The following is a 139,565-nucleotide window of genomic DNA, read 5'->3' as shown; positions in this document are numbered from 1 at the left end:
TTCTTATTACAGGCTCTCTAAAAGTGTTGATCCATGGGTTTATCCTTCAGATACTTTCATTAATCTCATAAACGTTTTGCTGGTTATCTCTTTAAAAGCAAAATTAAATATTTTCTGGCTTGTTGGAATCCCAGCGGGCTTTTGCAGATGACACACAAAGCATTCCTTCTTTCATAGAGAGGGCATGTTTTATTGTACCCTGGAGGAATGTTGTCAGGGATTTGATGGATTTGTCCAGAAATGTGGGACGATAAATCAGAATCAAGTGTAAAATAGACGAGTACACTTAAGACTTGTGCTTCTGCTGTCTTACCTCTCTGTTATTCTCTCTGCGTGTCCTATTTTTCTTCATTTCAGGGTGAAGCAAAGGTGTTTGCACTGCTGGAGGGCTTGGACTCGGTGCCAGAGGATGTTGAGGTGTATATCGTTTTGGATGGGTCCACGCTGGTCCATGTAACCAGGGCTGAGAATGATGTCATGCTCTGCTTCATTGTGCCTGGTATACTCATGTTCATCTGTGATATTTTACTGATGTTCCTTTTCAGGAGTTATGTTGTGGCAATCCCAGATTTCACTCGTGTCTGGCGTCCTCTTATTGAAAATATGAACGCCAGACTTTTTTTTTAAGGTGGCTCTGAATCTTATCAGCTTCCCTTCAGAAAGGAAACAGCTTCCATGACAAATGTTTGAACATTACTGAATCTCTGAGATACAAGCTGATAAGATGCTGTTCTGCAGACTCTAAGCTCTATGGCAGATCCAGACTGAAAGGATAATGTCTCAGCTTAAATACAAAAAGGAGAGAAAGTCCAATCTGACAACAGAATTCTAGTATTTCTAAATTAAAGTCTTTGGGAAGGTTATTAAAATTATTTTTCATAGTACTTAAAATATGTCTTTGTTTTTATGTGACAATAATCTTCGTGAAAGGCTGCAAAGTGCTCCCAAAACAAGATCACATGACTTAAATATGTTATGATCCTGTTTGTTAAAGGACAAAGAAATAAAACCTGACCTTTGTCTAAAAAAAAAATCACATTTTAAAGATGAGTCAGAAACACGTCAAATAAGAAAATTCAGATCAGATGTGCTTCAGTAAATTCATTCACACTAAAAGTACATTTTCATAGCTTAAATAAAATTGCATCGATGATTAAAAAACTGTACTTTTTGTCTGGGCTATGATAGAGGGTGAGTTCATTAGGACGTTTGGTGTTGGATTTACCTTAACATGGCAAAACATGTCAATAAAAACGTGAAAAACTTTTAGAATCAAATATATTGATGCGTATATTAAAAAACAAACATTTAAACCCAGTAAAAACATTCCTTTATTTTGTAGTTTTACATAATCTTTACAACACACTGCAAGGAAAACAAAAAGTCTTAAAAACATAATATCGCTTTATTTTATTTTTATTATCATCATGTTTTCCATAGATCGTCTTATACTTCTTTAATCTTAAATTAAACATTTTCTTCTGTTTCCTGTCTTGGAAAGAAAGATAATATAATCCTGAATCCATCTTACTGTATTTCTATAAAAATCCAGCTTTTGTTGCATCTCTGTAGGACATAACCTGCCTGAGATGGTCTCTGTCCAGGCCTACCTGTGCTCTGATAACATGCCTCTCACCTGGGCTGGTGAGTCTTCATTAGAGTATGTGTCCGACGACGCTCAGGTAAGAGTCAGTTCCCTGGATCCCTGCAATGAAAGTGGTCCCCAACCTTTTTTAGGCCATGGAGCGGTTTAATGTCAAACAAGGTTTTCCCAGACCCGTCTGTACGAGGACGGAGTTGGCGTTTGATTTTTTTGTAAGATTCCTGGAAAATCTATTTTTCAAATTAAAATGCTCATATGTAAAATGAAGTACAAATGGACATTCTTAAAATGTCTGTAGATATTTTACAAAGGATAAAGATTCAATGAAACAAAGTTTGTAGAAGTTGTTTCTGATGTCTTTTAAATTCTATAAAAGTAACACTATAAGGTCTTTTTCATGGAATGCAATTTTAACAAGTGATAACTTAATCTGATCATACAAGGCAAAACAATGAATCCTTTTTAGTTTTTTTATTCGGTCATGATTCATTGTGTATTTCTCTATAAGACAGAGGAGTATTTTCTGTTGGAAAGTTTCTTATTGTTTTGCTGTAAAAAGTTGCAAATCAGCAACTTTATGTCATTGAATTTTCCTTTTCTGTAAAATATCTGCAGCTGGTTGAAAGTGTAGGTTTTGTGTACCACCCATTAAAATGTCAAATAGATGGAAGCTGCAAACCTTTAGCTTCGTCCATCTTTAAGGCGTGAAGGCTCTATACTACAAAATAAACTGCTATCGTCACAAAAAGTGGGATTTTCCAGGAAAATCCTTGAAGAATATAATATTTAGGTAAAAAATGTGACTTGTGAAATGATAAACATAATTAACAGATTCATAATAAATGATAAAAAAAAAGCTTTTGTGGCACATATTTTAAAAGTAGTGGTTCAAATTTCCAACAGTTTTTGATTTGTTACTTTGATTACTTTTTGATTTTTTCGTTTTCTTAGGAGATGGCCGAACACCTTGTTGTTCATGGACATTGCTTGAGCTCCACAGACCATAAGGAGCTGAGCAGCCTCTTTGGCCTGAGTCAGGAGAGCTCTCGCTGGGCGGTGGATCGTAGAGTCGCTCTGGCAATGGCCAACCTGGACTTCCCCTCACAGTGGAATGTACTGGGGACCCACAGTGGAAATGGTGAGAGCAGAGCGTTAAAATGTTCACAGTATTCGCCAGAACCCACATATTAAAAAATCTGGAATTTTTATTAAGGAAATATCAGAAGAAAACTACTAATTTAGATTTATGAGTAAACGTTTGCTGATTTTTCTTGATTAAATCACAAATTTTAATGACCAGATTAATAAAAATGTTGCATTTAGTTAGTCATATATTATTGTTGGAAACAGTACTTTCCTAATGTTCTAGACATCAGGATTTTACCAAAGGAAAATTCTTTTATCCAGACCTAACTGAAGGTCACATTTTTATTTGCGAATTAGGTGTCTTCGCCAACAGAAGCAGGATTTTTTTTTTCTCCAGACGAATTTTCCAAACTTGGAAAAAATCTTACGTCACACGTGGAAGAGGCCTGAACTTCTCTAACCCCCCCACCACCACCATCACCATCATTCTAATTTCTACGCTCAATGGATTCCATTCGGAAGTGAACATGGTCGCATGTGTTCTGTCAGTTTGATCAAAGCCAATTAGGCAGCGTGTAATGTGGTTATTAAAGCCTTTCCATTGAGAAGCGCCCCCATCTATAGGTGAGCGTGCGTGTTTTTAATGCTCGGACCACGAGATGCCGTCGTCTGTCTGTTTGCGTGACCCCCCTCCCGCCCACCTACACTAATAAACTGGATTTAGAGCTAATTTTGTTATGGAAGTCTGTTTCATTGCAGCGTTTCCTTCTTAATGCCTGCAGTTAATTGGATGAAATAATACCATCGCTCCCCTGATGATGCGTCATGCGTCTCAGTTATACAACCCAAGAGATGAAGACGCTGGGAAAAACTGCAAATCCCAGCAAAGTTAGATTCCTATTTTTCCACAGTCAATCGTGGATAACATTAAATATTAAAAGTGAGACGTTTTCCTTTCATCTAATTCTTAGCTTATTTTGAATTTGGAACAAGACCTTTGTGAGCCCTCCTTTATTATTTTAGCAACAATTTGCATTTTGGGAACTGAGGATTTGAGGTTTGAGGTTCTGAAGAAGAAAAACTTACATCTCATAAACATTTCTGTTTCATCAAGAGGACATTGTGACTGTTATTTTAAAGGTAATTGCTCATTTCAGTTCATTTCACCACAAGACAGTTTTTTCTTTTGATTCTTCTAATTTAAAGTTGATGTTTAATCATCATGTAGTGTAAAAAATGTCAGTCAGCATTCCTTTAATTGAGCGGCCCAGCCTTCACACACATGTACGTGTCGCCCTCTTCCACATCCTCCTCAAGGATGAAATCTCAGTGTTTTACTGTTATGTTTTAAGTCAGCGGTCTGCATCCTGAGGCTCCGGAGCCACATGCGACTCTTTTACCCCTTCACTGTCTGGTTAGAGGAAAATAAAAAGGTTTTAATTTTAAAAAGTCATTGTAAAGTTAAAAGTAAGTAGTAAAGTAAATAAAAGTACACATACTCAGACTTCTTTCACAGTCTGCAAGGTTCCTGACTATGATAGCTGTACTCCAACAATCCATCAACCGGAATTCATACTTAAGGCGCACCAGATTTCTATTTTTAAAACATACAGGAAAGGTCACTTGCGTAATAGAAACAGTCATTTAGGTTTATTAGCTTTACATGTTTCTGGCTTAGATGCACTACAGACAGTAAAATAAATATATATTTTTTGAATCACTGCTGTCTTACACCACCTACATTTGCTGCATTGAGACGAACCTATGTGAAACAGGGTGTATTTTATTTTGAAAGGAAGTTGTGTGAACCTCTGTCTAAAGTTATAAACTATTTCAAAGTGTAGTTTCTGTTGATGTTTTATTTATTTGCGAAGTATTCAACCATTCAGTATGCATGTACCTTTTTTGAAGCTTCTTACCAAGTTAACACGTTCACTGTTAACTTTGTGATCCACCTTTGACGAATCGCACAGAGAATAGATGACGATGATGTTTCTTGAACTCAATATAAAGCTATAAAATAGCGAAACCCATGTCAATTTCTCTACTTCAGTCTCTCAATGGCCAGTCATTCCAGGGCTTTAACCTGGTTCCCTGTTGGGAAATCTCGCTGACTTTGTTGAGTGCATAACGGTGTTTATGTAGAAAACAGGAGACGGGATGCCATCCAAAAATCTCCTCTTAATCTTGATGATGATAATATTTTATTTTGGACATATACTTTGAAAGGAAAAATAGGACAAGATTAAATTAAAAAAAAGATAAATCCGAAAAGGAGTGAGAAGAAGTAAAAGCCTTATGAATTGTTAATCTTGCAGCTGCTCAGTCCTCAGTGACTCTCTTTAAACTTTATGCAAACGCAGAAATAAAAGCTTTTTAAAGAACTTTGAAGGCTGGTCAGATGGTTACAAATGTTCAGATGAAACTAAAATAGGAAGCTTTTTAAAGATTTGTTATTTAGCACAATATTTTAACCTTGCTTCATGATTTTTGTTGTACATTGATAAAAACGATGTTTTTCCTAGCCATTTCTTTAATCACCAGATTGCAGTCCCAGAGAATCCCCCCTCCACCTGGCTGTGCGATGGGGTCTCTATCGGCTTGCAGAGCTGCTGCTTTGCCAACCTGGGGGGTTGATGGCTGTCAATCTCCCAAATGAAGAAGGCGTCACCCCCCTGCAGCTGGCCCAGAAAGCAGGCAGCACTCAGCTCCTAAAGCTGCTTTTGGAGTAAGTTTTCAAGCCTTTTGAAGGAGTGACGTGTGTGTGGATCACAGATTTCCTCAAATATTTTACTTTGAGTTTGTAGATTATATACAATATTGATAGAAAAACGTATTGGAATGCCTGAACAGCAATATATTTTCTTTTATAAAAAAAAGTCTTGTGTTGATTTATAAAACCATTTTTTCGAAAAAAAATATATTTTTTCTTTGGTAAATAGTTTTTCGGTTAGATTTTGAGGTGATGTAGGTGAGAATAGTTTTATCTTTAAGCAAAACTTTGTTGGGAAGGTTTTTTCTCTTCCAGTAAAAAGGTTTTCTTGTGAACAAACCTACTTTTATTTTGACTGATAAAGAGAGAAATGTTAGAAATGTTACTAAGACTTAGAAAAATTCAATTTTCCCTTGTTATCCCCTGAGATGAAGCCACATGTCCAACAATGATTGGAACTTTTTTTTACACTCTTGCACAAGTTAATATACAAGAATAAAACAAAGCTTTTTACTTAACACCTTGATCTAAAATGATTTTTATATTATATTATCAAATCCCTTTGGAAAATTTGATTAGCCCGCTTCTTGAGCATCATATTTCCACTGTTTCATGTGTTAAAGTTGAATTTATTGTTGTGTAACCTCTTTTTTTTTTGCCAGATTCAATACATTTTTAACCCAAACAAAGGCAATTTCCTAAATGATCTTAACTTTTTCAAATGGTCCCATTCTATTTTCATCAGATTCAGCTTTTAATTGGTTTGTTCTGACATTTTGACCTCTACTATCAATTAATTGTATTCACTTCCCTTTCAGTTTTTCAGAATTCTTTGTGCTTTCTCCAGAATTTGCACACAGGAAACAAATGGTGATTTTGAATGTTGTTCAGATGTAATTTGGGACATTCAGATTATTACGTCACTGCATTAACCAGGTTCAACAGTTCTTCTATCTTCTACTGGTAAATTAGTTCACTCGTTATAGACTAGCAAATGCAAACAATTTTTTACAAATTTCTTATAAATACTAATAAAACATTTTAATTTTCATCACATCATTTTGTGACAAAGTAGGAGTGTCCTTAGTCTCTTCCCTTCTCTAATATTTTGGGATTTTGTGTTTTGCTGAAGGGATAAAACCAAATTTCACCCCAAATGTTATATTTATTTTTGTTTAGGTGAGTTAACTATGTTTTTTTTTTTTTTTTTTCATAATGCAGGCCACCCAACCCTTTAGCCACACCCCCAGCTGGTCTGTCTCAGGTGTGGGTAGACCAGTCTCGCTTGCTAAGGTTTTGTCATGACACGGGAAACCTGACGCTGACTGCCCGACAAAACCCGAGGTGGAGCGCACCGCAGAGCCGGCGCGCTCACATCCTAATTCTGAGACACAGACTCAGAGACATGGACTTCCTCAAAGAGGTAATGAAAAAGGGATTTTATAGATGAGCTTAAATGGCTTTTATCTGATTAAACAGATCAAGTTAAGAACAAAGTGGGCCTGAAAAAAACAGAAAAATTACGATTTTATTTTCTTGTAGCAAGTAGCTGATGACTAGTAAATACAATGTATTGCATTAGTATTATCCCGAAGACATCACCTGCCACATTTAAAGAGTTTTTATATCTGTTTTTCAAAAATAAAATGTAAAAAATGTGTTGTTTGCAGATCAAAGCACTTAGACGGGAAAGTCCAAAGACCATCTATGGGAAGGAAGAACTGGTGGATGATCCTGAAGACAGTGGTAACACATTTTAAAGTAATACAAGAAGTCTAAGTAACCTATTTTCAAAGATGGACCACAAAACCTGAGCAGATAGTTTTGGTAATATACTTCCATCTAGTGGCCTTGTTGGGTACTGCAGGTATTTTACAAACTCATGAGGAAACAGCTTTCCGCTTGTTGGGCATTAAATCTGTCTTCAAATTTACTATTTAACCCTCCAACCCCCCAAAAAAGACAAAGAAAAACATGCTATCCAGGACTACTGAATTTTGAACATGTTTAGTTTAAACAGTAAATTTGTTTTCTATTGCCTCGTACCAAGAAACTTCCCAGATTTGATCCAGTCCTGTGACCTTGTCATTGCAGAGTCTGCATGTTTTGCTCATGCCTGCACGGGTTTCCTCAAATTACACCTGCTTTCTCCCGAAGTCTAAAACCTTTCCTTTCACGTTGTTGGGGGTTTGGATTTGCTGTTGGAATTTCTTTCACTCTCTTTGTAATGTACTGTAGGTCAAAGAAATGCAAACAAAGAGTCCTTCCAGACCAAACGTGTACTTGATATACATTAATTTACATCCATCTAGGATTGTATTTTTTTGATGTTGTGGTCGACTTTCAGGTTTTTCCTTTTTTTTTTCCTTCTCGAGTTCAGGTTTCTTTTGTTTTAATGCTTTGTTTCTTTTTGTGTGTGTGTGTTTCTGCTGCCCCTTCCATCTTTTTTCTTCTCCCACATTTACAGCAGTAGGTCACAGATCAAACCAACCGCTGCGTGTTTGTCACTGCTTTGTTTCTGGAGAGCGGTCATGTGCTTGGGCTCTTTGATCTGCCCCAAATGTATAAGTTGCCTAAAAAGAAGGAAGATTAAGGCCAAACAGTAAAAAGCCCCCAGAGAAAAATAATGTTAGGACTTTAATGTGCTGTCATTTCCACACTGGACCCTTTTGTGAAGTCTGCCTTCTCCTCTTTCAGAGCTGTTCTCTGGCATTAATGGGGAAAAAGCTGCTGAGGACAATGTGAGTAAACAACACAGGAAAAGCTCTTAAATGTGACCAGAACAGGTCCTGACAAAGTTTAGCAGAACATCTGCAGCCTGGGTCAGACTGTGGTGAGGGTGCTTCACATTTGTTTCGCCAGTATTCTGAAGGTGTTGGAGTTGGCACCTTGCTTGCAGCAGTGAATAGCTAACGTTGTACGCAGTCAGATCTGTGTTTAATGTTTTGACAGGTGTGGCACATGACTCTGGTCATCCAATAGGACCTGTTTGCTCCACTACACATGCTTAACTCATTCATCTGTCACTCACACACGCTGCTACAGATCTCTTGTGCTCTTTGTCTTTTTGGCTCTCTTGAAGCAAAAAGTCTAACTTTTTTTTTTTATGTCTGCTGTTACACAAAAGCTTCCTAGTTTCTATTCTGAGGACATCGATGAGCCGCTGATGTTTTGCCTGAATGAGGAGGATGAAGAAGACGACCCGTCACAGTCTGACTCAGGTAAAAAAGTTAAGATCTTCCGCCTTTTTTTGAGGTCACTTTCACTTTAGTACATGTGGATCGTGCAGTTTAGTAAGGTAAGTAGGGTTACGTTTGTTTAGGCCAGGAGCCTGAGGTTCCAGAGCCACATGCAGCTCCTTCACCACCCCCCCCCCCCCATTGTGGCTTTTTGGCTTTAAAGACAAATTCAAACAATTACAACCAACAGGGTTTGTCGTTTTGGCTAATTTGTTGTAGTCATTTCAGTTTTGTGTTTGTCAGATAACTGATCACAATGATGGTAAAACGTTTAAGAGGTTTTCTTAGAATACATAAAAGGATACATATTCTTTTATTCTGCTCCATAATGCATTCTAGCTGCGGTTCAGAGGCAAAGTTCTTAAAGTTTTTAATCACATTAAGTTGTAAAAAGTAACTGGATTTCTACAACAATTTTGTCATGTTTACATTTGATGGTAATAGGAGAAAAGGCACCAAAATCAAACAATAGAAAATTCATGCTTTGCATTTTTAATTCAACCAAATCTGCTGCAGCTGGAGGATTTGGTGTATTTTATTTGGAAAAGGAACTTGTGTGTGCTGCAGTTTAAAATATTCTCAAAACTTTTTTTTTTTAATTAATTTTTTTATTGCCAGGCCTTTGACACAACAGAAAGACTCTGCTCTGCTGCTGGGTTTGACTGTTTTTATTGGTTTTCTTTTGCTTTTATCTTGTATTTTTATGTTTTATGACGCTTAATTATGCTTTTTAGCTGTAATTGTTTTAAACCCTTTTTTATTTTGGATGTTTCCGCGTTATTTATGTACAGCGACTGCGGTCAATTTAAGGTGCCATAAAAATAAATAAAAGAATGAAAAATAAATAACAGTAACGCAAGTTAAAATGTTATATATAGAAAAATGTAGCACTGTTATAATTAAAAGATTTTATGAATAAATGGCTTAATGGCCAGATAGACATAAAAAAAGTGTATTTTTCTAAATGGTAAGGTGGGACTTTGTGGCACTCACCGGGTTTCATTCCATAACAAACTTTTGCCGGTAAAGGGGGAGGAACTCTGGTATAAGCTGTTTTTTTAGTCGTCTGAGGTTATCCAGTAGCTTCTCATATAGAAGCATGGAAATGCTTTGTTTCCTGTGGAGAACTTGAAGCTCGGCGTTAAGCCGAACACATCTCCCCGCTGACTTTAGGATCACATTTCAGGCTGCTGACTTGTCTGGCCTTCTGGTTTGGAGCAGTTGCAGTCTCATCACTCTGATTGCAGTGGATGTGCCACCATTTGAAAAAGTAAAGTAACATTCAGAGAGCGTTCTGGCGTTTCTGACAGCAGAGCAGGAAAGCGCTAATGATCTACAGCAACTTTGATCCAGTTGGCTGAAGCGCTTCACTCTGATCATTCTCTGGACAGTAAAGTAAAGTACCGGAGAGCAGGAACATCCTGTGGGTTAATAATTGGCATGTGCTGCTACACTGAGACTGATGCCTCCGTGTAAGAATGTTGTGGTTATAAGTTGAGGCTTAAAGCTCCATAATACTTGGCCCCGGACATCTTTATTCTTAACATCTTGTGGCTGGTGTCGTTTTCTGTGCTAACCGGCACTGACGTTTACATCCTCTGTGTTTGCGTGCTTGTTGACTACATTTGCATATTTTCGCTGTAATCCTCGACAAATGCCTTCCCGTGACCTCATTTGACCCCTTCAGACATCTTTAGTGGCTCTGAGAAAATATTAACGGTCCTTTGAATTCATCTCACTGAAAGGACGGGATGAGGGTATTGACTTGAACTTTTGGAGACTTTAAAGTTTTCATTAAAGACCCAAGCAGATAAAAATCCGGTTTTAGGTGTTTTTAATATGTTCGTTGTAGCATTTTTCTCATGATGGAGGACATATATAAAGAAAAAAAAGTAAGCGTAAAAGTTCATTTCTGAGTATTTCTTTATTAAAAATTGTGATAAATCAGGTGAAAAAATGCAATTGGAAAAGTCTTGTAGCAGTGACGTCGCTGCTACAATCGGTGGGCTACCAGCTCGCCACTTCACCATTCTGATGCATCTGCTTGCAGACCAACAGATCCATTAATGTCTTTGTTGCACCGCTGATGTTATGTTGGGGTTGTAAAGGGCTGTCAGCTAGTGAGAGATCACGTAAAAACAATAAATGATGGGAAACAGCACCCCCATTGGCTGGTGGCTTCCTCTGCGCCAAGTCTCGCCCATAAGGTGAATTTCTAATGAACTACTGGCGCTCTGCAGAAACTACGTCATGTTTTTTGGTTTTGGCTAAAAATGGCATAATCATAATTAGAAGACTACTGGGAACGCGTTACAATAGATCATAAGATGATCGGAGAGGGTCTTTAAACGGCAGCAATGAGCCTTTGCATTTTTTTTACGAGTCCGTTGCTTTTTTTACACTCAGTATTTAAGTATAAAGCTCAATTCCAGCTTGTGCGTCATGAAATAGACAGATAGAACTTGTGTAGCTGGGACTCAGACAGAGATGTGGAATTTAGAGCATAAGTGCCATGCTCCTCCTGTCTGCTTGTCATCCTTCATTTCTTCAGCTTAAATCGCTTTATTTTACTTGCATTTCATTTTTTTTAGTTTGTGTGTGTGTATGTGTTTATTCCTCTTTAAGAGTTTTAAAGATAAATATTTGGAAGACAAAACACGGAATAATCCTAATTTATTTGAACTTTCTCTCCTAAAAGGCCTGCCACTTCATACCTCAGATATTTAATGACCCCGCCCTAACCAAACCCCATAAACGCACAGTCTTGCACACCTTTGTCCCTCCCTCCATGCCATCTTCCCAGGTCAGCTATTAGTGAGTAAACAGCAACAGCGTCTTCATCCTGAAGATCTTTGCTTTCAAAGCTAAAGAATGGACGGGACTTTGTCAGTGTGTGTGTCTTCAAGAGGAAGAATGCAGCGGGAAAGAGTGCTCCAAAGGGGGCGACCAGTATAAGGAAGTGAAAAAAAATAGGGGGGGGTTGTGGCTGAATGGGGGGTTGCCAAGGCTTTGCTGAATGCAGTTTTCCAGCAGCTTGTTTAGATCCCCAGGGAGAGAAGGGAAGAGTGTAAAAGTGGGAGGTGTGTGTAGTGTGTGTGTGTGTGGAGCAGGGAAAAGGGATTTATGATATGGATAGTTTGGCAAGGTGACAAGAGACGATAAGTGCAACGCCAGGAGCGTCAACAAGAGCCCCCCACCTCGACTGGGGGATCTAATTGGGGAACGGAAAAAGGGATTAAAGCTCGCACAGACCCCACAAAGGCAGCATTAATGTTCACCAGCACAGTGCCAACACACTCCACCACTCATCTCCATGTACACACTGAAACTTTTCTCTGCAGTCTTCTCCCACTAAATCCCTCTTTTTTTCGTTATCCTTTTTTTTTTTTTTTTAATCGCATTCCTGAATTTCATGTGTGTTCATAACCCCTCATTTGGCCTCTCTCCGCATTGTTCGATTTGTCTCTTAAAGTTTCTTTACTGCCCCGTTTGCCCCATTTCACTGGCAACCTTGCTGCTACAAACGGAGCCCTGTGCTCCTTGGGGCTGGCGGGAGGCGGAAAAAGACGAGGAGAATCAACACGGGGAGAGGAAAGCAGCGGCAGCTCCTGCTGCTGTCTCCATGGTGAGGCTGCTGACCTGGCAGCCGGCCCCACCTCTCCACTCGATTAGCTAAATTATAATGATTTACGTGATTGCGACAAACATTCATCAGATTTAGCCAATTTGACTTCTAGGGTTGCAGCTCCGCAGCCCGGCGGGTCTCAGAGACAATCATGACCTCACCGGGTTAATGATTCGCCGCCGTCTGAAACTCACCTCCCCTGCGCTGTCTGCTTTTTTTTTTGTTTGTCTTCACTGCAGGTTCTGAAGTCAGACCTATCTTTGACTTTGCTTCCCTCGCTCCTTCAGTCCCTCTTTCCGGCCGTCAATACCCTCCTCCCCCTGCTGCTGTCAGCATGTGTTGATGTCTCTCCCACTCACTCAGCTCTGAGTAGTGCAGATGAGTGACCGAGGGAGCCGGAGAAAGACTCAAACACCCAGAAGTTGACACAGATTTGAAAACAGAGCTGTCAGGGAAAAAAAGCGTTACAGAGGGGAGCTGCGGAGGTAGAAGTGCGGTTCCAGATCTGTCGGACAGTCTGGGAGGGGGAAAGGCGAGGGTTTAAGGGGGAGGGGAACATGCTGGCTCACTCCTGAAGTGTCAGGGTCTACAGAGGGGGCTTTGGAAAATGCAGAGTGAGTGCTGCAGCTAATCTGGAATCTGCTCGGCCATGTGGGAAAGGATGTAATCCTGTGTTTGTCACACATTTTAAAACTGGATGAAGATTTTTTTTTTTTTAACTTGAAACCAAAAGTCATGGATTCTGACTCAGACTCTCCCTTCAACTATTCCTGGCCTTCGTTTCCTAAGATGAGGATGCGGAGAAAAACAGATAAGAAAGGTAAAAGATGGATGGAATCTACTCCTTCAAGTAGTGTGAGTTTCATTAACTTTCAGGAACTAATACAACTCTCAGATGGCAGCAGATGAAGTATGTTTAAGTCTGCTGCAGAATGACAGACGTCCTATGATCCAGATGGGAAATGGAAGGGTGCGCTGCCAACAGCTCAGTCGGTTTGCATTTGACCAATCGTTGTGGAACAATTAAGTTAAAATTAGACTGTTTCCATTATGCAGTCTTACTCACGGGCCTCTGCTCCAGCACCAGGCTCGGCACAGTGAGGTCGCTGAATCTTTGCCAGTCATGTAACCTGATAGCTGACAGTGTGTTGGGGAATGTCAAATGTCCGCTCAAGGTTGATTGAGTAGTTTGGGGCTTTCAGAGTGTTTGGGCCACATTGTTGTCGGCATATATGGGCCGTCAATGCCCTCTCAGGTGTGTGCCTTTGTGTATTCAAAAGCTCTGAGTTTTATTTTTGTGTCATTGAGAGTTAAAGTGTCTGAATTCTTGGATTGCTTATAAGGAGCTGAACTAAATGCCAGTAGATTACTGTGCATATTTAAAAGTTAATGGAGTTTCTCAAAGTAATTCAACATCAAGCTGTCCATCTTATTGATTATGCCTCTATCGCAACTGCCCTTATGACTGGAGATGGGCGAAAAATGGGACCACCTGTGCTGGTCATGCAGGGGGTCTGCACGAAATATCAAGGTTGTAGATGCAGACCAGTTAGTGGGCTTGTAGAACAAAAATGCACATTCTTTCTAAAGGCATGTTGTGGGCGACAGGTCATAGCAAACATTTAAAGACCCACTCCAATGAAAATGGTGTTTTTGGTGTTTTTAACATTGCTTTGTAGCATTTTTCTCATGATGGAGAATTTAAGATTAAAGCTGCATTTCTGGGTATTTCTTTATTCAAATTGTGACAGATCAGGATCAGAAAAAACCCCCCCAACAACCTCCATTTGAAGAAGCTCCCCGTTTTGTGATGCATCAACTACAATGGGCGGGGCCAAAGTCTCACTGCTCTGATCGATTCCTATGCATCCACTTGCAGACAAATAGATGTATTAACATCTTTGTTTTCCTCGTCTGAGCTGTTGTCTGGCTCAAAACTGTACGGCTGGATAGCTCCGATATTAGTCACCCTTTTTGTTGAACCGCTGATGTTAGCTTGGGTTTGTGAAGCTAGCGGGAGAGAGTGTAAACAAAGTGATGATGGGATATTAGTGGAGGGTTACTTCTGTGCCAACAGTCCCGCCCACAAATCTGAGGCGAATTTCAGATGAACTGCTGCCGCTCCACAGAAAAGATGTCTTAAAAAAAACTACACAGGCTTTTTGATTTTAAAAACAGCATGATCACAACTGAAATACCACTGGGAACAATTTTAAAATTGATACAAATATAGTTGGAGTGGGACTTTAAACAACATGCAAGGGTGAAGTAGTTAAGTAGGCATCCTACAAGCACTGTCGTACCTCCTGCACGCCTTGAGTATCCAGCAGTCAGTAATGAGCCGGTGCACGCACCTTACTGACGACTAGTGTGGCTTCAGGGCACCATACGACAGGATCATCTGTACGTCATACGTGCGTGCAACTTATGTTATCGTTTCAAATACCTCACAATACACTTACCATGCGCACAACAATGGGACGTTCCATTTTCATGACGTCCCTTGAGGTGGCCATACAAGTCTTAAGGGAACTGCAAGACACACCAGCTGCTCCTCTCTACGACCCTCCACGGCTTCTGACGACCCAAAAACCTGCAGCACCCATGTGGGACAACCCCCGTAAGGGTCCGTCTTACTTAGGTTTTATAGACCCGTTTCCTCCTGTCCAGGATTGTGGGTTTGCTGTTCCAGCTGTCATTGAGCAAAAGGCGGTATAAACACAAACAGGTGAAATTGAGTCATGGTCCATAAAAAGCACACTGATTACAACTGTGTTTATTTGAACGGGAAACAGGCACAGAAGACTGTCTTACACGGGCATGGCTGAACTCCAGGGATCTTTTCTTCATCCGTTACCAGAAACGGCTGCAAGGTTATCAGTGTAATTGCTTCCCAACTGTGACTGACATTAGTAAATATGATGTGTTCTATCTGTCCACTCTTCCCCACCAAAGAGAAGACGCGCTGGCCTTCTACATGAGACATTAAAACCATCCAAATAGTCTTCAGTATGTGCAGCAATGTGCATGAGAAGTGAATGTGATTTCAGGTGTTCACAGCTGCAAGTTTATGTCTTCACTCTGACCATTGCTCTTTCGGTCTCTTCTTTTTTCCCCCCTTGGACCTCTTAGGCTTTTTGATGCATTTAAATGTAAATATAACTGATATGCGATGCTTGGAAAGCGAGGTTTGGCTGCAAGTGTCATAACTTTGTGGATCTCAATGGCTTTAAAGACTTAAACAGCCTGAAAATAGAATATTTTTGTCTCTTTTTAGAAGGTAAAAGCACCTCCTGTTACGATTTTATTCAACTTGGCTTGTTGATTTTAATTCTGATCCTCATTTATTCTGCTTTATTCAAAGTGGTAGATGTTTAGTTTGATGTTTAAAGAGCAGCTTACATCATAAGAGAAGATCGAGCATGAACAAATAATTATTTTATACTCATAATAAACCACCTCTGGAGTTTATACAGTTACTAATTGTGTTTATCTTTCATTTCTGGCCTTTACTATATAGGTCCTGATGGGGGTTAGCCTTGAGTAAAAGCCCTTGTTGTAGCTCTGCTTACCTTCTCCCCATCTCGCCTTCCTTGATCTGTTTCTCCTGGGGGTGGGTGCACAGGTTGCAGGGTCACTCTGTGTGTTTTTAACTACCGTGTTCTGGAAACCTGGCCCTGACTGGTGTCTTTGTCTGAGCCTCTGCAGACTCCCGGTTTCTCTTTTTCCCCTCTGCTGCTGCTCCAGCTACTGTGTGAGGACACATTTTTCTTTTATTCTGATTTACAGATTGATGTTAAAAGAAACAGCATCCTTCATAAATGCAATTGTAACAAAAATAGATCTTCAATCATTCTTTTAAATATTTTATTGGAAACCCATAACTAGCTCAGTTTCAGTGGTGACAGCCTGCTACGTATTTTCAGAACTCTATTCTTCTGAATAGGAGCTTTCTACTTGTTGAACTCTCCTAGTTAACTAATGTTAACACCTTGTTGGTAATGCTCACTGAGGCAGTGTTTATGGTCAGAAGTGTGTGAATATTTTAGCCCATGGCAGCCAGCTGCGGCTTTGGAATTGCACCAGAATCTGAACTATTAGGTCTGTCTGTCAAGTCCATGGCCCCGGTTTATGTGCAATGGTGTCTACTTTCAAACAGCACACTGACCTACATCGGACGCCCCATAAAAAGAAAAAAAGAGGGTTTAGCTTTATGTATTAGTGCAAGTCTCATCAATGTATTTTTAAGATCACTAATATATGACATTTTGAGAGATAACTGGTGATTTCAAGAAAGAAAGAGGATGTGGACTGATTGTTATATTTATAGCGCTTCTAAAACTGGACTTAATTTGGTTCAATTCCGTGCGGTTTTGATGCAGAAGTCATCTGGCGTCCTCATCAGTGCCTGCTTGACTCCCTGTTGGCTCTCAGATTTATGGGACTTGCTGCACACAGGAAGCACAGTCAATTGTTGCTCTGATTTATTTTCTGTTTCTCTCGTGCCACAACTCCTCTATTCTTTTGCGCTGGCAGTCACAAAATGACGCACAAACGGCTGATTTGCTTTTGAAGAAGAGCAAGAAGAGTTGTTTTTTTTTCCAGTCACAGGTTTGAGGGATGCAGTGGAAACATCAGCACGGAAATGTTTGTAGTCATTTTGCTCAGCTTGCATTGTTCAAGGTGTGGCCCGGTCATCATAATATGGGATCATCATTCAGAGAATTATACTTCACCTGGATGCTACTTTGAATATGAAAAAACATGGAGACCAGAGAAGAAACTCAATCAAAAAGACAACATTCAGAAATTGACAAAGTTTTGTTGTTAATTAATGTTATGTCAAACTGAAAGATACAATGATTCTCTTTAGTAGTGCACATCAATACAAAATGATTCAGATTTGGAAAAATACTCAATATTTAGTGCTACCTTTGCACTTTTTTCTCCTCAAACCTGGTTTGGTTTAGATGTTTAATAACACTTATTAGAGGATGGGAAGGGAGACAGGCTTACTCTGCGCCACCAGTCCCACCCACAGCTCAGAGGTGAATTTTTTAATGAACTACTGCCGCTCTGCAGAAACTATGTCCTAGAAAACGACACAGATTTTAAAATGTTGGTTAAAAATGCTATAATTATGATTAAAAGACCACTTTGAAAACAATTTTTTCAATGATTATTTTTCAAGGAACAATGCTGAGGTGTTGAGATGTTGCATGAAAGGGCCTTCAGGCTTAAAAAAACTATAAGAATGCAAAATAGAAGCGGCAACGTCTTTATGGTCTAAAGCTACATTCACAGAGGGCATGTGTCGCGTGTTTATTAGCACACGCTGCTCACACTGGACAAGCAGGGAGGGGCTTCTTTTTTTGATTTTCTACTGCTTACTGTCCACCACCTACAGCTGGTAGAGGCTTGGTGCAAAATGTCAAAGCGGTGCAAATCTTGCAAATCTTTCTGCAGGCTTTTTCTTTCACAGCTCAATTCCGTCATATGAAAGACTTGTTGTGTCCTGTAATTCCTGCTGGGCACAAATCACAGTTATTAATTTCTCCTCCATGATTAATATACAAATTGTTGGCACTTCCATGAATTAAAGAGGACGTCATCCACACGTTATTACCAAATCTGAGTCCTTGATTGTTGAAAGTTCGACCTGGTTTAACTTTTAATAGATGCATGTTTTTGTATGTAGAAAAAAACAAAACAGTCTTAAAAATGTGCGTATCTATGCGTGAAGGCACATTAATGTGACATAGACTATTCAGTGACGTATGTTGCAGGCCCTTGTAAATTTGATTCGATTTCATTTGATTTAAAATTGTTTATTTCAAGCAATCACATAAGAATAATACACAAAAAAACATTACAACCATCAGTTCTACATACAATGACGTATCAAACTTAAGATTATTAAACATAAAAATAAATATTGCTTGAAAGGGAGTGGAAGGAAGCAAACTTATAAAAACCCACCCTGTTCTACCATAACCATTTTATTACATGATTTTTCATTATCCGGTTCCTAACTTTTATCAGATAGAATTAAGAATCCATAGGTATCAAGAAAGCACATGACAAAGATGAATTACTTAATTATTATGTAAAAAATAACTATTTTAGAAATCAACATGGCAAATGCAGGTCAGTTATCTAAAATATATGCAGATTATGTTGCTTATAAAAATCATGTATATGATTGAAAAATAATACAATATCAGTAAAATAGACAGAACACTGTTTCAAAAACCTTCATAGCAAAAATGTATCAAGTACCAAAAGTTAAAGGAAAAATAATGAATCAATTTTTCAATTTTTGGAGCAAGTGAAGTAATATCATTAGAAATCAATCAATTCAACCATCTTCATTAGTTGATTGAGCATTTTTTATTTTTATAATAAGGTAATGCTGTGAAATAAAATAAAAAAGTTAATAAATGTAAATTCAGAATCAAAGCACAGCACTACAAACTTAGATGAAGGATAACTTTCAAAGGCAATTTACTCTCAGCAAGCACACATTTCTAAAGTCAATGGTGTGCCTTTATGAAAAAAGAGCCAGCTGTAAGGTAAGCAAACCACATAAGAAGGAGTATCTGTCTTTAGAACTACACAACCTGAAGATGTTAGTTAACTGTGAGTGCTGGGATGGATAAAAGTATGATTACAACTTGAGCTCTATAAAACAAGATAAAACGTTGTCACTTACTGTGTGTTGTTTTTGCCTTTTTTCTCCTCATCTGAAGCTGAAGTACTTTCAGTACTATTTAAAACGGAAATGTTCACATTTGTTTTTGTTCTGGCATTTAAAGAACGTTATCTTCTTTGTGCAGACAGGCTTCAACAATTCTTAACTGTAAACGTCTCCTCAAAGGCTTTTTGTGGCTCGTGCTGTGACTGGCCGCATATAGAAAGTCTTTGTTTGTGTACATATGTTAGGTTCTAGTCTTAAATCTGAAAGTAAGTGTGTTGTGGAGAAGGTGTACTTTGTGCAGAGCAGCTTCCCCTGGGGGATTTGTGTGTGTATATTTTGAGAACAGAAGTGTTTTCTCATGTTTTCCAGCAGAGCCAGGCTGCTCCTCACAGTGGCTCCACTGTGTTGAAAGGGTTCCCCTCAATGCAGCGGACTTGGATAGAAACATGCTCACTGGATGGCAGACATGTATAAAGTACCATTCAGGCAGAGACACATTCACACAGAAAGTCTTGGTACTGAACAATGACATGCAACTGGCCAGGATGTCGATGTCACTTCCCGTGTTTGTGAGAAATCGTTTGCTGTTGCTGTGGAAACTAGATGTAAAACTGAAAAACTCCCTGTCTGTGTGGCTCATTGTAGAGAAAAGTCCGTCCATAAGGGAGAGCCAAGCCTCATCCCCAACGCTGGCTGCAGTGGCCAGACTGTCAGCAATGATGCACGGCCAAGACCGAGTTTACGCCAACGCCATGCTGGTGGACCAGGTATGTCTGTTTGACCTTTGGTTTTCTTCTATTTGTGATGCGTCAAAAAAGTAGACACACTTTGTAATGATCATAACTATTTTTACTCTCTTTGAGAGTTCTTCATAATCGGTCATTAAAAGTCAGATTTTAATGAGATTTTTCATTAGAATTATTATTTTAAACCTTCTATTATTTTTTCTCTGCAGGTAGATGACGCTGACATAAGATATCGCCCCCCAGGGAAGGAAAAAGTTTCTCTTCCATCCCACGCTGGCATCTCCTGTTGGAATTCCTTCTCTACAAGCGCTTTTGATACAGGGAATTGCTCTCAGAACCCTTACCCCCCATCACCCGACGATCAAGAGCCAAGGGACAGCCAAGCTCCTGGCCTGGACAATCACAGGGAGCAGTCCCCTCGCATGTCTTCCCCCTCTCCCTTTGCTTCCTCCCCGTCTTTTCCTTCCTCCCCCCTGACTTCCCTTTGTTTGTCTGAGGAAGCGCAGAGACGTCAGCTGCAGACCTACACCTCCCTCTCTCCTGGTTTGAACTGCACAGATTGCAGTCTGTCAGATGCAAACGTGGGCCTGAGGTAAGGCCATGCTGCTTCAGTGATAACCACACATGGCTTTTAATATTATTTTCATCTCCGAAAAGTTATGTGCATTTGTTGGTTTTACATTCTAAAAGGTTTTTGGGTGGAGTGTTCAACATTATGTTTGACACAGTGTTTAACGGCATCTCTTCAAAGACCAGTCTGAGAAGCTCCAAGCTAAATATTTTCCTCTTCTTGCTTATTGCAAGATTTTGGCTGCTTTGTGGTTTATAACCTGGGCTCTAATGTAAAACACACACCTTTTTGTTGAAGCTGTTGTTGCTTTTACGCAAAAGCATACTTTCCCCCTCAAGTCATTCCAGTTCAAACCTAACTTCCAGATTTATTGTTGGCATTTCATTATGTAAATACACAGTTCAATTAATTGCGTAATTCCTGTAACTTAAAGGTAAAAATGTATCATTAATTGGTGTCAGATTTTTAATATTTTGAGTCAAATGCTGCAAATTATCTCAAACTTACAGACTAAGTTGAGAAACAGTTTGAAATTCATTTTCAAACTCTCACTACAATTCTGTGAAGACTGTCAGGGAATTGAGAAACACATTTACAAGACAGTTTATGATGTCTCACAATAATTCAAATAAAAAAAAGTGAGACATTCAAAATGTATCATAGCAAGCATTTAAATTTTGGTATTTGTTAGACTCCCAATTAATCCCTAATAAATTGCATAATTTTAGCAGTTTATTAATAAATTTGAAAAAGTTGATCTCTCTTGGATTTGAACTTGCATTCTAATGTAAAGGTAGAAAGCACAATGAATTATACAAGACGTAATTGTTTTGTAACATAATAAAATAAGAAATCAGGATAAGAACATGTCAAACTCTGGCTGTAATGAATTAGATGCAGTGTTATATTATAAATCACCGCTTTGCAGAGTGAAACTACCAACCTGAAAAACAAACTACCTCAACACGACAGACCCCTCCCTAACCAGTCCTCTGATGCTGAAAGCAGAATAATACTACAGACACGCATGTCTCAATCAAACACTTGATGCCCGTGATCATTCAGAAGTATTTCAAGAAGACGATCAGAGATGCATGTGAACACATGAACTTGTTTTACAAAAAAGAAACAAACAAACACCAGACTGACTTCATGTCTTTTTGCTGCACCGTAAGAAGAAAACATCTTAGGTTTGTTTTTCTGGTTTGCTGTTTTCAATGTGTCCGATCTTGCAATCTTTCTAAGATGGTGATTGGGAGCTTTGTTAACTTAAAAAAGCAATCTAAATAAAGTAAAGTTGGTCTGGAAGTATGTTTTTCTTTTATTAAAAAGCTTTTTCTTTCTTTTTGCACAATAAACTTGCAATAAAAAGTTGCCGGCACCATCAACTATTTATGTTAAAAACGCCATAAAGTTTACAGTTCAGACAAAAGTGTATTTCTTAAACACTAATACTATATAAACAGCCCCAGCCTTTGTAGTTTGAAAGTAGTTTCACGCCCGATTTAGTTCACATTAGACAGAAAATGTGAGCAAAATAAGACAACCGGATATAAGACTGATTTTTGGGTGTCTGAAAGTTTGCTTGATTGTTGCCTGTGGGGCAGATATTTCCCGCAAGAAGGATCAGTAAATGGCAAATACCAAGATTTGCCGACCGCAGAAAATGGTGACTGTCACTTACACAACACCGTCAGTTTCAGTGTGTTGACAACGTTTTTCTAGCACCTGTAGTGAGGGTTATTGACCCTCTTGGCTTGCTATAGAGTAGTGTTAATGTAAATCTCAGTTGTAATTTAGGCCAAACTTTGACAGGAATCTTTGCCACATTAGTGTTGTGGAAGATCTGTGTATTTTTAAGGAAAAATGACATATTTCTACCTGTGTTCTCTTCAGTCAAAACCTGCTGATAAGATTAGTTTTTCCACTGAGATTTTAAGCATCTGTTTAATTGTCCTTTCATTTTTTTAATATATAGAGTAACTGCTATGCATTTTAACACATCATAACCTTTGCACATGTGTGTTTTTGTGTGTAACTAGCCCCAGTTTAGAGTGTGACAGTGGGGATGAAGACATACTGGGACACTCCTACCCCTGCTCATCCATAAAGCACAGGTCCATCCTGCACTCCATCTCAGGAGAGGAGAGAGGCTCCTTTGACGCCTCACCTGACTTTAACCGCTCACACTCTGACATCACGCCCAAAACTATCAAGGTACATCTCCACACGAGCTCCATCTCCTCTGATGTACAGTATGATCAAGCTTGTCCATCAGGCATTTTAATGAATAGTTACCAAAATAAAAACTAGAAAGCCTTCAGTGGAGTCAAAATAAGACATTTAAAGTTTTACAACAGACAACCCCCACTTTGCAGGCAGTCATTAAGAGATAAGCTCATTCTGTCAACAGCTCAATAGTGTGGACAAAAGGTCAGTTGGAATTGTTTGTGCTGGAGGCTTTTGCTGTTTTTTTTTCCATTTGACTTTTTTGTGAACTGAACTTGTTACCCTCTTTGCGTCTTTGTACTCAGAATTCTGAGGACCCTGAAGTTCGCCTGCGCTCGTACTCCTACTCCTCCCCGAAGGCGAAGCCCTCACGACCCCTGCTCAACCGAGACATGGCCATCACCGACCTAGAAGAAGGTGAGCAGCCTTCAAGCCTGTTTCCTCTTTGACCCCCTCTTATTTTGACCTCTCACAAGCCACTTGAACAGGCAAACAGGCCACATTCTTTTCAACAAGTCAACCAAAGCTCTATAAAATGTGTCTTCTATGAGCCCCTCTCTGGTACAGCAGCGCTCATCACGGCTGACTGCAGGAAACTGAAAGTTAAAGTCGTGCTTTATTCTGTGTAGGTGGCACGATCAGCAGCAGCGGCCGTTCTCTGCTTCAGGCTTTATCACTTTCTAAATCGCTTTCTCGTCTCAACCAAGTTAGTAAGTACAAAGTCAGTGTCAAGTGACAGCTTGGACGCTGCTGGCTGGTTGGTAGCTGTGAGGGCTTGTCTTTTCTCTTTCTGGAGCACCATGGGACAGGCTGGTGAGCATCAAGAGCTGCACAGTTAAAGGGTATTGAGTTGTTTTAAAACTCAAAATAAAGAACTCACACAATAATTCTAATCTTGCAGTGTAATAAAAATATTTACTTGAAAAAATATCAATTTTTTGGCTGAAATTGTGCAGCTCTGTGATTTAATTCTTGGTGGTGAGTTGGAGACCAGTGTCTTTCCTAAAGACATTTTTTTTCTTTCTTCCAGTGATCAAAAGCAGACCTTTTTTCACTCTTTGATTGTATTTTCCCCTAATAATAAATTGGATTTCCAAAAACTATTTATATTTTTTGGTTAAAGGCTTGGCAAGTACAAACTGAGGCTTAGGAAAAGTCCCAACTTTTGTGGATCATTTGAGGGAGGAGGTTTTTTTGGTTTTGTTTTGTCATGCTTCCATTTGGCGTCGTGTCATTTCTGCTCTTAGCTTTTGTTTTTCCAAATCTGCTGTCATCTCCTTTTCCGAGGCAGAGGTTTCTGGCCTTTGTTCTTTTTCTGTTGGGATGTACTGGATCCCAATGTTTTCTCTGATCCCTGTATTTGTCTCCAGCTTGGTTGTAATGAACGGTGATGGTTTCTAATCACTTCCGTCCATCTTCTCTGAAATACCTTTAATCGTACTGACGTGAACCTCTTGGCCTAATCTTTTGTTTGTGACTGTTATTGTTCGTTGCAGAGCAGAGAGCGTTCAGCCTGACTGAGACGCCCAGGGAAAAGAGGTACAGCCTGAGTGTCATCACATGAGCTCACCGCAGATCCTCTCAACTGTGTAGACTCTTGCTTAGACATACCTCCATTTTTAGCCATCGCCTGTGACCGGCGTGCCTTAGACAACAGACTCTACATGTGTATACATTTGTCCGTCTTCAGTTTCAACTATGGTGGTGGTGGTGGTGGTGGTGGTGGGGGGGTTATGACATATTTTCTGTCGTGAGTTTGAGGCCAGCGTATTCTGTAATTGTAACCCTAAAAACCCCTGAGTAAACAACAACATTTTAAGCTTTCTAGGATGTCAAAACATCGGAAGATGGTTCCTAAATGCTGAACCACATCAGTGACACTGAGTTTGTTTCACCCACATATTGCAACATTTATGTTGCATATACATTTTTAACTGTTTTCCTGCTTTCTCATCCACCCATGTAACACATGCGGGCCCCTCACATACATTTTACAGGCTGCTTCATCTCATTGATACATACATTTCATGCGCTCATTTTATTTCTAACCATGCATTGCTACTTGAGGAAATGTCATAGAATAACAGCATAATAAAAGACTATGAATTCATGATGGTTATATTCAACCCCTTCATGCCCGAGTTCGTTTCCAAATATATATAAAAAATATATTTGTCAATGTTTATTCCTTTGAAGGTGATGCTAAATTAAGTTGAATCAAGACCCATTCTGAAGAAAATTGATTTTTCTGGTGTTTTTACAACATTCCTGTGGTATTTTTCTGATGATGAAGGATATATATGAAGACAATTAAGATCAAAATTGCATTTCTAAGGTAGTTATTCAAGTTGGTGTAGAATCAGGAAAAAATGCCATCGGAAAAAGAGCTTATTTGTGATGTCGAAAATGCACTGGGCGAAGGAAAAGAATGGGCTCCACCCCAATGGTCCCACTCACAACTCAAAGGTGAATTTCTAAGAAACTCCTGCTGCTCTGCAGGAATTATGTCCCTGAAAACGACACTTTAAAAAAAACTGTCTAAAAGCTACATATTCGTAACTAAAAGACCACTGGGAACATTTTTAAAATAGATCAAAAGATGATCGGAGTGGGCCTCTAAAGGTACGTTGCAAATGAGTGACATACGGTGTGAAGGGGTTAAATACCTGCTTGTATAGACTTAATTTTCGCTTTATGTTTCCTTGAAGTAAGCTACTAAAATGCTGTGGACTGATAGAGACATTTTTTGGATCTGTCCTTTTACTCGAACTTTAACAGATGAGAAGATGTGAAAGTTGTCAGGCCTGAGCTGTTTGTATCCATGCAGGATTTTGGGTTTCCGTAAGCGGGCCCAGTCAGCAGAAGAGGAGAGCAGCGCGTCGCTCCAACATCTCACGCTCACAGAGTTCCTCAAAGAGTATGTCTCCATCATAAGGGCCTCGCAGACATGCATGTGTAGCTTGACTCATTCTAGTCTCGTCCATCTACTACCCCGCCAGTTCGTCTTTTAACCGTTCAGCGTCTTTGTATAAATAGATTCTCTCCTAACAATTTGTGTCCAGACTGTTGATGCATGTTTCTTTTCTTTGCTCTTAAGTCATTTTTCCCCTTCACCTACAGAGTAAGCTCCAAACATAGTTTTAAATAGTTGCCACATCATTAATTGCATTTTGTCAGGGGTGGGCTATAAATAGAAACTTTTAGAGACCATAGTGATGTCCAAGCATGCCAAGCATGTTATAAAGAGTAATAATCTGTGGAGCAGGGGTCCTGGAAGACTGAACATTCTCTCATTCCAGCATGACACCACTGTTCCTGATTAGTCATCTCTTTCCAGTCGAGTAGAACCACTAAAATAATGATCTGTTTGGTTTTTAAAGACAGCACAAGTGGGATTTGAATGCAGTAATCACATACAGGGGGTCATTGTTATAGCTGTGGTGACTTTTTATTGATTTTCTGTTTAAATGAAACGTGGTGTAGGATCGAGGACGAGGAGTGGGACAAATACATAATTCCTTCAAAAGTTGAGACGGAGAAGTATAAAGTGAGCCGGACGTTCAGCTTTCTGAAGAATAGGATGTCCAGCACGCGGAACAAGACCAAGGTGAGGCGGCGCTGTAGAAAATTCACTTCTAAATGACGCATGTTTCTCCAACATGTGGTGAAACATGAGTAAAATCCCTGAAATTCATCTTTAAAAAAATTTGAGGTGGGGGGCATTGAGTGTATATGAGAACTGGACTGAGTGACTCCTCCCCCACGCGTTTCAAACAGGAAGTACTCACTGGCTCCTTTGAAGCCAAAATCCCATATGCTACTATTGAAAAATAAAACAACTCAGTCGTTCTATTTGTCAGAATAACCATTCTTTCTCTACTACTGTTTTTTAATATGTTCTTGCTAATTTTTATTTTTAATTCTATGTTTTTTTCTGTAGTGCAAGTATTCAAGTTATAAACTTAAAACCAGGTGCCTCAATAAAAGTATGCAGTCTCAAGTTGACCATTCTAAACATTTGATTGACGACAGATGTTGTGTTGCCTGTGGCAGGGGTGTGACCTTCCAACAAGCTCACTCCTGTCTGGTGAGAGTGGTTGCCATAGAAACCATGACCCAAACTGACTCGGACCAATTACTGCCTACTGACGTAGTCTGGCTCCAACATGATGGTGTCCGCATCATGAAAAAAAATGACCATTTTATTTTGTTGGAGCTGGACGGAAGGCATTTTCTATGAGGGACATCACACTCACTCAGTCCAGTTTTTATACAGTCAATGGGTGGCTTGTTGCTAGTAAAAGGTTTAACAGCTCTTTGAAAGATCAGGTCAGAATTCCTCTCCTGGGGGGCCATTTGTCTGTGCTTGGTGTCTTTGGCAATGTAGTAAACTCCCTCCCCTGCCTTAGCAACAGGATACAGTGAAGATGTTCTCTTACACAACGCCGAGCCCCTTCCCCACGCAATTATGGAGCCAAAACACTTTCTGCGGGATCCTCTTAGGGCTACAAATTCTGTTTGTATGTGGGGATGGGGATCCTGCGTTTACAAGAACGCAATGTACCTGAAAAGCAACAACCCCCCCACCCCTAGACGTTCTCACAAAGTCTGATAAGAAAACAAACACACACTTACAGAGAGGAATCCTCCTGAAGCCCCCCCCTAAGGACAAAGCGCTACGACCACAGCTGTCCTCATGGACTTCCTCAACGTAAACAGAAAAGCTCACACAGAGGCCCCTTCATATCAACTAACGTCATTTTAGCAGGTGTTTTGTTGCAAACAGAGGAACTGTTGGTGGTTTAGATAATATTAATTTAATTTAATTTAATACCAGAGCAGCGGTAAGACTTTTAAAATGAGTGTGACTTGAATTCCAGGTGAAGGGAAAAGACATGAAGGAAGGGAAGGACAGGACGGGAGCCATGAATGGACACCAGTTTGTCCCTGTGTCCCAGTCGACTCCGGCGCTCTGTGCGGCCTGTGACAAGCCTGTTTCTGGGAAGGAGCTGCTTCAGTGCTCCAGTGAGTGTTTTACTGCTGCATGTCCTGCCGTGGTTGAACGGTTCAGGGTTTGATTGACTGTTTTTTCTTGTGCTGCAGTGTTTTTGCTTATCAGAAATCATGAAGTCATAATATTTCTTTTTTTTATGAGCCCAACTCATGAAGAACAGATGAAATGACTGTTGTGACTCTCGTCTGCAGGCTGCTTCGTGAACGTCCATAAAAACTGCAGGGAGTCTGTTGCGGCTTGTGGAAAGGTAGCCCCTCAACTTCAAAATCAAATAATGAAATGTGCATCAACGTAAAATGATAATAGTCAAGTTTAATAAGCCGATGATGGCTTTTAGGCATTAAATGTATAATAACCCTATAAAAGACTGTTTGTTGAGTTATTTTATGACATTTATGAAACTTAAAACAATTTTAAAGGAATTCAAGAACACCTTTCTGCAGAAATGTAACCTAATTCAAAGACATTTGCCCAAAAGTATGTCAATCAATGAATGTTAGAACATTTTTGTATTACTCCATATTGATTACTAAAATGATGATTTATTGTAGCTACAGATATTTAGAATCAAACCAAAAAAATTGAGTTGAATGTTTTCTTTTTTATTCTTGTCAATGTAATGTGTTGACAATTTCACACAGGTTATTGTGCCGGCTGTTTTTTATGATTTCCATACCCATATAAAATATAGAAAAGTTTTTTGTTTCTTTTTAAAAATACGCTATTTTTATTGCATTTACAAAAAGAATCATTTCATGATCTAAAATGTAGACGCTTAAGTCCGACTTTTATTCGTTTGATCCATGTGTGATGCATCTGAATCTCTAGAATAAAAATGCAAACTCCCACCACTTCAGAGGAAATATTTCGTGTCAAGAAAAGACTAAGCATATATCGTTAAAATGTTGTTCAATTCCTGTTTAATTCTACAGAAGAAACATAACAATGGTGATATATTTCATTAGACAGGCATAAAAGTTCATTTTGTGATCAAACTGCACATGTCCTTTTTTATTGTCTTATCTTAGCAACCTTATGTTTTTGACCAAATCAAGTATTTTTTGCTGTACTCTAAAAATTCTCCAAATTTTCTATTATGCTTAATGGTAAAAAAATATAAAAAGTTTCGTGCAGACAGACTGGCGATGTGTAACCACATGACTTCACACCGTCTCCGTCTGTTGACTCCAAACACAGTTCCTTACAGCTGTTTATGTTAACATGTCTGCGTGCGTGTCCCCCTAGAAGCTGCAGCAGGAGAGGAATGCAGCTTTGGTGAAGAGCAAGACTACGTCTCTCCCACACAGTGAGTACAGTAAACTCCTCACCCCCTTTTCCCTGTCCCCAAGTGTCGGTTTTTGATTCATTTGGTTCTTACCTTGGCCTCCCTTGTTCCGGAGTGGATCAAAAAAAGGCACCACCTCCCTCCCTGCATGCTTTCCAGTTAAATTTCAATCCGTCTCTGTGGGGGATCTGGCCTGGATTGTGTTTTTGTGCATGTCTGGCTTTTTCTTTTTTTCAGTATGGCATACTTTACTATTTGACAGAAGTCACCTCATTGTTGTGGTTTGGTTACAGAAGCCATCCCAAAAAAAAAAGTTAAATATATGTATCTAAAGGAACCCTAAAAGAACACTTATTTGTCTTCCTTCTGAACTTCCAGACTCAGTCAAGGAGAACTGTCAAGCATCCGTTTTCTCCTCGTCTTCCTCTTCCCCTTCTTCAACGTCATCCAGAGAAAAAAGAGAAACAATCACCCATTTTTCCAAAAGCCTGTCCATGTCTTTAGATAGCAGGTAAGGTGTATTTTTAGTCAACAGCCATTAGATATGAAAATCACCACATTTGTGGTGATTTTTGGTCAGGAGCAGATGAAAAAATGAAGTTGGAAAAAAAAAATTTCTGTGATGTAGAAAATACACTGCGCAGGCCTCAATGCATTGTGATGCATCCACTTGTAGACAACGAGATACATCTAAGTCTTAGTCTGAGCTGCCATCTGGCTCAAAATTGTACAGATGGATAGCTCCAATATTCCTCGCCATTTTTGTTGTGTCAGCATTGTTAAGTTGGGCTTGTAAGGGGCTGTAAGCTAGCAGGAGAGTGTGCAAACAGAGAGCTTTTATTTATAGGTGATGGGAAGAGGGGACAGGATCGCTCTGCACTTACAACTCAGAGGTGAATTTCTGATTAACTACTGCCGCCCTGCAGAAGCTATGTCCTAGAAAACGACAAAAGTTTGTGTTTTGGCTAAAAACGCCATAATTCTGATTAAAAGAACACTGGGAACGCTTTAAAAATAAATCAAAATATTATCAGAGTGGGACTTTAACTATTTTGTTTAATTATTTTTTGTTTTAGACATTTATATATCCTCTTTTATTAAAATTACATGCAATGACCTAGTCTACGTTGGAGGAAAAAAAAAGATTCAAATTCACTGGATTTGAGGACATTTCTCTTTGACACGTGGATCATCAGAGAAGAGAAGGTCCTCAGGGTAAAGTGATCAAGGATTCAAAATGTTTGGGTAAAACAGGTAAACAAAAAAACAGGTAAAAAAAATACACAGGAAGCATCTGAAACTAAAGCATTGTCCTTAAATTTCCCTTAAATTATTATTTTCTTCTACAAGAATTGAGGGTTTTTGTTCCAATTTTAAAAATATGAGTAACTGAACCACATAAAGTTGTTGAATCGAAACAGATCTGGAGTTAAAGCTTCACTAAGTCTGTTTGCACTAAATAATATAGATCATGTATGTTGGATTTTGAAGTAAAAGCTGTTATTGTTGCATATTTTGGGGTATTTTAAAGTTTCCCCACTGGGGTCAGATTCCAGTCATTTCACTGAGAGCAGTGTTCACTGATTTGGGTGCAGCAGTGATGTGGGTTTATTGCCTTTATGCTGACATAAAAAACATCCATGTATGTCTTAATCTCAAAATGTTCAGAGTTTTTACAATTAACCCATAAAAACCCACGGTGACATGAGTGTAACCGAAAAATAGGATTCTGTGATCCACATGGTTTATGGTAAAATACACCTACTTTTATTTTTTTAAGAAAAAAGGGGTCTGAGTTCTTATGGGTTAAAATTCAAGTAACATAGTTATACCCTCCCATGTTTCCAGAGAGGGCCATGTTTAGGTCGGGATGTTTTGTTTGTTAGCAGAGGACTGAGTGACGTAGCAGAGGCGGACAGTGAGTGCAGCATGGCAGCCTTCCTGAGCAGCTCGCTGTCGGAAGAGGGGACACCCGTCACAACAACCTCCCCCTCCACTGACCTGCCAATCAGCACCCAGGGTGAGGCACATATCACATTGTCAGTACATGAAAACTGGACTTAACAACCCCCCCCCCCCCCCCCCCCCCCCTTGCGTTCCAAATAGCAAGTACCTGCCGGTCGAAACCCTGTAGACTTCTATTGAGAAACAAACAGCTATTGCTCTGTTATTATGTTTGTAAGAATAATTATTCTTGCTCTGCTGCCTTTTATTAGCATGTTCCTGCTGATCTAATTTTTTTTCATGATATTTATGCTGTAGCGCAGGGTATAAACTGACCAATCAGATCCCTCAACAAAAGTATGTGGCCTTGCGTGGAACGTTTGATTGACAGATTCTCCCGAGCCCGCTTTCAGTGGTAGGGGGTGCGGCCTTCTAACGCGCTCACTCCTGATTGTAGAGTGGTTGCCATAGAAATGTAGGTGGGCCAATCACGGCTTACTTAGGACGTCTGGTTCCAACATGGCGACAGACATAAAGTCGAAAAATGGCGACTGAATTGACTTCATTTGGTTGGAACCGGAAGAGAGGCACTTTCTTTGGGTGACGTCACGCGCGATTCGTCCATTATATCTTATACAGTCAATAGCTTATCCTAAAGGATTTATGAAGCATCAGGGATGAAAATGAGATTTATTGCTCTTTATTTCTGTAGATACAGTTGACGCTTCTGTACTGACTGAGCTGTCAGCTGATCAGCTGGGACTTGATGCAGAGTCGTGGAGTCTTGCTGTCAGTCCAGACTTTTGCAGGAAACTTGACAGATTCACCATCAAGAGACAGGATGTTATTTATGGTAGGACCTCTCTATTTTCCTTCTTTTACTTTTTTCATTTTATATCTTTTTGTAAATATTGATTTAACTTCTTTTTTATTTTTTATTTATATGGATAAACCTTGTTAGCTGTGGTATGTCATTGAGATGAAGATGAATTATCGAATAATTTCAGTTATCATATCAGTAGGGGGAGGGCAATCTGCTCTGCAGTAATTGCTTGTTTGACTATAATGGTGCTGTGGGTAGTGGGTTTTGTGTTTATTTTCAACTCAATCAGTCACATTACTACACATGACAGAGTTTCATATCACAAAGAAGTCAACTTTCCATTAAATACCATACCAAAAAAAAATACTTCTTGATACTAATACCTCCTGCAGGTATTTGTGGACAAATGCATGGTGACAGTTTTTTTTTTTTTTAAATGAGACTTTTTGTTACCCACTGTCCCAGCCAGTCACCTCATCTATGCCACTTTGGCTGCCCTTCCTTTAGAGCTCATGCAGACAGAGCTTCACCATATCCAGACTCTGACGGTCATGTCGGAGGTCTTCAGGAGGGGCATGCTGGAGGAGCTGCAGCTGGACTTGGACTGCGTGGCGCGGATCTTCCCGTGCTTGGACCCCCTGCTGCTGTTCCACAGAAACCTCTTTAGAACCCTGCAGGAACGTCGTCAGGTGTCATCCCATCAGGAGAACTCGCAGAATTACCTCATCCATCAGATTGGAGATATACTTCTTCAGCAGGTTGGCGGAACTAACGCGAGTACACTGATGCATGATGCACGTTTTTACACTGAAATCTGACGGTGTGCCTCAGTTTTCGGATGAGAACGCGGAGAGGATGAAGCAGCTGTATGGAGAGTTCTGCAGTCACCACATGGAGGCTGTACATGTTTTCAAAGAGCTCCAGCAGCAAAACAAAAAACTTCAAAACTTTGTCCGAGTAAGTTCCAAGAACTCTTATTTTAGAAGGCATCACCTGTGAAATACTTTCTTCTTTAAGCAGCCAGTCTTGTGTTTTTTGTCTTCTCTGCGCAGCAACAAAGCAATAACTCTCTTGTCAGACGAAGAGAAGTGCCAGAATTCATCCTACTGGTCACACAGCGCATCACCAAGTATCCTGTGCTGCTGGAGAGGATTTTACAGCACACCCAGGGTAACTCAGCTCTTCTGCACGTCATGCTAATCAAAAACCTGTTTTTTATTATTATTTTTTTTTTAAGCAGGTATTACAAAAGAAATAGGATTGTACACTGGTTACAGTCTTCATAATGAGGTTTATAAGAAGGGGAAAAAGCAAGCAAACACATACATTATAACTGTTATGCATAAAAATACCAGGGCTCTGCAACCTTCAACACTCAAGAGCAATTGAGGTTTGTTTCTCAACGAACAAAAACTATTAGGAGCCACAAAATCTTATTTCACCCTTGAAAAAAAGTAATTAATGGGCTATTTGGTTTGTTTTTGGGATGAATAAAAACATAAGTATGAAGAAAAAAAATCCTATTCTGTGGATTTTTTCCACCAGTAGGGGCGCTCTAACTGGAATTAGAATCAAAAATAAGATAGACGAAAAATCAATGCAAAGAAGAATAGACTTTTTCTTTAGCAGATAGAATACGCTCGACAAATTACTTACTGATAATTATTTTCAAATCATTGTCCCTTCATCATGGAAACTACACAAAGAAGTTCATGTGGTGCAAGTTTTAAGTTAAAGGCCATTGAGCTTGCTATCCAGGAAGGATAGCACATATATGTACATTTGCAGTACAAAATCGGTTTGCACATGCAGTAAATATCTAATTTTTCAACATTGATATCTGCGGCTTATAGCCTAGTGTGGCTTGTATGCCTTTTTTTTTTTTAAATACAGCAGATGCCGCTCATATACAGGTGCGCTCTGCAGTCCAGAAAGTAGGGGTTCATTAAATCAATGCTAAGTAGCCCTTACGTTTTACAATTTCTGTTATTTAATTTTTTCAGCTGCAGAGCTGCATGTGGCTCCGGGGCCTCAGGTTGCAGACCCCTGGAATAAACACATATGGACAGTATACATTGAAACTATTTACAGACAAACATACACATTTATGGTGATACATATTTCTTGGACACTCACTTAAAAAAATACATACATATATCTTTGTATTATAGCTATATATAACAACAAACCATATTTTATTTTTTGTTTGAAAGTGAGTGGGAAAAGGGAAAAAAAATATTTCACTCCTTTCGGATTCATTTATATCAAAGTTGTGGTTTATTGATCTTATAAATGCAAAAACTAAATTTCAAAGCTTTTTGTCAAGCTATGAGGAAAACACATCAGTAAAATCCTGGTCATGCCTCTTGATGATGTTTCTTGTGCTCTCAGAGGGAAGTCAAGAACACTTGGACTTATCAAATGCTTTGGCCCAGATCCGAGACATCATAGCTGCAGTGGACCTGACTGTCAATAATTATGAGAAATGTCAGGAACTGCAAGAAGTTCTTGCCAGGCTTGACATCAAGAGTTTTGCCAAGCTCAAAAACGGCAAAGTTTTTCGCAAACAGGATCTGCACAGTAAACACAGGAACCTTCAGCACAAAGGGCTGGTCTTCTGGAAAACTGCCACAGGGCGTCTAAAAGGTGTGAATCTATCATCTGTCTGTCTTTTCTCTGTAGATCTGGCTCCAGTTTACATATAAATCTTCTTTTTTTAGACACTTTGGCTCTCTTACTCACGGATGTTCTGGTTTTCCTACAAGAGAAAGACCAGCGCTTTATATTTGCTTCTGTGGTAAGCATCAACCCAACAGATACTTTAAAACCAGAACCACATATTAAAAAGACCTAAATCATGCTTTTCTTAAGCCTTTCAGAGTAAGCTGTATCCCTATATTTGATAATATATTACCTTTAGCTTACTAAAGAATAATTTTTAAGATAAAATATGAGTTATTTTCGCAAGATCATTTTCCTACCAGGAAGTAGGATGACTTGATCTCTGAGGCACCGGCTTTCGCTCCTTGTCGGTGCGAATTTCATGAAGTCAATCTAGAAATGACCTCTGCAGCGTGTCTGCGTCTCGCCCACTGAAACAAACGACATCGAAACTTTTGCAAAGATGAATGTACATAGAAAAGGAAAGAGTTTTGCTCCCTGCTAGCTCTGTGGAGAAAGTGGGTGTGTGAGTTAGCCTGGGTCAGTGCTGACAGCGCAGACTCTTCCTGGAAGGGGCTGTTCTTCACTTCATGATGTCACATGTGTGAGAACCCGCTCGTTTTTGTGGATTGGGAGGGGCTGGTGCTCAAAGAGCAGGTTTTGAGAGAAATACTCAGAAATGTATGACTGGATCAAAATACCACTTTGGGGTTGTTTTTTGTTAGGGGTGAACATTAGAAATCACTTAGAAGCTCGAAAAGTTGATTTTGCATGATATAGCCCCTTTAAAGCTTTTCCTCCCAGAACTACGGTGGCCCTGAAGTGCAAATCACACCAACATATCAGTCGACGCAAAAACATTTTAAAGACTGTAATAACAATTAAAAAAGAAAAGCAAACAAAAAAAACATTAGATTTTAGAAACAAAAGCACAATTCCAAAAAAATGAAATGAAATGTTTTGGAAAACAAAGTTGTTCACAGGTCACCACAGCGAATCAGCTAAGTCAAAATGAAAGGTTTAAAAAGAAACGATAAGAAACCAGAAAAGCTAGGTATTATTAGGACATCACTAATTGGATGATGATGTTTGATTTTTGACGTTTAAGTATTTTCAAATGAGTCTTCAATACCTGCATAGTATGGAGCATATCCAGTATCGCAGACTTTTCAATAAAATGGATTATATTAATCTCATCCAATCAGCGATGTCCCTTAGTACGTACCTTTTCCACTTTCTCATAGTGTTTTGCTTTTTAATTCATTTTTATTTCTGACATTTTTTTGTTTTCCAAAATGTTACATTTTTATTTTGTATCATTTTTTTGGAATTGTGCTTTGCTTTCTGGGATTTTGTTTTGATTTCTAAGATGTAATGTCTTTTTTGCTATTTGTTTTGATTTTAATTGTTGTCGTGATCTTTAAAATGTGGGGTTTGTTGGTGGGATTTGCACTTCAGGGCCACCAAACTGAACTTATGTTTATGGGTTTTCTTCTCCAGGACCAAAAACCCCCTGTGATCCCACTGCAGAAGCTCATCGTTAGAGAGGTGGCCAATGAGGAAAGAGGAATGTTCCTTATCTCTGCCTCCTCAGCGGGGCCAGAGATGTATGAAGTTCACACCACCACCAGAGAGGAGAGGAATGCATGGATGAAGCACATCCGGCAGGCTGTGGAGAGGTGTGTGCGCACATCAAGACGGCCCTGTTTGTTTAGCTTCTTTGTGTGAGTGCATGACTGGTTAATGTGTGGTAATGTTTGTGTTACTCATTATCTAACCTACTGCCCTACGTGGCAGTTGTCCTGAGGAAGAAGAGGAGGAGGAGCGAAACACTGAGACAGAGGAAGCCAGACATGCTGCAGAAGTGAGAATTCAGAAAATAAACAAGTTCCAGGGTAAGGCCAAAAAATCTGCAATCATGCCTCACCCCAAACCAAACCAGTCCTCACCTCTGTGCCCTTACCTCTGTGCAGATGCCCTGTTTAGACAGGACCAGCGGATCTGCCACAGCTTGGAGGAGAAGCTGCAGCTTTATGCTGAGTTCGCTGAACTGACTCTTCCTTCTCCAGAGCCTTCACCACATCGCCACCTACTGGTGCAGCCAGCACAGCTCAGCGACTGCGAGACGCCACGTCAGGCCTTGAATCTGGTCACAGCAGCACTCAGAGAAGGTCAGAAAGCTGCTGCGTGGGTTCATGGCTCCCAAGTATTTTTTATGACATTTATTTACGTTCAGTGACTTAAAAACCCAGGAAAAATGTGGATTTAAACACATCTTTTTGTTTCTTAAAGATACATAAAATCAAACTAATAATTCACAGTCTTTTTGTGTTAAAAGTCTGGAAGGGGTACAGATAAATTATCAGAGGACATCAGAACATATTTTTGTGTTTTCACTAAACATATTTTGGGAACTAAAATGTTGACAACGCAGCTTTTTATTTGTGAAATTTGCGGGTGTAAAATTACAGTAGAAAGCAGGAGCGTCCTGTCCCAAACTGACACTGCAGCTTAATTTATGACATGCAGGCTAGATTTCTGGAATTGCACTGTAGCTCGATGTGCAGGAAATTTCTTGGAAATCCTCAGTTCAAGGAATTTTTTTGATTTTCACCTACCAGAGGGTTGGCTTTCAGTTTTTTTCCTCCCCCAACAGACCAGCTAACAGGTGATATACAGCGTCTTTATAATTCCATTCTGTTTTATGTTCAGTGTGTCACATGTTTTTTTGTTTTTAATCTACGTGATGGATGTTTTTCATATTTATTGAATTTAGGCATAATTTGTGTGTCGTATCCTTTTAATAAAAAAAAAAATCAAATTCTTCTCAGAAAAAATGTTAAAATTGTTATTACTGTCCAGGGTGTACCCCGCCTTTTGCCTAGCCGGGTTGCCGGGTTGTGCTGTGGTGACCCCGTGACTCCAAAGGGATCCAGCGGGTTAGGGAGATGAATGAATGGATGGATATGGTCATAACTTTAATTAATAATGTGCCAATCACTATTAATTTTTTGCGATAAATTTTAAATAAATGAATTCTTTACAAAATGCAAACGTGTTGAATCCGTGTCTTTTAGCTTTTCAGCCTTTTGCCACAATTTTCTTTCAGAAAAATCCAAAAGACGGTAATTCAGATGTGAAAACAACTGGCAAATCCACTTTCTTTGTTACCATGCCAACAAAAACCTTCTACAATCAGGGGCAATGTTAGGCTGTTCAATCTGTACATCCTGTTGTGCTACAGTCCTTTCTTAAAAGTTTAGAGCGCATGACTTTTTTTCCATTTACCTTTTTTAACCGCACACGCTAAAGACTTTTAAACATTTGTTTCCCTGTGTAGCGGAGAACCTTATCAGCGTCCTTCAGACTCAAAATGGTTTTTCAACTCAAAGTCAAAGCCCTCCTGCTGGCGGACCCGACTGCTGCAGCTACAGCAGCCATGGCGGCAGCGTTCAGGAGTCTCCCTCTGAGCGTGAGTCACCCTCTTTTTGATGGTTTTCTTGAGTCGGTATAACATGTGCTCCCTCCTGGCCTTTATAGCAGATTATCTGAACACGCTCAGTATGAGCTCCACCTCTCTTGGATCCGACAGTGAGTCAGCAGGGCTGGATAACGTGTCCTGGAGTCCAGCATCCGAGTTCAGAAAAGGAGACAAAGGGACACTGTTAAAGGTTTGTTTGCTTTAGACACAATCAATACTTCTTTTGAATTCAGTCCGGTACTGTTGTGCTGGATTAAGTGTTCCGATGAATTAACATGCTGTTCTTCAGGTGGCAGAGAGCGTCCAGAACATGACTCAGCTTCTCTACAGCCTGCAGGTGAGGAAAGACACTAAAGAAAAGAAGTCATTTCTAAAGCTGAAATCTTGTTTTAAATAATGTTTCTTTTTATTTTAATCTATCAAAATAGATTTTTCATAGACAAGTAAAGGCATTTTTTGTAGGGAATTAAAACAAGTATTATTGCAACAAACTATAATGAAAAAAAATATCTTAATTTATTCAAATTAATCTTCTCTTGTTAGAGGAAGAACAGAGTGACTAGATTTTTCCCAAATTTTCGCAGGCAGCTGTGACTTTCCAGGACAGCTGTTATGAAGTTTATAAGCTTCTTTTGCTGAAGGGAGAAAAATATCAACTTCGGAACTTCGCCTCTCTTCAAAACAACCTGGTACCAACAATAAACCATTCTTATTTTCTGAAAAAATATGTCTTCCTACTGACAAAAATAATGTTCTAGAAAGTGGATGTTTTCAAAAACTGTTTGCTTTTGCCTAGGAACAGGAGAAGCAGAGGAACATTGATAAGATAAAAGAAGATAAGAAAAGTGTAGAGAGGAAGAAAGAAGAGGTGCATGAGGTGCAGAAGCTTCACGCCAAACTGAAGCAGGAGCAGCTGCGCTGGGACAAAGAGTGTTTGGCCAGAGAGAAGCAACAGGTAAGCTTCATCAGTGTGGGTCACTGGTCTCTCACTGCTTTCCCTTTCAACTCAGCATTTTAATTCCCGTTTGGTCACAATCATCACCAGCTCAAATGTTAAACTATGGTGTTTAATAAATACTAGTAAGTCACACAAAGTATCTACAGCATAAAGCTGTATGATATTACACATTTTAGCTTACATTTTTTTTGCAAATTCTGATTTTTTATTTTCCTAAACTGTTTTTTTTTCCTGAACCATTTGCAGAAATGAGCTTAAAGTCTCACTCAGATCTGATCTATAATAAACGCGTCTTTCAAATATGATTGGGCCATTTTCTAGAACGTAGTTTTTGCAGAGCAGCAGTAGTTCATTAGAAATTTGGCTCTGATTTGTTGATTGGGATTGTTGACGCAGAGCCGGGGTTGCTCTGTTTACGTGCCCTCGCACTAGCTTACAGCCCCTCACACCCCCAACCTAACACTACTGGTATAACAAAAATGGCGAAGAATATCTGAGCCATCCACCCATTCAATTTTACACCGGATGCTGCTCAGATGAGTGTAAACAAAGACGAACATGAATCTATTTGTGTACAGGTGGATGCATCAGAATGGAGCTCAGCAGGGAGCTTGTGGCACACCCAGCGTATTTTCTACGTTACAAATAAGCTCTTTTTAAAACTGCAGTTTTTTCGTCTGTTCCTGATTCACAACATTTGAATAAATAAATACTCAGAAATGCAATTTTAAGCTTAATTTTCTTTTATAAATGTCTTCCATCATCCAAAAAAGGCCACATGAACATGATAAAAACACTAGAAACACAATTTTTTGTAGTGGGTCTTTAAACATGTTTTTTACCACTAGCTTTGATATTTACTTTCCTTGCAATGTTGCGGGTAAAATTTAAACAATCACACAGAAAAATTATCTCCAAAATACAGTGGTGTTCATCCAATTAGTACGCAGACCACAGTGAGCTGTGGAAAAAAAAAAAGAAAAGGATGCAAAATTGCACTGAAAAAAGTCCACAAAACATCAATACCATGACAGATGAACCACATTATATATGCAAAAAGTCAAAAAACTTTTAATGCATTTCTAAACATGGCTCCTCAACTTGCAGACCGAGCAGGAGAGCGTGCTGGAGCAGCGAGAGCAGCAGTGTTTCCTGGAGATGGAGCGTCTGCGCTGCGAGCGTGAGCAGCTGGAGGCGCAGCTGCTGGAGTATCAGCAAAACCTGGACAGACTCAAAGAGGGCCAGAGGACTGTGGAACTGGAGAGGAAGAAGATTGAAACCCAGCAGAGGCTGCTTCAGAGCTGGAGACACAGCCGCCAAAGCAGCCTGCCAGTTACAATACCACTGGATGGGTACAAGGTAAAGAACGGGTCTCGTTTTATTTGGGGTGTAACGATTAATTGATTAATCAATGAATGGATTTGTAATCCTACCAGATTGATCTGCATTCATATGTTTTTACACATATTTAATTTACACTTGATTATCCAGAGAAAACTTTTTTGTTTTTTTCCAGATGTGCACTCACAGCCGCACCGGTAGCCTGGATGGTAGCTGCTCTGTGTACAAAAACGAGGTCGTCTTGCTCGCTTCTTTACAACAGAACCACCAGCCAACCAACAACAACCAGCAACAGCATGCACTCCTGATGCAGAAGAGGAACCAGGACGGGCCCCTGCACAGCTCCAGCTACCCCGCCAGCCTCTACAACAGCCTCAACACCCTCCTCAGCCAGGCGCACGGCAAATCACCTCCGGATGGCCTGACGCACAGGCCCCCCCCCGACCCCCTCCACCCGTTGAGCAGCAGGGTGTCCACGCAGACCAACAACAGTGAGGCATCTCGCAGTCTTCGCCTCCTCCTTTTATGAACGAGTCTTAAAGATTTCTGTTGCTCTCTTCACAGCAGATCTTCACCTGCAGCACGACACACATCCTCCCAGCTCCTGGAGGTCAGAGGTCACGGGACTTTTCAAGGACGACTTCTTTTCCTCCGCATCGCTCTCCCCCCATCTCCAACCGCCAGCTTACCTCTCTCTTGAAGGACAAATTGAAGATGAAGTTGAAGAGGAGAATGTTGTTTACCTCTGAGATTCCTTAAGGTTTTAAAGAAAATATTCGTCTGTGTGCTTTTCTATCTGCTGGATTTGACCATTTCAATCCATAAACCCTCCAGCGGGATCATACTATTGTGCCTTTTTCATTTCTTTTTTCAAAGCCAGCTCTTCTTGTGTTCTTTAACACTACTATGGCATCTCTCATCGTTGTTGCACTTGTGTTAAGACAGTGGTACTCTTGTGTTTTAAACACTTAAATTGAAAGCATTAATAACTAGTCAGACCAGAAGTATTGATGCCAATGCTCCTTGAGCACTTAAAAATATATATTTAAATATATCCGTGGCCAAATAAGGTTTACCCAGCGGTGTAAAGAGAGTAATTGTCCCCTTTCATGCTTTTTATAAATAATTCAATCAGCAAAAATAGACTTTTCCTGCCATAGTTTTATAATTTTGATAGAAATGTTTAATGACAGGCTACCTATGCACACTTTACTGGAAGAGGGTCTTCTATATATTCCTGTCTTTATTTTATCACCAAAGTGCCAAAGATCTCGCTGTCCGATAATGATTTTCTGTAAAAATGGCTTTTCCTGATAAGTTATTACATAATGATTGCTTCATGCACTGCAGCTATTAATAATATTTGAACTGATGTTATAATCCTGTTATTCCTGTAATTCTGATATTTTGTACATAAAAGTGTTGTGGCTAACGTCATTTCAGACTTTTTTTTCTTTTTCTTTTACCTTGTGAAAAACACTTGCAACATCCGTTTGGTATCTACCCACCTCCTGTCAGTTCCTGTCACAGTTGTGCAATCGTTCCTTTTTGAAGGCAAACTGATAGTTTTTATTTACTCATCAGGCTTCCCTGTTCATGCCCACCATCAGCGATCGCAGTTCCACTCTGGTCAGGGTCAGTTACGAAGATGTCCTGCACTGGTCTGCTTGTGTTGTTTTTCATATTCATTAAGGGTCAAACTGAATCCTGTAACGACTCTGGTAAGTTTTTAAAGTTCTCTTAAAGCTTCTACTTGCTGCTTTGTATGAACGCCGGTTTTTATTTACTTATTTTTTTTAAAACTCTGAATCAGATTCTGTGGCACCAAAACCAAACATCCCTCATTTGAAGGCTTTTAGTAAGAAGCAAAGCCTTGTGGTGACTTTGCCTGCGCGCCACACAGACGGAGAGAGTGACATTTATGAGATCCAGATAGGCCGCACTGAAACGCAAAGCATTATTTACAGTGTAAGTGCAGAGAAATTTAATAATTTAGACAATACAGTTATGTTTGTGTGTAATTGAATGAATAAAAAGTGTAATTTTTGTTAATTAGAGAAAAGTGAGCGTTTCTGCTGCGGCTGAACGCACCTGGACTTGGATTTCTGACCTGCCCCTGGAATGTGTCGATCATTCTGTCAGGATACGATATTTCTGTAATCAGTCTGCCCCGAGTCCTTGGAGCAACTGGACGACCAACCACGGTGAGAGGCTATTTTTGGTCCTCAATAGTCAGTCCTTATGAATGCATTGAAAACACATAACTATACAATCAGGGAACAATTTTTCAATCAGTCTATTATATAAAATAATCCATAATAACCTTTCTGTGTTTAACTTACTTTTTTTCTTACTGTATACATATTTTTGGATGTGTTTATTTACCTATTAACCTTTTCTTGTGTTCTAAGCTTCTTGTGATCTGCTCTTTGCTTTCAATGTCATGAAGGGGTAAAAGTGAAGAATACGCTGAGGATCTTTCCCTCTGATCGCGTGCTGCAGGAGGGAAAAAGTGCCACGTTCTGCTGTGTCGCCCCCCAAGGAGTCAAGATTGCAAGCATCAACTTCGGGAACAACCATTTCCCCTCCACAAGCATTGGAGCCACGGTGGAGGCCATCACCGTGAACAACCTGACAATCCCGACTAACAGGATTAAGTCTTCGCTCCTCACCTGCACTGAGGGGACAGGAAAAAAGGTTTACGCTTGGAACTACGTCAGTTGTGAGTTTAAATGATACGTTTTTCTTTTTCTTCATTTTTTTTTTAATCCTGAAGGTCTTTCAACCTAGAAAATAACTTATATTTCAGTTCCTCCTCAGAAGCCCCAAAACCTCAGCTGTGCCACATCAGACATGACAACTGTCGTGTGCAACTGGAATTCAGGGAGAAAGAGAGATGAGTTTGATACCAACACCCAAACGTACAGTCTCCACATCGAGTAAGTTCTCTTTAATGCTCTTGTTTTAGGAAATGGGGGGTGCATTCATGATTATAGGATATTTTAGGGTTTTTGGTAAAGCCAATCCTGCTGGTTGACATGGTTACCTTTCATATCTGATCTGAGCTTTCACGGTACAAGAAATGTGTTTTCACTCAGTTTAGCAGATGCCTCCTAACCTAACATGCACGCTAGAGGGATGAATGATTGAAAGTGTGGTTGCCTTCCCCTTTTGGCTTTGAGTACATCCTGGACAGGCTTCCAGTGCATCCCAGGCTTATGCAACTTCAGACCATCAGTCAACCAAACATGCATATTGTGGGAAGAAAACTGTAGGACTCAAAAAGAGCACAAATTCAAAAGAAAAACATGCAAAATCTAAACGGAGAGACCACAGAGGACTTAAACCACTCAGCCTTTGCAGGGTGTACCAATGCAAAACCACACATGCATCAGAATACTGAGGTTTATTCACAGTCTAGGATTAGCTTGTAAGTATTTCTGCAGAAGAAATGTTTTGTTTTCTTACATCCAATTTGCATTGTATGCCATTTGAAACCCAGGAACTCTGATCAGGGTCTCATCTCTTGTGAGACATCATCTTGTAGATTCCCGGCTGTGCCACAGCTGCAAGAATACAACATCAGTGTGATGGTGAAGGACGAGCTGGGAAAGGAGACGGAGAGCTACAGCTTCAACATTTCTGAAAGAGGTTTGAGGTCTTTTTTTAAAAGTCCAAATCCAAAATGGATGATAAAAATTATTATATGTCGTTTTTCATGTCATAACCCTTGTGCTATCCTATGGAGTCCAGATGACCAGATCCTTACATTGACGTGTTATCCCTACCATGACAAAGGTGAAGAGGATTTCATGTAATCCATGGACACCAGTGAAGATCATTGAAGAAAAAAGGTTCAGCGCACTGTCTAGCGGGTCTAGATGACCCAACTCCCAATGTTAAAGTGCCAAGGATAGCACAAGGGTTAAAGACATAGCATTCCTTGTATATTAATGTTAAACGGCACAACCTATTTGTTGCATATCCCCATCAGTTATGGGGTGGGTTGTGTGTAGGTATGGGGAGGGGGCTCTTTTAATTTTCATGCTTGTTATTGTAGTATTTATTTTGTTTTGTTTTAATGTGAAGCTCTTTGTGCTATGTTTTCCAAGGAAAAGGGCTATAGAAATCACGTTTGATTTGATTTGATATCCTCTAGTGCTCCCTGAGTTGCAGTGCTGCAGAGCAACACGCGGGGTGACAAATGTCAGGATCTCCTGGAGAGTGGTGGGAAACTTGCCCCAAATGATGCTTATCTGTCAGGTTTCTGCAACTCCTGGAAACATCACACAGGTTTTTTTTTCTTTTAAATCCTGTTGTTCCATCACATTCCAGCACTGAAAACTAAACTTTTGGTGCCTGGATAAAACATTTTATTATTCAACTATTGGTCCCTGTAGCAGGTGGACTGCAACAGTTCTAGTCATGTCTGCAAAGCGGAGGTGGAACACCTGCATCCAAGCACGGAGTACTCAATTGTTGTGAGATGTTCTACAAACGGAAAACTTTGGGGGAATTGGTCAAAGCCCAAGCTGTTTAAAACATGCAAGTACAAAACCTGAGATCAAATGTTATTATAGGATGTTTGTACGGTGGGACTTTTGGGTAGAAAGGAAAAGAAAGAATTGAGCTTAAAAATCCTGCTTATGAATGAATTGATTCATGTCCAAACTTTAAGTTTTGCATGGTTATTACCTGGACCTAGTTTATCAGTGCATCAGCACTAGTTGCTTCTTTAAACCTCCTCAGATCCACTGGTGATGTTGGAATTATGGAAGAAAATAGAGCCAGCGTCTGCCTCTCAAATCCGTCATGTTACTCTCATGTGGAATACAGTAAGCATTCCTTCATTTCTGCCATTTCACCTGAAATATTTTCCTAATGCAGCACCCAAACTGTGGATGTGATGCAAACTTGGTTTTTCATGACAATGAGCCTTTTCCCCCAATTTGCATTTAGCACATCAGTGACAGAGCAGTAAGCATCCAAAGCTACAGAGTTCAGTGGTCACAGAAGGACCGGATGTGGACGAATGTGACGGATGGACGGCAGAATCAGCTGGAAGTCACTATCGGTCCAGAGAAGTGTAACTTCACCGTGGAGGCAATCCTGGAAAGGGGTTACCGGGCTGCTGCACACATTACAATCCCACCATCAGAGCGACAAGGTACAAAAGACACCTGAGATCCTCATTTGTGGGAAAATGCAATAAAATGGATTATAATTAGAGTTTTTAACAATTTGTTATACTTTTTATTACAAATTAAACATTCCAGCTGCATTAAAAGATGATCTTTATATAAATTTTAGGATGTAAATGGAGTATAAATGCAGCTTTTCAGATGTCATAATGGCTGCAAAACAGCTAAATAACTGGTATGTGTGCAGAAGCTCAGGTGGTAAAGAGACGGTTGAAGAGTTCCTCAGCTGATGGTATTATACTGTCCTGGGATAAAGATAGAGCTGTCACCTGTGGCTACACTGTGGAGTGGTGCACTCTGGGAAGTGCAGTTCCCTGTACCTTGAAGTGGATTAAAGTCCCAAAAGGAAACAATTCTTTGTTCCTATCTAGCAGTAAGTCTTTTATGCTTTGATAAATACTTTTTATGGATCTCAACATCAACTTTTATACACCTTTATTTGACAGAAAATTTCACAGCAGGACTGAGGTATTCTTTTAACATTTACGGATGCACAGAAAATGGACACAAACTGCTGGAGGTAAAGACCGGATACTCACAGGAACTTAGTAAGTCCCAATTTGAGTTATTTTAAAGTTCCTTTTGTAAAGTTTTTCCTTATATGTTTTTGGTATAAACAAATTCCACATTGCAAAGGTTTGATAAAAGAACATTGTGCAGCAAAGCAAAAAATCTGACATTATGAGGGGCTTGACATCAAATATTGCTGCACTCAACAGTAGTTCTTATTAGAAACCTTCAACATTGCTTTCATTTTTTTTGCGGTGCTTTTTTAGATTTATTTTTCCATTTCATGTGAGGTTCTCTGCAGTATTTATGTAGTCTGTCTGAAAAAAAAAGTACAAAGCCTAAAACAAATTCCTTCAATCACCAGCAATATGTGGGTAAAAGTCCTGCATATGTGTTCCAGAGTACGTTGGGTCTCCAAGCCTTGTCCAGCCTGTTCAGACGACATCTTCATCTGCAACGCTGGAATGGCTTTTTAACGAGCACGATCCAGCTCATCCTGCATTCATCATTGGGTACCTGATTACCGTGCAGGGGGGAAGATCTGATAAAGCGCCAGATCAAGCTACAAGTGTGTGCACAGAAAGTATTTTTTCAAGAGATCTGTGCTAAATAGGTTTTGGGGGTTCATTTGATCCTTAAAAATGATATATGCTTCGCTAAGATCATGCATTATTATCATTCTCGTGTGTAGATGTGCAAAACTTAACGATAGCAGATCCCCTGCAGAAGTCTGTTATCATAGAGGGTCTGCAGCCAAACCAGGAATACGTCTGCTCTGTGAGCGCTCTCACCAAAGAGGGGCCTGGACCTTCAGTCAGTGTCCCTTTCAGGACCAGGATTAACTGTAGGTCTTCCCCATGAAGCCCCTTTCACGACAAACATTAATGAGTTCTACCAGCTGACCGAGTTTCCTCCTGCAGACCCGTCTCAGCTGGCAAAGTTCCTGGCTCCAGTCCTGCTGCTGCTGAGCTGCATCGTTCTCCTGTGGCCCCAGCGAAAAAAGTCTGTTTAATTGTCTGTCTGTTGGTTTTTTTTCTTCATAGATCACTTTTTCCTCATTTAGAAGAAAATGAAATGAACTTTGAGTGTTTCCTCCATGCAGGATAAGAACTGGGCTGAAGGAAATGTTTGCTTATCCGGCTGGAATGAACATTAAAATTCCAGAGTTTGAAAGCTTCCTGGATGAGGTATGAAGAAACAACCACAAACTGTCAAATCATTCACTGAGAAGAATGAGCTACTATCAATTTAACAACCACAGATGCTCTTCTCTTTTTTTTTAACCCTGTCTAATCCCAATTAGAGGTCCACAAACTTGGAATATTTTAGAAAATGACGTTAAACAGTCTGCAACAATGTACATGTTTAAAAGGAAACTGAAATTGTTATTATTGTCAACATACTGTGAAAATGCTGCTCCAACCGAAACTGTCTATTAACGTGTTTGTGATTTCTTTCTGTCTGTTGACACTTATATGGCCACACGCCAGAGTTTATGTTGTTCAAATTCATTGTCCCTATTGTCTAACACTTTCCACTATATTACCATCATTTCTCGCATTCTATTAGTATATTTTATTTATGAAATTATTTTCTTTTCTTTTCTTTTCCTTCCGCCACTTATCTTTTGTATTTTTATGCTTGTCTAAAATGCTGGACCCCTAATAATAAGCAGCTGCTTCTGGGATGTCCATTTTTTCCACATTCTGTATTGTGAGATTTGTTGCTTTCGACGCATTGTGGAAAAATAAAAATAAAATAAAATAAAAATAAATAAATAAAATAAACCAACCAAAGAAAATTCAATAAAAACAATGTTTTTTTTCCTATTGCATTGGGTGAGTAATACACACAATCAATGGTTTTAAAATGCGTTTTCAAAATGCGCTCTACTGTTTGGTTGAGAAGGCAGTGCAAGTGTAAAAGTACAAACTGTACTGGTATGTACTTGTGAAGTTTCTGATTTAAATAAATGTGAACATCAGCAGCACTGTTGGATTTGTGAATTAACTGAAATGTAAAGTCTAATTTGGTGGAAATTCAAAATTTAAAAGCTAAATATAACCATGAAGCTTCATTCAGGTGCGTCCAAGCAGCTACGTTCAATGTATAGTCTGTGTAAATATACGTAAACCCGCGTTTCGGCCCTCCTCATTCAGGACTTCAGGACTCCTCACTCAGGACTTGTGTTTTCTATTGTGTTTTTTAGGACAATTTAAATTCACAGTAATCCAACACATTGCTATTGTGATTGCTGCTTTTCATTTTGAATATATTAGAAAAGAAAGTTTTTCTTCTTTTTTTCTAAAACAAGCTTTAAGTATTGTTATATTCATGTTTGTGTGTTTTGATGAGTCAGTATTTGCTGCAGATTTTTTTGTTTTCACTGCTGTAGTCAGTTTGCTTAACCATCTCACACCCAAATTGTTTTTATCTTTTTTTTTTTTTTAATTGCTTTCTTCATTTCTGTCAGACCATTCAGAGGCTGTCATCACAGAGGATTGAGGAGTGCATCAGCTGTGAAATCGAGATATTGAACGTCGGAGCATCGGCCACAGCAAGGAAGCCAGACTTCACAAATGACCTGTGTTCTCCAGGAACCCACTCCAGTCCTTCGTCCACGTCTGCTTCCTGTATCTCAGTCCAAAGAGGCTACTGTCCCCAGTCAGCAGTGGTGCTGGTGGAAAAACCAACCTGTCTGCAAATGGCATGCGTCATAAACAAGAGTTACTTCAGCACCATTGCAGAGAGTCCTTCTGAGATAGCAGCAGATAGTATTTAGTGATCACTTCCTGCTTTAGGGCTGCTGAGTACCTGCAAGAATGTAATCTACAGTTATATTTCAGATTACACTTAAGCATTAGAGAAGCCAAAAGCAGATAAAGCAGAGAAATGGGACTCTGTATTGAACTCTGGGATAGATTTGAGAAAAGTGACTTCTTTTGTTTAATCACTTTTAATACATTTTTTGTCATATATGTGTATTTATGTAGCAGCAGATAAACTTGGGAAAGAACTTGTTTTGAAACAAAATAATTCTGCCAGGCCTGTTTTAAGAGAATGTGTGAAACAGCTCACTACTAAGAATGATAAACTCAAAAATAACAGATTTTATCGACAGGATGTAAGTGGAGCTTAAAATAAGCTCAACCACATGTACAACAGGGGAATTTGGATCATCAAAGACACTTTGATGAAGCTCCAGAGTCTGGACAGAATTATTGAAAAGTCAAAGTTAGCTCTAAATGTTGTGAAAATCTGTTCTGCGTTACTTTTTGCTTTAAATATCGTTTGCAGTGTTTAAGAGTTATTAGGGTTATGTCTTTATAATGAATTTCCTTCCAGGATTCAGTCTTCATGGAAGAGGTCACTAATAGCCCCCTGCATTCATTGTAAAATGTGGAGGGTTAAGTTTGCTGGGTTTAGAAGAAAATATGTTTAAAATATATTTTTGTGTTTTACTAATGTATTTTTCCCCCATTTATTTTAATTTAACTTGTTCAAGCTAGTCTGTTGCACTAATACAATGTTTGGACGAGTCTAAAGCCCAGGTTTTTGTCACTTAATTGAGGGAAGAAATAGTGCAAAGTTGAAGAAAAGTTCCCTCTGAAGCCAGTTGGGACAAATTTTCTGTTCCACTACACTGTACCAGGCAAAGGTGTGCTTGAGGTTTGGATCGTCCCATTCAGTGGTGCTTGTATACTAACTTAAGTAAGTCTTGGCCTGGATTATGACCCCTGGTCTACAACGTTGGTGCATCCAAAGCTACAGCTTTCAGCTTCTCTTCCATGAAAAATGCATCAATCTTAAAGGGCCTATACCATGCAAAATTAATTTTTGAGCTTTTCAGTGTATTTAAATGTTCACTCCTCATGAAAAGAAACCTGAAAGCGGTATTTTGATCCAGTCACACATTTCTGAGTATTCCTCTAAATGCCTGAGCACCAGCCCCTCCCAACGCATGAAAACGAACGGGCTCTCACATTGTGACGTAGACCAGTGAGAACAGCCCCTTCCAGGAAGGGTCTGCGCTGCCAGCCCTGCCCCCTGGCTAACACATACCCACTTTTCCACTTTTTTTGCTGAGCTAGCTGTGATCAGCAAAAACGTTTTCCTTTTAAATGCACAATATCCACATCCATCTCTGCCAACGTTAGGATGTTTGTTTTAGTGGGCGAAACGCAGACAAGCTGCAGAGGCTGACTCTAGGTTGACGTCATGAAATGGGCGGAACCCACAGGAGAAAAAGGCAGTGCCACAGAGATAGAATGGTCTTACCTTCTGGTTGGAAAAGAACTAATATTTTTCTTAATCATATACATGGATATTGTTTACTATAAAAGACTTAGGAATAGCATGATAAAGGCCCTTTAAATGTGTGTTCATACTAGGGTTGGGCGATGTCCCTTAAATTGGCCGTTGACGATGTTTGCTGTCAACCATTGGGATGGACGATGACATCGTCGGGGGGGGGGGGGGGGGGGTGTTGGGGGGTATTTTTTACATTTTTTGTTCTTATATAACTGCTATTCGGTTTTTTTGCTTTTTTCATTTTATTTCCCAACTAATGACTAATCCGCGATGATCCAGTATAAACTGAGGGAAGTGACTTTAACAAAAAAAAGTAACAAACAAAATAGAAAAGAAGTAGTCCGCTCCCGCACTTCACTAGTGAAGTGGACCGGCGGAGCGCGGACTTACAGCTTTGTGTTTGAGGGGAAGGGGGGGGGGGGTGCTTTGTTACATGAGCGCTATGTGTGGGAGATTTAAGACTGCGATCCGTCCCGCAGCTCTAGGGGTACAAGCAACCGAACTCAGAACCGGGTCTAAAAGTGTGTGTCTGAGCACAGCTCGGATCGTCAGCACACACAGCGGTTTGAGCTTCAACGCAGAAATGTCGCTCATTCCTTAGAAAACAGTCAAACAATCACGTGGATTTGTGTTTCCAGTCGTGTCCCGACTAAATAAAGGCTGATGTTATTCTTACATGTTTACGTGCAGCCAGCAAGCAGCACCACCCAAAGCTAATGTTGTTAGCCCGTGTTAGCATACTGCTAATCCTGGCTTCGTTTAGAAAAAGCACTGACCACACGGATTAAAATTCAAATGATGAGCGAACAGGTGTTTCATAATAACCGTAACATTATTAAAAGCACGTTTAGAAGATCATCTCGTATTCTACCGAGCTGACATGTCAATGTATATAGCCGCTCGGCGCTGTTTAACATTGTTTTGTATTGAATTGTTACATTCAATAAAGTTTGAAAAAAAAAAGCCGCTTGGCGGAATTTATATCCTTCCGTTTTCAAACCCTACTGCGCATGTGCGAATGATTTATTCCGATGGAAAGTGTGACCTTAGTGAACGTTTTTATATTCTGAAAACATTTTTCTGGTTCCATGTACACGGTTGGATTCTAATCCGACCATTGATCCCATCAAGATATTTTGTACATGTAACCGCGGCTTATGGTGTCGACGCGCAACGTGGCGGGGGCGTGGCATCACGATGGTGGTCTCTCCATCGGGATGTCAGTCACCCATCACGATGGACGATGATATCGTCCATCGGCACAACCCTAGTTCATACAGGCACAGGGTGTCAAACCGCACACTCTCAGATCAACTTGTAAAGTCAGCCATTCAGGCTGGAATTACTAAAATGAGTCATGGCTTGATGGTCATAGATTTGGACTTCCAGCTGAAGCATTACTGGTTCAAAGCCCTGCACTGACTGGATGAAATCTGGATGGGACAGATACCCTGCAGTTTTACCCCACCCTCTAGAACCATACAAGTAAAACTGCTTGTACTGCTTCCAGGTGTGAATGTGAACAATGTGTCCATGCAAGTGTTTGACCTTCCTCATGAGCTAGATAGAGACTAGAGCTTTTTTAACTTCGATTGAAGATAGCTCCATTTGTTTGCCGACTGCCTGTCAGACTTTGTATCCATGTTTCCCCAGACATGTATAGCCCAACACAGGAGGAGGGTTTTGTAAAAACAAATCTGAGAGATATGATTGTGTGTGATCCAACGGTGGAGGCACGGGTCCAAGGTTTCAAAAGGAAGCATCTGGAACTAACCGGAAATGCTTAAGCATTGGCTATGGCTGTGGAATAACTGAAGGAGATTCATTTAAGTTGTAAACATGAGGCTTCGAAAGTGGAGGAATATATTTTCAAAAATCCATAACACACAAACTGCATTTACTTTAGATAAATGGTGAAAGGTTGGACTTTTCATTTTGTTTCCATGCCAACAGCAGCTGGACACTGAAATCCTTGCCCATCCCAACCTGAGAGATCGAAGTGGGTAAGATGCTGAGCTCAGACCGAGGAAGTACAACAAGAATTTCCTCCTGAAGGAGTCAGGAAATGACTGGAGTCTGAAAGACAGCTCCAGAGACACAGCTTGCTGAAAGAAGAGGCGGAAGCTGAACTCAATAAAACCAAGAAGCACATTTCCTGACGGAAGATGAAGAATTCCGAAAAGTGGAGATGAAGCTGACGGCTTATGGCCAGATGCTTCCTGACGAGCATGAGGATGAGAAACAGAAGCAGGATGTGCTTTCAGATCACTGAGCTCTGAGATGTTCAGCAAATGAAACTGCTAACAGAGGAACTTTGAATTTGACGCATAGGATACATCTCTGTTTTTGATTTAAAGAAATTACTACCATCTGACTCTTGCAATCCCGCTTGTTTGTTTTTTTCAAATCAATTAAATTTTTTTGGCCCAAGCTAGTATTTAACTTATTGCTTCCTCTACCTAACCTACTGTCAAGGGCGGAGTGGAATCACATTCATCTGACTGGAGCACCAATGTAAACACAGAACACAACAGAAGAGCTTTACGCCAAAAGAGGATAGCAACACAGATCAGATTAACACAGTTTAACGTCAGTTGCTACACATAATGAATATGTTTTGTACAATAACTGGTATGAAGCCTGTTGAGACAACTGTGTTGTAATATTGGGCTATAAATAAAACTGAATTGAATTGAGGTGGTAAGTGTGAATAAAGCACTGTCATCTTACATTTTTTGGTAAATTTATTGTGTACATTGTTTCTGTCTGTACTGAAAGAGCCCTTTCAATTCAATGTTTTATAATTATCATTCTCTGGCAGAGCAATTAGAAATCTCAACTAAATATGTTAAAAAATGGATTTTATTCGAATTAAAATGTATCAAAGCACTTGTTTTTTTATTTTACTCTGGTGGATTAGCATTCCGATTATATATATATATATATATAAATTTACAATATTGTTGGAGTAGTTTGATGCTATTACATCAATAAGACTTAAAGTTCAGTTTAAAGTTAGCAAGTTTATTTATACAACACTTTTCACGGAAAGAAGAAAAAAATATCACAAAGTGCTCAACACTGCAGGTCACAACAGGAAACTGGATCACATAAAAATAAACATTTTATTAGATAAAATAGAACAGAAACAGCTGATGATTTTAATATGTTAAAAATTAATATTAATGCTCATTTCATATTTAAATATGAAATGAGTATAACCTTTAGCTGCAAAGATAAAAAATGACTTTATTAAAAAATTTGCAACAAAACAGGAATCAATAAAAATGCCATCTCTCATTTTTAAACAACCGACAAAAACTGCACTAAGTGTGTTTTTCTTTATAGCTTGAAATAGTGCCTTCTCCTCCTGTTTTTGATCATCACCATCGCCAGTGTTCAAGAATGAATGTTTTAAAACATAACGAAAATTGTGTTTTTAACATGTTTGTTGCATGTTTCTGACGATAGAGAACATATACTAAGAAAATTAAGTTATAAAAATTGGGAATATTTTTTTATTTAAATCATTGTGAATCAAGAGCAGACGAAAAGCTTCTTTAAGACGTAGAAAATATGCAGGGCGGACCACAAGCTTCCTGCTCCACCCTGCAACAAGGATGGGAAAGGGGGCGGGGTTCTGCAAAAAGTACGTCTTACAATAAGACGATGGCTGAAAGTGGTATAATCATATTTAAAATACCACTGAGAACACTTTTAAAAATCGATCAAAAGATGATCAGAGTGGGCCTTTAGATACTTTTATAATTAAAAAATTGAAACTAATGGAGAAATAACTCATTTGGCATCGATAAATAATAAATGAAGGTGAAAAACACTAAAAAAGTACCACTATTTAATGTTCTCAAAACCTAATTGCCAGTAGAGGGAGTTAAACCTGTTGCCTCTTGATTTGTGCACATTTGGAGGAAACATTGAGAAACACCCCCCAATCAAATCTGTGATCAAACAGAACCTGATGTGACCTGGTGGGTGTAACTTTTCTAAAGAACAGAGTTCAGAGTCAGACGAGCAGTGAAAGGAAAATAAACTTCCTGGTTGAATGAACGTCATTATGAAAAGAAAAAAAAAAGATGACACAATATCACACGGCACAGCTCTTGTTCAGTCTTGCCCTCACTTTGCTGCGCTTCCTGAAACGACACAAATGTCTGTTTATGTCACAGTACAAATCCAGAAACATCATTAGCCACCAGGAGGCAATTTAAAAGGAATAGTGGAGAAGCAGGACATAATTTAATAGTAAAAAAAAGGAGCTAAAAAAACAAAAACTGCAACAAACAAGTACATAAAGAAGACATAAAACAATATTTATACACTTTAAAAAGTATACATGAACTGCATATGTGGGATATTTGCATTTGAAAGTTTGCAGGCACATAATGCGCGGGGGGGGGGGGGGGGGTGTACAGGAATACTGGTGACGTTTGTTGCGCAACAGTACACGTCCTCTGAAATGTGCGTTTGTGATCAACTGCTGTACAAAGTTCGGACAAGTAAAACGCTGTCAAACAAACATCAGTCTGCAGGATCTTTGTGCTGATAAGGTCGCACTGAAGTTACAAACTATCCCATTTTTGTGGGTTCTTTACCGTTGCCGTGGCGATGTCATGCACCTCCAGAGCACGGTGTAGAGAGCAAGCAAAAAAGTGATGAACACTGTGGCCGCGACAATCCCTGAACATTCAAAAACACGTTTGTTTGCACAGAAGAAAAGCAACAGGTCAAATGCAGGGAAGCGTGACCAGGACGTTTTAAACAGATTTAGATGGTATTTTATTTCCAAAAAGGAAACAGAAAATAAAAATCACTTTCACTGCAAACTGACAAGAATTTGAAAACAAGAATGGTCTGGCCAAAAATGTGGACAATAAATGTTTAAAATTTCCTTCCCTTTTGCACATTTCTATTGTGGTTTGCATTCAGTTTGCGCTTAATCTAAAGAGGCTTTATTTCAACCCTTTCATTCCAGCCACATAATTACACATTTATTTATTTATGTATATTTGCATCTAATGCCTGAGAAGTTGTTACGGCTGTGGCCGTATTTGGTTTTGTTTGTTCTGGGTTTTGTGCATTTTCTTTTATACCAGAGTGGGAATTCTGTGTTTTTTGCGGATCTTTGTGTGTCTGTTTGTTTGTGATTATTTTCAGGTGTGCTGGAAAAGGTGTGGTCTCCATTTGGACCCAAGCTGATGGAGGCAGCCTTAAAACCACCAGCCTGAGAGAATGGAGCTTGGTTGCAGCCGGTTTCAACTGCAGCTTTGCGCTCTTCTCCATTTGCTTTGTACTTCTCCAACTGTTTTGTGTGTTGCATTTAATTTTGTACTTTGTAGTTCTTTGTATTTAGGCCCACTCTGTAGTTTTGTTTGGACTTTTGTTTAAGTAAAGCTGTAGGGGTGAACTGCTATTTTCTTTAGTACTTGTTCTCTCCTGTTTTTGTTAGTTTATGGAGGTTAGTGTTTGTCTTTGATTTAACGTTAAGATTACAAGATTTCAGTTAGGTGGGGTTTTGTTTGTTGTTTTGGCCTTGGTTCACCCTGAAACCTTTTTGATTGAATTTTAGTTTTTGTTGTTTAATTTATTTGTAAATAAATTTGTTATACCTTTTGTATGGAGATGTTATTCTGGTGTTTTTGTTAAGTCAATCTGGTAGCCAAAACTTTACTTTTTATGTTATGCTCCTCTAGGGCCACTAGATATTAAAAGGGGCGTAACAGAAGCGAACATTTTACTTATTGTACACTGTACATCTTACTACATTGGTGCATTTACATCTTTTATATTTTTCCAAATGTCCAGGTTTGCATAGTCTGTTCATCGATCTCCAAAACATACATGTTTTGTTTTGGAGAACTGCTGTACAATAATTAAATTTACAGATATCTCTGTTTATATTTACTGAAATGATCATTAGTCTGTCATTTTGTGATTTTTCTTTTCTCAAAAATAAACACAGATTGAGTTGAAAGCTCAGACTCCATGGAAACGTGGAGCTCACCAGGAATAATTCCACTGCTGCTGTTTGGTGATCCCTCAGTGCAGGAAGGACAGGAGGCTTCACTGGAAACTTCACAAAAAAGAAGAAGATCCTTAACAACAATTTACAAGCACACGTCATTAAAAAAAAATTAACTGTAAATTCATCTCCAGTATAAGTGCATATATGTTTGTTTACTTAAGAGAAGTACTGCGTTTATTAATGTGTACAAAAGCAAGTCTATAAGATTTTTAGGCTAATTTCCATTTTAAGTCCCGACTTGTTTCTATTTATTGTATTTATTTTTTAATCCATTTGTAATTATCTTAAATGTTTCATTTGTATTTTTCTTGTATTTTCCTTTTTCTTATAGCTAAAAATTGCTTGAAAAAAGCAATAAATTGTTTTTTTTTCATGGATGCAGTCTCTCCTGCTTATGTGGGGAAAAAGTTGCTTTTTTGTTTGTTTTTTTATCTTTTACATGCAGATAAGCACATTAAAATCAAAAGCACAGTGATAAGTGAAGGAAGGCTCACCATTTCCACCTTGAAACGTGCGTAAAAGCAGTTCAGTCTTTTCCACTTCAACCATCTGAAAAAAAAACTGTGCTTTAAATAAACAGAAACTGCAGGATGTTGTTGATGGTTTCGTTTGACCTGTCGTTAATATCAGCTGCAATAAACGAAAATTAAAATAACCTGGTTTCTGGTACACGGAAACAAAGTCATGTCACTTATATTTGAACGAAAAAGAAAAGAAGTCGACAAAATGCGTCTGCAAAATTTTTGCAGACCTTTTTTTGCCAAAAAAGGTTATCAACAGAGTTTTTAATTTCACGGTACCCTTACGTTACGGCTCTGCAGCAGCTGGACTCTGTAGAAAAGCTAAATCCTCACAGAGACTCGAGCGTGTTTTCCCCTCATTATCACTGTTAAGAAGACAGCCGATCCGACTATTTAGCAAAACTACTTGTTTTCCACCTCCGTTTTCATGCTTTGAGTTCGCGTTTGATACCTGGCGCTGGGATCTTCAATCTACGGAGAGTCGAATGGTCCAAAAAGCCCCGTTTTTAGTGGGATGAGGTCATTAAATGCATCTTTTTGGTTTGTTTGAGTAGGAAGGGATATTTAAGCCACCAGAACAGATAAACAACCAAATAAATAAGAATACAGTCGTAAAAGAAATTGTAAAGTTGTAAAATTATAAGTAAATGTCAAAATTTTATGAGGATAAAGTGGTACAATTATGAGTAAAATGTCAATATTTTACTAGAATAAAATTGTTAAAAAAGCCAAAAGTTGTAAAATTATGAGAGAAAAAAAATAAATCCTTTCCAAGAATAAAGTTATAAAATTTTGTAAAAGAAGTTGCAAACGTTCGAGTAAAAAATCCAAAATCTTACTGAGGTCGTACAGTTATTCAAAATAGAAATTGAAAATTATACTTCAGAAAATAATTATTTTACAAGGTCAAAGTCATGTTTTAAAAATAAAGTTTTTACAGTTAGCTTTTAAAATGTTTCAACAAAGACAATCAAATGTAACCTGTTTAGGCTTCTTTCTGTTGCAGGACATCACTGCTTAAGAACCTCTCTGAATCTGCCTTACATTTTTGTAAATGTATTTTCATAAATTTATCTTTATATTTAAAGAAAAAACAATTTTATTGTATAGTTATGACATTTTAAATCATAACTTTAAGATTTCATTCTAATAAATAATTGCCTTCTTTTAATTTTATGACTTTATTCTTGCAATATTTAGATTTTCCTATAATTTTATTCTCATATATTTATTGTATGGTGGCCCTAGCCTACTGAAATGCAAAAAAAAAAGGGAACTGCCATTTACTACAATTTAAGTGAAATTTTGCATTTTTGAAATAGTACAAAATTTACTTTAATTATCTTGACACAAATGCACTGTAACTCATCCATTCTCTTGAACTACTAGATCCCTTTGGAGGTTGAAAAGGAAAAAAACAAAAACAAATGTTAAGTTCCAAATATATTTATTAACATGCTCTTAAATGTAAAGCACAGTCTTTGAAGTGGCTGAGTGGCTCTTATGAGCACTTTCTTTGCAGCATTGAAAAATGTAATTTATATTTTGCCAATTATAAATTAAATTGTTTCAGATAAATCTTAGATTTTAAAATGTATAAAATCTTGGGCGTCTTCAAAAAATATTGGTATCATTGTACACAACACTACAGTTGTTTAAAAGTCAAAAATAAAGAAGTCAAAATAAAAGCCTCGAATTAACCAATATTACACCATCATCCCCCAATCTAATTTTTTAGCGCAAACAAAAATGTATTTGAACACATTTGGTTTTAATAAGCAGACATTGATCAAAAATCTTGAATGCACTATTTAATAATCTATGTAAGACCTGAACTGCAAAGAAACTACAACAGAAGTTCAGAAATCTTACAAAGGATTTCATTTAACTTAAAGATTGAAAAAAAAACAAAAATTCAATCTTTATGTGTGTTAGTCAAAACAAAAGTGTGTATACATTTTAATGTTATGTCAGTATAGTGAGAAATATTTTAACTGGTTTTTCCTCTTTATTTGCAAAGAGTTGCACATATTGCACCAATGTTATACTGTAAAAGCAGAAAGAGCAAACAGACATTTTTCTCCAAACACACTGGCACTCCAATCAAAGCAGTCTGCACCTCACATGTATATCTACAAAAGGAGTGAAAGAGACATCTAAAACACACAACCAAAAGGCATCGCTTCCCCTCAAACCGGCGAGTTCTCAAAGAAGCTAAATGTACCCTATAAGACTTAACTGTGCTCACAGTGACAAAAATAAAGTTTTTAAGCCTGGAATGTGATCTGATCTAAAATCCACACCTCAGAGTCATACTTTAAACTCATTTTATGAAGCGTGGCAAATACACAACCGTCCGGACGACTTAACAACGCACAAACTCCCCACTGATGCCAGCGCTACATTTAACACTTCATGTTTAAACAGCTTTAAGCCTCGCTTAAATACAGCCGAATGGGAATGCTAATCATTTTTTTCCACATAAATTAAGAAAAGAAAAAAAATTCTGTAACTAAATCCAGCAAAGCAAAACTTTTCAAAGAAATGTAGGTAAAAGTCAGAGAGACTTTGGTGTCGCACCCCCAAGCTGACACTTCATATATTTATATATATATTTAATTGAGCTCAACGAGACTCATTTAAACCGCAATGTGATCAAACAGCACCACCCAGTGGGTCTATAGAGTTCTGATTGAAGAAAAAAAAATAAAACAGTTGAGAATCGGACTGCAAAACATATGATTACATAAACAAGATTGTCTGTTTCCATGAGGAAAAAGCACAATTATGGTTATTACGTTTCAACTGTTTTAGGAGATTAAGATCAGATTCAATCTAGACAACATTAAATGGTTTGAAGATATTTTGACCACACACGTCCTGTACACATAGTCTCACACACACACACCATCATGTCCTCGGCTGGTACTGATCACACAGATGCCTTTAAAGGTGAAGGATAATTTGTTATTAAATTAAAATTCTTCCGACTACATCTCATCACTCCTTCAGCCCCCATCAGTCCCAATCCAGAGACGGCACTCTTTGACCGGCCACACTTTCCCGCTCTCGTCTTGGTGCTCCATCTGAGACGAGGTCCTTGTGAAGAGCTTGTGACTGATGCATGATGGGGGTTGTAGGACAAGCAGAAAGGCAGAGAGAGGCGCGTCCCAACAGGACAAGGCAGAGACATCACATGATTTCACAACACGAGTTCTGTTTCCGTGCCTGGAGGGTAAATAGAAGAACACACATGCCACGCTTGGTTTTTTTTGTAGAAATAGAACAACTTTTACATTTTTTTTTATTTAGGTAAGGACAGCTGAGCTAAAAGTCATCAGGACTTACAGTTTTGTAGAAGGCTTTTGACTGATTTCCCAGGTGCTCTGATTTTGCCACAAGATCATCCAGTTTCTCTCCTCTCTCCAGCAGACTTTCCATAGTATTGTGCTGCAGAAGACAACAGCTTTATTATCATAAAACAGAAACAGAGGTTCCAATGAGCTCATGACCCCCCCCCCAAAAAAAAAACAGGACAAATATTTATCCGATCTATTCCATTTTTGTTACTAATAAATTTATATTCCGTCTAAAAACAATAGATTTGTGAAGCATATTAGTGATTAATTGCTTACTATAGCACTTGAGCGTTGTTTTGAACACATTTATGCAAAAACTTATATTGACAAACTGCTAAAAGGTGCTTAAAATTTAATTACCAGCTAAATCAGTTGGTGGTTCAATTCTGGGCCTCAAAAAATAAGGAACAGTTTAGTGTTTGAAAAATGAATAAATGCAGTTAGTGGTGGAAAAAAGGTTTTAAGTGGGGATGTAAAGGATTCAGATACATGCAGATAAAAAAAAGACGGTGCGTGTAACAGCATTATCAGTTGAAAACCACAAATACAAGATTATGTTGGTAAAAAGCTATAAAATAGATCTGTAAGAACATGATCAGTTTGTGGAACTGTCAGATTCTCTTCCCGTTGTGTCTTTACTCGTCTTTTTCTGTACATGAGATTAAACAAAAAGACGTCCAATCACAAGCTTGCTTCCACCAAGTCAGATCCATTTCATTTGTCTGAAGACGTTCCACAGCGAAGGATGTGCCGTGTTTATTAAACCCTTCTTTTTCCAAAGCACTGCAAAAAATACCTGAATAAATTAAAGTCTACAGTCTAAAAGACCCGAAAGGCCAGTTTTAATGTTGAAGCTGAAGCCGTTGTTGCTGCTTGAAATCTAAAGTCAGTAGGAAAGAAAAAGAGTGTCTCTGTTAAAAGGCATGTTTGTTTATAGTTTTGAAAACGCCAAATACAGAACAAATATCTAGATTGTATCCATTTAGGTGAAAGAACTGGACTGTCACAAAGTTAATTAAATATTTTATTCATTGATTTGTGGACCATGTATGTATCGAATCCTGTGATGGGGAAAGATGTGCAGTTTTGAGAAATCAGAACCAGAAAAACATTCTATGATGCTGCGTCCAGAGCCCCGGGTTCTGCTGACCGTTAAACGTCCACAGATGGCATCTTTTTGAGCCTCTTGTTCAAAAATGGCAAAGACACTGTTTATTTCCACCTCTTAGTTTAAAGTCAAATTGCTTTAGTGTTTCTACAGTTTTATTTCACAGCGACAGAAAACACCAAATCTTCAAGGAAAAGTAGGGAAAAATAAAATATTAAAAAGAAAGAGTACTTTATAGTTCATAAAAGATATTTCTGCTCAAATAAAATAACCGTATAAAAGTGAATTCTAAATATGAAAAGGTATTTTTTTTTCTCACATGGATTGTCCATCTATGCTAGAAGAATTTAAAGTAAGCATTGAAGCTTATTGACTGTGTTAAGAGAGTTTGACATGTTTTCATCAAGGTTGACATTTCTGGGTCATTTCACTTTGTTAGAAACCTTCCTAAACAAAGAAAGACTATTCAACCGTATTCCTGCAGGTTCACTGCCCCTGAAGTCAGCTTCGGCATTAGCTACGACCAAGGCTGGAGCTAATAGCTCAAACGGATATAGATCGGCGCCATCATGGTCGTCAATCAATTTTAATGCCTGTGAACAAGTTCACTTTGTCACAAATGGACAGAAATACACAATACGCACACGTTGTGCAACACCAGTTCGCTTTTTTTAAACTGTAGATTTAGTACAAGAATTCAGAACTTAGTGAAAACTGAAGACAGGGAAGTTTACCAGAATGATCTTTGTCTCATCCAGCTCTGCTTGTACTTTAGTCATCGCATCTGCTTCTCTTGGGTTCTGAGGAAAAAAGAACAAACAGCTCAGTAACATGTTTCGAAAAATAAGTTTGGCAAAATTCTCTAATAGTAAACTCTACAACTTAATAAACTATTCCTTTTCTCCAGTTCAGATATGTGAATAGACATTCAATGGTATAGCAAAGCAGACCTGATATTTAGCCAGGTGAATATCCAAGGCTTTGTAGTTTATTTTTTCAGGACTACCAGTTGGCCAGTCTATACTGTCCACCTGCCTGGAGAACTCATCTAACACCTAGAAAGAACAAAAAAAGAAATCAAGAGGATTTGAGTTTTAAAATCTTTAGTCAATTGCTTGAAAAATGTATGTTGTACTTACCTTGTCAAGCAATGTGAAACAGACCCTCTGTGGGTATTCTGTATCTGCGATGACCACAGCACCCAGGCTGTCATTTCTCACATAGACGTGGCACAAATACTCTAAAAAAATAAAACAAAAACAATTAAAATAAAAATCGCCAAAACAATGAAAACTCTTTTCTAACAGGGAAAGGCTCAAAGTGGGCCAAACATTCAGCTTAAAGAGGTACGTGTAAATCCGTAGATCATGCGTTTCCATTTTTAAAATCTTATGTAGCTTTCTGATAAAACTGTCGACAGAACAAGTTCTTCGCAAAACTTCCACACATTGGACTGTAATGATGGATTGATCCATTTTTGCTGCCATCACTTGTGCGTCATCTGCTGAGATGGCACTTGGTGGTTTTTCGTTGTAGTAAAATCTAAATGGTATTTTCTAATATTGATATTTATTATATTTTGGAACAATTTTAGAATAGTGTGTAGGTCAATTCAATTAACAACTTGCCTCAGACAGGTCTGGTTGGATCATAGGAACAAAAATTGATAATACGATCAATTGTTCCACCCCTGTTAATATACAAACCCCACAAGATATAAAACATCAAAAGAAGAAAACAGTGGATTAGGAAGACAGAACTAACATCTGTGATTTTTATTTAGTATCAAAGTCTCCTTTTAAGTTTACATTTAGCTGTCAAACATCATTTTGTTAGGTATTATTAGAAAATAGTCCTAGCTACATTATAGCTACATAAAAAAGACTAATGAATTTGTGGGAATATAAAAAGCACTTTGGAGACAATGAACTCCTTCAGGTCGACAATACATTCTTCTCTGTTTGTATTCCTTTTTTCCCTTCTTATAATACTACAATTTATAGTTTAAAAAATGACAGTTTTTCCTAGGCACTGTGATAACAATAAGGCATTTGCTATGATTAATGTATAATAATGAAAAACAGCTCAGTGTTACCTTGTTCTTTGACAGAGGCACGGGTCCCTTGTGACGTTCGCTCAACAATTAAGGCACTGGTAAAGGTCATGAACTCCTGCACACTAATGATGACAACAAAGCAAAGCTTAAGTTCATGGAGGCCTCTAGTTCAAACGCGGTCTGTGCGTTACTTCCGGTACAGTCAAAATAAACTTTAGTTACGGTCAGTGGAACTCACCTGGAACGCTGGAAGAAGCTGAAGGAGGACAGATCAAAGGCCGCTTTCAACAGATTTGATTTGGTCGCTCCTTTGTAGAGGACACTCAGGCTATAGAGTTTCATTTTTATCCCTCGGATCAAATCTGATTAAAAGGACAAGAAGTAAGCATTATCCAAATATCCAACACAACTTGGATGGCCAAGAGAGGGGGCCAACTTCCTTCAAGAGTGAAAATACTGTCTGCCACTAACAATTACCAGCTAGTTAAAAAAACAATCATGTGGATGTTACATGAAATCAATCAGACAGATATTCGTACATCAATTTTACTTTCGATTACATTCCTGAAACCCGGCAGAAGAAGTTAGCCAAACATGCTAACTAGTTTGGTTGAGGCCCGAGACAACTTACCAGGCAAATCAGCAGTGAGCGATAAATTTCCGGTCAAAAAAGCAAATAGAATCACTTGTTTCAAATTAATTAAAGCTTGATGGTGAGTTGCGAACGGCTCAGATAACCGAACCACACCTTAATTAGCGTCAACTGTCCAAGATGTACTTTAGTAATCAGCCACCACGTCACTGCCCCAACGCGGTCCTACGGTGTAGTAGCTCGGAAGAAACACGAACCGCTGTATTCATCGTTCCGCTCTCATGCGAGGAACATTGTAGAGGTGTCTTTTTAAGGTACCGGTGAACTGTTAAAAATGTATTTAAAAATCTCTCACTCATCAGAGTCACCAGTACATTTGATAAATAAACAATAGCTATTTCATAATTACATTAATAAAGAAAGTAGTAATACTAGACGTCAGGCAGCATGCAAGGTAACATGGATATTCAGCTCAACATTCCTCTTTTTCATGTTTTTGTACTTCACATGTATAACCCCCCCCCCATCATATACTCAATAATAAAATGGATTCACTGTAAATAAAGTTAAAACATTTTTTTAGAATAACTGGTTAGTTTACCTCTAGATGTCAAAGGGTCTCATGTTTTAGTAGGTAAATGGCATAAACTTATATAGCGCTTTTCTACCATCTTCGAAGGCCTAAGGCGCTTTACAGTCACAGTCCCATTCACACACAGTTTCACACACTGGTGGCAACTCTGCTGCTGAACACTGGCGCCAACCTTCCACCAGAGGCAAGGTGGGGTTCAGTGTCTTGCCCAAGGACACTTCGACACATGGGTGGGCAAGGTGGGAATTGAACCCGTAATATTCCTATCAGAGGTCGACCGCCCTATCACTGCACCACGACTGCCCCATATTTAGTACATATCAGTGATGCTTAGTTAAATAAATTACAAAAAATGTTTAAAAATGTGTCCTATGTGTTTTATTATTGATGGTTGTTATATAAATGGTGTTGGGTAGCAACGTTTACTTACAATGACTAGTATTTTATTTTAAAAATTACAAAACCTTTACCAACTGTACTCCCTGCTCTGTACTTTTAACAAACGTCAAATACAGTTTTTAATTGGGTCACCCTTCCCGCATCGAGTTATTAGACGATTTTTTCATGAACCCATACAGACTTATGTCTGAAGGTTCTTTTTTTGGAGGTGGGAGGTGAAAATGTCGATTAGTCCACTAAAGACTTGGCACCCTCAATTGATGTTTTCTCTTGTAATTTTGCTCCATTTAACAATTTCCTCCTGTCCACTTAACTCGGTGTAAGTAAGTGTTTTTCGTGTGAGAGGCACGCCTGTTACAGGTTTCCAAAGCAACCCAAAATGATAAAGGCGCATCTGTTGGACCAGTCGCACCAAGGGAGGAAATGATTTGTCCTTCGTGGAATTGCTTTTGGTTTTGTTGAGATACAGCAACGTTTTCACCGAGACGCTGGATGCTTTTTTTTTTGTCATTTAACCTTTTTTTGTTGTTAACAGCCAAAGCGAGGATTTATCTGAAAACTTTCTAACTTGACTTTTTTATTTATTAATTTTGGGTTTTTTGTTACTCCTCCAACTTTCCAAAATAATTATTTTTTAAAATATATATTTTTAATTAGTGTTTGGACAAGTCCCACACATTTTTGTAATGGAACTTGAGCAACAATGAAGGCGCGTCCATGTGGTTTTATGCACCAAACAAACGAGTAGGAATGAAGAGAAATCTGTGAGACTTTTCTTTCAGGTTTATGACTTCAGTTTGAAAAAAGAAAAAAATGCAGTCATGTCAGAGAGAACCACAGCGGAGCATTATGTAGGTCAAGTGCTGGGAATGTAAATTACCCCTAAAAGGACAATATATCCTTTATACACGGGCGTGTAATGACAACAGCATAAGAACATAAACGCAGGGAAACTCCGAACTTCTGGGAAAAAGGAGTAAACGCTCATCAAAGGAACTTGATGCTTGACAAAACAGGAATCTGATGGATACGATGGACAAGGTGATGTCATCTATCTATCTATCTATCTATCTATCTATCTATCTATCTATCTATCTATCTATCTATCTATCTATCTATCTATCTATCTATCTATCTATCTATCTATCTATCTATCTATCTATCTATCTATCTATCTATCTATCTATCTATCTATCTATCTATCTATCTATCTATCTATCTATCTATCTATCTATCTATCTATCTATCTATCTATCTATCTATCTATCTATCTATCTATCTATCTATCTATCTATCTATCTATCTATCTATCTATTCTGTCTGTATGTGAAATATGTGAAAAATGAGACCTTTGTGGTGTTTTCTGAGCTTCTCCATGAAAACTCCCAACAGCCAACATTCTGTGAGCTCATATAAAAGACATTAATATTTATTAACTGTAAAAAAACTGTCTATATCAATATAGATGTCTGTAAAATACATATTATTGGAGTATAGAAAAATATCCAATGATTTCTTTACTATTTAGGGTTCAGCCTTGTGTGTTGCCTTATGGAGTCTTACTGGATCAGACTTTTCAGTAAAATACATAGGAAACTAAGTATTATAAAGTTGTAGAACACTTAGAAAGAGATGCCCTGCAGGACATTTTTTTAGAAAGTTTATTCATCTTACACTCTGCTAAAAACACATTTCTATCATGGAAATCATTTCACAGCTGTGGAGCATTTTTTTAAAGCACAGAAACTGTAATGCTACTGTGTTACTGTAATGCTTGTACTGAGGCAACTACACGCAGGCCTTTTAAAGAATATTCTGACACATGATTGTCATTTTAGCCAGAGTCCAAAAACTGAAGAGCAAATCAATAATTAAAAATATTTTGTTCAACATGAAACCCCTTTTCCAAGGTCTGAGACAGAAAAAAACTGGATAGTGTCCTGAGCAGTTAATATTTAATTTATTAATGCACATTGTGTAAATACCTTGCGGCATGTTTTATGAGCTTTGCAGTCATACAAGCACCAAGGAGAAATTAGAGATGTTTAGACACATTTTGACAAAATATTTAGAATAGAGATGTCAACTGTTGCATCATACATCAATAGTGAAGTGAAAGCTGTACAGTTGAGCCACAAAACAATAGTTTTTCCTACCTTTTCCTAGTCCCAGACCTTGATATTATGCCTCATGTTGAACAATAAAACAGTTTTATGTAGAGACTTAAAATAATGACCATCTGTTCCCGTGCAGCGTGTGGTTTCATCATGTTTTTCGCATCTGAGCAGCCATGGCCCTCCATGATCAGTTCACACACACACATACCTCACATCCCAACATTTTCCCCTCAATCAGATTTTATTGTTGCTCAGAGTTCAGGATTACAGGACCAGAGAAAGCTGCACGTCCATCAAGCAGGTTTCCGTACAAACAGTCGAGCAGGTTAAATTAAGTGGAACATTTTTGGCAGAAAAATCATTTTAGCTTTTTAAACACTGACTGAAGCAATTCTGTGTTTTGCTGTTAAAAGCTTAAGCTCTTTTAAAACATTTTTATTTTTTAAATATAATTTGGTTAGAATGAGATTTGGTGTGTAAATGTGTTCAAAGTTCAGACAGGAGCTAATGCATCTTACTCAAATAAATGGGAATCCATTAAAATAAGTACCAAAAAACCTCTTTTGTTTGCTGTGTGACTTTTGTAACCTGTAGATTTTGAGTTCTCTTCAATTTTCCCATAGGCAATACAATGTAATTGAAATCTTAATGATTAGTTTGAAGGTTTTTAAGAGCAAAATGTTTTACTTAGACTTGGTTAAAAACTAAAATTTCATAGTAACAACCTTTATTGGGAAAAACAGATGTTTTTCTTTAGTTCAAATTGAATATAAGAACAGGTTTGACCCTCATTTCTAATAGAAAACTTCCTAAACATTTGCTTCTGTATGAACAAAAACAAAAAATGCAAATAATGCTGTTGTAATAGCTTATTAATGGCCAAAACTTTAGAATTTTCTGGAATATTTCCCTAAAACTCACTTTTCCTTGAGTTTTCCCAGCAATTTTCATAACCCGGCTCTTTTGAAAGAGATAACGCAGAAATTGGAGGTATATATAATTTTTATGATCATATATTAATTGTAAAAAGAGAAACCTGACCTAATTTTATGGCTGGTTGTGTGAGCACCTGTCTTTGGCTTTCATAAAGGGCATGGGGTTGAGATTGTTTCTTATCTTATCTGTGACTGCTGTATGTATAAAACTCTCACCACCCCACTGCTACGTTGCTGGAGCTGATAAAAATAGAAAAGTCCTCACCTTTGGCATGCCTCTATTAGTTTTAGAGGTCAGTAAACCTCTCTGTGCTCCTAATTTTAGATATGCTTCTAATTTTACTTCTCTGTGTAATTTTGTGTTGTGTAATGCCTCAGCAAAGCCAATATTCCCCAAAAATGAAAAATCTCAAGTTCAGAGAACAGGGGTCAATAAAACATTCATGACATTAGTTGATTAAAGGTAAAGGTTTACCAAAACGTTTTACAATTTATAAATAGCTTTGACAGAATAGACAATGGAACAATTTTTTGTTTTATTTAAAAAATAAGGATACATCTTCTAATATTTCAGTATTTTTGTGAGATATTTTGATGATTTAATAAGCCAAAACTACAGTCAAGTAGTAAAACTTGTTTAAACTTGAATCTCAATTATCACGTGTTTATTGATATTACAGGTGAATTAAAAGTTGTCATTAAATAGCTATGATTGTTTAATGACTTTTAACATCCACAAGCCCCAATAACCGATATTGTCCAGTGAATGTTTTGAGATCTTATTAGGAAAGAAATAGCGATTATGTTTTTTGTAATGCAAATGCATGGCAAAACAAACACTCTCCTTAATACTGTACACTAAAAAGTATCATCAGCCCATCTGCAGATGTCATGCATGGTAATATGTCATAACCTGGTCATATTGATTTTTTGTTGCTATAATAAACTCACACACAAGTTGTGTCTTCGTGGACATTTGTGCGTGTGTTTGAACTTTTGTCACCAGATGGGTCGATGCTCAAAAGGGGAGGGTCTTTGGTGGGTCCCACCCCCTTCACCTGTCTATAAACACAGCAGTGAGGCTCATTCTGTCATCCTCACGCATTACCTGCTGTGAAAACACACAAGAGGAGAGCATTTATTCTTAGAATCAGGCTTTTATTCCTAGAATCAGCTCACTTTAGTATAACAAGATGCCGTGTGTCAGCACTCATCTCGACACCATGGGGAAGTTGCCTTCCAGCTTCAAAGCTGTCGTGAAAGAAATCCTCATGGTAAGATTTGATTTGTCTGTCGCAGAAAATGACGTTTTTATGGTATTTTTTTAGTTCTGGCTTTTCTAGTTTCTCTGGCAAGAAAAATTAGACAAAATGTAAGAAAAAAAAGGCTTATATGTTTTCCTGCAAATCCTTTGTTTTTTTTACAACTTTGCCAACTTGCAGCAGAAACCGGCTTCTTAGAAATAACTCATCCAGAATTCTTATTTTAAGACAGGTATTCTGGTCACTAAGACATGTTTCCTCAAAGAAGGATTATTTTGCTTTTGAAAAAAACGTTATTTTTCTTGCAAGTAAGACAATTTCTCTTGCAACAAGGGTCTTTTTCACTTCCTTAAAATTCAGTTTTCGCAGTGTAAAACCAGATAAAAAAGTGAACTCCATATGTTTTATTGAAACCTCTTACATTTTCAGGTGGAGCAGATTTTGTCAGAGTTCAGGCTGAATAAAGAAGAGCTCAAAGAGGTCATGAAAAGGATGCAGCGGGAAATGGACAGAGGACTGCGTTTAGAGAGCCATGAAGAGGCCAGCGTCAAAATGCTTCCAACTTATGTCTGCTCCACCCCAGAAGGATCAGGTAAATTCTAGCAAAATATAATAAACTGAAGTAAAATGTCAAAGAAAAATGACCAAACTGTGGATTGTTGATGCTGAGTGAATGTAATTCAGTGTGTGTGCCCCGTCTGTTGTTGACAGAGGTGGGCGATTTCTTGGCTTTGGATCTGGGGGGTACAAACTTTCGTGTGATGCTTGTCAAAGTGGGAAAAGATGAAGAACGGGGCTTTAAGGTGGAGACAACGAACCAAATGTACTCCATTCCCGAAGATGCAATGACTGGAACTGCAGAAATGGTTTGTGAACACCTCAAACACTTTCGTTGCAGCAGGTTATAATGTCATGTAATGAGCGCTCACTTCTGCTGTTTGTTTTTTTTTTTTTAATGTGTCTACAGCTTTTTGACTACATTGCAGAGTGCATGTCGGATTTTCTGGATAAACACCACATCAAGCACAAAAAGCTTCCTCTGGGTTTCACCTTCTCCTTTCCAGTCAGACACGAAGACATTGACAAGGTGGGTTTAGATAAATGATGTGAACTATCGTTTGATTCACATGGGTAAATAAGGATTTTTATGATTAATTGCCAGTTTTTATAGAAATGGTTTGGTTCAACAGGGAATCCTGCTTAACTGGACAAAAGGCTTCAAGGCGTCTGGTGCAGAAGGGAACAACGTTGTGGGATTGCTCAGGGATGCCATCAAGAGGCGAGGGGTGTGTAGTCCAAATCTGATTCCTGTTTTAAAATAAAACAATAACATATCCCCCTCACTTCCAGGCAAAATAACTTTGTCCAGTAACTGTTTTTAAATCCACCAAAAACTATAATTCCAAAAGCCCCACCCCTTCACAATTGGTATCATTGAAAAGCCCCAAATATCCTCTGTAGATGTTAAATTCAGTAGAATGCAGTGGTTGGAAGATGTTTAGGTTTAGATATGTCCTCTACAGGAGACAAATTTGCATTGCTGGTAGTCAGGTAGATATATTTAAACTGGAAGACACTCAAACATCCTGATTCTGTGTTGTCAGGACTTTGAGATGGATGTGGTTGCCATGGTGAACGACACAGTTGCCACCATGATTTCCTGCTATTACGAGGACCGCAGCTGTGAAGTTGGGATGATTGTTGGTAAGAAGCAGTGCGCAAGTGTAAGCATGCAGGCGCCTCAGCACTGATGCCTCGTGCTCACAGGAGCTTCTTTTTTTTTACTCACCAGGCACTGGCTGCAATGCGTGCTACATGGAGGAGATGAGAACTGTGGAGCTGGTGGAAGGGGAGGAGGGCCGCATGTGCGTCAACACAGAGTGGGGAGCCTTTGGCGACAAAGGGGAGCTGGAGGAGTTCAGGCTGGAATACGACCGGGTGGTGGATGAGTTCTCCATTAATCCAGGACAGCAGCTGTGAGTAAAGCCATGCATTACATTTACCTATTTAAACTCCCCCCTCCCTCCCCCCCAGCTGATTGCACTCAGGACAAGAGTCAAGTCAGGTTATTTGAGGTTGACTGTAAACTTATCACCCCTCTTGAAAGCATCTTTAGTTAGGTAGTTTTTCATGAATAATTCATCTGTTTCTGGCAGTCCTCACCTGACTCTCACCTGAGCACTCTAAAGTTGCCAAGCTACCTGTTGTTTTCCTCAGGATGTTAGTAAATGGACACAGGTCTCAAACATCAGCAGCTGGGGGAGTCAGATTAATGATCCCCTCTCTGCTGCTTGCCATTGTGCCTGCAAGCCTAATGACTGTTTACCTTTTTCACTGACAGTCCATCCACACAAGTGCTCGGCCTCAGTTGGCCACTTTGCCCTTGACGTCACCCTCCTTATCCGCTCTCGCCCTGTTCCCTCACCCCTTTGGTTTTCTGACTCAATTTGCCTCACAAACGTTGAATCTTATCTGTTGTGTCTTTTCTTTTGTCATCATCCTCTTCAGGTTTGAGAAACTGATCAGTGGAAAGTACATGGGGGAGCTGGTGAGGCTCGTCCTGATGAAGCTGGTGAAGGAAAACCTGCTGTTTAACGGCGAAGCTTCAGAGCAGCTCAGGACCCGTGGAAGCTTTGAGACGCGGTTTGTCTCCCAGGTGGAGAGGTGAGCATGGAAAAACAACATCCCATAAACCCTACTGCTATCTGCACAAGCATGAATTCAATGTTTACTCATTTTATAGTCAGTAAAATTCAGATGGTCAGGAAAATACATTAGTTACTCATGCAGGCACTCTGTGCAAAGCAGATGGAAAAAACAGCAGATGTGTGGATAACACAAGCTTCATAACAGAGTGAAATGGAAAATAAATTCATTTTACTTTACCATAAACATACAGTACAGGCCAAAGGTTTGGACACACCTTCTCATTCAAATGAATGGGAAGGTGTGTCCAAACCTTTGGTCTGTACTGTATAAAATAAATCAACCACGTGAATAAAATGTTTATTTTCTATATTTTCTTCCTTCAGTGATTCTGGGGATAGAAAACAAATCTATAACATCCTGTCCTCGCTGGGCGTTCTCCCCTCTGAGCTGGACTGTGACATTGTGCGACTGGTTTGTGAGAGCGTTTCCACACGTTCTGCTCAAATGTGCGGCGCTGGACTCGCCGGTGTCATCAACCGGATGAGAGAGCGACGCTGTGAGGAAGAGCTGAAGATCACAGTTGGAGTTGATGGATCCGTCTACAAGCTGCACCCATGGTAAGAAATTCTTATAAATAAAACTTTCTACCAAATAACACAGAAAATACTGTGCTTAAGCCTCTATTAGCTTCAAACTGAATAAGCAAGAATCTAGAAGAGGGGAGAAAAGGCTACCTCAGAAAAAAAAAGTTTTTTATTGCTAAAATGTTAAATCTACTCAAAGAAGATAGGCATTTAAAAATAAAGAACAATGGAAGCAGATGCACTGAGACCGACTGTCTTTCCCCCATCACAGGTTCCGGGACAGGTTCCACAAAGTTGTCTGGGACCTGAGTCCTCATTGCGAGATCACCTTCATCCAGTCAGAGGAGGGCAGCGGCCGTGGAGTGGCGCTGATCTCTGCAGTGGCCTGTAAGATGGCTGCCTGCACGACTGCCCCGTGAAGAGAATCATGCACCGAGCAGCGCTGGAGGAAAGCTGAATGAATCCACATGTGTAGCTGAGGTCAAAGTCAGGCTTTAGGATGCAACCTGAGGACTCCTAGTGGGAGGAATGAAGGCAGGGGGGAGCATCAAATCGCTTGTTTTATAGACATTTTTAGACCCTATCAAAGTGAATTTTAATGGTTTTGAACGTTTGAAAGATTCTCATTACTGCTCCTGAATTGTCTGATGATGGGATTTCTCCTGTTTTATGTCTATCAGTGCTGGTTGATAGTGCTGACTGTATAGCATTACTAAGCCTTTGCTGGAGGTCCTTTATAAAACCAGAGAAAGCTGGATATTAGATAACAAACTTTGTAAATGTAAATTATTTCAAAGCCCAAATGATTTGACTGTGTTTTGTAATTCTTTGTTAACAATGAAATATTTCTTAAGTATTGTTTATTTAAATGTTTTGTTTACAACATTTATTTACCATGTTAGCGTGTTCTGTGTGTCAAATTTAACCATATAAATAAGCTTAACTGTAAATAAAGCAGAATAAAATAACAGATGTAAGTGTTAATTGTTTTATTTGCAGTTCCATGTACTGCAACACAAGTGCAACGTTATACATATATATATATGCATACGTATACACGTATATACATACGTGTATACGTATATGAACAATTCAATTCAATTTAATTTGCATGGCCCAAATTCACAACAACAGTCGTCTCGATGGGCTTCGTATAGGTAATTGAAAAAGTTAAACATAAAATCAAAAGGATAATTAATACATTGAATTCAATAGGAAAATACTAAATTGACAAACTGACTAAACTAAACTGGACATCCCTGCCCTCAGACCCCCCTTCGCGGTAAGGAAAAACTCCTAAAAAAAAAAGATTCCGGAAAAAAGGAAGAAACCTCAGGGGTGCCCACATGAAGGACGGATCCTCCCCCAGGACAGACAGGCGATTACCAGAACGACATATAGTGAGCCACACAGTATTATCCCTAGTGACCGATTATACAAATGATCCCACTTAAAAAGTTGTGAGAGGTCTGAAATGGGCATCATAGGAACACTTAAACTGTGAGGAAAAATGTAAAAAAAAAAAAAAATGGAATTGAATTTTATAGATGTTTTACATTTAATGGTGCAGAACATAAGAATTTGGTCAAAACAAAACATTGTTCACCTCAATGCTTTGCATGACAGAGCTGAACGGTTTCCTGTAGATCTTCACCAGGTTTGCATGCACTGTGGATTATTGAGGCCCATTACTCTACAATTTGCATTAATGCATGTTAATCGTATTTATGCTTTTTGGTTATGTTTAAATTCTACTTCTTTGTATAAAATCGGTTGTTTTTCTCTTACCTCTTTCTTATCTACTAAAAACTTTCTATTGAAACTACCTCTGGATGGTTTGTCTTTAAAACTTGTGTTTTCCTGTTTCATTACAGATCTTTGTTTCCTGTTTTGTTGACAGGAGTTGGGTTTTTCTGCCCACACAGCAGACATTTTTTCACCTCAGTAAGCTGAAAAAATGCCAGCAGAGTTTGCTTTGTCTTTGCTTCTTTTGCATCAATTGCTCCTTATTTAATCTTTGGAAAAAGTGATCTTATTTAGGTAAAAATTGTTTTGCTGATTAAGCTTTTCATCTCCCTTTTGCCAAACAAAACTGCAAAACTTCACGGTGTAGCTTCACTTTCACTCATCTCCAGGAGCAACAGGAGTCAGGTACAGTTGGCATAAAACTCGTTCCATCCTCCAACACTTTAGAATTATTCTGATGCTTTTACTTTAAAATCTGTTAAAACTGACCCGCTAGAGCTCACCTGCTTTGTTTTAATGAATGACAGAAGTTATTTTTCCTCTTTTCCTCTCTGCCTCTTTTTTCATATCTCTGTTTTCCAGTCCAGAGGAATTCTGACCGCTTTACTTCTTATCAGGCCCCCTCAGTGACCCTCGCAGGGCAGACTTGACCAAGTAAGGGTCTGCGCTGCTGTGCACCAGCTATTATAAGAGACTGACTGATAAGATGGGCCTTACATAAAAACCCAACCCTGCATCACACCTTTGCTGAGACTCCTCATGCAGTCATCCAGACATGGTAAGTCTGCTGGCATCTTCAAGTTTTTTATTCTTTCGCTCAGTGATGCTAATAGTATGACTTTTTTATTCCTAAATGAACATTTTGAGACCTTTGTCTTGCACGTGTTGATTAATGTTTAATGTTCTCCAAGGCTAGTAAAAAGGCCTCCAACAAGAGACAGAGGGGAGCGCAGAAGTCCTCCTCCAATGTATTTTCCATGTTTGAGCAGTCACAGATTCAAGAGTTCAAGGAGGTACAATGTTCACTCTTTTTTTTCTGTAATACTCCTCATAAAGGAAACAAGTTGTTCTTTAACAAAAGACAGTGCTAAAAGGAAATTTTTAACAAATAATTTTTCTTGGGTGAAAGTGGACTATAAGGTCAGCTTTTTCTTTCTAACTAATGCTGGTGTCTAGATAAGAAAATAAAAGAGAGAAATAAAAAAATGTCCTTGACAAAATGAACATTTTAGGTTAAAGACCCACTCGGACCATCTTTTGAGGTATTTTAAAAGCGTTCACAACCCCTAACTACAAAGAAATATATCGGAGTTTTGAGCCAGATTCCGAGGAAAACGAAGACGTACATGGATCTATCCGTCCACAAGTGGTCGTGTCAGAATGGAGCGGAGCAGGGAGCTTGTGGCCCGCCTAGCGTATTTTCTATAACTAGGATCTTTTTCAAACGGCATTTTTTTGTCTGCGTCCCTAATTAATGATGATTCGCATAAGGAAACAATCAGAAATGCCATTTTAAGCTTAATTGTCCACTATTGTCAGAAAAAAGCTATAAGAACATTTTCAAAAAACAACTATCATTGGAGTGGGTCTTTAAGGTGTAAAAAGTAGGACCTAAATATATTGTAAGGGGGAAAATAAATGCTAATTTAATACTCCAGAAAAGGTATGTGTATGTGCATGACAAATGTAATTTTTTTAGGTTAAAAAATGCACAAGAATTTAAATTTGTACTAATTATTCATACATGCAGGCATTTGGCTGTATTGACCAGGACAGAGATGGTGTCATCAAAAAGCAGGACTTGAGGGAGACCTACGCTCAGCTGGGTAATTCAACACATGCCAACCTCTAATTTAGGATGTTTTAACAAGAAAGGTAGACATTTATGTATCAGCATATGAAATGAACCTTGCATTCTGCTAAACGTGAAATTGTTTGTTTACCAGGAAAACTGAATGTAAACGATGAGGAGCTGGATGAGATGCTAAATGAAGGGAAGGGTCCCATCAACTTTACTGTGTTCCTAAGTCTCTTTGGAGAGAAAATCAATGGTGGGAGACTGTTTTGCATTCCTAAAAAAAGTTTTCAATGATATAAATGTATAAACGATGAATGAACTTTTGATTTTCTGCAGGTACTGATCCTGAAGATACCATACTTGCAGCTTTCAAGCTTTTTGACCCAAATGGGACGGGTTTTGTTAATAAAGACGAGTAAGATTTAGTGAACCAGTTTTCTACAATTTTTTTATACATTTACGTTTTTAAATAAAATTCTATCTTCTCTCTGTCTTGGTGTAGATTTAAAAGACTACTGATGACCCAGGCAGAAAAATTCACAGCAGAGGAGGTTGGTTTACTTCTAATTTTACACCAAAGAAACATTTTTTTCAAATAATTTTCTAAAGTTTGCTTTAAACTCTTTTAGGTGGATCAGGCCCTCGCTCTCGCACCCATTGACCCCACTGGAAATATTGATTACAAGTCACTCTGCTACATTATCACACATGGAGATGAGAAGGAGGAATCCTAATATTATTTGGATGTTCAAATCAATAAAAAGGTCAACCAAGCTGTGTCAGCATATGTCTGATAGGTTATATATGACCTGTGAATAAAACATAAAACATCTGTAAAGAGAAAGTCTAAAATGTATGATTTATTTGATCTTAATAGGCTGCAGACTTTTCAGTTTCAAAAGACTACATTTGTTTTTACTGAGAATAAAGTATTGGACTCCGACAATGCTATCTATTGCGACCTATTTTTTAAAAACTAAGAGTAAAATTAAAATCGTCTTAATATCATTAGAACCCTAAAATGATGGATGCATCAACTTAAGCCAAATATGAAAATGTTAATTATTAGAAAACAATGGTAAAAGAAAAACTTTTTTTCTTCATGATTTTGACAAAGAAAAATGTGTTTTAACAACAAAACAAAAATCTTTAGTTCAAACAAAAAAGTTGTGATAAAACTCTGTCAGATTAAAGTAAATGAAAATGTTTATACATTTTTGTTATCGTTAGAAAAAACTATGTTTTGGACCAGCTATGTCAAAGAAGGTAAAAAAAGAAAGAAAAGGGAGAATTTCAAGCTCCATAGGGGCCTCTCTTTGACTCTTCTGGGTGCCCGTTACCATGGCAACGACAACAAAAGTTCCCCGTAAACTCCACAGCCACATTTCTCTGCCCATGCTACGGTCAGTTAACAACAACAAGTTCGTGTGAGGTGGTGGACTTCTACGGTTCCCGTTCAACTTTCCTCCAGATGACTGCCAACTGTTCATCTTCGTCTTCCTCTTCATCCATTTTTCTCTTTTTCTGACGTCCGTGGAGGAGATGCCCATTGCATCCGGAGCGACAGGAAGGGTGGATGTGGGAGTCGATACAAACAAGAGATGGGCCCCAGGTGGAAGGAAGAGGAACGCGTTTCCTGTCACCCGCCATCATGACTCCTACCTGTTGAGGTGAAACGTCTGTTTTTCCTGAGGTTTTAGGATTTTCTTTACGCAAAAACAGCAGAACTGTTCGCCCAATCGGAACAAAGATTGTCTATAAAGTACAGATGACTCACTCCTTTCCTGACTTTGGACTGCGTTTAGTTGGTATGGTGTCGTTGTGCTGACGTCCAACGAGGAGTGAGCGGTCTTCACTCTAATAAAGCATCTTTGATTCGATGCGATAGCAGTTTCCCAAGTTTTCCTGTAAAACACACAGACTCACTAAGTCTCTTAAAATATTCACTTATCCATCCAAATAACTCAGGTTTTCTCATTCATACATTATCTCATTCCGCTTTTCAGCATGACAGGTGTAATCTCACCGTCAACTTTTGATGGTGTTTTAACAAAGTCAAAGTCATTTGCATCGTCTCCAGACAAACGTGTGCTGTAATGATTTGGTGGTACAGACGAGTGGAGTAAAAAAGTATCTGCCAGTCCCCGGTTCTCCAAGTTACAAAGATCAGAGGGTCTGTAACGTTCATCAGATGCCAAGAGACAGAATGTAAACGTACACAGACTTTCAGGCGCTGTGTGATGCTGGAGAATCCAGACATATTTCATCCTCAATATTCTCACTGAATGATGGAAGGAGGTTTTTGTCCAAAATATCTCCATTCATTCGTGGCTCATGCTTCACAGTGGATTTGGTGTTCTTGGGATGTAATGCAGCATTCTTTTCCTCCAAATACAGGAAGTGGTGTTTCTGCCAGAGAGTTCAATGTTGGACTCATCTGGCCATATGACCATCTCCCAATCCTCCTCTGAACCATTCAGGTGGTTTCTGGAGAACTTTATAAAGAGGTCTGGACATGGCCGGCCCTCCCTATACGCGAATTACGCAGCCGCGTAGGGCCCCCGTCACCAGCAGGGCCCCGAAGTGGCGACAAAAATTAAATTAAAAGAGACCCAAATCTGGCAACCCATTTCATAGAACTTGCTTACCAACTTGTGCTCTGAATGTTGTGCAAAAGAAAGTTGCCTGCTCTTTAATGATCCCCCCCCTGTCAGCACACATGAACCAATCTGGCAACCCAAATAATGACGTTACACCATTTAGCAACGATTGGTCAACATAATTGCATCTGAGCCTGGCACGGTGTGAATTTACGAGCGCATTTTGTTTCAATAAAGTTGGGAAAAGAAAAAAACGAGCACATTTTGTCACGCTGATCAAAGCGACAACAAGAAAACGTCATGCCTCAGAGACTTTATCCATCAGGAGCTGAAAAAAGATAAATAACTTCAACATCAATCACAAGGTAAGTTTGGAGGATGTTGGGGCATTATTTTTACATTATCCAGCATTTCTGTGCAGCTGCGCGATTTACGTAAATACTAAGCGATCTGTCTGAGGTGAAGTTTGCACATAAACGACCCCGTTTGTCGTAATTTCCCATGGAAAACTCGAAAATAATTTTGATACCCAAGTTTCCAAGATGAGGTTGGACATGACCTTCTAAAACGGAGGAGTGTAGAGAAGAGTAAATAATGACAACGATATGATGGCTGAAAATGTTAACTCACGTTATCGTTTTGTTTCATTGTTTTGCTAACACATATTTAGTGCGTTCTGCATTTTCCGGTTTATTACAGCATAAAACTACTGTTTATCAGTCAGGTAGTCTGAGTTTTACAACAATGAGTGTGTCTTAAAATCTTGCATTGGCATGAAATATGGAGAATGAAAACTGCCAAATACATAGGAAATAAAGGTTCTCATCTATAAATGACAAACAAAATAAATGTACTAATTTTAAAATTATGAACATAAACAAATAATACAAAAAGAAGTGTATAAAAGGCTTATATTTACACTTATTCTCAAATTAGTGTTCACATTTTATTATTTATAAATGGGTACATTTATTTCTTATTTGTATTTTGCAGTTTTGATTCTACATAATGATGATGTTTTGCACAGTTCCGTCTCAGCCGACAGTTTCTTCTGCTCTCAAAAAGTATTAACAAGTATTGGAGGTTGTGCAGCGTCCAAGATGTTCCTGACTTCACTGAAGATGTCATCTCAGGTAACTTTAATAACATGTAAAGTAATTAAAAAAACAGGGTCTGCATATCCCCTTTTTTTCATAAACAGCAGCTGAAGAGTAAGGAGCTCCAAACTTTATGATATATTTTTTCATAAAAAAATATATCATATATTTTTGATATATATGATATATTTTTCATAAATTTTTTTATGAAAAATGAGTTTATTTTTCTAATTAGAGACTTTGAAACTCTAATTCTGTTGTCCACATCTAACATTGCCGGCCTTTTCTTGTGTACCTTTATAGAGGTGCAATAAATCAAAGAGCATAAACTAATTGAAAAGAGACAGTTTAGTTAATGTTGCTTTAGGAGTGATTTTAAACGGTCACCTTTCTGTCTGAAGTGTACTTTTTCTTTAGAGTGATGTATATTTTCCTAGAGGAGAACCCCTATTTGAGCAGTGTTGCAGTCACAATGTTTATCACTGAGAATATTTTATATTTTTGCAGCTTTCTCTTATTTGTCTCCGCTAAATTGTGTAAAGCAGATGATAAATATGCAAGGATATTTTTAAATATTTAAATATTAAAAATATTTTTAAATATTTTTTAAAAATATTTTAAAAAATTTTACTTTATAATTAAATTAATGAAATATGACCTCATGCAAATATACAATCAAACAATAAATCTCTCATAAATATATAAAAAGATCATGAAATTGTGAAAAACCTGCACACAGATTTTAAACGAGCCAATATATTATTAGTATTCTGCTATAGATATTTTATTAGCTTTATCATTGATTATTGTATAATAATATTTCTTGTTTTTTAGCTGCAGAAGAAACTGCTGTCACCACATCTACTGTTGAAAGGGAAAACATTTGACTGTTTGACTTTTCACTGTTTGCTTTTATTGAAGTTCTGTATCTCATGTTCCAGAGGCTCCAAGAGAGGCGTGTATGAAAGAGGAGCCAACTGGATCCAAAATCCCACCTACCGGTACCTCATATCCAGTTGGTCCAGCTAAATGACCAACCACACTCTCTGATCCAGTAAGAATGGATTTGGTGCAAAGAGGTCCTTTTCAGACTGAGAAAGACTATGACCTTCCAAAATCCCCCTCATTGAGCTGTTGTTTTCTTTATGTTGGATTGTTTTATTGTCATTTGATTTGCTATTAAGTTGCTGTTTGTAATAAGTTGGAGTTTTGTGAATGTCATTTGTTGAGTGCCTAATGTTACATTAAAAAAATATATCTATATATCTATATACATTTGTCATTCATTTTTTTTCTTTGCATTTAAAATTTGTTTGGCACCACTTAATGTGCATCCAACATGCAGGCAATATACTGTATTCAATTCTTTGGGAGCAATAATAATTCACAAATGTATTAATAGAGATATCTCATTTATATTACAACAGTTGCGTTTTTTTGGTGCTGCTGATCAGTTAGAGGGCCCACAAATTAAATTTCGCTTAGGGCCCCCAGAAGACCAGGGCCGGCCCTGGGTCTGGACATGGTTGTGGTTCAAGCAGAAAGACCTTTGGAGCACTGCGGATGCCATTCTCTCACAGCTGAAGTGTATTTATGATCAAAGTCACAGATCTCTCTCATATTTTTAAGTGGAACAACTTGCAGAATCTATAACTAACAGATACTTTTTTGCTCCAGTGTTTCAAAGACAGTAAAAAATATCTTTTTACTTCATAGTTGTTTTTGAGAAAGGGTATGTTTCCTTAAGTTGTACTTGCATTCAAATAAGCATTTATGCTTAATTGCAATTTTTAGTCCCCTCTTCACATTTATGCAAATATTATGTTTCAACTATTATGTTTCAACCCTACTGAACTTTGCATAAAAAAAGTTTTTTTTCATCTTGTTCTGCCTTTTTACTGCAGGCTGAAGCAGGGAATAATCTTTTCTTTTTCCAGAAAAGAAACATGAATTGTTGAATTGTCCATTAAACTAAACTTTGCAGAGTTTTTAGCATTTTGTAATCAATCTCTTTCAGGTACCAGGAACTTCAAAAAGTACAGAACAAAACTAGACTTTTGCAGGTAAGCACCGTGATTACAGCTTTACAGAAAAATCTCAAGAAGACTAAAGGAGTTTTTGATTTTGTGCAGGACCTGCAGAGCAGAACAGAGTCAAGTGATCATGAAAGTGATGGTGAGTACGAAAGAAATTAAAAATCGCACATTGGTACCACAAGAGTTTGAAGTAAATGGATTTTAATTTGGCTTTTAGGGGCTAAAGAGGAAACTCCACAGATTAAAGACACAGTTTCAGGAGAAAAGCCTTCCAAATCGTCCAAGATGTGTATTGTTCTGTGAGGCCTCCATGTCTCAGATTATTTTGAAAATCCACATTTTACTGTATTTTCTTTTAATTTAGTTTTTTAAAAAGAATTATGATAAGATTGTCTTTAAAAACTTTGTTTTATATGTTATATATTAACAAACTGTCAGTCATGTTGTTCTTTTGCAAGGTGCAATAAAGTGTTAAATGGTTAAAAAATGTAACCGTTGGTGGTTTTTAATGCATATAAACATTAATTGCTCCAGGAATATTTTTGCTTTCAATCTAAAATCTTTCAAATTTTCATTTTTGAGACAGAAAAAAAATTACAAGCCTTGGTTCATTTAAGCAGTTTGTTCTTTAAACATCTGTTGTCAACGGAAAATTCCCAACATTAATAATCAAACAGCAGCCATATCAAGCAGCAATAAAAACGTTCCTTATCCCTGCTTTAACAGTGTCAAGTATTGCACAAGTGTTAATCACTGAGACTCTTCTCCTTCCAGCTGGTAGTTTTCAGTGTTTGTCAAAGTCCTGTGGCCTTTCAGCATTCCCTGCCGATGAGAGTGAAGCTGGGGTGGAGAGCCCCCCTCTGCTCCTTCTATTCTCTGGTAGAAGAAGGCGTAGGAGCTCAGTCGCTGTGGCTGTCCTCTCCCACCACCATGCTGCTGTACTTCTTCTGCTCCTGCTCTTTAAAGGACTCCTTCACCTTTGCCCTCTTCAGCCCTCCATCCCTGCAGATGCAACCAAAGTGAAAGCAGTTTTTTTTTATTTGATCAACAAATGAGAAATAATCAGACTGAAAACAATTTGACGGATTACCACTGCAGATCCACCAGCCCTCCCCGATGAGCGATAGCAGATTTCACTCTGTTTGCAAACTGGACTGCATCTTCTCCCTCCTGACATTTGTGGAATCAACACAGACATGAGTGTTTTTTTTTTTTTTTTAACATGCATATCGTAGGACATTCGTTTTCGGTCTGTCATACCTTCTGGTGCATGGGGGGCAGGTACCAGACATTGCAGACGAGGGCCCAGCTGGTCATCATCCTCAACAGGTAGCTCACCATGCTGTACTTGGAGCTGTTCCAGAAAGCATCTCCAAATTTTGGATCATACTGAAAAAGGGAGGTGAAATGAATCAGCCAGAAGACTACAGAAATATGTGAAGAGAGTACTCCTGGAGAGGACTGAATCACCTTAATGGCTACAGGATATATTGTTCCTCCAATCTCAAAACTTCCCTTTTTAAACATCATGACAGATGTGTTGTTGATGCAGGTTCCTGCAGAACCAGGAGACAGAAGACTTGTGTGTGAGCTCTTTCAAAAACTAACACAATCTGGGCTCACTTGTAACAGATCAGTGTCCAGACTGCTATGCTAATATAATCCTCAGTGTCTGCTTTGATGACACAGATAATAGTGACACATACCTTCTGGGAAAATCAATATGGGAAGCTTTTTCTTGTCGTTCACATGATCTCTTAGCCTGAAAACAGCACAGCAAAGGACAAATGAGACCTTCTTCTGATCACCTAAACAAGTTTACGTCTCTACTTCAGATGACGCATCAAAGATCCTCAACCTTCAGAAATATATCTGGTTCTCTCTGAGGAACAAAAGAAATGCAATCTCCCAGAAAAACGGCACAGAAACAAAAGCCGGATGAGAAAACGTTAAGGTAATGCTAACCTTTTGGTCACTAGATGGCGATCTTTCATCTCTGCTCTCTCAAACCAGACATGAGGACAAGACCTGACCATAGCTCTCTGAACAACCCCCATCAGGCCTCCGTGGACCTGACCTACCTGAGGTTCAGAGGTAAAAAAATACGTTGGTTCAAGGCATCATTATGAGAAAAATATTGCACAGATTTCCATGCATACCATTGCATAACAACCATCGTTGCAAAGTATGACTATGTCGATGGGACTGGTGTGATTGGCAACACAGATCCCTCCTTTTTTAGGTTTGTTCTCTCTGTGAAGATGAGATGAAGATCAGGGTGTAAAGAACCTTTAAGATGTTTTTTCTTGATTTTTAGAGAAGTACTTAAAGACCCACAACAATGCAAAACATTCTTCTCAACATTCTTGCAGCATTTTTTTCATGATGGAGGACATGTTAAGAAAATTCCATTAAAAATGGCATTTCTGAGTCATTTCTTTCTTCAAATTGTGAATCAGGAGCAGACAAAAAAATGCGGTTTGAAAAAGCTTGTAGCAGTGATGAAATGCTACAGTTGCCAGCCCACAAGCTCTGTGCTCCGCTTCATTCCGATGCATCCGATTGCAGACAAATAGAACCATGCACGTCTTTGTTTTTCCTCGTCTGGGCTAGAATCTGGACCAAAGCCGTTTGGCATGATGGCTCCAATATTGCTCGCTTTTGTAGCACCTCTAATTTTAGGTTAGGGGTGGGAAGGACAGTAAACTAGCGGGAGGGAGTGTTAACAAAGGGATGATGGGAAGTCAGGGAAGGCTTACTCCAAGCCAACAGTCCCACCCACAACTCATAGGCAAATTTCTACTAAACTACTGCTGCCTTGCAGTAACTATGTCCTAGAAAACAACAGGTTTTTGAATTTTTGCCTTAAAACAACATAATTATGATTAAAAGACCACTGGGAACGCTTTTAAATAAATCAAAACATGATTGGAGGGGGACTTTAATTACAAACTACCTGTTATGATAGTGGATGGTGGCAGAAAGTCCTCGAGCACAGATTCTGTAGCACATGACGTGGACCCACTCACTGATCCAAGACTTTATCCTGAAAACACACATTTTCATAAACACTGAAGCACAATTTAAGCAGAAATGAAAAAAAAAATCATTTTTGATGGGTTTTGTTTTAGTAGTTACCTCCAGTCAGGAAGTAATCCGACTGCTGACGTTCCAATAACCAACCAGGTAAGACCTATGCAAGCCAAAGTTATCCTGGAAAGAGAGGGACAGCCTTTTTTCAAACTCACAGGAAATGTGACACCAAATAAATGGAGAACATGAGGACCAAAGATTTGTTCCTGCTAGCAGAGCAGAGGTGCCTTAGCATCTCCACATCAGACTGTCAGCTTTACTCTGCAGGCATCAGGTATTCAACATCTGTGTACCTAAGCGGTGCAAGAATGCAGTATCTCACGAAGATACCGAGGCCATAGACCAGCGTCAGCCTCAGACTTATGTACTGGAAATCATTGTTGGTGCGGGTCAGTAAGTTCCAGGATACCAGTTCTTCAGAGCTGAACCGCTGCGTCACCTGGGTTTTTAAACAGAAAGAAATAAAGACAAAAACGAACCAAAAACCTTTGACAAGCGAGTGTCAGCTAGAACCTAAAGCACCTCATCCTCTACGATGCTCTCAATCCCACGCCGTGTGAAATAGAAGGAGTCGCTGAGTGTGAAGTCCCCTCCCACCGGGGGTTTGGGTCTGGAGCGTCGAAGTTCCCCCAACTCTTTTTCCATGGAACCATTTTCTCTTTTGATAAGACCTGACACACAAACCCACTGGTAAGAGGGATATCTCCAGAACAATCTGCTGGATGATTCAACCTCATCATATCTCCATTACTTAAAAGCTTTCAGTCAAACACAGAATCAAAGTTTGAACTCTTACAGCTTTTCTCCATTGGTTTGGCTCATTTCTTGAAACAGAAATTACATTCTCAAAACAACATGGACAAACCTCCAAACCACCTTGGCAATTGTTCACAACAGAATGGAATTTCTCATTAATTTCATCAAATTGCAAATGTCTTAGTACATGTCTCAATGTCTCAGTACATCTTTGCAATTGATGAAGTGCAGGAAACCTACATTTAGCACAATGTCCAAGTGAATAGATCTTGTTGATCTAAACTGATTGCTGATTCTCAGTCTGATGGTTATTCGCTCCAAAATGAGTCAGCATCATTTCATTGTGTAAGTCATCACATGCACAATAGTCTGTTCAATTGTCAAAATTAGTCAAGAACATAATACCATGAATACGACATATGATTCCCTTGGAACGTTTGATACATTTATTATTATTTTGATTTGATCCCTGAAAATGAGAGAGATCTCGTATGGCCTTACCTACCACTATATGTTATCGTATGGGACAATGTGAATTTCCACTGTGGCCCGCTCATCAGGGCCTGGTTCACTACTTATCCAAGGATGGTCATAGTGTTCCTACCACCTAACTCTCCTTTTCTCAATCCTATTGAGGAGTTTTTTCCGCTTGGAGGTGGAGGGTGTATGAGCATCGGGCTCAGGATCAGAGGTCCCTGCTCCATGCAATGGATGCTGCGTGTGAGGATATTACAGATCAGTGTAGGGGATGGTTGCGACATGCACGCCGTTTCTTCCCTCGTTGCATCGTAAGGAAGAATATACGCTGTTGGTGGACAGGAATCTGTGGCCAGACAGACAGCAGCGTGTGGACGGCCAGCAGGGTGAGGACGATGGCCAGGAGAGGGAGGGTGAGGACAGCGACCAGTGAAGAACTGTTAGTTGTGAAACTCAAGCATTATTTACAGCACTGTAGGCTGCATATCATATTCATTGTTTTTTGTTTGTGTTTATATTATAAAGTATATTATGCTGTATACATTTTCTCTTTACTCTGATGTATGAAAGTTACTTTATGTGTGTGAATGATAATGGTTAGAACTTCCTTGGCAGTATGAGTGCAATGTGTGCTGTTAAACCTAAGAGGCTACTCTTACCCTAAAATCCTTTTTCTTTTTTTCAGTTTAATACAAAACTGTATTCTTTTATACAAAAACAGTACAGTAACCAATGTTAATGAAGGACTGAGCTAAAACTGAAAGGTGGACGTGAGGGATATTTTAATGGCCCTCTGCCAAAAAACATCTAATCATTTTGACTTGCAGTGCTTACTCAATGCCAAAGGGACAAAGTATTTTGGGGGCACTGACTGTTTAAATGAGAAGGAAATTTAGTTTTGACACATGAATGAATTGTTTTGGGAGAGATATGAGCTTTTGCAGGTGAACCATGGCGTTGTGCCGAACCATCCACATTATTTTGACAAAAGCACCAAGAGTGTTGAGAACGTCCGGTCTGATCAAGAAATGAGCCAAAGCAATTGAGAAGGATCTTTGCCACTTTGGTGGCACTCACTCTTTACATGGGAAAGGAATTTAGTTTTGAAGCATGAGTGAACAGTTTGGGGAGATATATTAGATTTAGCAAGTGAGCTATAAGTGTTGTGCTGAACTGTAAGACTCTTTTGCCACATGATCTTAGAATTTTCAGAATGTAATTTCTGTTTCAAGAAATGAGCCAAACCAATGGAGAAAAACTGCAAACAAAAACAAAAAAAAAAACATGTTAAGAGAAGCTTTTTTTTAAACTTTTAATTGAAATCCAAGTAAAAAATAGAGACTTTACTCAGAAGTCATAAATTTTGTCTGGTATCTAAGTCTCCACCTGATAGACTTCAAGCAGGTTAGACTCCACACTCTGATAACACAGCAGACAAAGTCCAAATCAAAAATGGTCAAACTTTTGATCCAAAGTTCTTAGGACACTTTTCTTTATTTATTTTGCAGTCCTTAAAATGTTCAGATTAAAACATTTGGATGCAACAGTTTGGGCCTGCTGAGGGTCTGTAGTGACTCGGTGCTGCAGCCCGGCAGAACTGGCCCCCCAAGCAACTCAAACGCCGATAAGGAAGTTAAGTAATGGCGTCTTATCGGATCCCGTCAGAGGAGATCACAGAGGGACTTCACCTTGTTGCATTAAACGTGTTACAGCTCACTGTGTAAAGAAGTAAGATGCAACCCTTTTTCTGCAGAACTAGAAGACCTGCTGTTTTTCAGTGAACCAGGCTGCTTTCGACAGGCCTGTTCAGACATGTGATTTATGAAATCCAGCATTTCAGCAGACTCGCAGTGTCCCTAGACCCACTTGGATTTTGCGCAATAACATGACAGCATTGCTTTAGAGGAGTTCTCTACTCACCATTGCTAGCTAAAGCTTTAAGTTCTTGCTCGTCGGCGTGTGCCTTTTGTATCTTCAAAGTGGCCCACTGCAGAGGACAGACAGACAGTCAAAGAACTCTCTGCACCCACTTTTTTTTCGGGTGTTTTGCAACATGCACAGGAGATAAATTTAAACAGAATACACTTCAAAGGTCTCCAGCCTGCTTAAATCTGTGTGCAGATATTCATTTGTGCTTTATTATCTTAGTGGAGCTATCAAAGGAAGCAGAAATCTTATCCAGGTTCCACAACAACTTCCTTTGAGATGCGTCAAGGAAATTTTCCAAAAAAGAAAAAAAATGTCTTGTTTGTATTCAAGTCTGTGAGTGAAAATATGAGGTTTTAAACACAATACCTCCAATGTTTTGACAAGAAAAGTCATGTAGGTCTCTGAGATGCCCAAAGAGAACCCGAACATGGCTGGGATCATGATGAGGCACACGATGAGGTACAGCCAAATCCTCAGAGCCCAAAGGACCCCAGCCCAGAAGTCCTCCATCTCCAACCTGATTCTCTGCGGCTTCACAAGCCCCCCCGGCTCAGAAATGGATAGATCCTGTCAGGCAGAGAGAAATGTGAGTTTTGCTTATAAACAAAGTCATTAAATAATTGAAGGACTTGATCGGTGACAACTGAGGAAAACACTGACGCACAGCTGATTCAATCAGGGTCCATGTTTCAAAAGCTCCTAACTTTTCACACACTGACTGACCCAGCAGGAAGAACACAAGTCAACAAACTGAGACAAAGTTCTGCTGAACTTCACATTAACTCCTAAGTGCTTTCATTCTGCTTCTTGTCTAAAATGACTTCTCTAAAACCAGCGGACACTGTTCTCAAATGACAGCAGATCGACTTACGTGTCAGCCTGCGGTCCATGTTCTGTCAGCCCTCGCTGGCTCAGGCGCTCGGAGCCAAACACGCCCATTTACTACATGTACAAAGTTCATCTGCGCCGGACCGACGGCGCCCTCGTGTGGACAGACTGAGGACTGCAGACACGTGGATCCGAAATGGGGTCAAGGAGACAAACGTGATAATCTGTAAAGACCCAGCAACTTAGAGGCAGGTCATCTACGAAGTTACTGTTAAATTGAAGATAATTCACAAACAAAAAATAGCCACATAACGTAAAAAGAAAAAAGTATATTCCAGCTTCATTCCTAAATCTTCATGACTTCACATGCTTATTTTTGGCGGTACACTGATTTAGAGCAGAGGTCTGCAACCTGTAACTCCAGAGCTTTATGTGGTTGTTTTATCCCTACATTTTGACTCTTTGGCTATGTTATGTGCATCGGATAACTAATGGACATATAGATGCACATAAAGCACAACGACCGACGGCGCCCTCGTGTGGACAGACTGAGGACTGCAGACACGTGGATCCGAAATGGGGTCAAGGAGACAAACGTGATAATCTGTAAAGACCCAGCAACTTAGAGGCAGGTCATCTACGAAGTTACTGTTAAATTGAAGATAATTCACAAACAAAAAATAGCCACATAACGTAAAAAGAAAAAAGTATATTCCAGCTTCATTCCTAAATCTTCATGACTTCACATGCTTATTTTTGGCGGTACACTGATTTAGAGCAGAGGTCTGCAACCTGTAACTCCAGAGCTTTATGTGGTTGTTTTATCCCTACATTTTGACTCTTTGGCTATGTTATGTGCATCGGATAACTAATGGACATATAGATGCACATAAAGCACAATTTTCGGTTTATTAGCAAAAACCTTTTGGAGCAGCAATCCCTCAAAGAGCAAATTGTCAACTATAAAATGTCGATAAATCAAATTGCTTAGATATGTTCTGGTTTGATTTTTCGGGATGAAATGTAGAGGAACCTCCCTCCCACTTGATCAAGTAATGCAGAAAACAGGTTCATTTAATCTGCAGATGTCTCTGAGCAGTTCTCCAACCCCCCAAAAAACTTAGGAAAGACTTTCTTTACAGATCCAGTTTGATCAAATAAACAACCTTTTCACATTTATGCTTTTTGCTCTTTTTTGTTTCATTTGAAAAATGTTTAAAATTACAGAAATTTTTGCTGATATCACATTGAAATTTCAGCCTCAAACATAAATCTGTCTTGAAGAAAACTAAAAATAAGAAATTTCAGAAAGAAGCTTCGCAGCGAAGCCTTAATGAGGAATGTGGCAACATTGTCCTTGTGTTAAAGCCCATAACTCCCACTTAAAACTGACAAAAGCTCTTGATTAGGTTCCAGGGTTGGACATTTCTCAGTCTATTGAACATTACTGCAACAGGCAGATTCAAGGGGTCAGACTGGGTAAAGCTCATGCAACTGATAAGAGGGTGATTTATTCTGGTACTGAACTTCAACCTAAAAGCTTATTTTACAAGCTGAATATAGCAACATGACAATGCAATGTATACATCTTATCTCAGATTAAGTTTTGGTTGGGGAGGTGGAGATTTATCTGATGTCATCTGTGAGATAATCTGTGAGTCTTCATAGATCTACTGGCTGCGTATCAACACAGTTATTTCTTTCACAAAATTATCTTCTTATTCTGAAATCAAAGAGTAAAAAACTTCCTCAGAAATGAAACCACTACAACTTAGTTTGAACAAACTCTTTCGGCTCAACTCTGGATTTGTGCTGATCGAGCTTTTAAAAAAAACAGTGATGAGGATCAGGCTGTGGTGGGTCCATGTGTGAAAACAAACATCTTTTGTACTTAATAAGATAAACGGCTGATTCAATCTAATTCCACAGCTCTGCCTCTTGCATTATGGGAAAGATGTGACGCATGCAACTCTTTCAGCCAAATGTAGATCAAGGAGGCTTCAGGCTTGTTGAAGACCCACAGTGCAGGGACATGTGTGATTATTGTTTTTGAGGAAGCCAGATTAAAAACTAATGACATGACAACACATTTTTAGAAGCAGTTGGGGTATTGGATTGTACAAATCTGTCTTAAACAAAGCCTAAATAAAATAAGATGTTTGCACAGAACGTGCTTTGTTTGGACTAGATGGCATGCTAAATCCCAATTTAGTATATTTACAAGAAAAACAAACAAAAAAAAAATCATAGTTTTACTATTAAACCACATTAAAGCATATTCATACAGATTCACGAAAATTATTTATCACAAAAGGATCTAAACAACCTGACATTTCAAGAAATAATCTAAGTTCAGACCAGCAGTAAAGATGGGAAAGAAGCTTGAACTCCCATTAAATCAGTCAGGGAAAGGGAGGGAAACTGGCTTTATCATGGTCACTTATTCTCAATACTATACAGGTCAAGCACAAAAATGTGGGGTCAGACCTCAGAAGAAGCCTTTTGCCGAACTAATGAGCTAAAATCATCAATGCAAGACCTGGAAGACTGAGCTGTCTGCAGAAGTGTGTCCGAGCTAAAGTGATGCTGCCCAGGGAGGGTTTTAATGAGGACGCTCTGTTTTTTTAAATAGGTTTATCTTTAGAATTTTGCAGAATATTAAACACAAGTGTTTGACAAATTCCCGCTGTTTTAGAAAATTGTCACCTGAACATTGAGATGCAGGGGTAAATTATGCTCTATTAGAGACATTACATTTTCAACTGATAGCTGTGCATTTTCCAGTTCTAACTATAGATACACTTGTATGGTCAAAGAACCACTACGATCACCTTTTGATCTATTTTTTCCCAGTGGTCTTTAACTATGATTATGCAGTTTTCAGCCAAAATAGAAAAAAAGCTGTGTCGTTTTCGAGGACATAGTGGGAGTAGTTCATTAAAAAATCGCCTCTGAGTTGTGGGTGATACCACTGGCGTGGAGCAACCCCATCCATTATTAGATTATGATAATAGGGATTTTTAATAAATATTATTCTAAAAGTTCTCTTTTTGCACCATCTGTAGTTTTTCTGCACATGCTCAATGCTCCTGTTATTTGCTAAGTGGCATTGCTGACGCGTCGCTGCTTCAGAAGACAAGTTCTGACACATCTGAGTGGTTCAGCCAAACGCAGGCAGCTGCTGTGTGTGCAGCGCTGAGGCTGTGCTCCCCCACGCTGCCGTCTGGAAAGGAGACACTGGTCCAAAGAACACTCCTCCCCTCCGACCTCAGAGCTTTCCCCCCTTCTCTCCCTCTTCCAGCCATGATCTGGCTGCCAGTCCTCCTCCGCGATCGTGAGCTCGACCATGACGCAGAGCAGAAGGGGTCCTCTCTAACGTCTCTGGATCGCCAATGCCGGGGACTCTTCTGCAGGACTTTGAGTTTGTTTCTGTGAAACATGCCATGTTCTTGGGGGTGCTCGATTCTTTCTCTGCTTCACTTTGTTTTCATCCTGGCAGGCGGCCACAAAGAGCTTCCTGACACACTCCTTTCCCTCCTTGCAGACCAAGGTCAGTGTGATGCATGGGAACTGAGTTTGTGAAGTTTGCAATGATCTGCTGCAGTAAGAAGTTTCTTAAACTCAACCCTGTTTTGCAGGTCCAGACCTGTCAGTTGTCCATCCTGTGAAAACCAGTGCTGATGGAGAATTTATTTCCAATGAGGTGTCTCATCATTTTAATATGGGAAGACACAGACGTGACCTGCAAGGCCAGCCTCCGCAGAGGCAGGTCTACTATCAGCTTAGCTACAAGGGTCGAAACTTGAAGTTCAATCTGACTGCAAACGAGCATCTGATTTCCAACGACTATGTTTTGGAAAAAAGGAAGGACAATACCACTGAGCATCGCTTCTTCCAGGGGAATTCCTGCCACCTCATTGGGACTGTGGAAGCCTCTGGTGTTAGAGGGACTGCTGCCATCAGCACCTGCAAAGGACTGGTAAGATGTGTGGAAAGAAGTGACCTGAATTTGGTCTGAATCCTTGAAAGAACGTCTGTCTGGAAAGATTTCACCACACAGCAGTGGGGGGCATCACTGCAGGGAAGTGGGTATGTGGCTCCTGCAGTCATCAAACCGGTCCGCCTGACAGTGCCTTGCCTGTTAGTCCACTTGTTCAAAGGCTTCCTGGCACTGTTTGTAGAGGGACTGCTGACTGCTCTCACGCCTTCCCCGTCCTTCAGATGTTTCCCTCTTCACTTTCCCTCATTCATTCACCTCATAGTCACACTTGCAGAACATCTTAGCAGAAATGAAATGATTTGTTTCATGTCTCGTGCGTCAGTAATGGCTTTTGGCATGGTTTGGTTGTGTGGAAAAATGAGATTTGACAGATGATAAGTGAAGGAATATGGCCACGCTTTGAATGTTGATTCAGACTTTTTGATCATTTCAAAAGCTTGGCTATAAAAGACAGAAGTCATTTGGACAGCAGAGATATTTCTGAGCAGCCAAAAAAGCAAAGAATTTTAATCATAAAAAGACGAGGCAAGCATGGACATTTGTTTTGTTTTTTTTGTCATTTTTAACAACGTTAGTTTTGTGTCAAATTTTATGATAATTGGAAAAAACGTATGTCCTGCCTCTGACATGATTAGGCGTTTTAGCTGTAGTCTCAACAATCCAGTGTTTGTACTGTGTTTTAATGTGTGTCAGCAGAAATTCCTCTCCTGCAGGGTCTTGCCTGCTGTCTCTTTGTTAGCCCTCTTTGACTTGCAGTGGTTTTTCTTGAAAAATCTTAATTTGTTCCGTGAGACTTGTAACAAGAGGACTGCAATGACAGGGAGTGCAATGTACGTCTGACCCAATTTACATGCTTTCCTGCAATCCTCAAAGGATAAAACTACCCAAACTTTGGAGTATCTATTCCAAGTTTCTTGAACGTCCCAGTTTGTCTTTGCAAAGTCAAACTACATGGCAGCCACAATGTATTGCAGTGCTTTGTTCTGTTGAAGACGGTTTATAGCAACTAAAAGCACAAAGAAACCGCTAAACACAGAGGCTCAGTCAAACAGATGTGGGATGTGAAATCCTGCCAGCTGCAGGAGGTCAGTCACCCTCGGGAAACCTGGATGGGAGGACTGCTTACAAGATGAATCATCATAAGTTAGGGCTATTTGTGTCTAAACAAACATGACACATAAAAGACATCATCAGGCTTTTTATGTCTAATCTTGATCTTCTCTGGCAATAACGCAGATGGAAAGAATCAGACAGTATACAAAGCAACCCATGGTTCCTCTAGCTTCTCTCCTTACATGTTTAAAGCTATTCTTAGTGATGCCCCGCCTCCTGCTTACAAAGAATACCCTTTCATTGTTTTTGCTTTGTGACCCTTGTGCTATCCTAGGCACTTTAACATTGGGAGTTGGGTCATTTCTTCAATGATTTGTGATCCTCACTGGTGTCCATGGATTACATGAGACCCTCTTCCCCTTTATTCACCTTTGTCATGGTAGGGAGAACACGTCAATGTAAGGGTGGGGTCATAGGATAGCACAAGGGATAATCAGATTCAGATTTAAGCTACAACCTGGGTCAAAGGTAAGATAAACTTCACTTGAAATAACTTCACTTTGAGTTCAGTGAATAGATTTACATTTGACATATTGACCAACATTAAAGTTATAAAATAAAATGTAACTGCTTGCTGTAAATCTTTTCTAACAATAGCTTAGAAAATACAGACAGATTTTTCACTAAACTTTTGTTATACAGAATTGTTAATGTACTCAGTCTACACATTTTCTGTCTAAAATATACACAAAATAGCACTGAACTGAAGTACGCAGTGTTTCCTAGTTTATCACATGAGCACCTTTTTAAAACTAAGTCATGAAATCTGCTAAATACATAAAAGTACACAAAAATTATAGATGTTTTAAGGCTGTTTACTCACTACACACACTTAGACGTGAACATTTTTACAGTTTTCTCTCTTGTTTAAACTCTCAAAGATCAAATCGTCATAGAAAAAAAAGGTCCAGGATTATAGAAGGAAAACAGATGTCTGCTCGCAATCAAAGATTTATAGATTTGGCAAGTTGGACTCATTTTGTTCAGGGGAGATATGGAACAGAGGAGGTTGATTGACAATAGTCTAAAGCCAATCAGGATGCACAAACCGCGATATAGCAAGAGAACACTGTACATTTATGACACACAGAACTATGCTAATGCTTTTAGCTACAGATAAAACACATGGACTGTTTTTTCAGCAGACTCCTGGCCAGCTATAACACTCACCAATCTATGGAGGAGCTTAGTGGCAATTCAAGCGTCACTCAAACAACTGTTTTTTGTACATAAAAAAATAAATAAACTGCTTCCTGATATCTTTACAGCTAAAACGCGCTATTTGAACAACTTCATCTATCTATGAACTAAGAATCGCAGCAAAAACCTTTTGACAGCTGAGGCACTAAACTTTCCTCATGCATTACTGCTCCCTCTGTCCCACTTTGACCTGTAACAAGTTGTTACTCAAAAATGGTGAGCAATTTCAGATCCATCCATCCATCCATCCATCCATCCATCCATCCATCCATCCATCCATCCATCCTTTAAACCATTCATCCATCCATCCATCCATCCATCCATCCATCCATCCATCCATCCATCCATCCATCCATCCATCCATCCATCCATCCATCCATCCATCCATCCATCCATCCATCCATCCATCCATCCATCCATCTGCCAAACCTGCCTAACTCCTTGATGCCTATTAATGCAAATAAGCAAAATTGTTACAGGGCTGCTGGAGCCTATCTAGCCACTGTTAGGAAAACACCCTGGACGAGTCGCCAGTCCATTACAGCTTTTTCTGTGTCATTACATGATCTTATCATGGTACATTGTGCAATTCCTCACAATCAAATTTCAGAATAAACTTTCTATCAAGTTTAGGGCAAACAAGAGGTGACAAGAAAAGTTCATTTTTATGCTTTTAACAGACATTTCATGTGGTTTGAAGCAAAGTTTTTAAAAAAAAGGCAAATAAGATCCAAATGAGAGAGAAAAAAACTTGTAAATATGAAAAATAGCAGTGTCATAAAAATGCAGGCTTCAGGCAAGAACACAAGCTAGCTTTGAATTTTCTGGGCAGCAATCTGAACATTCACACATGCTTGTCTGGACAGAACTGGCATAGCACAGCCAGTTACAGTAACACCAGTTAAAGTATTAGAAATGTGTGTTCTATGTGATTAATGTTGCATGCAGGAAGGAAGGTCTAAATTCCGTAGCTGCCATTTGGAGAACAGGTGATTTTCATATGCTGCAATGCCAAAACGTTGTTACTGCCACACCATCTTAGGGTGGCATCCTTTTTATGGCAGAAAAGTAAAATTAATAGATATCTAAAACAACTTTTACATTTACAAAATTGTATGTTTGGTTTTCACCTCACTGATCTGAGCAACTGAGACAAAAATGTGCTTCTATCAAGTTGGAAAAATTCAAACCTTCTTACTGGAGTCTGCAAGTTTAGACCAATTATAAAAGTATTTTGCAGAAAAAACATGTGCTGTGCTAATGAAAATAGGTAGTGATAACTTTGACCTCAAAGGAAGAAATTAGCTTTCAAGCGTAATTATCTTTCAAACTTTGGAATCAGCAGAGCAAAAAAAGAAAAAAAAGTTATTTTGTATCGAAAATTGCTGTGATTAATCAGATTGCAGCAGTAAACATGAGTCCTGCCCATCCTTTTGTCCCACTAACCATTAGACTATTTAACAAAAGTGACTTTATTTTAATCTTTGAGAAGCAAATCAGTTCCTCATGTTAGAGACCTGTGTTATGGTAACCTTCTGAAGTTCAGCCTCCTCACACCCTAAAATCCTGTTCCCAGGTTGGGATGGTCAGGCATGAATGGAGAGGTGGAAGAGGGAGAAGAGGAAGTGAAAGGAAAGTCTTTCAACATTCTTTCAACACTTATTTTTCAACTTGTTAAGAGACATCGAAGAGGATTCATGCACAATAATTTCAGGATCACAAGTAACACCATAACACTGAAAAAGCAACATTTTTCATGCTGCGTTGCTTAAAAGCACTGCAGTTATGCACATTATACAACATGCAGAGCTGTATTTCTCCGCTGTAGCAGAATTCTTGCCTGTTCACCTCCTGGCCCTCCTGCTGGGAAAATTTAACACTCATCAGTAGATACGAGAGATGTTGGGAAGGTATGATCGCCGGGATCAGCAAACAAAATCCTTTGACCTTACAATGTTTTCACACATTCTCTCTGCCAGTGATGTGATCCCAAAAAGAAAACATACCTTCCTCGCGGCATTCACATAGACTGTTTGGGGGAGTTACAGCCAATTCTCATGAGTGGTCTCCGCTCAGGGCCTCTGGGAAACTTTTCGGCCCAACACAGACGTATCATCCTGCATGCTTTGGAGATGAGTCCACCACAGATCTAGGAGCTTTGGCTAAAGGCCATCTATGGAGTCCGCCCTCTTTCTTCATATTGCTTTGGAGTAGACACTATACACCATAAATGGAGGAAACATCCTTTTTTGTTAAATTTCTGACAATCCTGCATTGAGTTGTGGCAAATGCTTTTTAAAGCAGTTGTATTCTACAAATATTCTCCATATATATATATATATATTTTATTACTTGAAGCAGGTGCAGTGTCTTTATTTTTTTCATTTTTTTTTTAACTACGTGAAAACCGCAGTGGAAAGCGACAGATATGTACGTGGGCTGCTGAATGAATGGGCAGTTACTTTCTTTCCTCTGCTTTTGGAGGCACATGTTAAACTTGTCAGCATGACCCAGAAAGCTGAACAGTATATAAACAGCAGGGTGAAACCCTGGAAGTGAAACCAGCCAATTTGCACAGCTGCATTTTTCCACATCTGCATGGAGCTCCTCAAACACACCAGGAAAAAAAAAAAAGACAAGCAGCCATGTCTTAAAATTTTGAAGGTACATGCAACGTTTCTTCATAAGATATTTTATTTCATTTTTGTTTCCATTAATCTGCTCTTTAAAAAAAAAGATCCTTTTTTCCAGTTATATTTTTGTTCTTCTTGTGTTAGGGTCAGCACTGATCAATTTTAGTTTAAAAGCATAGAAGTACCAAAAATAAATTTGTTAAAAACCTTTATCTCAAAAAAATGAATTGGTCGTTGTTTATTTAGCCTTGCAAATCAGACCAAAAACATTGAAACTAGTAATTTTCATGGATAAGGAGGCCTAATGAGATTATCAAAACATGAAAAAAAGTATATATAATGGTTTTTTTATATTCTACAGCAGATTTAAGATATAGGTCAAAATCGACCCGTCACCAAAAGGTATGGTAACAGAAAGCTAACAAAGAGGAAGGCTACATTGTTTTAACTGAAAAAGAAAAAGTTCATCCAGGAACTGTCTGGGCATGTTTGTGCTAAACATAATGCAAAGCTTTTCCTGAATGAATGCAATCACCTCAATAATTAAGTATTTTTTGCTTGGAAACTTAGAGATGGGCACCTGGTGTGTTTAATAGTTATTTTATTTGTATGCAAGAAAACCAGCTAAGAATAATTTGTGAGTATCTGCACACTTAAGCCTTGGTCTGTGAACAGCCTCCACCAGTGAGAACATCCATGGCATGCTTCGGAAAGAGTTACACTGCTGCTGCAGAGGGGGAATGTGCCCAAGGCAAGACAAGGGATTCAAACCTGCAAACTAATAACAGATTATGGTCCCTTCAGAAGGTCGTCAAAGGGGTCAGATAGCTTCTCTATCCAAATGTAGGAGTGGGTGAATCTTGGCTTTGTGATGTTTTTGTTGACTCTGTTATTTCAGTGTCTGCATGATCTTTACTTTTCTTGTTTTTCTTTTTTTAGACAGGATTTTTTTCTCTCCCAGAGGGACACTTCTTTATTGAACGAGTTCAGAAATCACCCGATGACGCCGCAGGACTTCCACAGCCTCATATTATCTACCCCAAAGCCTCTTCAGGAATTCACAGACAAAAACGTGACTCAGAGCCTGAACCGACTCGAAGCCCGTGTGGAGTTCAAGGTGTGTATGTCTGTGTGGGTGCATGCGGGCCCTGCAGCTGAAAAAGAGTCTACATTTGCATGTAATTTCTTTCACTGCCGACGCTTCAGACGCTCCAAGCGACTCCATCCAGGCGGAGAGGGAGAGGGAGGAGTGGGAGAGGGAGCAGCAGAGGGCAGGGGCTCAGCCCCGTAGCCACAGATCTGTCAGTCGAGAGCGTTGGGTGGAGACTATGGTGGTGGCCGACTCCAAACTCATCGAATACCATGGCAGTGAACATGTGGAATCTTACATCTTCACCATCATGAACATGGTGAGAGCTCTGCATTCATGTTGGCCATCAGTACAAGACAAGGGTTCTGATCTTTAGAACAAAAAAAATTGTTTTTACGTTGGCAGGTGGCTGGCATCTTTCATGATGCCAGTATCGGGAACGCCATTCACGTCATTTTAGTGCGTCTCATTCTCCTACAAGGACAAGAGGTAACATTTCTCCTGAAAAAATGCACTAAAAAACATTTATTAATCCTGTTGCAGACTGTGATTTGGTAATTTACATCAAATACAGAGTGGTGAAACATACAGGCATAAAACATCTTAGATAAAATTAAATTGAGATGTAACAGAGAGGATCGATCTGCAGTTTGATCAAATATTCAAATAAAATACATAAATTGACCAGCTCAGCGGCCTTGTGGTAGAGTGTCCACCCTGAGACTGGAAGGTTGTGAGTTCAAATCCAGGCCCAGTCCTACCAAAGAACCCAATTCCTCCCTGCTTGACACTCAGTGTTAAGGGGTTGGATTGGGGGGTTAAACCACAATGGTACTCAATTGGGGGTGTCCTTGGGTGGTATAGGAAGGTGCTTTATGAATAAATAAATGACGATGATGATGATTCGTAGACCATGTGTCAAGAAGGAAACTAGACTGTCCTGTTTTACATCCTTCTCTTCATCTCCGGTTACACAGCAACCTCTGAAAGAGCTTAAGACAGTTGAAAAGAGACTTGTTGTTTTCAGGTTAAAGCATTTACTTTTTTTGTCTAAGCTAAAGAAAGTCATTGATGTTGAGCATTATTTTGATCTTTTCTGCTTGTTGCAGAAAGGGTTAAAGATCGTTCACAATGCAGATACCACTCTGGCCAGTTTCTGCGCCTGGCAGAAACACTTAAATCCACAAAATGATGCACATCCAGCTCACCATGATCTGGGAATTCTCATCACCAGGCAAGTGAATCATCTTTTGCCAACAGGTTCAACGAACTAAATATTCCAGCTCTTTGGAGTGAGTTATAAAATGTCCCACAAGGTGTTTTAACAAATGAAGGGGCTGTGAAAATAGTTTGTGGCTCATGACTTGAAAATGTTTTCTGTCAAAGGAAAGACATCTGTGCAGGAATGAACCAGCCCTGTGAAACACTGGGTCTGTCTCACCTGTCTGGAATGTGTCAGCCACACCGCAGCTGTAACATCAACGAGGATTCAGGCCTACCTGTCGCCTTCACCGTCGCTCATGAAATGGGCCACAGGTTTGTCTTTGTGCATCCATTTGATCAACACAATTTGTTGTAAACATCCTTTTAACAAATCATCAGTGACTTGATTGTGTGAAAATCCTTTTCATATCCTATGGTGGAAGTAATGCATTAAAAAGAAAGGTATTACTGTAATAAGTTACATTTTGCTGTGGTGCAGAAATCTAATTCTAAGGATTTCAAGGATCTTTTATTGTTGTTACACCACAAGGTGAAATGAAATTTGTCAGTGTGGTCCCAGGCTAGCCAATTACAGCGCAGTAAAAATATCAATGTGATGAAAACGGAGCCAAGTGGGATTCACATTTAATTTTTACTCAATATATGTTTATGAATGCTTGTGCATGCTTAGTTCTGCTTGTGGGCAGTCACTGTGAGGATCCAGAGTCATATTACCCGTTGGCCTTAACAAACCTGTGCTTCTGAATCAAGTTTTTGTGTTCTGGACAAGCTTGGTTCTGTAGTTTCGGAAATACGATACGTCTTGTAGTTGAAGCCATAGTTGAAAAGGTGTCTATGTTTGGCAGCCCTATATATTGTTTTGGTCTTTTGGGAGGTATAAAGGTTCTCAATTTGGTCTTAGATTTTTTTCTTTGTCTAAGGATGCTTTTTTTTAGCCTTTATCTCAATTTTTACAGACAGGAAATGACTGAAGCTTCTCTAAATGTACCTCCCGTGAAGTGCATCCTTCTCACTTTGTCCTTGATAGATTTGTGGTGTGCACCTCTTACATTTAAAGGTAATAAAGGAGGTACAAGTAAAGAAAAATCTGCTTCTTGTCCTTTTTAGGCCATAATTAGAGTGAGGAGTGCAGTTATTTAGGAGGACAAAATCAAAGATAAGATGAGGAGGTTTGACGGTTTCTTTTAGCTTTCTTACTGAAAACCCATTACTCAATGCTTTAAGCTGTAGAAATGGATACATTATGAACTATAATAATGTGAAATGATTACTATCAGGTAAACATTTCAATTTTCAGTGACAATCAGATTATTTGAGTATCCAGCCAATTCATGCCACCAATTGGTGTTTAAATGCATTTGTTATTTTTTTACATCTTCCTTTTTTCCTGGCAGCCTAATTATCGATTCAAGTTATTTCAAAATAAGAAGCCATAAACAATAGGAGTCAGACAGAAGACAGAAGGAAGTTATCTTATTATAACCATCTTATTATACAGGGAGTCATTTTTTCTATTGCCTTTTTTTTGGACTGAAATTCAAACAAATGCTTCACTTGTGCTTAAATGCAGCTTTGGAATCCAACATGACGGCCAAGGGAATGACTGTGAGCTTCAAGGGAGGCACCCGTTCATCATGTCCAGACAGCTGATGTACGACAGCTCGCCTCTCACTTGGTCTTCCTGCTCCAAGGATTACATCACACGCTTCCTCGAGTAAGACCTAATTCACATTTACTGTTTTAGCTGTCAAAATTCACTTTTGAATCATGTTCAAGTTTTCAAATTTCCTATACTGTGAACTAGTTCATGACAAACACTTCAACTAATAATGGTGTCATTATTATTTTATCATAATTATTTTATTAAATTATTATGTTGTTATTACATGATTTTTTTTATGCTCAAATCAAGCAGATATAGTGTTGATCACATGCAGATGTTGTTGAAAATAACACAAATAATACAAATGTATTTAGTGGCGGGAAAACTAAGAACAAAAACAAAAGAATATAAGGACTCATGACAGTGTGTTTTCTTAAGAGCAGCACTGAGCAGAAGTTCAGGTACGTTTTACTTTTTTAGTTGTTTTTAAAGTCCAATCCAAAAAATCCTTTAAAAAAATGAAGAAGAAACACAAAATAATATGGAAAGAAAAAGTGTTTGTGGAAATTTTTGCAAGGGGTTGACTTTAATCTACAATATTACCCATATATTCCCTTTTTTGCAGTGAAGAAGATTTGCAGCAAAATCAAAATTTTTCAGTTTACCGCACTTTCATTTTTTTGACAAATAATGCCTTCTTGTTGTGGCATAAAATATATGTATTTAAGTCGAATTAAAAAAAAAACATTTAATCTTAAAATACATACAATAATAATATTAATAATAACAACAATTACTTGTAAACCTTTGTTTAACCAGAAATGTGATTTAAGGACCAGTTCACATTAACAATTTAACAGAGGAAGCACACAAAACAGCTATTTAATTGTGATGGCATGGTGGAGAATCCACTCATTCACAGCAGAAAACTAGATCAAAGTCTGTTTAAAAAGGGTGTGGTTTTTAGGGATATGCAAATGAATGAAGTCATGTGATCTCACGTCTGATCCTAAAACACAATGCTCTAAATAATCTCTCAGTTATTTACATTAAAAGTTTGTTCAAGGAGGTGTTTGATTGGAGACTTTGGAACTATCCCCGAGTGTGAGGCAGGATGCACTCACACATTTGGCACTCAATCACAACACCTCACAAAGACGAACAGCTGCACACATTCACTTCCTCACATAGTTTTGAATCCTACATGCCTGTGCAGGAGGGAGCGCCACACAGAAAATGAATGGCATCAAGCATGCATGACATACTTGACCTCTTGCTTTATTTTTAGAGTTTGACTGACTAGACTTGGTCTATTTCTGACGCAAAAAAGAAAAGAAAAGGCATTAAATGGCTGATAATTTGCATGGGCATTTTTTTTTATTTCCCTTCAAAATAACAAAACTTTGTCCACAAGGGTAGATTTAGAAATTTAAAGGAAAAAGGCAACAATCCTTTCAGAACTATTTAACATTTGTAGTGTTGAGTGACTGGAAAAAAATCCTTGAGTGAACTTTTCAAATTATTAGGGCATCATTTTGTTTTTTATCTTCCTCACTAAACATGCATTTATTCTTCATTTAGATTTAGCTCCCATAATACATTGTAGTGTTCCTAAAATACAAAAACTCAAAACATTTCCAATATTTAAACATTACAAAACTTAATCACTGTCTTGCATGTTGGTTGAAATAAGCAAAGTGTGTTTACAAATACATTCATATCTTAAGAACTAAAAAGCAACTTAGCTGATTAAACATTTTCTTGTTGCAGTTTTACACGCAGAAAGCTTGCGTATGACCTTCATATTTTTGTGTTTTCAGCAAGAACTAAAACTCTGGGAGTTTGGCATAGAAGCCAGTCCATATAACAGGGATTTAAGCTTACTGAAGAGAACAGCCTTGGTGTTCAAGGTTAAATCAGGCCAAATGACTCCGGGAAACAGTAGATGGAGGGGGTCAACTGAAAACCGAGACAGAAAGTGTTACAATAAAATCAAAGGAGGCCTATAGCATAATTATAGCCTAGCTAAAAAAAAACGTGAACTGCTGAATGATCTGAGAGCGTCGTGGTTGAACAGACCCTTTTGTGTAAATAGTGAATGGGGAGCAGCAGGTGGTCAGGCCGGTCTGCATCTCTGCAGCAGCAAAAAAACATGTGTGCCCCCCACTTTCCACACACACACACACACACACACACACACATCCACACACACACACACACACACACAAAAAGCCTTTGAGCTTAAAAATAGAGCACATTCTGTTTCTTTTTTATTCTCTGTTGCTGCGTGTATTGCAACTCCTTCCACTTTCCTGGGATTGAATGAAATTACAGGTGTAGACTGCTTGTTCCAGGAACTGAAAGTACTGTAAGTCTTTTGATCCTATTTAAGAGCATTCCCAGGGGTCTTTTAATCATGATTATGTTGTTTTTGGCCAAAATACAAAAAAAAACCTGTGTAGTTTTCTAGGACATCTATAGTTTCTGCAAAGCAGCAGTAGTTCATTAGAAATGTGCTTGTTGGTGTGGAGGAACCCCACCCTCATTCCTCTCCTCCAATTTTTGGGGAGTTCGTGCCCTGCAGATTTTCTACACCACAAATAAGCTCTTTTTCAAACAGTCTGCTCCTGATTCAAGACAATTTGAATGAAGAAATACTACAAGATGCAATTGTGTTTCTAATTTTTTCAAAATGGGTTCTCCATCATCAGAAAAAAGCCACAAGAACATGTAAAAAACACTAAAAACAAGATTTTCCTACGGGTGGGCCCTGAACAGTGCACCTGGAATTTGGAATAACAAACAGAGCAGTAAGAAGTAGAACGTCTGAGTGATATGAAATTAAAACGTTTCTCTTTGTAATTTGTATAATTTTACTGTGCTTGTGTGTTTTTCTCTGGGTAATACAGCTTTCACCTGCAGTTCTGCAGCATGAAGAGTAAATGTGGGAATACAAACGCATGCTTCATATTTATCTGACAAACATCTCTGTTGTCCGCAGTGTTCCTCTGTAGCCCACTCTGCAGTTTTGTGACTCTCACATCTTTCTTTAAAATTGTCATTTGGTTTTTCTTCTCCTTTTCTCCGTCTCAGCCGGGGTTGGGGCTTTTGCCTCGATGACCGTCCCTCTAAGAGGGACATTGCCACGCCACTGGCTCGTCTTGGCATCCGCTACACCACCCACCACCAGTGCCAGCTCCAGTATGGTCCAAACGCTACTTTCTGTCCGGAGGTTGATGTGTGTGTCATGACCAAGTCAAAGACAAAACCCCGCCCATTCTCGTTGTTTTTGACTGATGTGTCTGTTTCAGAATGTGTGCCAGATTCTTTGGTGTTCTGTAAATGGCTCTTGTCGCTCCAAACTGGATTCTCCCATCGATGGTACCCGCTGTGGACCAGAGAAGGTGAGCAGATGCTTTGTCACATTGGTCATTAGAAGTACAAATGTGAGCATGATTTAAAACAAAAATTAAAAAAAAAAATCAAAGCATTTTGCTGTTATTTTCTTTTATTTAGTGGTGCATCTCTGGGGAGTGTGTAATTGTGGGTAAGCTGCCTGAAACGGTGAATGGTGGATGGGGACAGTGGAGTACCTGGTCTTACTGCTCTCGGACCTGTGGTACAGGAGTTCAGTCTGCAGAGAGGGAATGTAATAACCCTAAGTAAGATCTGACTCCTCACAAAGCGTTTGAATCACTAAAAAACACATTTTTCAGTTTTCTTGATGTTTCTTTTTATGAAGGTGGTCTGTCGCTGTATTTCTCATAGGCCAGAGTTCGGGGGCAGATACTGCACAGGGGAGAGGAAGCGCTATCGGACCTGTAACACAAAACCTTGTCAGAGAGACAAACCAACCTTTAGAGAGATGCTGTGTAGTGAGTTTGACACTGTGCCGTACCACAACGAGCTCTACCACTGGATTCCTGTTTTTAGCCCTAGTAAGTCACAGAATACACCACAAACAGATGCAGTATTATTTTTTTTCAATCATAAAATAAATATGGACAGTTGAGAGGCTTTTCCCAGTAGAGGGCAGCATTTGCTTTTAAAACGGTCAAGCTTTGAGTTGTGTTTTTTTTTTTGTTTTTGTTTGTTTAATTAAGCAGTTGTTATAGTCTCTCCCAGCTATTGTTGCATCATCAGACAATTTTCTTTAACTGAACAAAAAACACATCATTCGTTGGAACTAATTGTTGTTGCAGACCACCTGCTGTAGCCTTGACATGCTTGAGTGACAGGGGCTGGTCAACACAACAACCCAGCGGTGTAGTGGTTAGCACTCTTGCCTCACAGCAAGAAGCCCTTGGTTTGAAGGTGGAGTTTGGATGTTCTCCTTGTGCATCTTTCACCCTTCTAGCTACCTTCCACAATTAAAAAAAAATGCTCTATAGGGTGATTGGTGACTTCAAATTGTCCCTTAGGTGTGAACTTGTTGTGTGTCTCTGTGTGGCCTTGCAACGGACTGGGGTCCTGTTCAAGGTGTACCCTGACTGCAGTTGTTGAAGCTGGGTTGGCTCCATCAACTCAATGAGCATTATTGGGACTGAGGTTGGTTCAGAAAATGAATGGATGCTGCCACATCCGTGATCATGCTAAGCGGAGCACTGGAGGGATAATAGTTTGGCCTTAGTTCGAATCCCAGCTGAGACCTCTGTGTGAAGTTTGCATGTTCCCCCTAAGCATATATGGGTTTTCTCCGGGCACTCCGGCTTCCTCCCGCAGTCTAAGACTACACTTCATAGATCACTCTAAGTGTCCTTAGGTGTGCATGTGTAAATGTGTGAGGGAGTGATTGTGTGGCCCTGCTCCGATTCACCCAACAGGAGCAGAGACAGGTTCTGGAGACCCCGTGACCCTGACAAGGGATATAGCGGGTTAACAAAATTGATGAATAGGTTATGATTTAGTGGTGTTTGAACGTGGTTTAAGACTGAACCACCACTCTCAAGTGAATCTTCCTCCTTCGCAATCCTCCACAGCAAATCCCTGCGAACTGCACTGTCAACCTGTCGGTGAGTTTTTCTCTGAGAGGATGCTGGACATTGTGACTGATGGAACGCCATGCTTCATGAACAACAAATCCAGAAACATCTGTGTCAACGGAGTGTGCAAGGTAGTGTGGCTTGGTAAGAGACTGATAGACTGAAGGTGGGGGGGTCTAGTAGAGCAGGGTGGTGTTTTTCATTGTAACTTTTCCAACATTGACTGTATATGAGAACTGGACTGAGTAACCCCTTCCCCCTTGCATTTCAAAAAAGATGTACCCGCTGGTTCCAAGAAGCCAAACTCTCATAGACTTCTATAGAAAAATGAACAGCTATTACTATGTAATTCTACTTTTCAGAATAACTAATCTTACTTTGCTACCTTTTTTCTATCATAATCAACCAATTAAATGCCTCAATTATGTTTATTTAGTCAGCTTTCAAGTGGTAGCTTCCTCCAAGCTCACTTCTGATTGGCCAGAGTACTTGTCGTAGAAAAGTTTACTCAGACCCACTCTGACCAACTACTGCATAATGATGATTTCTGGCTCCAACATGGTGGCGTCTGTATCATGAAAAAATGGTGACTGATTTGACTTAATTTGATTGAAGCCGCATGTAAGCCATGTTCTATGGGTGATGTTACATTCTCCCAGTCCACGTCTGTTATACAGTTAATGTTTTAAATTAGTGGGTTAAGACCACTTGTATGAAGCGTTCGCTGTGCAGGGCTTTATCACCTTTGTGTTTTTACGTGTGTTTGTTCTGCAGGACGTAGGTTGTGACTATGGCATTGAATCAAACGCTGTGGAGGATCGATGCGGCGTCTGTTTAGGCGATGGAACAAGCTGTCAGACCGTCTCAAAGTCGTTCGATCAAGGAGAAGAATTTGGTAAGTACTGCATGAATAACCCATGTAAACGTATCCAAAGACGAAAATCATTATTAAAAACAAAAACAAACCCATAATGAGCTTTGAAGTGCCCAACAACAGAGTGTGAAAAAATGTTGTGCTTTTTGTTTGTTGGTTGTCATGGCAGCCACCTTGTCCACAGTGCACAGCTGTTTGTCCTGTAGGAAATGTAAGCATGTGTCTACAGACTGGTTTCTTTGGCAGATTTTGCACATTTGGAAAAACAGAGAAGCCATAAAGACAGATTGACAGTGAAAGAGGGTTTGAAACTGTAGGCTCCCCTCCTCCCCGTCTATCTCCTGTTTCTCCTCTTCTGTGTGTGCTTTTGCCTTGCACTGCATCCTTTTCCAGATAAGCGGCCCAGATGTCTGTGACTTCAAAAGATTTGCAGCCTCCCCCTCCTTTCACAAACACAAAAACACACACCTTCCCACAAACATCGTTAAACTCCAGAGACCCACTCATTGCTGTCCCCCCCTGTTTGCTCCTTCCTCATCCCCGCACAATAAAAACCAGAGACAGAGCAATGCCCCCCCACGCTGAAAACAAGCACGCGTTCAGTCACACACACACAAACGCCCGCCACCCCCGCAGACTCAGCCCACCCTCTATTAAACATCAGAGGAAGGTTGTCTGGCAGTCTGGATGTGAATGTGGCAGCAGCCATGGTGGGCCATCCATTGCCTTACTGTGTGTGACTCTGACCCCCCCCCCCAACTCTCTTAGGCTACGTGGACGTGGGGGTGATACCTGAGGGGGCACGGTATATTTCGGTAAAGGAAGCGTCGGAGGTGGGAAACTTCCTGGCCCTAAAGAGCGTGGAGTCAGAGGAGTACTTCCTGAACGGCAACTTCATAATCCAGTGGAATGGCGAGTATGAAGTGGGCGGGACGACGTTCTATTATGAACGCAATGGGAATGTGGAGAACCTCACTGCTCCTGGACCCACCAAGCATCCAGTCATGTTACAGGTTGGGCCCACATTCATAGGTCTGGATTAAAAAAAGGTCATCCTCACTCCTATTTTGGTTCTAAATCTCATAGCTGTCTCTTCTGTGGTTTTTCTAGCTGTTGATTCAAGAAAAGAATCCAGGAATACAGTACGAGTACATCATCAAGAAGACAAAAGACTCTGAGAATGAGGTCACTGAACCGATTTACTTTTGGAGACATGGAGCCTGGACAGCCTGCAGCACCACCTGTGGTTCAGGTGTGGCTTAATTTGATCCAAATACGTTTACCTGTCTCTCCTACTACTGCACATCTCCATGTGGTTCATCCTAATATGTTTTTTTATGGATTCCTGGCTGATCTTAGGAGAACAACACCAGCCTGTTCGCTGTTTTCAGGCGGACATGGGCGTTGTGGACGAGTCTCTGTGTGACTCCGACAGCCGTCCAGATGACAAACTCCGCCAATGCAAGAACATGGAATGCCCTGCTAGGTGTGTGCACTCCCATGTCTCGTCCATCTCGTTATAATTTTACATTTACTGCTGTTCAAAGGCTCAAGGTTTATTGAAAAGTGTATTGTTTTATTGACATTTCTACATGTTTCACCGTTGTTGACCTGTTTTGATTACAAACTTAGGGCGATTACAAACTTTGAGCCAAATTATTCCTCAGTTGGTGAATGAGTTTCAGGTTGCTCGTTGGTGTGACGGTTAGTCCTCATCTGACAGTGAAAAGGCCCTGGTTCAAATCCTGCCTAGGACCTTTTTTTGTCTAGTTTGCACGTTCTTCTCCTCGTGCATCCACTGGTTATTACTTGGAACACCAGTTAAATTGTGATAGTGTGGAACCTGCAACCTACCAGCAACCTGTCCAGGTTTTACCCCACCCTCACCCAATAACAGCTGGACAGGCTCCCGCAACCCCACTATCCCACAAGAGATTTAGCAGGTTCTGAAGATGGATGGATGGGTGAATCAGTTTTAAAAAAAAAAGGACGAATTGTATCAAACTAACCTTGAATTTATAGATTTTATTTGTATAACGTTGTAAAATTGTGTTTCTTATGATTTTTACTGTTGTTTTGTGAAGCATTTTAGTGAGCCTGTACTCCTGGTATGTAAATACGTTCTGATTGAATAGTTGACTGAAGATCCAACATTAATGTATTCAGTGAAAGAATCAAATTTCCTTACAATTATTGAGATCAACATCCATGGATTTGGCATTGATACGCAAAATAATGTTCTGACATCTAAGCATCTGGTTCCTGGAAGAATATTTTTAAAAAATCCTTTTAATAGTGGCTCTAACCTGTAAAAATGTTCTACATGTGATTCGTGGTTTGACATTTTCGGTGTAACTGACCTGCAGCACAAGACTGTGCAAAAAGAGCAAAATAATCCAGAAAATTCCGTCTATTTAAAGATCCACAAGATTTAGGATTTAACAACTCATAAAAATCTGAGGTAGGGTGTGAGTAGTATATATCTACTTTTAATGGCACTACATTTTCAGGAAAAATATCAACTGTCATGTGTTTTGTTGTCTACTTTCTGCCAAATCTGTTTCAGGTGGTGGGTTGGCAGCTGGCAACAGTGTACAGCTACCTGTGGGTCTGAGGGTGTGAGGAAGCGAACCGTTCTCTGTGTTCGCACCGTTTCCTGGGAAGAAAGAGTGCTCCATCCTGTGGAATGCAAGCATCTTCTGAAACCAAAACCTGTAGTGCCGTGTAACAGGGATGTACCATGTGGGAAGGATTGGGCTGTTAGCAGCTGGGGAGAAGTAAGTCCTATTCTCAGGATGTTATCATTCTATCTAACTGACCCTCTACTGAATAAGGTGACTTTTTTCTGTTTTTTGTCTTCTAGTGCTCTGCAACATGCGGAGGAGGTGTTCGTTCACGCAATGTAACATGTGCCCTGACGCCCAGGAAGGCATGCAACCTCGCCGCCAAACCCAGATCCAGATCCCTATGTGCCTTGCAGAACTGTCCAAACTCAAGTCTTTACAGAAAACCAGGGTTTCTATCTATGTCCCGTCGTATCTCCCCTCCAAGAACTCCTCCTTCCCAGCATCCAGGAACCACAGCTGCACCTACATCGACAAAAAAAGAAGCTACAACAAATTTCATACTTAAAACCACATCACTTCCAGACTTTGAACACACAACCCCTGAAATCATCGATGCAGATGGCTTTGATTTTAGTTTTGGGATGAGAAAAATTGAGAATCCAAAAAACAGCACTAAAACAGAAAAACAGAAACAAGTAACTCTTATAGAAGATGAAAATTTAGAAGAGGGAAGTACGCCCACCATGCTCATGTACACTGCAGGATATGATTATGTTGTTGAAGATATGACAACAGCAGCAGAAGACAAGATTAGTGACATGGAAGTTTTTACCACAGCTACATCACCCAAAAGTTTTCTTCAAGTAACTCCTTCAAAACCGCAAAAAAGCCCAGTAACAATGCATAGAATCAGAGCACCAGCCACAACTACCAACCCTGTTCCTTTCACCAGTACTCAGACAACTGAACACATATCCAACCTCTCCATCACTCCAAATATCAGCCAAGGCTGGACACGCAGGAATCCACTCATCACTCCCAGTTACAGGAACAGGGCTGGCTCACCTAAAACCGACACCCAGACGAAAAGAGCTCCTTCTGTCACACCAAGAAAATCATTCACCACGGCACCATCCCCTCACCCCACACCAACAATTACAATGAGAAAGTCAGCTGCAACACTTGAGGACAACAGTTCCAGCTCACGTCCTACTGAGACGTCTTCCAAGTTCAAAAGTGGTGGATCAAAGAATCAAAACCAGAAACAAAAAACTCCCCAAAGCAGCTTGGTCAGTCACCAAAACAAGCTGAAGGCCAGAGAGACGGCCAGAGAGACGGCCAGCATGGACGTCTTCTGGATTGTTGGAAACTGGAGTGAGGTGAGTAAAGATATTTTGTTACATAATTAGCTCAATCCAACAATAATGCAAAACTTGTAAGTTTTTATCAAGGAAGTGTAAAAAGGCTATTGATATGGTTCCATGCTCCCTCCCTGATTCTTTGAGTCAAAACATCCAACACTAAAGCTAAAAAAGTTCACACTCAACGTTTTCTATAAAACTTGTTTGTATTTTCAAACCAAATATACGTCAATTGAACTGAGTTTTAAAGAGAAAAGGCCTTTCTTTCCTCAGTGTTCAACAACCTGTGGGATTGGAGCTGTGTGGAGAGCAGTGACGTGCAGTTCACAGAATGAGGAAGATTGTGCCAAAATGAAGAGACCTGAACCTGCACGGACATGTCACCTGCAGCCATGCGCCACATGGCAAGCTGGCAGCTGGAGCAAAGTAAGTCGTCTCATGCTACGTACACAACGGGGAAGTGATGCATGTTCAAGAACGCGCTGAACGAAAGTTGTTGAACATGCTTTGTGTTCACACTGGACTGGCGCTACACAGTGATAGTGCATGTTGGAAGAGGCTTGGTGCAAAATGTCCAAGTGGTGCAAATCTCACAGATCTTTACCCAGGCTTTTTCTTTCACAGCTCTATTCCAATATGTGAAAGACTTGGTGTCATAGAATTCTGTCCGGGCACAAACTACAATTATTAATTTGATCAATCATGTTCAATTTTCAAACAAATGACACTTCCATGGATAGAAAAGGACACCATCTATGCCTCACTATCAAATCATACTCCCTGATTGGTGGAAGCTCAACTGGTTTCATTTTCAACACGCGTTTTGTTCGTAGAGCCCAAACACAGACTAAAAACTCGTCTAGCAACTTACGAATATGAGAGTTTTGAACTCAGAATCCCAAAACGCGCATTTATGCAAGATTACATTGACTTTTCATTGGAAGTAGTTGCTTGAAGACGTGTTGCAGAGGGCGGTGTGAACATAGCTCAAGTTTTCATTTATGTGCAAGTCATTCAGTGTAATACCATTCTCCCCTCAGTGTCCAGATGATTGTGCGTTGGTTAAAAGGAGATTCCGGGACGTCCAGTGTGTGGACGCTCAAAGTAAACGTCCACTTAGACCGTTTCACTGCCAGGCTGTGTCCAGCAGGCCTCTCAGCACCTTGGTGTGTCCTCACAACCCCTGCATGAACTGGGATGTATCACCCTGGGGACCGGTAGGGACATTTCAACTTCAATTGTGTCAAAAATTCTCTTAATGTGACCCTAATTTAGTGCTACTAAAAATGTTGCCAGTTACTGAATCTCAGTGTTTGCCTCCTCTGTTCAGTCTGATGTGCTGCTTTGTCGTGTATTTGTTTTTATTTGTATATATCGTTCAATCAATTCTTACATTCTGGTACAAAGTTATTTAACAAGCAAGAGAAACTGATCAATTGAGATAAAATGTTTTTTTTTAAAAGATGACATGTGCCTTGAAGTGGGGTTTTAGTGGATGGAGAAATAAAGAAAATCCACTCAACCTATGTGATTTTTCTGATATTGGTAACAGGATTTTCATTTTCCAAATGTAGTTCTAATAATTTTTCGACACAATATTTGTTATTAAGTAAAACATCAATTACAAGCACAAGATATTCTAAAAAGGTTATTTAAAAAAGTATTTTTTAAACAGATGAGAAGTGTCTTCTTGGACCCTAATTTAATGTCAACTTTGAAGAAAAAAGACAGAGTTTGTGTTTCCTTCTAGCTACCCCTTTGACTCCATGTTTTGCCCCTCAGTGCACTGGGATTTGTGGCGAAGGCGTCCGTGAGCGGCGGGTGTTCTGCGCTGAGCCACATCACTGCAGCACCACTCAGAGGCCAAACAGCACAGAGCCCTGCAGCTTAGAGCCATGCGCCCACTGGAAGAGTGGGGACTGGGAGGAGGTCTGTCCACATCATCGAAGAGGACTCGAAACTTTATTTTTATTTTCATTATCTTACACACTTAACTGAGCTATTTCTATCTCTTGCAGTGCTCAGTGAGCTGTGGTGGTGGCCAGCAACGGCGGTCGGTCAAGTGTGTGACGGGGCGGGAATCGGCTGTCGTGCCAAACAGCCGCTGTGAGAAGATTTTAAAACCAGTAACACTCAGAATGTGCAGCATGCAGGAATGCAGCTCAGGTCCGTGTGTAACAACCTATTTTAATGTTTTTTCTATGAAGATCTAATGTTTTGGCTGTATTTGTATGTCTGCATGTGTTTTGTTTCAAACTTTTTCTGTTTTTGAAATCCCAGCAAGTTAAGGTCTAAAAAGTAGAGTTACATTGTATATACAGGATGAGAGTTGAAGCTGAACTGAGACCAAGAAAAGACAGAATTGATACATATGCATGTCAGTTTTTACTTGAAAATGTTTCCAGAAGTATTTTTTATGACTAGCAGACCCTGAGGAACTTGGGTCAGATAGCTGCAGCCCTGAGCACATATCTTGTCATGGTAGAATGTTACAGCACTTGACTTAAACATCTGTTTCTTTTCATGCTTGTCTAGCTTGCAGGAAGAACGCCATTTCTTCTCGCTTCTGTGAAAAGCTGAAGCTTTTGGGCCGCTGCACTCTCAGGTCTGTCCAAAGACAGTGTTGTGTGACCTGCAGACCGTAGCCACGACTTGGCTTGTACTCATTACACGACCTACTGTGAGTTCATGTCGATGCAAAGCCATCTGTTCACAAGAAAACCAAAGTGGCATCGACTTCTTCAGTTAACCCGTGCGGACTAAACTGAGATGGACTGTGACACTTTGTTCTGTTTGATTTTTTTTGAAACATTTTCTTTTTGTAATGTCTTTTTTTTTTAAACAAAGCAAAACAGGAGTCAAAGACATAAACAGTGATACAGAGAAACAATAGTAAGACTTAAACATTTTTAACTCAGTGATTCCCGCTGTAAACTCTCCTTAACAGTGTTTTTGGTTTTAACCTGGTGCTACATCTGCAGTTTTTCTTGCTCCTGCTCATTTGTTGTTTGTAGTCTGAAAAGCAAAATGTTCAGCTAGTTAGTGACGTTAAATTGATCGTAGGAGTGAGTGTCTAAATTTTGCAATTTTGTTAGACTTAACTGAAATTGTGCCAGTATGTAATGGATCTTAGGGCTACCACTTCACTCTAGTTCCACTCTCAAAACCTTTACCAAGTCATTCCAGTTCTTCAGTGGGTCTCAAAAATGCTCATCCTCCCAAATTTTAAGTTTATTGTGGACCAAAGATAGCGCTGTTACAGTCATGGAGTTGTTGAAAAATTGTGTAACATCTGAATTACTATATACATTTGTTTTCTTTCTTGGCTAAAACAGTGATTTTTTTCATTATTTTCTTTTTCTGTTTTGTTCTTGAAGCTGGCACTGTGTGTTTACATTGTCTTCAGTACCTGGTTTTGTTATTTTTGCTGTGGAAATGTCATTTGCATCATAATGCAGTCAAACCTATAAGAATTGAAATTTTGTAGAGAGGTGTTGCAGGTCATCCCTCTTCGACTACTTTTGAGATGACAATGTTTTTTTTTCAATGAGATTAATTTGATTTACTCACCCACATTCCTGGTGTGTGCATTTTAAAAACCAGTTTTGTACATCAATATCTAGCAACATTAATATTAATAAAACTTAGTTGGAAGAAAAAACAAACTTGAAGTTAAGGCAAACCATGATGAAAAAAAAAGATTTTTTTCCCCTTTTTTCCAAGTACGGTAGCCCACTGCTGTTAATAGGAGGCAGTGATTCCCAAATTGTTCACATGGGAAGATCTTTTTGCACTCAGAAATATTCCAGAGCCCTCCCTTTGTGCAAAATGATCATAAACTGCTCCTAAATTGCACGTCTAGTGAAGAAGTTACTCTGCAAAAAGTTGTTTTTCCTCACAAACATGTTGTTGCCCATAAGACTAGTATTTCTGTTTGCCACTGTGACAATTTTTTACTCTCCAAAGGTCAAACAAATGAAAAATAGTCTTCTGTTGCAGACACAAAAGCCAAAAAAGCATGAAGAGTTAGGAAACACATCAGGAACTCAGTCTCACAAATGTTGGGTTTATAACCTGAAGCACTCACAGTTGCTGGATTTTAAGTAAAAGGCAGCTCACACGTGACCAAACGACCTGCAAAGTAACAAAAAATGATCTTAATAACAATTATGCCCCCTAGTTTGTGAATCCCAGCCGTCAGGGTTTGTTAGGTAAGCCCCAAATTAGAAAGCATTCCTGCAAAATGCATTTGTTCTCCCTTCACTCCTCCAGATCCCTTTGAACGTCCAATCATTGAAATGTTTTGGTGAGATGATTCTCAGGGTCACAGGCATGGGGGGTGGGGGGGGGGGGGGCAGAGAGGGGTACAAATTAGGACACAAAACAAGCCTATTGTTGTTGGCTGAGTTTTTGTCTTTCCAGATTTGGGCTTTGTCTGTCTCCATCAGGGGATGTTAGGGGATTAAAAATGCAAGGTTTTACAAACAAGTCAATAAAGTTTTGTTCTGCATTTTCTTTGTTCTGATTGGTAACATTGGCCTTTTTTGCAGTTTGTCCATATAAATATTAAATACGTTGTTATGCAAAGAAAGATTGAAACCATTCAATGCTTTTTTTAATGGAGGATGATCTTTAAATCGTCCCAATTGACAGCCAATGAGATGACGATCATTTAATGTAAAGATGTAGACATAACAAAGACCAAAGGGACACATTTAAAAACCCCATCAACATATGGTTTGGCCGTATTTGTAAAAAGAGATATTTCTTACCCCGCTTTGTTAACAAAATCAAGATTTTCTTATTTGTACCCACTGAGTCGACAAGTTTGTAGCGGCCTGAGATTGCCACACGCCGCTGCATGTGCCACTCTGACGGCTGTGTTTCAGGGATTGGGTTTAACTGTCCCAGATTTCCAGAGCTCCGCTCAATAACATGACACGATGGGACGTTACCCTGCTCCGAGCACCCTGCTGCTGTCATTCAAACCACAGACTAGGAGTTAGTCAGCAGTAATGGAAGGAGAAACTCAATACCTGCTGAATGTGGCACATCATGTCCTAAAGGCTGACTGTGTGAGCGGCTGAATGTAAGATGTACGTGTGTGTTATTGTGACAAAGTGGTGCTGCCTAACAAGATGCCTCATGCTTTTGTATCATTATGTATTAGGTGCATGCATTGTGGAGACAGGACCTGGGTATTTGGACAATAAAATATTAGTGATTTTAAAACTGTGCACATCACTTCATAAATGCCAGTTAGTCAAAAATAAAACAGAAAGTTTTGGTACAGAAATAAAGAGAAACATGACTATAAAACCAGTGTGGTTTGCTTTAACAGATCTAAGCAGCATGAAAACTTTGAAGCTGGTCGTTCAATAAAAATTTAAGAATGGTCGTAAAATTAAAAGTTTAATCTAAACCCACAACTGTTCATCTTTAATTGTCAGATAATTACTTGACTAAATTTTAAGCTCTTTCCTGGAGCATATCACAAAAACATTGTATTTTTTGTTCATAATAAGAACTTTTTTTATGTTTCAAAAAATACATCTAGGAATTTTCAGAAACATCCATTTGTGAGCATTTTTATGTTTTTCCAACACTTGTTGGCCTTATACATTATTTTTTCTGTTAAATTCTCATCATTTTTAGAAATTTGTTCAATTGGTGACTCATTCAACCCCTTGCATGGATTTATTCCCAATTATCTATATTTTTATATTTTTTAATCGTCCTTTTTTTTTTTTTAAAGGTAGTGCTAAATGTCTGCAGCATCCCTGGATTAAGTGGTACTCTGGAAATTAGTGACCTACAATGTGAAGGGGTAAATATAACAGATTTTTATGGTAGAACAGCAATCTTTTGTCAAGCTTCAAGATTGTTATTTTTTATTATATATTTGGCCTATTTATGGACCAAATAGATACATTGATTACATATTTTCAAAACAGGGGGAAAAAACTGACAGTTCATTTGAATTGCAACATTTTGTCAATCTATCAAATGAAATACAAGGCATAAGTAAAGACTTTTATTGCATCATTATTGTGTGTAATTACTTGTGTAGAATAAAGTTGGTCTACCAATCGCACTGCAAGAACACCTTAAGTTGCGAGACAGTTGATCCGGAGGTTGACCTGTAAGTAAATTCCTCTTCCCGACTGAATTTGACCCTCAGCTGATGATGTAAGTGCCTGCTAGGAATGGGGAAGATTACCTGACTAACATCTATTGATCATTGTAAAGCAGGAAAAAGCAACCTCATCTTTTGGGTTACCAGACACCGGCGGCCGATGCAACAGCCAAGAACACATCAAATATTCATGTTTGATGACCAAGAGAAAAAGGAAGCCTCCGGTCTGAGCCATGCAAGAGCTTGCAGGTTCTTTTCTTGATACATGAGGAAACTGTAAAGCTAAAATCTTGGACAAGTACAAATTAGGAAGAAAAATAATTAAATCTAGCTGGTTGTCACTCAAATCCCATAAAATCAAGTGGCAGGTTTAGGCAGCAAAATGTCATGTGGCTGTTTTTCCTGAGTGAAAAGTCCAGTCTAGTGGCTCTCATCTGGACTCCATCAGGTTGCATGTCCCCAAGGCAGCCAGATTGGCATCCATGTACCAGGCCTGTTTCTTTATTAAAGCCTCTGCCTCCTCTGACCCAGCACACACAGTTCGAGCCCCAGGGAACACAAGCACAGGCACACATGGCTCCCATAGGTCAGTTTGGTTGTTTGTGAGTTGTGCGTTTGATTCCCTCATAGACCACATATGGATTTAAGCTTAAGTAATGCAGTGTGAGATGCTTTTCTTTGTAAAACATCTGCTTAATGATAGTGTAGCTAAAGAAAAAGGCTAATACACTCACAACCAGGCCAAGCAAAATCAGAGACATATGACATGAATGAGGTGAATTTCCACAGTTCAACCTGATAACGTGATACACTATATTAAGCAGATACAAAAACAGAGTCCAGAAACAAAAACCGCAGCTTTGCTTCAGCCCATTTGGCATGTTATGCATAAAGAACGGGTTTCAGATTTGATATTTAGTCTGCAGGTTAAGGTATAAAAACAACACAGCAGAAATCTGATTTTCTGTTTAAATGCAAACTTTTTTAGGTTTGGTTTAAATCTTGATAAATCAAATCCCAGTTCATAATATTTTACATTTTCTGGGATTTCCAACAAGAAAAAGTCTGAAACTTAAATTACTGCAAACTGATACATTTCTTGTGAGCCAAACCATTTTGCCCTTTTAAAAAGATTATTACTATAAATACTGCAAATTATTTAATTTTTAACCGTCAAAAAGCACAAAAGAAAATACAAAAGTACATAAAAAAAAGACATAACACAAAAATAATTAAAAAGGAAGAAGTTAAAACACCCATTTTAGGGTGTAATCTATGGTCAACCTATGTGGTGCTGCATAGGTTGACACATTGTTACGTCAGACAAGTAAAATACAAATTATTCAGCTAAAAAGAAAAGCTTGATGCCTAAAATAATTTTTGTTTTTTGTGAAAAACTTCAGTTCCGTGCTAAAGTGAATAAAGCAGAAAGGCCTTTGCACGATCGCTTTATTTTTCTTTTTGGCAATCGGTAGACTGTGAAATCCAATCTCTACTCATGCATCTAAATTTCCTGTATTTGATTTGTCATAGCTGTTATTGTAATTGTGTTTTTGTTTTTTGAGAATTGTGCAAGCTTCCAGCTAGAGCAGCAGCCTGTGGGGAAGGATCAGACGCACATTTGTCTGCTCTTTTGTTTATTGTCCCAAACTTTGAAAAGCAATTCAGGGGGATAGTCTTTTAAAGATACACTAAATGCTAAAGCTGTTGAGCAGGGAGGGAGATGAACCCTGTTCCTGGAAATCTCACTTATATTACGTTTGCAGAGAAAAAAAAACAAAAAGACAGGAGCTGCTGTGGCCTCTTATGGCCTCTGAGGAAAGCCTGCAAACACGATGTGTCTGTCATTTCAACGTTTCAAGCCTTCCACTATGAAGCATCTTGTTAAAGCAAAGGGAGCTCAAAAGTCCTGAAGATGCAGTGTTTGGAGTTCTTTACGTTTTTTCTTACAACTGCTTTTGCAGAATGCTGCAATAAAAAGTCACTGAATAAATCTACAGTTGTGCCCTTCTGTGTTTTGTTTCACAGACTAACGCTTGAACATACTGCATTATGTACAGAGGTGGATAGTAATGAGTCAAATTTGCTCAGTTACATTTACTTCAGTAACTTTTTCAATAATCTGTACTCTAAACGGTAACTGCTTGGTTGACTGCTTTATTCCTTTCACTAGAGTAGATTTATAACAACATTTTTTCTAGGTATGCTCAACAAATGAGCAAAGTATTGCATGAAAAAAGTTGATATCTGCATCAGCCAATGTAAAGATTTGTGTTGTGAAGTCTTCCTAATGTATTTCGTCTTTGACTGCACAACTACAGTAAATAAATCAACGCACCTGCAACAATATATCTAAAAAAAAAATTGGGGTTGTAAAACAGCAAAGATGGACATCAAGATGAAGAAGAAAACATCAATAAGTCACAAATAAGAGAAACGTCTTAAAAAATATATAGGTATCAGTTAAAATGATTAAAATCCAGTGTTTTTCAGTTTCATTATATGTATAAAGGAAACATTCAAATTCAAACAACTTTATTGATCTTGAGGGGAATTTTTTTTTTACAAATGCATCAGCTAACTTATTGTTATTGCACGACTGAAAAAATATTTCAGTTGAATCGGAAAAATTGGACACAGTTTTTTTTTGTTAAAGTTAAATTTCATCAAAACAATCTTGAAATGAAGCGAATTAAGTGATCGAATGTAAAACCAAGTCTAACTTGAACTAAAGATTGACAATAAAAAATATTTTTGCATTTTTATTGGACTATTTGCTGCTTTACAGAATAAAACCACTTTTAAATACGTACTCATCAAAACCAGTTATTCCCGCAGCTCTCTGTCCTCTCCACAGGTTCAGGTTATCAGCGGGAAGGGACGCTGCTGATAAGATTGTTTTGTTTCCATCTGAGGATAAAGCGAGACTTAAGAGCAGGCGTCTGCTTTGGAGAGCACTGACAGACATTAAAGCAAGCACTAAAAAATAAGACGTTGCAGAGAGCAGGCCTGATGCTGACATTAAAGAAACAAGGATCAGGAGAAGCAGATAAGCCTGCAAGCAGCTAGTTGTGTGTTTTGTACTGGCATCATAGTGTTCATTTTTGCTGTTATCCCCTTGAAAAAATGGCGAGACGTGTTTTTCACATGCTCTGCTCGAATACCTTTCTGAGAATACCATTCCAAAAAGACCTGAATTGGCTTATTTCCACTCAGACACCTGAGTCACCGCGAAGGCAGAGGTCTGATGAGGTAAACTGAGCTTCATTGCATTACTGCATTGCAGGAGATAACACACAACGATAAAGGCCTGCGAGGAAAAAAGAGAGGCCTTAACGAGATGGAGGTGATAAGGCGGCATCCTGACTTGAACCGGCAATGGTAACTTAATATGATTTTTATCAGAGGAAATAGAATACTGTGGCCACTTGTCAGAATAATCACATCCTAATGAGTCCATTTCAATTTGCAATACTTATCTACTTCACACTCAACCACACACACACACACAAGGATGCACAGCCCAAGCAAAAGTCAGTGCCTGATACTTTTTAGAAAACTACAAATGCAAAATAAATAAATGACTGATCCGATGAAGTTACCACTTTTTCATTTGTAAGAACAGACGCCCTATAATCATAGTGCTCCCTCCTGCTCTGCAGCATCCACAAATTAAACTTTGTTATCACTCAGTCCTGCTCATAAGTTATATTTGCTTGCGTTCAGGGGCGCACCCCCCCCCCCCCCCCCCAACCCCACGCACACAGAGCACTACTTGCTCCCATATGTGAGGAGGGAAGTTGAGTAAAGGAGGGAGGGATCAAGTAACTGTTAGCAGCGCCTCACAGGCACACACAACACTGTCGTTTTGTGCGAGCACTCTGCAGGTGAGGCATTCTGGAGGACGTCTGCACTAAAACCAGGACGAGAAGGACGAAGGAGCCGAAGAGGAGAGATGAGGAATCACCGGCGCTCCAATTCAAGCCTTGAATCCTGCGTTTGTTATAGTAGCATCTGAAAATGCTTCTGTGCACATCTGGACTCAAACGTTTTTTCTTACACTGGAACTAAATATTTGTTGTTGTTTTTTTTTAAACTTGGATATTAGGAGAAATTTTTTGTTGACTTCATTTTTTTTCTTTGACTTGTCAGAGAAAGTGGAAGTCCCTCTGGAGCAGCTGAGAATCACAATAATACAAAAAATCTAGTAAGGAACAGAAATGGCACAAGGACCAGTTTGTTAGTGAAATGTGCGCTAAGTCATTCTTTAAATAATTCAAGTACCTCAAGTCTCTTTAACTTCAAAATTGAAAATAATTTGCAGAAAATTTCAGAATTTCATGCGGGAACTGAGTCCTTTGGAGTCTGCAGGGGGACCACTGCCCTCAATCTGGACTCTGGAGGGTTCTCCTCCCTGCCCTCCCAGTCTATCCTCACCCCCAGCAGCATGTCCCTGGCTCAGAGACTGCCTCTAGTCTTCCTCACAGCACACTACCATGATCAGATGGGCAGCTGGAGGGAGTAAGGCTGCCTTTGCCTCGTTCTGCTCCGGGGCCGGTTTACGAGCTCCCTCTGGCTCCGAGGCCAGCACACGACTGAGGTCATCGACTCTGCGGTCCCCCCTGTCTTTTCCCGTCCTGGTTACCCTGCTGGTTTTCACCCAGTCCTTACCTGAGGCTTCCTGCCACCAACTTCGCAGAGACAGACTGAAACTCTACAACCCACAAACCGCCGGGGTTCCCCTGAACATTTCAGAGTTTGAGCTGATCTCTGAACCGAGGGCCACTAGGAGGCCCTTGGGTCGGACTGGGGGGCCACAGGGAAGGCATGTTCGCAGCTACAATCATCTTGAAGGGGACATACGGAGGAGAAAGCTGTTTTCTTTCCACAAGTTCTTCCTGAGGATCGACATGAATGGGAAAGTCAATGGAACCAAAAGCAAGGATGACCCTCTTAGTGAGTAACTCCAAACACATTCATGACAAAAAAGTAAACGAAAATGAGAGAATTTATACCTGAAGAGCATCTGTTCAGGCTCTCAAATTAACACTGACAACTCAAGGCTCTCCCAGACTCAGATCTTGGAGTCTGTCAAGTCTTAAACGGCAGGAAGTTCAGTTTTAAAATGAAAAATCAAAACCTTTTCTGCCCTTTTTGGCCATTTCTTTGTCACACACCTGTTAATTTTTTGAATTTAACATCCTCCCTAAAAAAAAAATTTCCATTTTCCATTTTAAATAAATCAGATCCTCCCCCTGAAAATTTCCTTAGATCAGAAAAGCCATCATCAAGTGAATGAAGTTATTTGAGTGCCTAATTGAAAATAAAAAATGCATGCCCATGCTAAGTTGTTTGCAAGAAGCATTCCCAATTTGAGTTGTCTTTTTGTTTTAAACCAGACATCTCACTGATATCTCTCCTGTCCAAACACTCAGCACAATGATGGTAGCCCTCAGATGGTTTAAAAGGGAGCAGAAGCAGATAACTAGACCATTATCAGGCGGTCTTCACAGCCCTGGGTAAACAGCATTGATAACAGCCACAGAGGAGCTGAGGTGGTGGTGGTGGTGGTGGGGGGGGGTATGAATGTCAGTTTCATTGATGCTTTTAGTCCCTTTCTGCTCCTCTGTCTCTGTTCCCAGCTTAAGCTCCCACCCAGACTGACCTTTTCTAAAGCAAACGGCAAGCCGTCAGACGTTTGTTTGACACGTTCAATCACAAAAATGTGTCTTTAAAGTGATTACACGTTGTTTGTTTCAGTGCATCTGTCAGTGAGAAGAATTCCCACTTGTGCCCCACTTTTCCCAATGAACAACTTGCACCAATTTCCTTACACACTGATGTGGGTCTGTGGCCAACAAATTGTGGCAAATCGTAACGTTTTCATCTCTCCTGCGCTTTTCAGTGGTGCCATAGGCACTCATAGCCTATTCCATTGTAAATGCATGCTAGAGCTTTAATGCTCCTCCGGGGAGAGCCAAACCACAAATTTAATCCAATATACTTTAGGGTAAAAGCCAAAGGAGGCGGAATGGCAGCAGAGATGTTTTGAATAGGTCATGTCAGAAGCTGTTTTATTTTTACGACCGTATTGCAAAAAGATGACCTCGCTCCTTATTCTGAGTTGTTAAATCAAAGCAGCAGAGGGACGTTTAAATCTGAAGTGCATGCAACTTCTTTATCTTTTCAACTCCTTCCTTTTAGTGATTCTCAAATTCACATAAAAAAAAAGGATGTTTCCCTCTGAAAGAGGGATTCTCAGACCATACAGATTCATGAATGGCATTGCTGAAAATCTTTATGGTCACATCAAAGCGGAGCACCGTCGGTATGAATGGTGGTGCCATCAAAAAGCTGTGTCCTAAGGGGGTCTGGGGACATTGTGTGTGGATTATAGGCCATCATATCAGGTTCATCTGGTAAAAGATACTACACAACAGCAGCTTCAGTCTTTGCTCAGGCCCCTGGGGCCAGACATGATCCCACAACTGACATCTTTGTAGGCCCCTGATGTTTCCTTGAAGAGACAAAATCTTGTGCTTTTCTTTTTTCTTTTTCAAAACCTAATGGAAAATGTGGCTTTGACCGACTCATTTAAGACAAGACTTGAGTAGTTTAGAAAGTTATTTTGAATGAAAGCATGCACACTGCAAAGGAGCTGGAGGACTTGGGTGTGGGGTGCTGAATGCTGCCCTGCAAGGACCCGGCTCGCTCTGTGTTACAGAGCAAGTATCCAGCCTCCCGCAGATTTATGGGGATGCCAGTGTAAAACTGTCCCACATGGCTTTCAGAGCCAGCCAGGGGCCTGTGCTGAGGTTACGGAGAGGCGGAGAAAAAGAGGAGGGAGACAATCTTAAAGTCAGCTAAGTAGCTATCTGCACAACCAGAGAGTCTAATTAAACCGTCTATGATTCACAGCTGACTTCTTTCAAGTTTTCAGACAACTAACAGCTCCGGGTGACGAGAGTAATATATTGCCAAGTGAGACTCTGACAATGGATTAACGGTAAAAGAGTTGCGCTCATTAGCCATGATGGTGTGAGAGCCTGTCCAGACTGTTGTGTGTCCTCTGGACACGGCTCAAAAGTGAGTTTGCAAGTGCATATCTCTGCTCACATTTGTCTTTTTTAATCACAGCTGTAGCTTTTGCATGGGGGGGGGTGTGGAGAAAAAACACAGATGGCGCTCTTCTGGAGGTCCGAAGAAGGAGATGTATAGCTTTTCTGTCTGCATCTCCTTTTTCTGTAAATACACTCAGTGTGGTCCTTATCAAGGGGCACAAAACTGTATCCTGATTTATGCCTCATTCCACCCCATTTTGCTGCACAGGGATGGTAACAATCAAATCTTAAATTCTCACTTATCTGCGCTTATCTGCACAGACCGCAGGCAAACTGCAAGTGAGAAGGAATAATGCCACAAGCTGCTAAACACATGCTTTTTGGCATACTACTGTGGAAAAACCACCTTTAATCCTCACTGGCATCAGGTCTGTCCGTTCTGCAACAAACACACCATTAACTGGTGTAACTCCAAACAGAGCCTGACAAATAAGGCCACACGTTAGGAAAAAGCACACAGCTTGCAAAAGAAAAAAAACCCTGTCTCTTCATGTTAACAGCTGTACCTGGCTGTCTTACACGTGCAACCTTTTTGTAGTAGAATCTACGCCCAAAAACCTGTGAGGTTACATTGCAAAAAAAAGAAAAAGAAAAAAAAGCTGCCTTTTAAATTTTCTTATCTGCAATATACATTTGAGCTTTGGTGCAAAAAGGCACCATTCAGTAGAAACCAGTGAGTGGAACTTACGCATTCTCACAGCCAGGTTGAATTTGCAACAAGTGTGCAAGTGCACATTCACCTGCTTACAGTGTGTGTGCGTGCACATGCACCGGTGCGTGCGCTAGTGTGTATATACAACCTGTCTCGCCCCTGCCTCCGGTGTCTGACTTTGATCAGTGATCATTATAGCCTTTCTAATCCGCACTCCACCCCCGGTCTCACTGTCATGGCTCTTCTGTCCCCCTCTGTTCTCCGTCCTTTCATCCCTCCCATGTTTACAGAGCAGCCACAGACCGCCATAGATTGTCTTACATCCTCACTCCATACCGGACATCTGATCCCTTACAGAAAGCTGCCCCTCTGAGATCTTCAATGGCCGTTGTGTCACAGTCCCCTCAGCCACCGTGTAGCTTCAGACCTCGCTGCCCCGAGGTGCCACTGTTTGAACTAGAAACTGATACAGTCAAAAGCTCATGGATGGGGACAGAAGCTGCAGCATGGAAAAAGGAATTGTTCTTTCTGTGGTGCACATCTGCACTGTCCACTCATTCCCAAGACTGCAACCCCGGTCACCCCCCCCCACGCCTCTGGAGGACTGACCGTGGTGCCACACAAACAGTCATCAGACACAGTTGGGGCCGCAGGAGTGATCAAAGCATGTCGTTGACTCTCTGGAGTTCACACCCCCACACCGGAGTGTGCGCATGGATATACACATGTGTGCTTATCTGGATAAAATAACTACAGCTCACAGGAAGTCGGGAAAGGAAGTCGGGGAGGGCGGCATGACATCAAACATCTCATAGGAACCAGTAAGGTTCAATTCCTAACACACAGTAGAAACAAAAACACACACACACACACACAACAAGACAAGTAGCTTCTGTGGTCAAAGGACACATTGGGAAGTTATTTCTCTGTGACCTCTGATGCTGAGACCACACAAATAACCCCAGCTGTCTTCAGGAAAAACACAAGCTTGTTAACACAGGTATAAATTAACCTCTCTGATGGAGTATGAGAAGCTTGGATTATTTGGAAAGGGACTAAGAAACCTAGATACCAAACAGAATATAAACACTCTGAGAATCTCAGTGGAATCCACCTTTCAATTTTCTGACAAAATGACATGTCCAGCTGGATTCTGTTACACAGGTGTAGGCTGCACAGCCACTTTATAATATTACAAAAATGACAAACGTGCCCCAAAGTAATTGTAACCTCACGTGGAGGACCCACGCGCTCCCACCAGTAAACGTCCTTTAACTTGAATCCAATATGTTTCTGGTCATGATGCTTTTCCAGATGTCTGGGGGGGAAAACCCTGCATGTGGGTATGTTATCGTTCATGCTCAGCATTTCATTTTGAATAATGGCACTTGCTAATTTAAACCCTTCTCTTGTTAAATCATAGGTATTCTGGAAATTACATCAGTGAATGTGGGAGTAGTGGCCATCAAAGGGCTGAACAGCAACTACTATCTGGCTATCAGCAGGACGGGAGAGCTGTACGGAGCGGTTAGTATTCAAGTCAAAGGTCAAACTGGATCCTCTAGAGAAAGAGATAGTGTTAGATTTGTCTGCCTTTATCTACTACAACTTTATCTTTACCTCTCTGGCTGCTAGATCACCTGAACCTCAACCAGTTACTAGAAACACATGTGGGCTTATGTGAGAGCTGTGCTGCAGCGATGTGCTCACTTTTTGCACAAAACTAGATGAGGAGATGGCTTTGCACAAAAGGTTGACCTTTTTTTGTTTTGCCTTTTTTTTATGCTGAAATACGATCTCTGCTGTCTTCCACAGAAGGAGTTTGGCATTGAATGCAAGCTAAAGGAGCGAATCGAGGAGAATGGCTACAACACGTATGCATCAGCCGCGTGGAAGTTCAAGAAGCGGATGTTCGTGGGTCTAAACGTCCACGGGAAGCCGATGAGGGGCAGAAAAACACGCAGGAAGAACGTGTCCACCCACTTCCTCCCAATTATGGTGTGAACTTTGAGAGCCCGCCTGGAGTGGGTTTGGTTATTTACAGCACTGGACTGAAAGATTTTCAATACTGAGCAGCTCTGGAGAAGAAGGATCTGCATCGAGAAATTTTATATTCAGAAACAAGGGGCACTAACTTACACTGTCACACAATCCCGTTGTCTCCTGACTTTAGCAGACATCTCTTTAGAAGACAGAAGGATTTATGTGTTTTGAATGGCATCATCCGCAAAGCATACCTGTTTTTTTTACTGTGCCAAACAGTTGGTGTGATTCGGATAAAAGCAGAAATTCCATTCTAGCAAACAAGGATCTTAATGTGTTATTTATAATCCAAATTCTCCATGGAGACAAAACCGAAGTGAGAAACAAGAGCTGGCCTAATGAAATGATCACTCAGATTATCACGATAGCGTCAAATATTAGAGGGCGCATTTAAACAACGTGTTTGACAACCTAACCTTTCTGCTTTGACTGAATTGCAATGATTTATTTATTTTGTGAGATATTTAATTTGAAAGCACACCAGCATTCCTTAGCATTCTACTTTTTATAGGATATCTGTCATGTGAAAATAAAAAACAACCATTTCTTCTGCAAAATGTGACACCTTTTTTTCTTCTTTACACGCCAAACACCAAGAGAAATGCAGGAAAAAAGCTGTTGCGTGTGTCCTGAGAAGTCCAGGTCATGGTAGGTGTGTTCTTATCTGACTGTGTGAGGCATGGAAGGACAAAAACAGCTACCCATTAATGCCCAGCCAGATATTCCATGTGGGAGCCATTGCACTAATGATTGGTACCCAAACAAACAGGGAGAGAACCACAGAAAAATAGGAGGGAGTCAATTTCCCTAGTATGACCTGGGGATGTCGACATCTTTTCCTAAAACCATTCCGTCCCCACGAGAGCTCCAACATTCCCTAATCGTTGGCCTGATTTCCTGCTAAAGATAGCTGCTGCAATAAAGCACCTGCTTTACTGCTCTACTGGAAACTGCTTTGGCATGTTGATCTCCAGCAAAATCCGGATCGTTCTGAGCCTCGGAGGAGCAGTTGTGTAAAAGCGGAGGAATAAACAGCGAATGAGGGAGAAAGAGACGTGACCTGCTCCTGACCACCCACTTCCCTCACTAATCATTTGCAAACGCACTAATCAATGACAGCTGTCCTTATGGCAGATCAAAAGACAGTGGGGGAAACAGTAACACCACAGGCTTCCGGGCCTCGTCTTCTCTTATCCTGTCCTTTAGAGCATCCTTCTCTGGTCAGGCAGTGTCATGAACGTGATCTTCACTCTGAAGTTCATACATGGCCAACTTGTGTCTAAAGGAATTAAAAGCAAAAAGTAGGAATCAATTGTATTTCCTTTTCTTTAAACATTTGTTTATATGAACAAAGACAATAATATGAAGCCAATGGGAAATCCCACACCGCCTTCAAATAAAGACTTAAAGCAACTAAAGTTGAACATTTTTGACATTTGTTTCAAGTTACCTGATTGTAGGTTAAAATTGAAGAAAAACATAACTCTGTCCCTCATATGAAGCAACATGCTGCATTGTTTTATTATTTCCCTATTTGCGTTTGAACTCATCACAGAAAATGGAAAAATTATTATTATTGTTATTATTATTATTATTATTACCACGTTTATTAAAAATCTGAAAGATTATGTGTGCATGTTGATTTAAAAGCTAAAATGCAACACAAAAAATGACAACATGATATTTTTTTGGATGACAACACTTTCAACTCCGGCTCATCATTACTGTGAAAGGACGTGTAAAGTTACATGGGTTTTAAAAAAAAGTTTAAAAAAAAACTCTACTTGTGAATATTTTGTGTCTTCTTGGGAAAGTGTGTTAAAATGAGCAGATTACAGGGACACGGTTAAATTACTTCAGGAATAAGAAAACGTGGCCTTTCCACAAATGCAAAGTAGTTCTAGGGGTGGACTTATCATTAGGCAAAGGTAACCTGGGGCCCAAACTGTCCCCTTACCCGAGATGAACACTTAATAAAAATGTCTAAAATAAATTTGACATCAATTATTATTAACTCTGTCATGAAAAAACACCCCCAATCTTTTGTGTTTTTCATTTTTTATTGTTTTTAATATTTGAGCAAAACAACAGTGGTTGTTAGTAAAGTTCAAAAAGAGTCCACATATTTCATGCTTTTATCTGACTGCAAAAATAGTGGATGTGATGTCATTAAAAATTTGTTAAAGTTGGACTTTCAATCAAATCAGGAAGTAAAAAATAACGGATGATTAATTCCTGCTAACTGATTTATACCACTGTTGAAATTTTGGTTAGGTTTTTTGCTGGCTCTGGTGGTCTTTAGATGACTTTTGGGCTGGAAAACCACGACTCTATCTGGCAACACCAGCAGAGATTTAAATGATGATTCAAAGGTATTTTCAAAAAGCGGCAAATGAAACGTTGTGATCCGAGGGGCCGTGAAAATAAGAAAAGGCAAAGAGAAAGCAAAACATTTTTTGCCAAACTTTCAAAGTACTGGAAGACAAATAAAATAGGAAAAACAAGAACAAAATGAACAAAAACTCTGCTTCTTTTGTCCTCTGACAAATGAAAGAAAAGCTGAAAATCTGTATTTGTTCCTTCTAGGAAGTGAGGGATTAATGAATTAGTGTATTAAATAAGCATAATGTTTTCTACCAATTTATAATAATATATGTAATATAAAATACATTTTCTATGACATTTAAATGTAATTTCAGTTTTTCAATTGTTATCAAAAGATTTGGATTACTCTGCGTTTTCTAAAAGTGGACCAGTAAGGAAGTTACGTACTTGAGTTCGGACCCTATAGGTAAGGATTAACATAATAATAATAATAATAATGCAATACCTGCATATTATTATTCGCCTGGGGCCCCCAGACTGCTACGTCCGTCATCTGATCTGAAAGTTTACGAAAAACTAGAGCCTTCTGGTCAACTCTTTTGTGAGACTACTGAAAAATCTGTTAGATCCTAGACATTCATAGGACCCAATGCACTTTTTGAAAGATGTTTGTGCATTGATGTTCATGGAATAATAACAAAATGGTGAGTTTGGATTTAAACATGTAGAAACCCAAAAAAGGCTTCAACAGAGACCTTTGTGGATTTCCACGGAAAAAAACATTTACAATGGATAGCGGTAAGTACACAGGTTTAAGGGGTTTGTTATTTTAAGAAAGGCTTACCAAAGCTGGATCTCCACATTTTTTACATTTTTAAATCTTTTATATTTATTTCTTCATATTTTTTTGTTGTAAATTTTTATTTAAAGAATACATAGAAAACAATTATAAAAAATAGAATAAAAAAACAGCAAAGGAAAATTTTATATAGATCATAAATCAAAATAAATAACATTCTCTTGCAGCATCACTTTGCAGAAAAAGCTCACAAGTCCAAATCCAGCCAAAACCTACAAACTGCTTATTTTAAGCCTACAGTCTTTTTGGCAAACTGTACACCTGCTCTCAAGCAATATTTCTATTTGTTGTCCTCTGCATCCCCAGGATTTGTAAACGTTTGAACCCTGCAAGAACATAGGCGTGAAAGTTACACAAAGGAATTTTCATAGATGGGTTTAGTACATTATTGAAGTGTGTTTGAATTCCTGCCACAGAAATTTTCTGTTATAATTTGATCCAGCTTTGGGAAACGAGTGGAAAATCCCTGGAGGCTAAAACACCGAATGCAAACACATACTGAGATGTCTGCTGCAATATGTGCATCCTACTGAGTGAGCTGTTCACATCCAAAAGACATCTGAATACCTGTTGACTAATTGTATTTGTGCTCAGGCAAATATTTTAAATGAATTTCTGTAAAACCAATTATAATCCAACGAACAAACTGCATGAAGCCACAAATAGAAAGCCAACTTTGCAGACAGTGGCATTATTGGGTTTGTGTCCTCAGTGTTTCCCTTTTAAGGGTTTGGAGACATTTAAAGGATGAGGAAAAAGAAAGGCCATTTCTAATTTTCCCTCAAAATGTAGTCTTCATTATAAGAAAAACCCCAACTTGTGTTGAACAAATACAGTAAGACAGTGACATATCATTAAATATGGATTAACAAAAAATATCACTCCATATTCTACAGTGTTGGAACAGTGATTGTGTTTTTCTTTTTTCTTTTTTTCATGCATCTAAATATCAAAACGCCCACCATATCTCAAATGATAGTAAACAAATAAACTTAAAACAGATTTTTTTTTAATAAGACTCAAGGTCTAAATGTGGACACCATAAAAAATAAACATAAAACATACGGAAAATATTAAAATACAAGTAAGACACAAATTCTAAACTTAAAACTTAAGGGCTTAAAAGTTTGTCCATACCAGTACCTCCAAACTGCGAACTAGTGATGAAGATTCTGTCTTTATTGTCTAAAGTAGAGATGTAAATAAAAATGTATATATATATATATATATATATATATATATATATATATATATATATATATATATATATATATATATATATATATATATATATATATATATATATATATATATATATATATATATATATATATATATATATTATGGGAAAAGCCGAAAGGGAAACAAACATATATATATATGCGATATAAAATGCGATAAAAATGTCCTTTAAAAAACAATGTAAAATGGAGGTTGTTTTTTGTCACACTGCATAATGAAAACCACCTGTACATAATTTTTGTCTTTTCCCTTCAGTGCTGACGGACTTCAATGAGATGAGGTACCACTCCACGCCACAAGAGGGAGACTGTTTCACTTTTATGGCAAATGCTGTCATTTTTCAGGCAACAAGTTTGTTGTTAAAGGAAGTAGTCTTCCCTCCCCCCAAAAGTTATTTTGCAATAAAGAATCTTTACCGAGAAAAGGACATTATGAAAGGAAGATAGTGTGTCTAATACTTTATTTAGAGGTTAACGCTTATCGCTACGCTTTAGGGGTAAAAAAGTTAATGGACATTACACCTAAATCGACCTTAAAGGCTGTTTTGAGAGTCAAATCTCACGATAAGCAGTTATGAACGAGAATTTTGACCGTGCTCCGGGTGCAGGGAGAAGCCGCCACCCAGCAGCAGACCCCGGGGTCATGGCTAATCTCGGCCACGATGATAAGAAAAGCATGTTTCTGAACCAACTGGAGCCGCTAAGACAGCCCCGAACCACACCGCCTGTTGCCGAAAACAGCGCAGCGACCACCATTAGCATCGGTGCAGGAGGAGGTGAGAAGCTAGCTTAGCTGGGGGGGAGCTAACTTTCGGATTCGTTTCTGCGCCTCTCTGCAGTTTCGCTGAAGGCCAGAACACATGATCGTTACATCGTATGGATTTATTTATTTGTTTATTTAAATTCATTAATTTTGCGCTTGGTGAAACAGCGCTACATAATCGTCAAAAAAGCAAATCCAATCAGTTGTCATCAGTTAGCTAACTGCTACAGTACATCGTTTATTACTACGACTTTCTCATATTTAAGTTTTAAAATATTAAATCAAGGAAAAATAAGTAGTGTCACCCTTGTAGCTAAAAAATTAAAGTCCAAATCTTAACATCGAGATGACGTGGGTGGCAGTAATGTGACCATCCGTATAAATTACTAACTAGAATTACTAAGATATTTGTGAATTAAACATTTTTGTGTATGCTAGGTAGGTGTATTAGACATCATCTTTCTGCATTAAATTATTAGGCAATATTTGTCCGGGAAATGATTACTTTTGTAGTTAGGCTGATAAATAAATAACTGATAGAATAATCAACAACTTTATTGAGAACCACAGGAGATCATCAGACGTGAACTCACGCACTCTTTATATGTTTTTATTGTACCAGGGGTTCTGGTACAACTTATTATCCTGATCAAAAGTCTAAACTGTTTTTGCATTTTTAGTTTTTATTAATTTAATTGTGGTGAATATAAGAAAATCTCCTCTCTATTCTTCTATATGTATATATAATTTATTAAGAAGCCTATTGATTAAACAGTAAAACTAATAACTTATCACGTGAAAAAGTATTTGGTGTTTCCCTGATTTTGTGCAACACCAACAGTAAAAATCCTCCCCAAAACATGTAGACATCTTTAAAAACAAATAAGCTGAAAAGTGAACAGCATTTAAATTAAGTAACACAGAGAAAAATAACTAGAAGAATAATGTAACCAATGTTATCTTGTGTAATGTTCTCTTGTGTTTTTGCATGAAGACATGTCTAGTTTGTGCAAAGGAGTAAGTTCCATTTCTATATTCTTTTAGACTCTCAAAACCAAAGCAAAACCCAACAAAATGTGACTGCCAACAACTTGGCGAATACCAGAGAGTATTATGATGTCAATTTCTTGGTCCAGTCATCAAACCTGTCTGCTAGTGCTCCAGAATTTGTCCCCTTTGGACTGAACCCTCATGAGGTACGGCTAGATTGAAACAGATACGATTACTTTATCTCACATTGATGCTGGTCATTATTTCTGTAGTTGGGAAGAGCCAGGAACTGACCTTTTTTTTGTGAATTTGGTGTAGGACCCCAGTTTGTCTAACGACAGTGAGGACTATTACGGCGAGCCACCACTGGCTGAAATGGTCACAGAGTTCCTCGCTCACCTGAGCTCTTCTCCAGGATCCTTTGACTCAGATATCGAGTACATAACTGGAGTGTTCAACTCCTGTGTTACCACTGAGGAGCTGCTGCAGGATCTGGTGGAGCTGGTTTACACACAGGTGGGAAACATTCTGGCCTCGATCTGTCTTGTTTTTTTGTTTTTTTTCCCCATCTCTCCAATTTTTAAACGAACCTCACACACGTCATTATCACGAGGACAATGCAGTCTTGTCTGAGCGTATTTTGTTTATTTCAGTCTACTGCCATTCCAAACTTCTCCTATACTGGAGCCAGGCTCTGTAACTACTTGTCCCATCACCTGGCGATCAGCCCACAGAGCGGCAACTTTCGTCAGCTGCTCCTAAAACGGTAAGATGTGTGTGTCACATACGTCTCAAAGAGCAGTTTAAAAACAACCTCTACAACAGATACAATTGAGAATTTTATTTTATTTTAGAATTTTTAACGAAAATGCTAAACTATAAGGCTTAACTTAAAATCGATGACATCATGATTCCATTAAAATAGATTTTCTGTCATTCATTCAGTCATCGTCTAAACCCGTTTTGTTCCCATTCGGGGTCACGGGAATTTTCTTTCTCTTTCTCTTTTCACTAAGAATATAATTGAATCCAAACTGTTTTGATTTAGGTGCAGGACAGAATATGAACAAAGAGATGCAGCTGTCCGAGGGGACCCGGACACTCAGAAGAAATTTCACTCCTTTGTGCTTTTTCTGGGTGAACTCTACTTAAATCTAGAGGTAAGGAGGTTAACTCGGTGCATTCTGGAAGAAAATGATTCAGTGTGGATTCACTGGTTAACAATCCTATACAACTTATGACGCAACAAATTTGATCAAACTTTTATCATGTTTAAACCAGTTGTTTGTTTATAAATAAACAGATTTACATATCAAAACCATTTCTATAACAAATAAACAAGAAATACTTTTTGTTTTTCTTTGTTTTGCTTGATAGAAATACAACAAATAATAGAAGAAAATTGAATTGGAGATTTGATGAATCTATATCACATTTACTAACTGAAGATTGTTTTTTTCTACAATTAGTCAACTTTTTTTCTCTCTAATCCTGCCCTTATGTGATTTGCAAACACTTGAACACTCCTTTTAAAGTGAAATCGTTCCCTTTTTACTGTCATTTAGGTTCTGTTTTTTTTATTTTTTGTCTAGATAAAAAATCCAAAAGGACCTCCTAGAAGAGCTGAAATCCTGCTCTCTGGCCTCAATGACCTGCTGCACAGTCTGTTCTCCAATCCTGTGAATTCAAATCTCATCTGTGCTGTCAAACTGCTCAAGGTCTTAACATTTGTGTTTGTGCATTTTGTGAAGGTATTTTTATCATCATGAAGTAAACATCAGTGTTTTTATTTACAGCTGACCGGTTCTGTCTTGGATGATGCCTGGAAGGAAAGTGGAAAACCGCACATGGAAGAACTGATCCAAAGAATAGAAACAATTCTTCTTGATGCTAAATGTGACAGGTCTGTAGAGCAGGAGGCTTTTTTTTGTATTTTTTTTTTTATTAAAACGTTTAGATAAGTGTATCCCTATATTACGTTGAAACAGTGTTCTTTATCTAAGTGTCACAGAAAGTCTATTTAAATTGAAGCATTATTTTAACTCCTTACGTAGTTCCGTATTTTTCCAAAGAACATGTCGTTGTTGTAAATTAGACATTGTTCTCAATCAACCCACCTGGATAAATAAAGGTTTAACAGGAAAAAAAGTACTAGAGTTTTGTTTTGTACTTTAAATGGCTTCATAAAGAATCTGTTGATTTAATGACACGTTGAAAGGATTCTCGGTTTGAAGAGTTTCTTTCTCCTCAGGAATGTGAGAGAGATGCTCCTGAAGCTTGTAGAGCTTAGATCCAGTAACTGGGGGCGTGTCCACGCTGCTGCTGCAGCCAGTAACGCCACGCCAGACAACGACCCCAACTATTTCATGGTCCGTGTCTCACCCACCCTACCTACTCACCTTAGTTTGGTTTTTGACTTTGTGTTCATGAATGTGAACGTCTGTTATAACACGGCCTTTTGTTTTTCTGCTCAGAATGAACCCACATTCTACACAGAGGATGGGACGCCTTTCACAGCCGCAGATCCAGGTGAGTCCAGGTGGACATGTCCCCACTGAGACAGGAGACACAAAATGGAAACCTGACATTTCAACGCAGAAGAAACTAGATTCATAGATTTTTAACTAAATGTAGTTGTGTGATCCATTTTGTTTTTAATGGACAGATGACCATAAATAATGTTAGATTTAAACTGGTGGTGGTTGTACTTTATATGTTCCTGTTTTTTTCAACAGTTAGCAAAGTTTATCATCCACGGGTTGGGAAATAAGAAATTAATGTTTCTGCGTATATTTTATTATGGAGTGAAAGTTTGGTTCAGTTCTTATTTGGATCAGTTACATTTTTTTGGGCTGCCAAATTTCACTATGAAACCAAGATATTGAAGATTAAACAAGAAAAGCTTTTACTCAAAGCCTGTAGTGACCTGGACTTTTATATCTGACCTTTTTCTTTTGGGGGTGTCAGAATGATGAAGCTCTGTCACCAAACTTTCTGCCATCGAGCTGCAGGGTGTCTTTAAATCATGAATGTCTGTGTCTGTGCAAGTGTCGGGTACTGATGTGCCCTTACCAAACATCAGGAGGGATTTTGGATTTCAGCTGCTCGGTATAGGTAGATTTTGATAGGAATTATGGGTAACGGAGTATTTGTTTTGGGTTTAATCGTCATTGTCTTGAGACATTTTTAGCTTTTGAGGTTGAACATTACAAATGTAGGCGAGAAAAACAAAAGCCATGTTTCTTTTTTTTTTTTACCCAAGATGCCTTTGGCCTGGCCCTTCTCATATTTTTGTAGTTTGTTTCTGTTTAGTTTTGGGGTTGCATGTAAAGTTTGCTGCTGACTCTTTCTCTGCCTTCATAGAATATGCAGAAAAATACCAGGAGCTCCTCGAGAGGCAAGACTATTTTCACGACTTTGATGGGGAGAATGGAAACGAAGGGTAAGTCCAAGCTTTAAATGGAAAAAAAGGAAATGAAATCTGCACTATTCTGTTTGCAGAGACCCACTTTAGATGAATACATGCAGGTTCATCCTACTTTCCTTTCTGAATTAAAACCATCGTCTCAGGTTTTGTTGGCAAACAGAGACAAATGTGAGCTCAGAATTGATCAATATTTCATTTTTAAAGCAAACCTATTTATTCGTTTGACCCGAGTAAATTCATCATTTGAAAATTTCAGGCTTTTAATGAAGGTTTGTTGGAGGCCGTGACCTGAGATTTCCTCCCGTCAGTCTCGACCATGCCCGTTTTATGGCGTGGTGAAAGTCAGACAGTCACATGACAGCCCTCGCTCGACCTGTGAGCCTTTGGACTTGGCAAATGTGTTGCCACCCCACAATGCAACAGGGCTCACATTCAGATTAGTCAGCAGTTGGCTGTGTATGAGGGCTTAACTTGGGGTTGCAGGCTTTCAGTCTGCAATCCCAACCCACTCATTTAAAGAGTGTTATTCCAAAAGCAGTGAAGGAAAACATCAGAGTTTGCAACGATCTCCTGGTTTTTGTGTCCACAGAGATGACTTTGAAGATGAGATGGGCCCAGAGATGGAAGAAGCTTTTGAGAGTTTCTGTTTAGAATCGGAGCGGAAACGACAGCAACGCTTGTGAGACTGTCCGGCTGCTGGCTGGAACCCCCCCACTCATCTTCTCGGCATGTCGAAAAGCAAGCATTGCATCAGACGGGCTCTTATTTTACCGGAAACAACTCTTAAAGAAATGTTTATAGTTGCACTTCTGTCACTTTCTTCAGTTAGAGTTCATTAGAAAGTGGGACAATCAGTTGGACGGCTTCCTCTTGTTCCATCCTGACAGTTTTCTCTTTGTTGCTTTGAGTTTCGTTTCTAACTATTAGGCCTAATCAGAAAGCATGGAGGACATGATGTGCAGTGGATTTCAGTTATTCCTCTGAAAGGCTTTCTAGTTGAGTTAAACATGTCATTACTCAGGCTCAAACCATATTTCTAAAGCTATTTTCATAGATTTTGTTCTCCCCATATTCATTACACTAGCCTTTACAACAAGAACAAAAAGCTAAATATTTCTGCTAAAAGTTGTGCAGTTGGAGATGTTTTGTCAAATATTTGAATTTTTATTCTGAAGTAGAAAGTTAAAACTTTTCAATTCTTTTTTTTTGTTATCTCTTCTTTAGGTAAAACATTTTAATTGATTTCTACAATTAATGACCAGTTCCAAACTGAAAAGTTAATATTTTTAAAAGCAGTATTTCTTTCTTCTTCAACATCTCCAATAAACTAACTCCTTCCAACTTGAAGGCGAGGTTTAGGACTCCGCAGCGCTTTCATCGTTCTTCTCCAAGACTCAGACTGTTCACCGGCAAACAAAGGATCTGAAATCAGCAAATGTTGTTTTATAGTTTGTACATATTATTTATAGCATCATTTGCCTGCAATAAATTCTTAATGTGATATCTTTCTTGTTTTTTTTTTTCTGTGTGTGGGCTTTAATAAAAAAAATCCAAATAAAGTACTTTTGGTTAAAATCAAGAAATGTTTGTTGTGATAAAAAAATAAAGTATAGTTAATATAGTTCATCCTCCTCAGTGCGCTCACTCTATTTTTGGCCCAAGTATTCATCAAAGCTTTTAATAGTAAATCGATCAGAATCAGAAATACATTATTGATCACATATGTGGGAAATTTGTTTACCGTAGCAGTAAAAGAAGATAAATAGACATCAGAGAAAATGGAATATAGAAAACGGCTCGTGTGAGAGAGAAAAAAGACAAGAAAATGGGAAAGTTTGATTCTGAAATGCATCAATTCAGTCTGGCTGCTTGTGTGTCAGTAGTTTTTTGTCTCTAATCCCTTCATTTTTAATAGAATCTAATCCTAAGACTTTTTACCGATGATTCAAAAAAGATGGAAGCTGCTCAGACGATGTGGATGCAGAGCGGCTGCAGCTTCTGGGTTGAGCAAACATCCACCCATCGGTTGGTTGAGGGTTCGGAGTCGCTTTGGATGAAATTGTTTGCTAGACAGCTGCATGTAGACTGACTAAACAGAACGATAGTCTTGTACAAGGATGGAAAACATTTATCTCTGTCCTGCCACAAGGTGGTGATCAACATCTGAATGTCTACTGTTTCTGATGAATTTTCTGCCAGAGGCAGGACAGAAAACCAAGATGATGGTACAAGAAGAGACAAAAGAAAATCTGTAATTTCCTTTTTATTTGGTTACTAAGAAGCACAAAAGGGGAATAAATAATCTTATATTTTCTTATTTTACATTACATAACAGCAAAGTGCAAATCTTTAACAATCTTACAATTTACATTTTTTCCTGTGCCAAATTTTGGCTCTGTGTGGCACTTGAACACATTTTTCCACCACACACTAGATGCAGTATTTTTTTTTTTTTAACTTGTCCTGTCCAACAGCTAGGCAAACAGATGAGAGCTGAGGGCCTCTTGTGTTGGACATATTTTATTTTAACAAGAGGGGTTATTCATCTTCAGACAAACCAAAGGTATGTCTGAATAAACCCCTTTTGTAATTGAGGCCAAACTTTATTAATTTCAATCATGTTTGAAAATCTTTGGTGTTGGACCGGACGGAAAAGGAAAGAGGGGAAGAAGAGAGAGGGACGTTAGAGAGAGGGGGGGGTAAGAGGGTGATAATAGGAGGGGAAGGGGGGTAAGACCATGAAGCA

At 39.1% G+C, this 139,565-nt stretch overlaps 9 protein-coding genes and 1 long non-coding RNA gene across 22 annotated transcripts in view; 7 read left to right on the top strand and 3 right to left on the bottom strand.

The window, feature by feature from the left end:
* The window catches only part of LOC101175242 (rho guanine nucleotide exchange factor 28), a 49,944-nt gene extending 8,491 nt beyond the window's left edge, over positions 1-41,453 (top strand). Inside the window, exons 3-40 of one of the 6 annotated variants that reach the window (XM_023958918.1) lie at positions 358-499; positions 1,573-1,682; positions 2,555-2,741; positions 5,234-5,417; positions 6,624-6,825; positions 7,073-7,148; positions 8,100-8,143; positions 8,530-8,623; positions 19,609-19,730; positions 19,919-20,301; positions 22,323-22,497; positions 22,815-22,926; positions 23,139-23,219; positions 24,006-24,048; positions 25,337-25,426; positions 25,993-26,116; positions 27,390-27,534; positions 27,715-27,770; positions 28,769-28,829; positions 29,187-29,319; positions 30,695-30,828; positions 31,465-31,605; positions 32,083-32,333; positions 32,407-32,532; positions 32,628-32,745; positions 33,967-34,221; positions 34,296-34,372; positions 35,737-35,915; positions 36,034-36,131; positions 36,210-36,407; positions 37,577-37,708; positions 37,777-37,907; positions 38,007-38,054; positions 38,302-38,406; positions 38,514-38,672; positions 39,783-40,034; positions 40,192-40,507; positions 40,581-41,453. In XM_023958918.1, the coding sequence (XP_023814686.1) occupies positions 358-499; positions 1,573-1,682; positions 2,555-2,741; positions 5,234-5,417; positions 6,624-6,825; positions 7,073-7,148; positions 8,100-8,143; positions 8,530-8,623; positions 19,609-19,730; positions 19,919-20,301; positions 22,323-22,497; positions 22,815-22,926; positions 23,139-23,219; positions 24,006-24,048; positions 25,337-25,426; positions 25,993-26,116; positions 27,390-27,534; positions 27,715-27,770; positions 28,769-28,829; positions 29,187-29,319; positions 30,695-30,828; positions 31,465-31,605; positions 32,083-32,333; positions 32,407-32,532; positions 32,628-32,745; positions 33,967-34,221; positions 34,296-34,372; positions 35,737-35,915; positions 36,034-36,131; positions 36,210-36,407; positions 37,577-37,708; positions 37,777-37,907; positions 38,007-38,054; positions 38,302-38,406; positions 38,514-38,672; positions 39,783-40,034; positions 40,192-40,507; positions 40,581-40,765 (5,469 nt within the window). In that variant the 3' untranslated portion in view covers positions 40,766-41,453. Of the gene's footprint in view, positions 1-357; positions 500-1,572; positions 1,683-2,554; positions 2,742-5,233; positions 5,418-6,623; positions 6,826-7,072; positions 7,149-8,099; positions 8,144-8,529; positions 8,624-12,625; positions 13,087-19,608; positions 19,731-19,918; positions 20,302-22,322; positions 22,498-22,814; positions 22,927-23,138; positions 23,220-24,005; positions 24,049-25,336; positions 25,427-25,992; positions 26,117-27,389; positions 27,535-27,714; positions 27,771-28,768; positions 28,830-29,186; positions 29,320-30,694; positions 30,829-31,464; positions 31,606-32,082; positions 32,334-32,406; positions 32,533-32,627; positions 32,746-33,966; positions 34,222-34,295; positions 34,373-35,736; positions 35,961-36,033; positions 36,132-36,209; positions 36,408-37,576; positions 37,709-37,776; positions 37,908-38,006; positions 38,055-38,301; positions 38,407-38,513; positions 38,673-39,782; positions 40,035-40,191; positions 40,508-40,580 lie in introns of those variants that run through there. The other 5 variants (XM_023958919.1, XM_023958920.1, XM_023958921.1 and 2 more) reach the window with 5 other exon arrangements.
* Positions 41,454-41,561: 108 nt separating this feature from the next.
* On the top strand, positions 41,562-49,272 carry LOC101175001 (leukemia inhibitory factor receptor). Of its 2 annotated transcripts, none has more exons than XM_023958926.1 (17): positions 41,562-41,737; positions 41,830-41,984; positions 42,073-42,220; positions 42,466-42,738; positions 42,826-42,955; positions 43,564-43,667; positions 44,176-44,309; positions 44,417-44,561; positions 44,766-44,851; positions 44,976-45,183; positions 45,405-45,590; positions 45,664-45,765; positions 46,128-46,295; positions 46,419-46,571; positions 46,648-46,729; positions 46,830-46,914; positions 48,201-49,272. In XM_023958926.1, the coding sequence occupies exons 1-17, from the start codon at positions 41,665-41,667 to the stop codon at positions 48,507-48,509; spliced, it is 2,541 nt and encodes an 846-aa protein (XP_023814694.1). In that variant the 5' UTR covers positions 41,562-41,664; the 3' UTR covers positions 48,510-49,272. The 2 variants fall into 2 exon arrangements, with proteins under 2 accessions (XP_023814694.1, XP_023814693.1); XM_023958925.1 differs by having other exon boundaries at positions 43,519-43,667.
* A 3,774-nt stretch (positions 49,273-53,046) lies between these two features.
* On the bottom strand, positions 53,047-57,164 carry LOC110015603. 3 transcript variants are annotated; one of them, XR_002290826.2, is made up of 6 exons: positions 57,054-57,164; positions 56,888-56,967; positions 56,576-56,630; positions 56,061-56,129; positions 54,652-54,736; positions 53,047-54,192 (listed from the first exon to the last, which is right to left on the bottom strand). It is a non-coding gene; the product is annotated as an uncharacterized LOC110015603 (long non-coding RNA). The 3 variants fall into 3 exon arrangements; XR_002290825.2 differs by having other exon boundaries at positions 56,882-57,141; XR_002290824.2 differs by having other exon boundaries at positions 56,888-57,135.
* An 868-nt stretch (positions 57,165-58,032) lies between these two features.
* ykt6 (YKT6 v-SNARE homolog) lies at positions 58,033-63,993 on the bottom strand. 2 transcript variants are annotated; one of them, XM_020705739.1, is made up of 8 exons: positions 63,874-63,993; positions 63,364-63,487; positions 63,165-63,247; positions 62,209-62,309; positions 62,020-62,124; positions 61,804-61,869; positions 59,951-60,052; positions 58,033-59,830 (listed from the first exon to the last, which is right to left on the bottom strand). In XM_020705739.1, the coding sequence occupies exons 2-8, from the start codon at positions 63,465-63,467 to the stop codon at positions 59,795-59,797; spliced, it is 597 nt and encodes a 198-aa protein (XP_020561398.1). In that variant the 5' UTR covers positions 63,468-63,487; positions 63,874-63,993; the 3' UTR covers positions 58,033-59,794. The 2 variants fall into 2 exon arrangements, with proteins under 2 accessions (XP_020561398.1, XP_004072204.1); XM_004072156.4 differs by having other exon boundaries at positions 63,757-63,965.
* Positions 63,994-68,845: 4,852 nt separating this feature from the next.
* Positions 68,846-73,227, top strand: gck (glucokinase). Its single transcript, XM_004072155.3, has 10 exons — positions 68,846-69,034; positions 69,452-69,614; positions 69,734-69,888; positions 69,990-70,109; positions 70,213-70,308; positions 70,627-70,726; positions 70,815-70,998; positions 71,531-71,686; positions 72,055-72,288; positions 72,527-73,227. The coding sequence occupies exons 1-10, from the start codon at positions 68,954-68,956 to the stop codon at positions 72,672-72,674; spliced, it is 1,437 nt and encodes a 478-aa protein (XP_004072203.1). The 5' UTR covers positions 68,846-68,953; the 3' UTR covers positions 72,675-73,227.
* Positions 73,228-74,756: 1,529 nt separating this feature from the next.
* myl7 (myosin light chain 7) lies at positions 74,757-76,637 on the top strand. Of its 2 annotated transcripts, NM_001145995.1 has the most exons (7): positions 74,757-74,779; positions 74,913-75,014; positions 75,752-75,827; positions 75,948-76,052; positions 76,136-76,214; positions 76,302-76,350; positions 76,429-76,572. In NM_001145995.1, exons 1-7 carry the CDS (start codon positions 74,777-74,779, stop codon positions 76,531-76,533), a joined length of 519 nt encoding a protein of 172 aa, NP_001139467.1. In that variant the 5' UTR covers positions 74,757-74,776; the 3' UTR covers positions 76,534-76,572. The 2 variants fall into 2 exon arrangements, with proteins under 2 accessions (NP_001139467.1, XP_011477149.1); XM_011478847.2 differs by lacking the exon at positions 74,757-74,779 and having other exon boundaries at positions 74,886-75,014; positions 76,429-76,637.
* A 5,384-nt stretch (positions 76,638-82,021) lies between these two features.
* Positions 82,022-88,746, bottom strand: LOC101167873 (glycerol-3-phosphate acyltransferase 3-like). 2 transcript variants are annotated; one of them, XM_004072154.4, is made up of 14 exons: positions 88,659-88,746; positions 88,154-88,354; positions 87,779-87,845; positions 85,148-85,296; positions 84,919-85,064; positions 84,671-84,745; positions 84,489-84,578; positions 83,692-83,785; positions 83,498-83,613; positions 83,239-83,294; positions 83,003-83,088; positions 82,793-82,921; positions 82,623-82,702; positions 82,022-82,534 (listed from the first exon to the last, which is right to left on the bottom strand). In XM_004072154.4, the coding sequence occupies exons 2-14, from the start codon at positions 88,295-88,297 to the stop codon at positions 82,432-82,434; spliced, it is 1,335 nt and encodes a 444-aa protein (XP_004072202.1). In that variant the 5' UTR covers positions 88,298-88,354; positions 88,659-88,746; the 3' UTR covers positions 82,022-82,431. The 2 variants fall into 2 exon arrangements, with proteins under 2 accessions (XP_004072202.1, XP_011477174.1); XM_011478872.3 differs by lacking the exon at positions 88,659-88,746 and adding an exon at positions 88,452-88,624.
* Positions 88,747-91,870: 3,124 nt separating this feature from the next.
* Positions 91,871-118,221, top strand: LOC101174509 (A disintegrin and metalloproteinase with thrombospondin motifs 12). 2 transcript variants are annotated; one of them, XM_020705737.2, is made up of 25 exons: positions 91,871-92,165; positions 92,254-92,594; positions 98,501-98,678; positions 98,768-98,970; positions 99,057-99,140; positions 99,761-99,885; positions 100,038-100,187; positions 101,446-101,589; positions 104,572-104,716; positions 104,790-104,882; positions 104,995-105,140; positions 105,247-105,416; positions 106,458-106,591; positions 107,235-107,355; positions 108,103-108,347; positions 108,445-108,586; positions 108,694-108,820; positions 109,901-110,111; positions 110,198-111,280; positions 111,536-111,688; positions 112,303-112,479; positions 113,045-113,191; positions 113,281-113,428; positions 113,798-113,889; positions 113,948-118,221. In XM_020705737.2, the coding sequence occupies exons 1-25, from the start codon at positions 92,054-92,056 to the stop codon at positions 114,023-114,025; spliced, it is 4,749 nt and encodes a 1,582-aa protein (XP_020561396.1). In that variant the 5' UTR covers positions 91,871-92,053; the 3' UTR covers positions 114,026-118,221. The 2 variants fall into 2 exon arrangements, with proteins under 2 accessions (XP_020561396.1, XP_020561395.1); XM_020705736.2 differs by having other exon boundaries at positions 113,281-113,368; positions 113,798-118,221.
* Positions 118,222-121,215: 2,994 nt separating this feature from the next.
* fgf10 (fibroblast growth factor 10) lies at positions 121,216-127,771 on the top strand. The gene is made up of 3 exons (XM_004072263.4): positions 121,216-122,354; positions 126,595-126,698; positions 126,987-127,771. Exons 1-3 carry the CDS (start codon positions 121,895-121,897, stop codon positions 127,173-127,175), a joined length of 753 nt encoding a protein of 250 aa, XP_004072311.1. The 5' UTR covers positions 121,216-121,894; the 3' UTR covers positions 127,176-127,771.
* Positions 127,772-131,999: 4,228 nt separating this feature from the next.
* Positions 132,000-138,322, top strand: paip1 (poly(A) binding protein interacting protein 1). The gene is made up of 11 exons (XM_004072153.4): positions 132,000-132,415; positions 133,447-133,598; positions 133,711-133,908; positions 134,046-134,158; positions 134,441-134,552; positions 134,985-135,110; positions 135,189-135,295; positions 135,644-135,761; positions 135,867-135,921; positions 136,756-136,834; positions 137,409-138,322. Exons 1-11 carry the CDS (start codon positions 132,214-132,216, stop codon positions 137,500-137,502), a joined length of 1,356 nt encoding a protein of 451 aa, XP_004072201.1. The 5' UTR covers positions 132,000-132,213; the 3' UTR covers positions 137,503-138,322.
* Positions 138,323-139,565: the final 1,243 nt, after the last annotated feature.

The sequence above is a fragment of the Oryzias latipes genome, chromosome 9 (assembly GCF_002234675.1).
Source record: "Oryzias latipes chromosome 9, ASM223467v1".
Taxonomy (NCBI): Eukaryota; Metazoa; Chordata; class Actinopteri; order Beloniformes; family Adrianichthyidae; genus Oryzias; species Oryzias latipes.
Note: the sequence above shows the minus strand (reverse complement) of the source record. Positions and strands in the feature narration are given on the sequence as shown.

What these genes read in the sequence shown, in the direction of transcription:
- LOC101175001 (XM_023958925.1), top strand. Translation starts at nt 41,665, where the DNA reads ATGTCCTGCACTGGTCTGCTTGTGTTGTTTTTCATATTCATTAAGGGT. An exon ending in CGCAAAGCATTATTTACAGT is followed by an intron (nt 41,985 to 42,072) that starts GTAAGTGCAGAG and finishes TTTGTTAATTAG; the next exon opens with AGAAAAGTGAGCGTTTCTGC. An exon ending in CTCCTGGAAACATCACACAG is followed by an intron (nt 44,310 to 44,416) that starts GTTTTTTTTTCT and finishes TGGTCCCTGTAG; the next exon opens with CAGGTGGACTGCAACAGTTC.
- ykt6 (XM_020705739.1), bottom strand. Translation starts at nt 63,467, where the DNA reads ATGAAACTCTATAGCCTGAGTGTCCTCTACAAAGGAGCGACCAAATCA. An exon ending in ATGAGACAAAGATCATTCTG is followed by an intron (nt 60,053 to 61,803) that starts GTAAACTTCCCT and finishes TGTCTTCTGCAG; the next exon opens with CACAATACTATGGAAAGTCT. An exon ending in CAAAAGCCTTCTACAAAACT is followed by an intron (nt 59,831 to 59,950) that starts GTAAGTCCTGAT and finishes TTTACCCTCCAG; the next exon opens with GCACGGAAACAGAACTCGTG.
- gck (XM_004072155.3), top strand. Translation starts at nt 68,954, where the DNA reads ATGCCGTGTGTCAGCACTCATCTCGACACCATGGGGAAGTTGCCTTCC. An exon ending in TCGTGAAAGAAATCCTCATG is followed by an intron (nt 69,035 to 69,451) that starts GTAAGATTTGAT and finishes TTACATTTTCAG; the next exon opens with GTGGAGCAGATTTTGTCAGA. An exon ending in TGACTGGAACTGCAGAAATG is followed by an intron (nt 69,889 to 69,989) that starts GTTTGTGAACAC and finishes ATGTGTCTACAG; the next exon opens with CTTTTTGACTACATTGCAGA.
- myl7 (XM_011478847.2), top strand. Translation starts at nt 74,901, where the DNA reads ATGTTCTCCAAGGCTAGTAAAAAGGCCTCCAACAAGAGACAGAGGGGA. An exon ending in GGAGACCTACGCTCAGCTGG is followed by an intron (nt 75,828 to 75,947) that starts GTAATTCAACAC and finishes TTTGTTTACCAG; the next exon opens with GAAAACTGAATGTAAACGAT. An exon ending in AAAAATTCACAGCAGAGGAG is followed by an intron (nt 76,351 to 76,428) that starts GTTGGTTTACTT and finishes AAACTCTTTTAG; the next exon opens with GTGGATCAGGCCCTCGCTCT.
- LOC101167873 (XM_004072154.4), bottom strand. Translation starts at nt 88,297, where the DNA reads ATGGAGGACTTCTGGGCTGGGGTCCTTTGGGCTCTGAGGATTTGGCTG. An exon ending in TTCTTGTCAAAACATTGGAG is followed by an intron (nt 87,846 to 88,153) that starts GTATTGTGTTTA and finishes TGTCCTCTGCAG; the next exon opens with TGGGCCACTTTGAAGATACA. An exon ending in TAAAGCTTTAGCTAGCAATG is followed by an intron (nt 85,297 to 87,778) that starts GTGAGTAGAGAA and finishes TTTGTGTGTCAG; the next exon opens with GTCTTATCAAAAGAGAAAAT.
- LOC101174509 (XM_020705737.2), top strand. Translation starts at nt 92,054, where the DNA reads ATGCCATGTTCTTGGGGGTGCTCGATTCTTTCTCTGCTTCACTTTGTT. An exon ending in CCCGCTGTGGACCAGAGAAG is followed by an intron (nt 104,883 to 104,994) that starts GTGAGCAGATGC and finishes TCTTTTATTTAG; the next exon opens with TGGTGCATCTCTGGGGAGTG. An exon ending in AGAGTGGGGACTGGGAGGAG is followed by an intron (nt 113,192 to 113,280) that starts GTCTGTCCACAT and finishes TATCTCTTGCAG; the next exon opens with TGCTCAGTGAGCTGTGGTGG.
- fgf10 (XM_004072263.4), top strand. Translation starts at nt 121,895, where the DNA reads ATGATCAGATGGGCAGCTGGAGGGAGTAAGGCTGCCTTTGCCTCGTTC. An exon ending in AAGCAAGGATGACCCTCTTA is followed by an intron (nt 122,355 to 126,594) that starts GTGAGTAACTCC and finishes GTTAAATCATAG; the next exon opens with GTATTCTGGAAATTACATCA. An exon ending in CGGGAGAGCTGTACGGAGCG is followed by an intron (nt 126,699 to 126,986) that starts GTTAGTATTCAA and finishes TGTCTTCCACAG; the next exon opens with AAGGAGTTTGGCATTGAATG.
- paip1 (XM_004072153.4), top strand. Translation starts at nt 132,214, where the DNA reads ATGAACGAGAATTTTGACCGTGCTCCGGGTGCAGGGAGAAGCCGCCAC. An exon ending in TAGCATCGGTGCAGGAGGAG is followed by an intron (nt 132,416 to 133,446) that starts GTGAGAAGCTAG and finishes ATATTCTTTTAG; the next exon opens with ACTCTCAAAACCAAAGCAAA. An exon ending in TGGAGCTGGTTTACACACAG is followed by an intron (nt 133,909 to 134,045) that starts GTGGGAAACATT and finishes TGTTTATTTCAG; the next exon opens with TCTACTGCCATTCCAAACTT.